The 144179-nt window shown below is 38.6% G+C and overlaps 6 protein-coding genes and 2 long non-coding RNA genes across 12 annotated transcripts in view; 5 read left to right on the top strand and 3 right to left on the bottom strand.

Moving 5' to 3' along the window:
• chmp2ba (charged multivesicular body protein 2Ba) overlaps positions 1-7111 on the bottom strand; it is a 12873-nt gene extending 5762 nt beyond the window's left edge. Inside the window, exons 1-3 of the mRNA XM_084122591.1 lie at positions 6956-7111; positions 3671-3762; positions 575-769 (exon numbers count right to left, since the gene is read on the bottom strand). Of these exons, the coding sequence (XP_083978717.1) occupies positions 575-769; positions 3671-3762; positions 6956-6989 (321 nt within the window). The 5' untranslated portion in view covers positions 6990-7111. The remainder of the gene's footprint in view (positions 1-574; positions 770-3670; positions 3763-6955) is intronic.
• A 16592-nt stretch (positions 7112-23703) lies between these two features.
• vgll3 (vestigial-like family member 3) lies at positions 23704-29428 on the top strand. 3 transcript variants are annotated; one of them, XM_084122913.1, is made up of 4 exons: positions 23704-24047; positions 25082-25412; positions 26495-26971; positions 28497-29428. In XM_084122913.1, the coding sequence occupies exons 1-4, from the start codon at positions 23910-23912 to the stop codon at positions 28535-28537; spliced, it is 987 nt and encodes a 328-aa protein (XP_083979039.1). In that variant the 5' UTR covers positions 23704-23909; the 3' UTR covers positions 28538-29428. The 3 variants fall into 3 exon arrangements, with proteins under 3 accessions (XP_083979039.1, XP_083979040.1, XP_083979041.1); XM_084122914.1 differs by having other exon boundaries at positions 23714-24047; positions 25085-25412; positions 28497-29193; XM_084122915.1 differs by having other exon boundaries at positions 23714-24047; positions 26498-26971; positions 28497-29193.
• A 15030-nt stretch (positions 29429-44458) lies between these two features.
• Positions 44459-59347, top strand: LOC311088734. Its single transcript, XR_014607557.1, has 3 exons — positions 44459-44598; positions 58776-58819; positions 59105-59347. It is a non-coding gene; the product is annotated as an uncharacterized lncRNA (long non-coding RNA).
• Positions 59348-62380: 3033 nt separating this feature from the next.
• On the top strand, positions 62381-64576 carry LOC311088309. The gene is made up of 4 exons (XR_014607483.1): positions 62381-62547; positions 63278-63399; positions 63537-63615; positions 63845-64576. It is a non-coding gene; the product is annotated as an uncharacterized lncRNA (long non-coding RNA).
• A 2007-nt stretch (positions 64577-66583) lies between these two features.
• gtf2f2b (general transcription factor IIF, polypeptide 2b) lies at positions 66584-87513 on the bottom strand. The gene is made up of 8 exons (XM_084122221.1): positions 87322-87513; positions 86273-86346; positions 86168-86186; positions 85855-85996; positions 71373-71454; positions 71191-71290; positions 70505-70648; positions 66584-66922 (listed from the first exon to the last, which is right to left on the bottom strand). The coding sequence occupies exons 1-8, from the start codon at positions 87388-87390 to the stop codon at positions 66791-66793; spliced, it is 762 nt and encodes a 253-aa protein (XP_083978347.1). The 5' UTR covers positions 87391-87513; the 3' UTR covers positions 66584-66790.
• kctd4 (potassium channel tetramerization domain containing 4) lies at positions 77648-79246 on the top strand. Its single transcript, XM_084122222.1, has one exon. The coding sequence runs from the start codon at positions 77782-77784 to the stop codon at positions 78556-78558; it is 777 nt and encodes a 258-aa protein (XP_083978348.1). The 5' UTR covers positions 77648-77781; the 3' UTR covers positions 78559-79246.
• A 4750-nt stretch (positions 87514-92263) lies between the features above and the next one.
• On the top strand, positions 92264-138779 carry tsc22d1 (TSC22 domain family, member 1). 3 transcript variants are annotated; one of them, XM_084122212.1, is made up of 3 exons: positions 92264-95328; positions 136452-136503; positions 137421-138779. In XM_084122212.1, exons 1-3 carry the CDS (start codon positions 92807-92809, stop codon positions 137688-137690), a joined length of 2844 nt encoding a protein of 947 aa, XP_083978338.1. In that variant the 5' UTR covers positions 92264-92806; the 3' UTR covers positions 137691-138779. The 3 variants fall into 3 exon arrangements, with proteins under 3 accessions (XP_083978338.1, XP_083978340.1, XP_083978339.1); XM_084122214.1 differs by lacking the exon at positions 92264-95328 and adding an exon at positions 130757-131346; XM_084122213.1 differs by lacking the exon at positions 92264-95328 and adding an exon at positions 135657-135987.
• Positions 138780-140098: 1319 nt separating this feature from the next.
• On the bottom strand, positions 140099-142927 carry serp2 (stress-associated endoplasmic reticulum protein family member 2). The gene is made up of 3 exons (XM_084122223.1): positions 142707-142927; positions 140378-140450; positions 140099-140276 (listed from the first exon to the last, which is right to left on the bottom strand). Exons 1-3 carry the CDS (start codon positions 142788-142790, stop codon positions 140236-140238), a joined length of 198 nt encoding a protein of 65 aa, XP_083978349.1. The 5' UTR covers positions 142791-142927; the 3' UTR covers positions 140099-140235.
• Positions 142928-144179: the final 1252 nt, after the last annotated feature.

The following is a 144179-nucleotide window of genomic DNA, read 5'->3' as shown; positions in this document are numbered from 1 at the left end:
AAACAAGTCCTTAAAAAACAAACTTAAGCTTGCTTAAGACCATATACACTGCAATGACTAGTATTACATTTAAAAAAAAAAAAAAAACTTTATTAATTTTCTCCCAAAGAAAGCTCCATAGGCTCCATCCTAAGCTCCATAAGACAACATGGCTCCTATTATTTTGTACAAGCATCATGGGAAAAACTCTAAATGAACGATAATGAGGACAGTGTGAATTAATACAGAGAATGTGAGATTTGAGATCTTTATAAAAGTAGAGCAGAAACTATAAAACTGGGTCACAATGAGACCAGTGAAGTAAAGAGCTCCTCAACAACATGATAATTAAACCCTGTTTAAGGATTCTTTTGAAGTTCTTTGCTACATAAGGGATTCTGTTTTTCCAGCACTTCCCGGGAACACATCGGGCTTCATGTGAATAATACAGAGCCGTCATCAGTGGGTGGGGGAGAACTGGGAATGTTGAAGGGAATAGTGTGATGAGGGGGCCCCACTAAGGTCCTCCATGGACAGCAATGGAAAAACTGAATCAGTAGTCACGCAGATCCATTGGGAGGTGTGAGGCTGTTACCTTCGCTGTGGTAGACATGGCTCCAGCCATCTTCATCTGAGAGTTCATGACCTTGGTCTGCGTGGACATGGACGTGACCTTAGAGCTTACGGCGTAGGTCCGGTTCTTCTGTTTTCTAAGCTGTACGAGCTGCTTGGCCAGAATCTTGCAGGCTTCTCGGTTTCCAGTTTTGGCCATTTTTTTAATTTCCATTTCCTGGTAAGAATAAAGACATCAACAATGGCGCGTTTAATAGGAACAAAATTGGGTTTTCACTTCTAGGACAGAACAACAAGGCACCCAGACAAGGCAGAGATGTTCAAGATGTTGTGAAGCACCACACACACCATAACATCTGAAACTTGTGCCATGTTTACTTGTTTGGACCCAGAGGTCTGTGTTTCTTTACTTTAGTAAAAGTCTGAAAACAGCCCTGAGGAGCTTCACGCAATTAGATGCAGTGTGGGAAACTGTGAGTGTGTGTTGTGTATGCGGAGATACTGTGTGATAGTGAGGGCGACCCACATCAGTGCTAATGATTTTACAGCTCTCTTTCTACACCATGTGTAGAAAACATGACAAACATATTTCAAATAAAAATCCCTTTCTAACAAGCATCTGGTAACTGGAAATGTTAGCTTATTGGAGAGTCATAATCATTTGATGGAGACCATTAAAGGTGAAATAATTTTTCTTTTTTGGGTGAACTATCCCTTAAAACCCTCTTTTTATGAGAAAGTATAACGTTTGGAGTAATGATGCTGAAAATTCAGCTTTGCCATCACAGGGATAAATTACATTTTAAAATAAATTTAAAACAACAAGCCTATGTTATCAGTTTTTACAGGTTGTTATCGGGGACATAATAATAACATACCGCTGGATGGTGCGACTGACCAATCAGAATCAAGTATTCCACAGAGCTGTGTAATAAAATATAATATAATTTTGCAATTCTGTTTGGTGCCACAAGTTGTGCAGAAATTAAACCCTTCACCTTTAAGACAGCCATTATTAAATCCATAATCTGAATCCCAGGCAATTCTTTTGAACGTTTAACTCAGCAGATTCTGTTTTCTCTTGTGTGCTCTTAATGTTAGTCTCTCAGGTAAACATGCTGATCAGCTAAACAGGCATATTAGACAGAATAACTCTGTATAATGAGACACACATTAGTCCAGGTGCTGCACTCTCCTCACATGATGCCTGCTAAGCAAAACACACACACACACACACACACACACATAGCACTGTCCTACTTTAACACACAATGGCATTTTGTGACAGCTTCTGAGAATATTGTCCATGTTTGCCTGTCTGTCACTATCAAAATATGACTGGAATGGGGCTTTTTTTTTAAAGTTACACCATGATAACAATGATATGCCTTCATTATAAATATTCATGTACAGAGAGCTGAGTGAGACAGAGCTGAAGCATCTATTAGAGGTGTTTTATTGTCACGTCAGCCACTAGGCAGCACTGTGGATTGGAAAACTAGAATAAAAGTGACAGACTGATGTGCTAAACAAAACCCTTACCTTCAGAGAACAGATAATGCTGAGTATGACCCAGTTCAGTTGACTAATATTTATCCAGCAGTTGACAGATCTGAAGCCATCTGCAGCAGGGTTAGGGCCGGGGTATGCGATATGATGATATTAGATTGTGAAATATTAAAATGTCGCCACGATCTGCCTAGTATCGAACGCTAGTATCGTGCTACAGTGCACATTTTATTATTTGCATGTATTTTAAAGCCCTGCCAGTTAAAACTTTCAAATGATTTTACAAGCACATACATTTTTCTGAGGACACACAGCGCAAGTTGTGAATAAGTTGTCTTTTGCGTCTTATTGCGCTTAAACTGTTAAATACAAAGGTTTACAGAGACACACTTGGTTATGTTTTAACTAAGTGAACGTAAACAACTGGGAGAAAATCAGATGTGTAAATATATTAAATCCGTGCATTAGGTCTTAAAGTGACAGCAGCCTAATATTCTTTTATTGTATTGTTCCTGTTGTTTAATAAGATTTGTGCCATATCACCCACCCCTACTTTGGCCTAAATGATCTGTCATTCTTGTTTATTTTGTTCTGTTCCCTTGTAGGGCTAAACATAATTATTATAATTTTCTTATTAAATTTTTAATTTATCCATGTATGACATTATTTTTTGTGTCCTCGTAATCTTTAATCAAAATAACTTCCCCTTCCTCTTGCAGCGACATCTTTTCTCTTCTCTAATGACGCGTTTACTGATGCGAGGGCGGGGCAACCTGTCACTCACATAAGATTGTCCAATAGCAAACCACAACTATCCAATCAGTTTCCGATGGACAAAATCAAGCCCCGCCCTAAATACATCCCAATAGGAAAGAAAAGATTATTGCAACTTCCATTTCATGCCAACTTTAAAAACCATCAAGAACAAGAAGCATGATAAGATCGTGGATGGTGATCCTGGTTGAAAACATTTATTTATTTTTATTACCAATTTTTTATCATTTACCCATCATATAAAAATTGTCTTTAAATTTCCAGTTAAGTGAGATTTTGTATCCTAGATTTTCACTGTGTTCTCAGGCTTTGGGACGCCACTATGAGTGTAAATGGGGAATTTAAGCAGCAGCTCATGACCGCCCTGCAGCTCTCTTTCAATATAGGTCATTTAAAAAAATGAAACAGATAACAAAGCAAAACCATGTCTAATTACAATAAAGATGAAGAAAAAAAGAACCCCTTTTGGGAGGCAATTATGCACATTTCTATGTTTACATAGAAACAATTAGCGTAAATGGAGAGAGTGAGTGGAAATGTTGGATTCTTCTGAGCTTTAAAAGGGACGACATGAACACTGAAGTCATCCTCATGAGTATTGAGCGATGAACAATTCGCTTTAACTTAAAGCTATAAAGGCCACCTAATCTACCTTTTTCCTAAATGCAACTAACAGAAAGATCAAAAAATGTATTAATTAGCTTACTCTATTCTTTAAAGCAATAAAAATCTAATCAAAGAGGGACTACCTTGCACAAGCAGCGACACATGATGCTGGAAGGGTGGACGTTGGGAGTTGAAGTTAACAGATATGAAACTGCTTTGTTCCACTTACCATTTGCCTCTCCTGTCTCTCCAGGGCAGCTCTGTCTCTGGTGATTTGTCTCTGGGTGCCTCTCAGCTCTTTGGACTGCTCTTTAATGATATCTGTGACAGGACGGGGCAGAGAAGAACATGCAATAAAACCGTCTGGAAAATCCTCATACAGTTCACTGATCTGAAACTGAGTTTTTTTCTCCTCCTTTTTTCCCCTTCTCCCTCAGTCTCCATCTTATTCACACACACACACACACACACACACACACACACACACAAAATGTTGAGGCGTTTGGCTGACTTAGCATATGTTTCACAACGGAAAACATATTACAGAACTTTTATTTACACAATATGCAAAACTAATAAATAAATAAATATGCCATCTACCACTGCGAAGTAATACCAATACCAATTTAACAATTACTACATTATTATATTTATAGGCCTATATATATATATATATATATACACACACACAGTTGTGGTCAGAATTATTGGCATCCCTGGTCAATATGATCAAAGATGGCTATAAAAATAAATCTGCATTGTTTTTCATTTTGATCTTTCATTCAAAAATCTAAAAATTCTCAAAAAAAAGCAACACATAGAAATGCATTTATGGCAACAACATCTCAGGTAAAAGATTGACTTTCTAATGATTCGTTATAAAAGTGTGCATCAAAAATGCAGAACACGGAAGCTCGAATAGTCCTTTCACAACATGCGCACAATAAATATTGTTGGTTATTAGCAATATTTGTACTCATATTTAAGCTTTGTTGTTGTTGAATGGCCAGGATTTGTGGTTAAGAAAAATTAGTATGATCTGGTTAAAAAAAAAAAAAAAAATCAGATCAGATCAGATCAGATCAGGCACCTTAAATAATTGCTAGATAATATATACACACAAGAGCACTTAAATAGACAAAGGACAAAAAGCTGAACAATAATTTCTTGAGTCTCAATTCTATTCAAGAGATAAAAACAGCCTTTTTTGGATCTGAATATTGCAGCAAATGAAATATGCTCTAATGAACCTGGGGGAAAAAATAAAATAAAAATAATTTGTTTGAATGCAAGGCCAGCAGAATCATGCCCTTCATGTTTTCATGCATTTAAGGGACAAGCTAAACATGCACTGAACATCAGGTTCCTCCTCTAGATGCCAGAGTGTGCAGCCACAACGCCTATAGGGAAGATACGCTCTCCTACACACACACACACACTCACACTCACAGCAATCAGCCCACCATGTGCCCTCATGAATGCAAATCATACAATAACATCCCATGAGGTTAAATGGCCAATATTAGAAGCCACAGATGGTGTTTTAGCAGGAAAATGGGTTAAAGGTTTTTTAAAAAAAAAAAAAAAATTCTACAAAAAAAAAAAAAAAAGCAGTAAAGAGTGGAGTCTTGTGAGCTTCCCTTCCCTAGCGTTAACTATATTTAAAAAAGGTGAAATTTAAATTCAGAGGCGAAAAGATATGGTATAGTAGTCAACAAGTAAATGAGTGAATGAATTATAGGAAAAGTAAAAAAAAAAAAAAAGGATGCAGAAAAAAGGAACAAATGAATGTGCAAACAGGTCGAAAAAGTAATTAGAAAGCAATAAATATTAAGAATGAGAAAATGACTAAAAAGAAAAAACATGTTAGTTAAATGTTTTAAAATTTTCAATAAACCAAAGTTTTAAAATGATAGTATAACTAAAAAGAAAAAACAAGTTAAGTTAGCTAAATATAACAATTAAAAAAATAAATTTTCAATAAACAAAAAATATAACATTTTTGAATATGACTAAAAAGAAAAAAAAAACAAGTTAGTTAAATATTTTAAAATTATTTAAAAAAATGTAATTAACATAGAAATATTCAAAACGAGAGTATAACTAAAAAGAAAAAACAAGTTAAGTTAGTTATATATTTTACATTTTAAAATTATGAATCTGGAGAGAACTAATAAATGAATAAAGTGAAATAAAACTTTATTAATATTGTGCAAAAGCAGGAAAAGTACAAGAAAAGTTACAAAGAGTTTGTGAATACATTTTTTAACTTAATTATCATTATAATTGTGTTACTTGCCCATCCCTAACCTTGATGAGAGAGTTTGTGTACACGTAGAAGTCTACGCGAAAGATGACGTATCGAAAACGTACTATTGAGGGAGGGTTATCGTCCACAAAACTCGGCGAGCTAAAGCAGCTCTGCCATCGGACAGGATACTTTGGCACGGTGACTCTCGACTCACCTTGGCACCAAGGTCACGAGGACAGCGCTTCGGAAATGATGGGAATTCAACTTGACCATGGAAAAAGCATCACAATGTGAGTAAAGACTGTGATTGATTCTCAGTTTACCACCTACTCTTGTGCTTTACTGATAAATATCAGTCATGTATTATATAGACTATATCACACGTATGAGTTTGAATATAGTTATCCTGTAATTGCTGATTAAAGCAAAAAATTAAACAAAATTGAATAAAAAATGATCTCAAATTAGGATGTTGACAATGCAGTATTTTAAAAAACGGTTTAAAATGAAAAGGTCAGTACAGCCAAACTCAACTTCATGACTTGTATGAATGAAGAAAGCTTCTATTGTTATTTTTGAGACACCTGCACAGGTTCAGATGGATGTGTTTCAATGATGCAGTGAGTATCATTGAATACAGTTGAGTCTTGAGCAAATAACCAGTTCATCTAACTTAAAGTGCCAAATTCAGATTTCAGATCAGCACTGTCCATTGAGTGCATGTCTGTTTTAGTGAGGATGCAATAAACATCAATAATGCAGATTGCAATCTTCATAAACAAATTGCTTGCAACAACTGTTTCAATGTAAAAGAACCTAAAAAGGACCCGTAAATAAAGGACACTGACAAGACACATCTTGATGGATGACTGTGTTCTTTTATCATTTTTACAAAGAAATAAAGTAGTTTTTCCACTTTTGGTACAGTGGCAGAGCATTACTTTTATGATTAGCCTAACTTACTTTTATGTAAATAAACGACATTATAACGAAATAAATGACCAATTGTGTCATTAATCTAAATGAAACACTAAATAATGTAGCATATTGTCCATTCACAGTGGTTAACAACCAAAACATCGTTATATAGCAAATATTCTTACTTTTAACTGTGACTTCGCTGCGTAAACAACATAAATGCTGCTGACAACAACAAGCTGATAAAGTTTCAAAAGATGCAGCAGGGAAACAGGTGTGAATTATAAGAGGGATATGACCATGAAAATCTATAATAAAACAGTTAACGTTAACAAAGTGACTTACCGTCGACTGTCTTCTTTTTAAACAGAGATGCCATGATGACTTAACTTAGACTGTGTTTTATCTCTTTAATTCAATGTAAAACTAGTTTCTCTGCCTAACTGCCTGAACAGACTATCGATCTACTCAAAGGTCCCGAATTCCTGGTTTGTCAGTACAACTGACTTTCCAGCACATGATCCCATTGAGCCACGCAGGGCGTGACGTCACGGGCTGCGGGTTTGGGGTGCAGTTCTTCACGCGTCCTGTAGGGGTCAGTGTCTCACCCCTCAAAATACTCAGACCTGCTGAACGCATCCGTCTCTGATCCGTCTTCACTTGATGGAAATGAGATTCTGTCACTTTTAGCACTAGGCAAACTCAAACTGCACATGGGTGATTGACAAGAAATTTCAAGCAGTTTCTGCTTCCTGTGTCCTGAGGTGTAACATGCCGGAATTCATTTAATACCACTTTTTTTCTTTCTTCAATTCTTCTATAATTACGTTACATACAGTTTTTATGAACTAGTAATTGAGTTTTTGTACTCTAAAAAATGAATTCGTCACACCGACCGCAAGACAATTTAAAATGAACTAGTGGCGGCAAAATGTGATTAAAATTCTGGGGTGTTTAATTTAGTTGAAACTGTGGCCACCTGTAAAAAATGAAAGAATCATTATGGTGTTTTTAAAAAAAAAATTTTTTTAAATAAATTAAAATAAACAAAAGATCAACATGTCAGCTGCTAGCTGCATATTGACTATATTTTACAGTTTAATTTCAACAATATATCCCCCAATTCATTCCAATAAATGTATAGGTTAACAAAGCACTACAATTGTTGTCATTGCAATATAAACAAACCTGTAACACTTTACAATAAGGTTTCATTAGTTAACATGAACTATAATAAGCAGTAGGCCTACTAGCATTCATTAGTTAATGCTAATTTCAACATTTACTAATAGCCTACATTATTAAAATCAAAAGTTGTATTTGTTAACAATAGTTAATGCACTGTAAACTAACATGAACAATGAACAACTGTATTTTTATTAACTAGCATTAACAAAGATGAATAAATAATGTAATGTATTGCTCAATGTTAGTTCATGTTCGTTAACACATTAACTAACGTTAACAAATGAGACCTTATTGTAACGTGTTACCATTGCCAACCCCTTATTCTTCTGGAGTATCCATCACTCCAGTGGACTTTAGTGCAGGTTATAGACACCATAGCACTGTCAATGGCAAATTTAATATTCTTATCAATTTTACGCTCCATTCGTCTGGACAATTTGTGGCTCAGTTCCTTGTGGGTGTAATTCTCATGGTGTGGTAAAGTGGAGCAGACAGGAGATTACTGCCCCACAGCAAAGAAACCGGAGCCAGCGAGACAGGAGTGACTTTGGGAGGGCTAGCGGATGTGTGTCCCGCAGCACATTATACCCTCTCTCTGAGGAGGACATGGCGCATCCTGGGGCGTTATTCTCGTTAAGGTTATTAGGGAGATGTTTTCCTACAATCAGCAAGGTTGGCAACAGGGACTAGCACTAAATGTGCTAATAATGGTAATAAGCCCACTGGTGATCCATCTTGCCCCGAGCACACAGACCGATTCTACCCTGCAATAATGAGACAAAACTACACTTTTATTTGCTATACAGGGTGTCTTTAAAGTATATTAAAATCTCCATTTCATATTAGATAGAATCTTTCTCTGTGCATTTGGAGAAGTCCCACAGAGTCCCTCTGAAACATTTATCTATCCGCTCTGTTCGTGGAATTGCCCGAGGCTGGCAGGCGTTTAATGCTAATGTGCTAACTATGTTTCCAGACAGTATGATATAAAGTAAGATATCTCATCTGTGAAATTAGATACTTTCACTAGTGTTGATGTTTAGAGGAGGTGTACTGATCCAGAATTCACTGCTAATCATTTTGTGTTGTGCGATCAAAACCAGCTTTATCTAAAGGGATAGTTCACTCAAAAAATTACTTTGTCATTACTTTCCTTGATCAGTGGAACACATAAAGAGATGTTTAGCCAAAGAAGTCTTTGTGTGAGGAACTGAATTAAATTTAAGACATTAAATGTGGGGAATAAAAACTTGTGATAAAGAATTACATGGAGCATGTCACTTCATAAATGCATATTTGGCATTTTAAAAAAAAAAGATGAAGCGAAATTTAAAGATAAATACTATTATTCATATTAAGTTAAAGGGGTGGTATAATGCCTTTTTCACAAGATGTAAAATAAGTCTCTGATGTCCCCAGAGTGTGTATGTGAAGTTTTAGCTCAAAATACCCCACAGATATTTTTATATAGTATGTTAAAGCTGCCGTCCGCAACATTTTTTTGATCATATTCAGTGAAATCGACACTATAATCTGACAGAACAACATAAATAAGGTGGTTTTAGAAAAAAACCCGAGCTTCTAACTCCACCTGGAGCGTGTTATTTGTTTTGCAAAAATCCACCGCTCCCGGATCATCGGGTCCAATCAGCGCAGGGGGGTGTGAGATCTGACTGTCAATCACAGGTCGTGCACACGCCACAGATCCCCCTCCCTCGCACAGACGCGCACGTTACAATATCACATGCACACGCCTGAAGTTCGCCTGAAGATTGTACGAAGCGTGATGGCGGAGAGAAAATCTACTAACAAGCTTCCAATTCCTCGGTTATTGCTATCTATGGATAGATTAGCCAGGGCAGCCTACCTCCGAGTCCATGGTGTTGATCGATGCTGAAGAGACGCGCGCGTTCACAGAAAATCAGGTGCACTGACGAACATGACCTCTATGGGAGGGTGCTCGTTGGTAGTGGGGGAGGGGCATGAGAGTTGTAAACATTCAAAATTTTGGCTAAGTCGACCCAATCTGCCAGACTTGCCGACTGCAGCTTTAAAATTGTCACTTTTTGAGGGTGAGCAAAAACGCACCGTTTTTGTGTCTGTTCCTTTAAATGCAAATGAGCTGCTGCTCCCGGCACAGTGGGCGGAGCTTCAAGAGCTCGTGTCCTTTTACCTCACACAGACATGCACTGAAAATTTCAAAAACTTTTAGCCTTTTATGTTCAAACCGGAGTCAGAAAGATGGAGAGACTCGAGAAGAAGTGACAACATGTAGACAACATTTCTGAATGGTTAGTTGGTGAATTTATGCATCTTATGTGTAGTTATCTTCTAGTCATTGATTAGCATATTATGTCTTGATAATCTATAAATCGTCTTCCGGGGGCGGGGTTTATGTAAATTCTAGGGTTGGTGATGTCACTAACCCTGGAGGAAGCTCGTGTAGTCCCTACCAGCCGTTTGTTGTAGTCCTTCAAAAGCAATTTCTTTAAAAGAAAATATCTCCCTTTGCTTTGAACTTTGAGCATTGTAACTTTACAGATGTTGTTTATGCTCAAACAGCAACATTACACACTAACTAAAGTTAGAAAAGTGAAATCATATTCAACCACCCCTTTAACAATTTCCTTTTTATTTATATTTCTGCTTTTCTCTTTGAAACCATGTCTGACATTTAAAGTCGGCATGAAAAAGTTGTTATAGTCTTTTCTTTCCTGTTGTGATCTATATCCGAGTGAAACGGCTTCTCGAACCAAAAACTTTACATTGTATCGACATTTTTATATTGAAACAATACAGAAACAAACTGGGAATCTGAGAAACTAACAAGATACTAGTAATTCCATATCATAGCAAGCAAAGCTTCTCAACTGAACAAAAAAATTCAGCAGAGCGTCTGTAGCGTTTTCAGCTGGCTAAGAAGGATTTGGTGGCCTTAATAAATTTTGCAATATTCCATAAAAAAAAAAAAAAAAAGAATTGTCAATTTTAATTTCGTGCTGACTTTAAAAAAAATGCAGAAAAGGCTATATAGATATCAACATATAATAAATTATGCATTGTAAAATGAATCACCTTAGATCCAGGCTGTCAAATCATCTTTATGCCACTATATAATGTAAGTGTTCATGACTTTTAACAAGACAGACGTATAGCTGTATGCAAACAAGGAGAGGGGAATCTGGGTCTCATCACACTGATTTAGTGGCCACATCTTCATGGTGATGAATGCGTTTTGCTTGAGTGTTCTGGACTAGGTGGCAGGGAGCTAATATATCAAGTGACTGACTCCACTCCATCTGTCCATGAAGAAGAATACAGCATCAGAGTGTCCCTTGCCATACTGCACTGGGCCAACCAGGTATTATGGGTAATGAGAGATTATCACCCCTGTTGAGTTTGCCTTACACACACACACACACACACACACACACACACACACACACACACACAGAGGTAGAGAGAGAGAGAGAGAGAGAGAGAGAGAGAGTACAGCAACATATTCTGCATGAGTGCTTGTCACACACACCGTTAAAGACCACATAATTAATCAGTTCAATGCATGGATAGTGGCACACAATGACACTCTCAGCCCTTGAAATGATCAAGTGAGGTGCTGCGCACTTAAAAAAATGGGGTCCCAGTGGCAGGTCTTCTTCTGCACTGTAGTAACTACAGCCCCAGGGTTAAACTGAGGCCAGAATTATTCAACTGAGGCAAATGAAAGGTATTTGCATGGGGAATTAGAATCATTAAAGGCAGAAGGGCATCGAGAGGACGAGTCGACGCGAGCCCTTCATAAACAGAGAAAGTCTAGACAGACTTTGTGTGCCAGCACAGGTTTGACCAACGACGGAAGTACTTACTTCCAGCAAAGATGCATGGGAATTAACCGCATTCTCTGTTAATTACGAAAAGCGCTGGCACAGCAGAGTAAAAAACCTGTGATTGAGTCTGAGGTTTATCAACAAAAATAGGTTGCTTGATAAGCCATTGTGTTCCAAGTGTCCTAGAATGGGACATTCAATGTGTCTAATAAGCTCTTTTTTAATGAAATCCCATTATCATAATGGAATGACTTGATCAGTGTGCTCAAGACAAAAACGAGCATCTGTGTTTTTTTTTAAACAACTCACCAAAACCAGAAGTATATTATCTGATATCTTCAGTGACATTCAAAGATCAAAGATAAGTGTGATTGTCTCAATCTTTGAGGTCTTTGAATTTTTTTTAATGACATTAATTGCTTTTTTTCCCCCACCACAGTGTGAGCAAATTTGTCAAAAGGGAGATATTTTAAACATCCAATTATCTGCTGCTTGTTGGCCAATCTCAATCAGTGTTGTAGATGGTCCTGATAGAGTGGTACATTTATTTAAATGAACAATAATGAAGGTGACCAATTAACATGAAAAGCCTAAATCTGAACCTGCTGCGTTGGTGGGCACACCAGCTGGAATGAGCTGCCTTTTAACAGTCGCATATGCAATTAACATTCAAATTTGTAATGCAGGACGAGTGTGACCGTGTGATTTCTAAACCAGCTGGATTGTTTCTGAACAATTAAAAAATGTGAAGAGAATCTTTGTGTCCTAGGACATGCTTGCTGATGTTCCCATTAAGACCTCTGTGACATATTTCACCATTTGTCTTGGGGAAGGATTTTAAATTTCCCCAAGAAATGATGTTCTTTGATTTTGCCCGTGACACAAACTGAACCCCATTAAACCTTACGCCTCACTGATGTCATGATAACTGCTAACACTGCCTAAGGGCATGATGGGACAGTTATACACATGATTACCTCGTTCTGCTGAAGATATTTCTGTGTTCTCTGTCTTGTGAACCTTATAAATGATAGCACTCTAGAGAATACAAGATTTTACATGAATCTCTAATTCAACACAATTTGTGGCTCATTATGTGGACAGAAGACAGTCAAATAATGAAAAGGTGGATAGACACTACAAATTGGGAAAATTTAAACAGATGCTTTACACAAATGAAGGTTTCATGTCACAAATGAATCATGTCAGATTATTATAACGTGTCAGTTGACTATTACATCACTATTCAACTGGGCTCTACTCCATTCAGGACAGCAAGGAGCCTGAAGCAAAACGAATGATAACGTTCTGCCTTCTGTTTGTCGTCTGCCACTTTAAATGCTTAAAGGGTTAGTTCAAAATTATGTCATTAATTACTCACCCTTGTCGTTTCAAACCCCTAAGACATTTGTTAATCTTCGAAACACAAATGAAGATCTTTTTAAGAAATCTGAGAGATTTCTGTCCCTCCATTGACAAATACGCAACTACCACTTTGATGCTTCAAAAAGTTGAATAAAGATATCATAAAAATAATCCATATGAATTGTGAGGCTTAGTCCAAATTTTCTGAAGAGAATCGATCGCTTTACATGATGAACAGGTTGAATTTAAGCTTTTATTCACGCATAAACATTGATCAGCGAAAATAAACAGAAGCTCAACCGAACCTGCTTGACGTGTGAGAACAAACCTCATTGGTTCTTGCTAAAGCTCAAACGTGCTGCATAACGAAAGAATGAACCTCATTGGTTCTTGCTGAAGTTCAAACGTGCTGTATGACACGAGAATGAACCTCATTGGTTCTTGCTGAAGCTCAAACGTGCTGCGTAACGAAAGAATGAACCTCATTGGTTCTTGCTGAAGTTCAAACGTGCTGCGTAACACGAGAATGAACCTCATTGGTTCTTGCTGAAACTCAAACGTGCTGCATAACACGAGAATGAACCTCATTGGTTCTTGCAGAAGCTCAAACGTGCTGCGTAATACGAGAATGAACCTCATTGGTTCTTGCTGAAACTCAAACGTGCTGCATAACAAGAGAATGAACCTCATTGGTTCTCGCTGAAACTCAAACGTGCTGCATAACAAGAGAATGAACCTCATTGGTTCTTGCTGAAACTCAAACGTGCTGCGTAACGAAAGAATGAACCTCATTGGTTCTTGCTGAAGTTCAAACGTGCTGCGTAACGAAAGAATGAACCTCATTGGTTCTTGCTGAAACTCAAACGTGCTGCGTAACGAAAGAATGAACCTCATTGGTTCTTGCTGAAACTCAAACGTGCTGCGTAACAAGAGAATGAACCTCATTGGTTCTTGCTGAAACTCAAACGTGCTGCGTAACGAAAGAATGAACCTCATTGGTTCTTGCTGAAACTCAAACGTGCTGCGTAACACGAGAATGAACCTCATTGGTTCTTGCTGAAACTCAAACGTGCTGCGTAACGAAAGAATGAACCTCATTGGTTCTCGCTGAAACTCAACCGTGCTGCGTAACACGAGAATGAACCTCATTGGTTCTCGCTGAAACTCAAACGTGCTGCGTAACACGAGAATGAACCTCATTGGTTCTCGCTGAAACTCAAACGTGCTGCGTAACACGAGAATGAACCTCACTGGTTATTTTAAATAAATATACAATATTATAATAACAAATAACAATAAAATATTACAACAAGGTGCTAAGTAATGGATAAAAATAAAAAGTATGTGTATATATATATAAATGTATGTGTGTATATGTGCTGCGCAACGAAAGAATGAACCTCATTGGTTCTTGCGGAAGTTGAAACGTGCTGCGTAACAAGAGAATGAACCTCATTGGTTCTTGTGGAAGTTCAAACGTGCTGCGTAACACAAGAATGAACCTCATTGTTTCTTGCTGAAGCTCAAACGTGCTGCGTAACACAAGAATGAACCTCATTGGTTCTTGCTGAAGTTCAAAGGTGCTGTGTAACGAAAGTATGAACCTCATTGGTTCTCGCATGTCAAGCGAACATCCTTTAGCTTCCGTTTACCACAACTGTATATGTGAATAAAAGCCTAAATTAAATCTCTTCATCATATAAAGTGGTAGTTGCGTAGCTGTCAATGGAGGGACAGAAATATCTCAGATTTCATCAAAAAGATCTTAATTTTTGTTCCGAAGATGAAAGAAAGTCTTACGGGTTTGGAACGACATGAGGGTGAGTAATTGATGACATAATTTTGTATTTTTGGGTGAACTATCCCTTTAAGCTCTTTAAAGTCGAGTGGATTCTGATTGGCTGTCAATGTTATCGTCATTCATCAGCTGGAAAAAACGCTCTGAAAGTGATTCCAGTGATATAATTCATCTGCGTCCTTATTGTTATAGTTATGGTGTGGATATTGTCACAGAATTAGAAAGATAATTAAAACTTTAAAGTTATCATTATACAGTGAATAGTAAAACATAACGTATAGTACTTATTTTTGTCTAGTTAGTTATTGTCCTTGGTGTGAACAGGCCACAAATGATGGCAAATAATTGGTAACATTTTATTTTGATGGCCCCTTTTGAACATTCTATTAACTATAAGTAACTTTGCAACTGTAACTGTCATCAGCTGGAGTGCCCTTGAGAGCCACCAGAGGGCACTCCACATCAGACTATCATTATTCACTCACAACTACATTTCCCATAATTCACTGCCCGGACTCATAATCCCTGATTATCACATTCACCTGTGTCTCATTATATTGTTTAGTTCACCCCATATAAGCCTGGTTCACCTCATCATTCCCTGCGAAGTCTTGTATGTTATTCCACTGCATTTCTGAGCATTTCCTTTTTTGTCATTGTTCCTGGTTCTTGATCTCTGCCCGTGTCCTGGTTTTGTCTGTTTGTTTGGATTGCCTGCCTGTGTATGACCTTTGCCTGGATTCTGATTACGATTTTGATTTACTTTAATAAACTGCATTTGGATCCTCAACCTTCGTGTCTCGGAGCAGTGGAATAACATATAAGTGGAATGACCGTCACAGCAACTATATGCCAGCTAACTCTCATTAGAGTATTAGTAGACTGTCTGCTTAATATCTGCTCTATCTTTATGCGATTGGTCCTCCAACAGACATTTTACAAGTTACTTTGCAACTATATGTCAACTTATTCTAACCCTAATCCTACCAGTCTACTAATACTCTAATGAGAGTTAGAAGACATGTAGGTGAAGAAGAAGAAGAAAAAGAAGTAGTTTTATCTATATAGTGTCTTTCCGTAGCTCAAGGTCGCTTTACATTGTACATTACAATACATTTACACACCTGCACACACACATTACAATCACATAAGGACACATATAGTCACATTATCCAAAGGTGCAACGTTACTTAGTCAACAGAATGTGTTAAAAGGACCATCAAATGAAAGTGACGCCAAATAATTGAATTGGAATGTTTCCTTGTGGACTGATATGAAATACCCCCACACTAAAACAATTGTTTTTCTCGACAGATCGCTGAAGATACAAGCAAGTTCTCCCCCATGGAGTGCTTCAGTAAGTATTAACAAAAAGCATGAAGCAAAGAATAAACATTTAAGAGCTCATTTCTTTCTGATGCTCTTGGGATTTATCACTACCTGAAGGCTACGCTTCTACACAACCATCTGGAGGAGAGGCAGACACTGAAAATGGACCACATCCTCCCATGAATACATACTTTATTTGAAGAAACATTCTGTATTATTATATTTATTATTATTTTAGATTTTACCACAGGATTTCCATGGATCAATGATTTCTAAAATGAATTTGAACAGGACATCTTACAAATTCAGAATTTTGCAATTAAAGACAAGTGAGCATGCTTGGCCATATTACATTATATTATATTATATTATATTATATTATATTATATTATATTATATTATTTTATATTATATTATATTATATTATATTATATTATATTATATTAATTATATTATATTATATTATATTATATTATATTATATTATATCATTACATTACATTACATTACATTACATTACATTACATTACATTACATTACATTACATTACATTACATTACATTACATTACATTACAACAAATGTCTAGACAAACAGACTGTGAGATTGTCAGAGGGATTTCAGAGTGTAGCTCTTATCTTCAGTGTCTAACAGATTTTGATAATGTCAGGTAATCCCACCATCAATTGTCAGTACATTAACAAAGTTGCTTTGTTACTCTAATTTGCATTTAATTGAGGGTTAATGCAGCTGTTCCTCTGAACAGAAGTCTAGTCTGCAGGCAAATTCTCAGATGCAATGGTCTTTGCTGGAGTGATTGCATTTAGATTGCACAATACATCAACCTATATGCCTTCTGTGCCACACCTGTGACAGTTTCCACCAGTGTGGATTGTAAAGTCTTCTTGGCATCATGGCAGTGATGAGACGATTACTAGAATATAGCAGAATTCTCAGTTCAACTGAACTAAATTATTAAAATTATTCATGCACACCAGTCTTCCTGTTATTTATGTAGGTCAATGTTTTTTTTTCTTAAAGTACATTTATATGATGAAGTGGGCAAAACAAATTGCCCCCTTTTCTATAGTAGCTGGTACTGGCATTGGCTTGAAAACCCTCCTTCTGTCTACATTTGTTTCCATCTACACTCTTAAAGGTTCTTTAGTGGCATCTTGTAATGTGCATGCTCTGTTTTGGTTTAGTTTTATTGTTTTGTTTCTGTTTTCCCTGTGCCTGTGTACCTTGTAATTTGATGATAGCTGTGTCTGGAATCACCCCCTATATACCCTTAAATAGGGCACTATTTGAGGGAACAGCCATTTGTAGTGGTGTCCGAAACCATAGTGGATGTTATAGTGCACTCATTCAATCCCACAATGCACCGCAATAACGAGTGCACAACTGATGTACGCTCAACGGCTAGAGAATACCCATAATGCACTGTGAGGGTCGTCCCGTGTCTAACCAGAAGATTGCGTCCGCAGCATAATCATCCATACATCCATTCATTTTACAAACCGCTGATCCAATGTGGGTACAGAGTAATATCATGGTATAATTTCCTTTTTAATTGATTATTAAATTGTTTAACCAAGGTTTACACATAGTTTCCATGACAGAGTTCAAGGTAAATCTTTTCATGACTACTGGAGCTGCCAGTTCACGATGTTTAAAATGATTATTTAACAGCAAGCACAAACTATGCAAAAGCGGCAACCCTTCCGGTGCAATCAATGCCGCTTTTGCATAGTTTGTGCTTGCTGTTAAATAATCATTTTAAACATCGTGAACTGGCAGCTCATGGAGCCTAGCATGTATAAACCTTAATTAAACAATATAATAATCAATTAAAAAGGTATTTATACCTGTATGATATTATTTTGTAGCCACATTGGTTTGTAAAATGAATGGATGGTTCGACGGATGATTCAGCTGCGAACGCCATCTTCTGGTCTGATGAGAGAATTCATTCAACGCACGACTCACAGTGCATTATGGGTATTCTTTAGATGTTGAGCGTACATTGGTTGTACACTCGATATTGCGATGCATTGAATGAGTGCACTCGTGAGTGTCTTCTATATAGTATGAATATGTGTAGAATGAATGTAATCTGGACATACTATTCGCCATGCTGTCATTGTCATGTGACCTACCAGCGTCACTGCGCACAAACGCACATTGCGTTTGCTTCACTGCCATTCACAAATCCTCCCCCGTGGCATCATGGGATAGTAAAGTGTCCATCGTATGCACACTTCAGAATCTCTCCAGAAGTAGAAGGTCATCTGGTTACTTTTTGCCTACTGTTTTATGAGTACTGTGAATTCGGACATACTTCTTTTGTTACATACTATTTTTCGCCTACTATATAGTAGGGAAGTATGCAATTTCGGATGTATCCCTAGTTACCTTGTGTGTGCCAGTTTGTTCCCTTAGTTGCTGATTACGTTCACCTGTTGTTCATTTAGTTATCTAATTACTCTCCCCGTGTGTTTAAGCCCTGAATTTCCTCAGTTCATTTGGTATTGTCTAAGTTAAACATGGTTGTGTTTCGTTATTCTCCAAGCAAACTCCTGAGTTTTAGTTTGTGGATTAAATAGAGACTGTTTATTTTGGATTCTCCTTTAATCATGCACTTCTCTACAACCACAACTGTGGTACATCTATGGTTTCATGAAGAACTTTTAGCATCAATGGATCCTTGCCATTGCACAAAAGGTTCTTTATAGTGTATAAAGTTTATTTAGATTTTTCAAATGTTCTTCACACTAAGAAAAAAAAAGGTTATTTTAAGAAGTGTTAACTGAATTATTCTTTTAGGAACCAAAAATTGTTCTTCTGGCATCACTAAGTGATCACAAGAGTATAGAATTAACAAATGCATAAACTTAGACCGCATGCTTTGAACTCTATTGATGCCCTTCTTGCACAGTCAAAGATATGAAAGCAACTGAACTGTATTGCTCAATGGCTTTGGTAAGGAGAAAAGAAAAAAAAAATCTAATTATCACTCTTTTTATTGTAGTTTAATTTCCTTTGTTCTCAAGTAAAATGGCTCCACTGCATGGGGGATTTGATGAAATGTGTGCCAGTGGAATAATACAACATAGCAGTGTCTTATGAAGTACCGTCCCACAGGGTTAGACTTTGAAGCATTCTTTGTGAGCTGTGAGGCAATAGGGAGAGAACTAATTCACTATGTGTTTCCTGCTCAAACGCTTATTAAAAAATGATGATAAACATGATATGAATTATCATAGAGTTAAACTAGAATAAAGTGGAATGCAGGGAGAAGAAAATCACTGTGGTGAGATTCAGTTAGGCCTGTAGGATTAACTTGGATCGACAAGAGAAGACTTCACTGCACTGTAGTGTGTGTGTGTGTGTGTGTGTGTGTGTGTGTGTGTGTGTGTGTGTGTGTGTGTGTGTGTGTGTGTCTCCTGTTATGACTGTAAGTCTCTTCTCAGTGACTGTGCCCTGGCCTAGATAAACCATATCACAACACCACTGAAATATTCACATCTCCTTCTGCATTGTCTAACCATCAAAGTGATCAAGCAGTTTAGCCATGACAACAACTGCATGGGAACAGGGCTGTGTAGAGCGAATTAATAATACAGTGAACTATCTTGTCTTTTCTAAACTCTTCCCCGTTGCATTAGGTTGGCTTTGTTGCAACTGATAAATACTCTGACACTGCTATGTTCTGAAGCTGGAACAACTTTTATGCAAAAATTTTCCATTTCAATGTGTACAGGAAAGTGCTTATTGTATTGATTTGATAATAAAGTTGATAAAATTATTAAAATGTTGATCCATTAACACATTCACCCTTGCCATGTTTGTGAATGGAAAATGGGTCATGTGCCTTTTGTATCCCACACTGTTATATGTTGTTATAGTGATTTTTCATTAAAAAAGTACAAATTCAGCAACTTTATTTTATTTTTAAAAAATGTAATATAACCTCATTCTTCTCAGGTGATTGGCCTGTCTCCTTCGCTTCGCTGTATTAGGAAATATGCAACTTTTGATTAAAAATGGAAACAAAAGCCAGTATTTTGTATTTATTCTGATGTCGATTAACAAGACTTGAAGTGGTGTCCACATTACATTAATCCTACCAACTCTATCTATCTCACATTCCCTTTACCTTTAAGTAAATAAACTCTGTCATAGTAACATCACTAGTGTCTTCACTTTTTTTATCACTTTATTTGTTTAGTCATCCCTGTTACCATGATTTTGTATTATAAATGATTATTGTATATGTGTATACTTGCAGAAACATTAGCATTCTTTCTCAACATTCTTTCTAACAAACACAAGCACAAGGCTGGCTAAATACCAAAACTTTTAACTGGTACCTTTTTTAGATATAGCTATTTAATTGAATTATTTAACACATTTTGTTAATATTATTATTATTATTAGCTTATAATGACACAATGCAATTTATTAAAACAAACACGCCATTAAAGCTGAAAGATACATTATTTGTCTGATCATGTTTAAACGTTTTAATGTAAAATCTTAAAACTAATCATGTTTTATCAATCACTCAACGTCAGGCAGTGAATTCGAGACAGGGGTAGCTGCAGCTTGGAGCAATGGGCGTGGCAAGAGGTAGGGGCGTGGCAGGAGGTAGGGGCGTGGCAGGAGGTTTCTCATTGGTCAAAGGAGTTTCCTCCTGGACAGAGTCAGAGCCATAGAGAGAAGTTGCGACACAGTATGGCGGCTTGTGGAGCCTCTCAATATTTTCCGAAAGCAGCAGCAGCGCAGTAGAACAGACCGTTTGTGATGCACTTTTAAAAGGTAAGACGTTTAAAGAATAAGATTGTATATTATCAGTACATCTGAATCAAATTAACTTGTGTATTAAAGCATGCTAGTTTACTATTGCTCTCTAAATTAGTAGTTTTAGGGGACGTTATCAGATAAAAGAAAGGTCACTGGATAAAGTTAGTAGTGCATAACAAACCACGAACAGCCTATTAATGGTTAAAACCGTTCTATTAATGCATTTTTATCCTTTGTTGTGTAATAAGAGGTAAAGGCTTCTAAACAAATATAAAATTGGGGAGTGTGATAGGGAAGTGATAAAATGAGTATCCATTTCATTTCTCATTGAATGTGCAATAACAAAAAAAAATCATTATTTTAGATTGCATATTTGAGTAACAAAAACGTATGGGTGGAGTTTTTTAGGCACTGTGTTTCTGTAAGCTACCTGTCTATATTATGTTTCAGCTCAGCTGATTTTTGGATTGATGGAAAAGGGAAATGGAAGTTTATTCGTGAGATTAAAAACAATGCTTAAAAGCAGCAAGCCATTTACAAAAACAAATCACACTAGACTAAATGGGAAATAATACTAAATACCACAACATGTAATATATGCTACTATAATTTGTCCCGTTTTTGTCTCCTTTATCTCTTTCAACACAAGAAGCAGAAAGGGATTCAGTGGATCCTGAAGACTCCCTGCACTGATGCTGTACCTTCACCTTCAGTTTCAGCTCCTTGGATTTTACAAGACTTTCCTTGCTCCTTATTTTTAATAAACATTAAACTTCCCAGTGTTGGTCTTTGTGAAAAAGTTCAGATGCACCCAAGTATGATTAGTGCACAATATAGCATAAAATCTTTAGTTCTTCTATTTAGACTGCTCCTGCTGACTCGAGCATATTTACTCATCTGTGTCGGACACTACAAGAACAACATAGAGGAAATGACAGACAACATGCTTGACGTGCAGTTTATGAGACATTTATAGACATTATTAGACATTTATAAAATCCATTGTGCTAAATCAATGCTACATAAATATATATATATATATATATATATATATATGTATATAATGTGTATATATATGTGTGTGTGTGTGTAATTGACAAATAAACCTTCAATTTTTTTTTACAAAAATCTCAAAATCTTTTCAAAACTGATGTTTTATTAGTTTTTATTTATTTTATTTGTTTTATTTATATTTTTGAGTCATTAACTTTGACTTTTTGAAATTTAAACAATTTTCAGTTGTAAACATTTCTAAGTGTTTAAATTCAACTGATATGGAAAGTGTGCCAACCTACCCATACTTGAAAGCAGTTTTTACCAGTATTAGAGAGATCTACAACTCTTTTCACTCATCATTAAGGCTCCTCTGAACGATGAATTATATCATGTATACTGTAATTACCATAATAAAATAACCATGTTTGCAGTTGTGCCAACCTGACATGCAAATTTCTGGACAAAAGTTTTTCAATTATCTCAACAGCTTTAAAACTTCTGAAATGTATTAACTTTGTTTATATGAAAGGTTCAAATGAAGCCATAGAATTTCATTTTTAATTTTTTATTCTTAAGACACCATTTGAGTTTTTAGACTGTTCATTTGTGCGGACAGTTGCTACTATAGTATGAATCAGTGAAGGAATGAGTTTTGACTTAGAACACAAGCCTTTGATGGCAAATTCAATTGACGTTTCAAAAGAATTAATTGTAAAAATGACAACTGAATAAATGTTTTTGGATAAAATGGTGTTTGTTTTGCTTAATTGATTAATGTCACTTAAAAGAAGTTTATTAAACCGTTTTTACTTCATTTTATAATTATATGGTGAGTGTTTGATCAAACACGTATATAGCCTATGTATGCCTTTATACAGCAAAAACATTTGCTGTACCATTATTATAAAAATAACATTACTATTAGTTTGTATGTACTTTAAAATGAACGTACAAAACTAGTATGACTTTAATAATGTCAGGAGACATTTTTATCTTTAAAATAATAATTTAATTTGTTTTTTAATGATTTAAAAAAAAGTCGCGGTGGTGATGACGTCATGTAACCCGCGCCCTAAATTTGAGAATGTATTCTCAATATCATTATTGCTATTTTCACAGTGAAAGAAATGTATTTGGTCTTGTATAATTGTTTGTTGGCCAAAAGTGATTAAGTATATGGCTCGCTTTTATGCGGATCAGGAAGCTTTCGCGTCCAATTGTAAAGACCTCACGGCACGCCCCGTTCCTCCTGGCACGCCCCATTCCTTTCCGACCTCGTGGCACGCCCATTGCTCCAGGCTGCAGTTACCTCTACTTGGTGAATTCTGGTTAGGACAGTCAGCGGGTCTACAGCAGGTGGCAGCACATGCCTAATGCAAACCTACCTTAAACACGGCTAATTAAGATGACAGGACATTTAAAAAAAAATCTCGGTTATTAAAATTTCCCCTCAAGCGAACAACATATTACTAGAGTAAAAATGAATAGCCTACACCCACAGAAACATACAATTAATGCAATGCAAGAATGCAATATAACCTAAAGCATATAATGCTTTTTACAACTTAACCAGGTGTTTCTCAAAAAGTTAGTTTTGAGCTTGTCAAAACAGTTCGGCAGTTTGTCTATCTTTTACTAGCGGGTAACTGGTAAAGTATAGTGCTTTATGAATATTTGTTTCGGTTTCTTCAGCGGAGCCCTGATTCCACCAATCAGATCGTAGCGCTCCAAACTTCCCACCAATCAGCGCAGCTCCTGTAACTTTCACGCGCTGCTCGCGTCTGTCGCTGTGTTTTGATCCGCTGTCTGTCTGTAGGTGGTGAAGCCTCGATGGGGACACTTTTGTTTTTATGCTAATATTTTCTTTTACAAACCGCGGCGCTTTTGTCAACGCTCAGGTTTATATAGGGGGGAATGATGACATCATTTATCTGCGGTTGAGGAAGCTGCCGTGTTTCTGAAGAGCCTCTTGAGATCGTCTAAGCCTCTGCCATGAGTTGTTTGGATGTTATGTATCATCAGAGTTATGGAGCTCATCACTACTTGCCTGCGACATCATCAGCGGCAGCGGCGGCTTACAAAGCGGCGTACTATCATCATCATCATCAACATCATCAGCAGCAGCAGCAGGTAGGTGCTTTATTCTGACTCAGACTCAAGAAAAGTTAGGAAAACAAAGTTCTGCTTCTGACATTTTTGCTGAGATGATTTAAAAAGCATTAAAAAATGTTGCATTTTTTTTCATCATATATATACACATACATACTGTACACACACACAATTATATATTACACTATTTAAATGAACAAGTCGGACAGGACAGTGAAGACAAAACAGTTATACAGTTATACATATAGCTAGGTGAACACCACACACCTGGTGTGAAAAACTCAACTAACTTTTGGTTAGTTTCTATATATATATATATATATATATATATATATATATATATATATATATAAAAAGCTTTACAATTTTACATTCGTGGTCATTATATATATATATAATGACCACGAATGCAAAAAATGTAACGCTTTTTTTTTCTTAAAGCTTTAAATACTTTTTAAATCATCTCAGCAAAATAATAATAATAATACAAAATAATAACAATATATATATATATATATATATATATATAGACACACACTGGTACACTATTTTAATGGACAAGACAGAGCAGTGAAGAAAAAACTGTTATTTATAGGCTATATATATTTATTTATCTAAAAAAAGTATTACTCTATTTTATTGGACCAGTAAATGTCTAAGATTTTTTTCTTTTGACGTTTTAGTCAATGCGTAATTCCAGTACATTATTAAACATTATTGTTACTTTCAAATGTGTAGAGTTTTTCTCTAAATGCTGTACTGATATTAAATAAAATCATATTTTATGACATCTGATATAGAATTCTTCAAATTCCAAGCTGTGAATTACAACTGAACGTGTTTATACAGTCTCTCGTATACGGAAATCTTCATGGGCGTAAATCAGCGTTACCACTAATGTGCCAAGCGTGGGCACTGGGCCATCAGTTCAGAGACAATCCTCAACAATCTATTTTTGGTCGAAGACCAGGTGGTGAATGTGTGTGTGCGGCAGCTTTTAACCCTGCCCTGACCAGTTCAGTTCTTCATAATGAACACAAATCTGTGTCTTTCAGCAGAAGAAGTTTGGTGCCTACAGCAGGATGCAGGATTCTGAGGAGTTTCCCTCTCACTGTGGCCAGAATAAGCAGCCGGGAGCGCTGAAGCCCCGTCCCGAGCCCGAGCTTGCCCGAGAGGAGGAGCAGAACGCTGGGGAAGAGGAGCGCTGCAAGGAGGCGCAGCCCGCCGAGGCCGAGTACTTGAGTGCCAGGTGTGTGGTGTTCACTTATTTCCGCGGAGACATCGGGGACGTGGTGGACGAACATTTCTCGCGCGCTTTGAGCCAGCCCAGTTCCTTCAGCAATGACGCTAAAACCGGCAGACTTCACTCTGGAGGACCGTGGAAAGGTAGGAGACAGTGTTCCTGAAAATCACATCATTAACATTAATAGTTCTCACACATTATAACATAAGATGGTTACACTTTATTTTACAGTGTCCTTGTTACAGTGTAATTACATTTAAGTACTAAATCATATTAATTAGCAACATGTACTTACTATAAGGTTAAGAATAAAGTTGGGTTTGGAGTTAGTTTCATGTAATTATGCATAATTTACTGTTATTACTGCATTAGTACTTACTTGTACTTACATTGTACAACTACTGGGTAATATAAGGCAACTACATGGGTTAAGGTTAGGTTTAGGGTTAGTACATAGTCATTACACAGTTATTACAATAACTATGAGAAGTACATTAGTATGTACATTGGGAACAGGACTGTAAAATAAAGCGCTACCACTACAAGTGTATGTAATGTGTAACAAAGACACTAAAATAATGTGTTACCCAATATTGTAAAAAAAAAATATATATATTTGTAAAAGAATTTAAACAGAAAAAGTGTGGAAAAACTCAAAATCAAAATACTCACAAAATACATTTTTTCTTTTGTTTTGGTCCTTTACAGCAGCCTTTAACAATCAAATTTGCTGGTTGAGTTGAATACAGTTGAAGAATAATAAAACTGAATAACAGATCAATCATGATAGAAATGTTGTATGCACATTCCACAACACAGAGTGTCGAAACTTTGCATGCTGGTCCATGACTCATATGTAAAAAACCCTCAAAACATCAAGAAAAAAAGAAAAAAATCATAGAATAGCCGATATTTACGACTACTTAGTGGGTTAAATTGACCCGCAACATAAAATAAACGTATAGTTCTAGTCCTGGCTTCTGATTGGTCAGTACAGCACTACTGCTAAGCTAAAGGCATTCTGTGTTTGTGAACTTTTTTTTCCAACATCAATATTGTATGTTAAAATGTACATGAATCTAAGGGAAAGTATGCATTTCTCTTTTAGGTTTCCAATCACGTTTTTGCCTTCACATGTTACTGTTAAGTGGTGTGACAGAATACTACAAAACCATTTCAATCAGATATCCAGGTACTGAGGAACTGATTGTGTGTTGTGTTTCAGAAGGAAACTCCCACTCCGAGGGTCAGTGTGGCTCCGTATCGTCGTCCGTGTGGGGTAGCGGTTACCCGTCTCAGACCAGCCCGTGTGTCCCCCCCTCTCACCCTGACTTCCCCCACAGCGCCGCCTTCCACCCTGCAGACACTGGCATCTGGAGCAGCCACAGCCTGGCCCCTCCTTCTGCTCTTACTGACTCATGGCACTACGGCCTGGGAGCCCAGAGTGGAGCGGGATACCCCCACGTGCACGAGATGTACCCTCACATGCACCCCCGCCACCCACACCCCCACCGCGTGCTCCATCACGCCCACAGCCCCGCGCTGGACCCCCGCTTCAGCCCCCTCCTGCTACCCGGTGTGAGAGCGTCATGCAGCCCCACGTCCTACACAGACGCCATCAAAACAGAGCTGGAACCGAGTAGCATCCCGGCACCCAACTGGCCCGTTTCTTTCCACGGGTCGGTGGACATCTATGACACAGGTGAGACAAGATGAGCGAACAGATCATAGATCTGTACACTTCCACAGCATTCATGTGTTATGACATTTGTAAATCATCATTATGTAGTCATTTTTATTCGCAAGTCAACACAAAATGGTTTATATACATATTAAATAACCACGTGATAATGCCTACTTTTGGATAATTCAGTTAAATAGATTCTTCACAGTCAAAAGCTTCATCTCTTACACTACAGTTCAAAGCTGAAAGAAGTCTCATGTCTTATTTGATTAAAAATACAGTAAAAACATAGCCTGGGTTTCTCCATGCTGCCTTGTGCGCAGTGCGATTTTATTCACGCTGCTAGGCAGCCTGGATACCATGGACCAGATTTTCCCCTCAAAAAGGGAACCAATCACAGAACGGGAATGGAGCAGCAAGACGATGACGGCGTCTATGCGACACACCGAAGCAGTTTGTTTATATCTATGGATCCAACATGGCATCAGACACGAAGTTACCTTTCGATGCAGCCTTAGATAGTGTTCTAAGTAGTTTAGAACGCAAGTTTATTTCGTCTTCTTCCTCGTCGAATTTCTGTCGCTCTACATACGTCATCTGGTATAATTGAAACGATTGGCTATGAGCTACATACAGGCGCATTTGATAGACATTCGTAGCGCCCAATAAACGGCTCTGGGCATTCGTAAACCACGCCTCAAATATGAGAAAATGAACATGTGGTTCCCAGACCACGTCTCAATGAGAAGAGGTCTGACGTTAGCCAGGCTAGTAAAAACAGTCATATTTTAAAATATTACAACATCAATTATTTATTTTTTTGGTCAAAGCTGAATTTTCAGCTTCATTACTTCAGTCTTCAGTGTCACATGATCTTTCAGAAATCATTCTGATATGCTGATTTGCTGCTCAGTAAACATTTCTTATTATTATCAATGTTGAAAACAATTGTGCTGCTTATATTTTTGTGGAACCGTGATTTTTTTATCAGGATTCTTCGTTAAAAAAATTGAATGAATCGAAAGTTCAAAAGAACAGCATATGTTGAAATAGAAATCTTCTGTAACATTATAAATGTCTTCACTTTTGGCCAATATAATGCGTTCTTGCTGAATAAAATTATTCATTTCTTACTGACCTCAAACTTTTAAACAGTAACAAATAGCAAAAACAGCTTCACAACACAAGTACATCTAATATTATTTTCACATTACCTACATTTTGTCGTTGCTTTCACATATAAATAATGTAAAGCAGTCCTGACACATTTATATATAGGGATGCATGATATCTGTCAGTTATTGGTCGATATTAGAGATGTTTATCAGTCATTATTAGATATGTCAGTGGAGGCCACATACTGAATTGTGCATAATTTGCCATATTTTTACATTTAGATTACTATTACCTTTTTTCTAGATTTTATTGGTTTATTTCCTGTATAAACCGTATAGTGTAAACTGTCATATGGCGTCACACCCCTTATGTTATGTTGCTGGATGAAGCAAACATGTTTTAACAAGATTTGTTTCCTCACCCACAGCACCAGAGCAAGACAAAGCGAAGGCCAGTGTCTGGTTCTGAGACAGAGAAGATTCACTGGACTACATGCCTTAGACTGGACCACACTAAACTGCATGTGGAGTGTTTCCTCAGAGGACTGTCTTGGGAACTATTCAGGGGGCAGATCAGTCTCTATCAGTGAGACGAGCACAAAAACAGCTTTGGGGAAAACTAGTGTTTTTGTAAAGCATACCATCCTGTCTGAGTTTGTGCGCTTGTGGACAGAGATCCAATTCAGGACGCTTCTTCTCCCATCTGGGCTTTTCCTGTGTGGATGCTAAACGTCCCAAATGAGGTTTAAGAGGTATATCTCCCTCTTTCTTTACACAAAGGAGGTTTTCTCGACATGGTTGATGCTTTAGAACTGCATTTATGTACTTGCACAGGTTCTGTTGAAAGAACTGATTGTATTAGTACAGTACAAGGCAGAAATGTGTTGAATGTCTGAGAAAATCTTTATTTACTTTAATATATTTGTCTAAAATAGTCGTGTGACTTTACTGATTGGTGTTTTCTGTTTGTAATACGTGTTAATAGATTATTTTTTGATGTCAACGTGTCTCGCCTTTGAGGAATTCGTTTTACTGCCTTACATGAACTGCTAAGTTTTATTGGCAAACAACCTGTTTTTGTTTGGAAGGATTTATTAAATCGTTACAGTGGTTACTGTCCCTTTAAATGTTGTCAGTGGTAGTGCTTTTATCTGCTTTACTTTTCCTCGTCAATGGGATGTAAGGCATTTGAGAGGTCAGTGGCACCAAAACACACTGCAGAATAACTCTTGACCAATTTTGGGAACGAAATATGCAGAGCACAAAGTCCCAGAAGGGATAGTATCATTCCATTCACATTTAGCTTCATCTCTCGCAAAGCCACAGAATCTGGGATGTGTCATAAACCGTGTTATATTGCAAAAAAAAAAAAAAGTTTATGTGAATGTTCCTAAATGTCAGAAGCTGGAATGTGCTTCCTGTCTGGCTAGGAAGTTCGATCCAAGACAACTTGAACAATTGCAGTTAAAACAGTCTCCTCTTATCCACTACAAATATGTCCTAATAGAGATTGTGATAAACCAAAAGAATGTGGCGATCGGCCTCCGTGTAACGTCGACCAAAATCCACTCAAAGAATGCGGAGAGTGTAGAATATGCACTCTGGTGTGAAATCGAGCATTATTTTGGAGAGATGCAGCTTGAAATATTTTTTTATACAAGCACAGTGCCAGATATTGCATTATATTTGTCGTAAAAGACAGCTGTTGGGCTGGTTGTCCTGTGAGTGGAGGAGCTGAGTTAGTGTGGATGTGGGGTTTCGGAGTGAGATCTCTGACCAGGTGGCGGCACTGACCCTCTCACTTTCAGGACATCACCAGCTGCTTCATACTGAGGCTGCATCACAAACTAGAAACTCAGAAACTCTAGAAAGACTATTTCATGTAACTTGTGAAAAACAAGTGTGCTCAATTGTAGTGTACTTAAATGTTAGTGCCACTTGAGTTTATTTAAAGAAAGTGTAAGTTCATGATGATGTTTCTTAAAGGGATAGTTCACCCAAAAATGCAAATTCTATCATTAATTACTCACCCTCGTGTCGTTCCAAACCCATAAGACTTTCATTCATCTTCAAAACACAAATGAAGATATTTAAATAAAATCTGAGAGATTTCTGTAAAACTGCTAAACTAAACTGCTCAACTGCTGCATCTTTCTTTGAAAGATGAACGAAAGCCTTAGGGTTTATAAGGGTGAGTAATTGATGACAATTTTTTTCATTTTTTCAATTAAAGTTAATATATTTTAAATGTACTAAACTGCAACTTCATCATTACACATAATTACAAATATATTTACAGTGAGGAAAATAAGTATTTGAACACCCTGTTATTTTGCAAGTTCTCCCACTTGGAAATCATGGAGGGGTCTGAAATTGTCATCGTAGGTGCATGTCCACTGTGAGAGACATAATCTAAAAAAAAAAATCCAGAAATCACAATATATGATTTTATAACTATTTATTTGTATGATACAGCTGCAAATAAGTATTTGAACACCTGTCTATCAGCTAGAATTCTGACCCTCAAAGACCTGTTAGTCTGCCTTTAAAATGTCCACCTCCACTCCATTTATTATCCTAAATTAGATGCACCTGTTTGAGGTCGTTAGCTGCATAAAGACACCTGTCCACCCCATACAATCAGTAAGAATCCAACTACTAACATGGCCAAGACCAAAGAGCTGTCCAAAGACACTAGAGACAAAATTGTACACCTCCACAAGGCTGGAAAGGGCTACGGGGAAATTGCCAAGCAGCTTGGTGAAAAAAGGTCCACTGCTGGAGCAATCATTAGAAAATGGAAGAAGCTAAACATGACTGTCAATCTCCCTCGGACTGGGGCTCCATGCAAGATCTCACCTCGTGGGGTCTCAATGATCCTAAGAAAGGTGAGAAATCAGCCCAGAACTACACGGGAGGAGCTGGTCAATGACCTGAAAAGAGCTGGGACCACCGTTTCCAAGGTTACTGTTGGTAATACACTAAGACGTCATGGTTTGAAATCATGCATGGCACGGAAGGTTCCCCTGCTTAAACCAGCACATGTCAAGGCCCGTCTTAAGTTCGCCAATGACCATTTGGATGATCCAGAGGAGTCATGGGAGAAAGTCATGTGGTCAGATGAGACCAAAATAGAACTTTTTGGTCATAATTCCACTAAACGTGTTTGGAGGAAGAAGAATGATGAGTACCATCCCAAGAACACCATCCCTACTGTGAAGCATGGGGGTGGTAGCATCATGCTTTGGGGGTGTTTTTCTGCACATGGGACAGGGCGACTGCACTGTATGAAGGAGAGGATGACCGGGGCCATGTATTGCAAGATTTTGGGGAACAACCTCCTTCCCTCAGTTAGAGCATTGAAGATGGGTCGAGGCTGGGTCTTCCGACATGACAATGACCCGAAGCACACAGCCAGGATAACCAAGGAGTGGCTCTGTAAGAAGCATATCAAGGTTCTGGCATGGCCTAGCCAGTCTCCAGACCTAAACCCAATAGCAAATCTTTGGAGGGAGCTCAAACTCCGTGTTTCTCAGCGACAGCCCAGAAACCTGACTGATCTAGAGAAGATCTGTGTGGAGGAGTGGGCCAAAATCCCTCCTGCAGTGTGTGCAAACCTGGTGAAAAACTACAGGAAACGTTTGACCTCTGTAATTGCAAACAAAGGCTACTGTACCAAATATTAACATTGATTTTCTCAGGTGTTCAAATACTTATTTGCAGCTGTATCATACAAATAAATAGTTAAAAAATCATACATTGTGATTTCTGGATTTTTTTTTTTGGATTATGTCTCTCACAGTGGACATGCACCTACGATGACAATTTCAGACCCCTCCATGATTTCTAAGTGGGAGAACTTGCAAAATAGCAGGGTGTTCAAATACTTATTTTCCTCACTGTAAATACAAGAATACAAGTTTCAAAAGAAATTACATTAAAGTTTTTTTTGTTTCCCATAAATGCTTGTCAGAACATTCAGCACAATGTAACAATATATAAATAAATTTAAGAAATGAAATTAAGATGTACACAAGTCAAAAACCACACATAAGTTCAACTAATTACATTTAAAATAAATTAAAACTCTAAAACATTTTCATTTAATTGCAATTAAAGTGTCCGAAAACATTACTTGCAGTTTACAGTTAATATTCCTAGTATATTATTTCAGTACTTAAAACTTTTTTACAAGTATCCTTAAAAAAGTGTTCTTTTTCACTGTATGTAAACTATAAGAATTCGAGTTTTGTATAATGCCAAAAGGTTTTAAATTAAAACGATGAATGAAGATGAGTTTATCCTTCACAGCAAGAGCCTCTGCAGTTCTGTATCTAACAGCCATTGTGCTGTACCTCGTTTCATACATGACCCTCAATGTTTTTGTCCATGTTGAACATTAAAACAAAATGATGGGACATGAATAATTGCTGTTTTCTTGCTCTAGTCTAGTGGATGAATAAGCCTGTCCATATCAGACGGGTACACCATCCTTCTGCTTTGCTAATTGCTATACTTGATTATATAAGTTTTGAGATGGCCCTGTGATCACAGGCAGTAGGAGAGCTCCTCAAGTGGTCATGACAGACCCAAAAGCAGCAGATAAATGAGGGGTAAAGAGACCTGCCAGCTGCATTCAGCCGCTCTCCACAAGAGTGACACAAACAGCAGAAAACACATGGCCACTCGCTCTTATGAACAGCTTGGCGAAGACAGGTCCGCCTGTGTTTACTGCAAATCAAATACAGAAAGATCATTCATGCGATTGATGTTCAAAATCTGGAAAGACAACAGGGCGACACTACCTGTAAAGTGACCAATAAACCAGTGGTGTTTATGATGTTGATCTTAACTCCCCCTTTTTAATTAATTTTTTGGTAACACTTTAGAATACTGTTCCTTCATTAATGAATAATTACACAGGAACAAATGAGTAACGTATTATTAACATTCTAGTAACTACTATTAACTAACAAGAAACTCTGATTAACTAATTAGTAAGTAATAGCGCTCAAATGAATGTAGTAGTTCATTATTAGCTAATCAATAACTACTATTTTTTTAATACCTCCCAGAGAACTACTATCTACAGGTTCATAATTAACATGAATAATGCATAATTTATAATAAAAGTTAATGGTAACCCACTAGTAATAACTCAAGTATTACTACATCATTTTAAAGGAACTACTAATTATTTGGATCAGTATTCTAAAGTGAAAAACATGATAACAACCTAATATTGACGGAAGTCATTGTAAGCTTTTGAGATTTTTGTAAGATTTTGAATAGTAATTCCTTCCAATGGATTTGGTAACACTTTAGTCATTACTAGTGTGTTCCCATGATCTTCAATTTAGAATACTGATCCAAATAATTAGTAGTTCCAGATGTAGTAACACTTGATTCATTACTATCCAAAACCTTACAAAAGCCTTAAAAGCTTACAATGACTTCAGTCAATATTAGGTAGTTATCATGTTTTTCACTTTAGAATACTGATCCAAATAATTAGTAGTTCTTTTAGAAGGATGTAGTAACACTTGATTCATTACTAATGGGCTACCATTACCTTATATTAAACATTGTGCATTATAAATATTTATTAACCTGTATATAGTAGTTCTTATAGTATTCAGTGAGGTATGAAAAATAGTAGTTATTGATTAGCTAATAGTGAACTACCACATCCGACTGAGCGCTATTACTAATTCGTTAATCAGAGTTTCTTGTTAGTTAATAGTAGTTACTAGAGTGTTACTAATGCATTACTCATTTGTTCCTGTGTAGTTATTCATTAATGAAGGAACAGTATTCTAAAGTGTTACCAAGTTTTTTTATACAATTTTATCAAGACCCAGGAATCATTTAAAGGAATAGTTCACCCAAAAATGAAAATTAGCCCATGATTTATTCACCCTGAAGCCAGCCTAGCTGTATATGACATTCTTCTTTCAGACGAATAGAATCAGATATTAAAAAATGTCCTGGCTCTTCCAAGTTATAAAGTGAGAGTCAGTGGGTATATTTTTTTGGAAGTCCATCAAATCGCATCCATCCGTGATAAAAGTGCTTGAAACGGCTCTGCGTGGGTTAATAAAGGCCTTCTGACGTGAAGCGATGCGTTCGTGTAAGAAAAATATCCATATTTAAAACTTTATCGACTAAAATAACTAGCTTCCGGCAAGTCGACTTACGCTAAAAGAGTAACCCTTGAACTTGACGCACAACGTAATGACGAACGCGGTTGCCCAGCCCTGTTTGTTTGAACCACAGTCTATGGTTTGAACCGCGACAAATGCGTCAAAGCTTATGCTAATCCTACATCTACGTCATACATCGTCAATGTTACTCTTTTGGCGTAAGTCAACTTGTGTAGGCCCTCTGCCGGAAGCTAGTTATTTTAGTCGATAAAGTTTTAAAGATGGATATTTTTCTTACACGAACGCATCGCTTCACATCAGAAGGCCTTTATTAAAGCAGGGCTCAGTAATTTCGGGATTTCTTCTCTGTATTCTCGCTTTTTGCTCGCAGGTTTCTTTCTAGAGCTCCCCCTACAGCTTCGGAATAGATATTTGACAACACTGTTGTAAAAACTCGTTGGCGATTCTCAGACACCAGAGGCTAGTAGATCAACGACATCAAAGCAGATGGGACATTCTTTAAAACGTCTTCTTCATTCGGGTTCAAACAGCGTGAGGGAGCGCAATAATGACAGCATTTTAGCAGATTTCTTTTGGCCGTAAAGCAATTCGTTACATCGCGAGACCTGATATCACGCGATACTTTCTGACGCGGCGGCCGGCGGCCCGCCGGCTCAAAGTTGCAAGTGCGGATTTTCCGCTCACGGGCACCAGGGGGGTGTGAAACGACCACCATTCAACCCGAAATAAGTAATATAACCATTCCAGTGACTCCGAAGCTGTTCAGTTAAGGTAAAAAAGTTACTTAGTTCACCTTTAACCCACGCAGAGCCGTTTCGAGCACTTTTATCACGGATGGATGCGATTTGATGGACTTCCAAAAATATATACCCATTGAATCTCACTGTAAAGCTTGGCAGAGCCAGGACATTTTTTTATATAACTCTGATTGTATTCGTCTGAAAGAAGAATGTTATATACACCGGCTTCAGGGTGAGTAAATCATGGGCTAATTTTCATTTTTGGCTGAACTATCCCTTTAACTTTATCAGGACTTAACAAAAAAGTTTTTTTTTTTTTTTGCAACTACCTTACATTTTCACTGGGCCTCCATAAAATTAATGAAATGGTCAAATAAAGAATAGCAAAATATATTGTAAATGTCATATGAAATATATTTATATTTTAATATGCTATTTATTCATTTATTTATTTATAATAAGGATCTATATCCTCAGCAGTCCCTTTATTAAACAATAAACCAAAAAAAGAGAGAAGAGAATACTGGAATGCAGGACTCACAACAAACATGGACAAGAACCAAGAACAACTCAAACTGAAGACTATAAATACACAGAGTTACTAAAGAGCTAAACAAGGAACAGGTGAATCAAATCAAACAAACAATGAGTAAACACAGCAACAAACAACAACATACTAAGCTACTATGGAGACAGAAAGGAAACACAGGAATCAATGAGTTACAAACTAAGAGTCCAGGAAAATGAAACAGAAACCAAACAATTTTGTTTACAATGCATAAAAACATAGGTACATGGTGACAACACAGCAATGTCACAGTTCTCAGACAGCAACATAGTGTCGGCCCAGATCCGGCCCACATCTTGTACGCATTGAATCCACATGTACCAGATGTGGCCCGGATCTGGGGCGACACTATGTCTGGGATTCTTATTAAGCCATTTTGGTCACTGTCTACTTTTCAAATATACTAATAATGTGTTTGTAATGGTTTAAAGACACATGCAAACAAATAATTTACATTTATTCTGAAATTAAACACTTTTGAAAAGTATTCATTCATTCATTCATTCATACATATCATATTTGTTTGATTATTTATTTATTATTTTATTTTAAATCTGTGTTTCATAAGTGACCTACAACATAATAATCTATAAAAATAGGAAAGTCATCAGCACTTTCTCAAAAGTTAAGAGGTGCCTAAGAGGTGAAGAGGACTCTCAGCAGTGTACAAGGAAGCTGAGTTTCTTCATGGGCCGCTCCACAGGCTCTGCCCCTCCTTCAGGAAACCGGCCATTGGAGACACGGAGCCCCTGCCAATCCAAGACTGAGACCGCAGCCTTCACATTAGCATGGGATGCACTTCTATGCTAATTCCTGTCAGCTCTCCATGGCACCCCTTGGAGATCACAGGCTCTTCCAAACCAGGACAGGGTGTATTCTAACTTTTAGAAAGCCAACTTTAATCAAAACAAACACAAAAATACATATACTCTTCAAAATGGAATAGTACAATACAAATAGTATTGTAACACTTTGTGTATGTCAAATGGATGACCTTCAAGGACACCTGTGTGAACTTGAGGAGAACTGACTGAAAAAAAATCACCAAAACATCAGCTGATTAAAATGAATGAATATATCTCTCGGGAAATGCTATTTGTTTACAGGTGACATATTTTTGGGGTCACTTTATGTAATTGACATCCATAACATTTGTAACTGTTAAACAGTAAAATATTTAAAGACCTTTTTCCTTTCATACTTGTAAGTTCTGCATAAGTGCCTTGGGAAGTCTATGAATACGTTCTTTTCATTACAGTTCAGAATCTGCCAATCAGCTCAAATAGTTCCTTTAAAGTCAGTGAAATCAAATGAATGGCCTGACTGTGAGTCAAACAAAAGCCCTGTGCATAAAAGCTGGATGTCCACGCCAATTCACACCAGGAGCCAGAAAAAGGCCAGATAAAGCTCTCAAGTCACATTTTATTATGATTCTTTTAGAGCATTAATTGATCAAACTGTCAGACAGACTGATTCTCCTACAGCTACATTTCCAGTTGTGTTAATTATTAATTTACCCATTAAAAAAAAACCCCAAAAACGAGTTCATTGAAAGTTCATAAAATCTTTAAAGATTTTTTTCTCCATATTAAACAAGATACAAAATGTTAACATGTTCAATATTTATATAGAAATATATATACAAATCATTTACTTCTATTTCAGGTGGTGACTTATGGTTGTGACAGAAAATATTTACTATAAAAACAATAATAAATCAAAATTTTTATTCTAATAATATAATTTAATTGTGTGATTTAATGGTGTCAAAGTGTAGGGACTGTTAATTATTATTTATTTTTTTACTTTTCCTTTTGTTTGGACATAAAATTAGTAGTAATTAGTAATATTTCTTTGAAAGGTACGTATTATATTTTTGTTTTTAATTTATGCATTAATCTATATGAAGTTTTTTGAGTTATGGTCTGAAGACAGGTGGTTTTACTGGTTGTGAGTGATAATGTAATAACTTGTAGTAAAATGAAATGGTACATTTGTGTTAAGAACATTCTAGAGATCCTCTGTGATGCATTTCAAAGTATAAAATATTGCTGTTTTTAAAATTATTGGCAGATGAAGTGTGCACACATTTGTGATGTTGCGGCTTAGACAGTCTCTTACGCAGAAGTCCATAATTATTTGAGGAATATTTCGAGGAAATATACAGATTAAATAGTCAAAGTGTCAAATCCGGAAAAAAATTTAATCTTTTTTGTGCTTAATGCTAGATAAATACATGAAAAGCGTGGTGTCAAATTCTCAAGTCTTAGTAAAAGAGGGTCGGCCTGCAGAGAGGCTTGACTTCTCGCCCCTGGAGTGCTGAGCTGTCAAAACAGAGCTTTCTTCCTCGTCTCTCAGGCACATTCCTGCGTAATTGAGCTGATGATTAGTCTAACAATCACCAACACAATGCCAGCTGCCAGGATGTGAAACGGCCTAAATACAGGCATCCCTGTTTCACTGGACTCGTTCGGCACTGCTCTGTTTGTTCAGTGAGGTAGAGAAGCATATGGCAATCATAAAGACCGCTTTGACCAAATATGATCTGATCTTTCACATTCACATGCCAAAAACTCTTTCAGTTTGACGGATACATTTTGAATAATTTACTTTCCTCATGCAAGCCAGCGGAGATAAAATGCTTCCCTCTGGCTCTGTTTGGATGTTAAGGGCAGGGTCCATTTTCTCCAGCCATCACATGTCAGCACCCTCCTAAGTTGAATTAAATGGAGCGTGGTGCTTGAATTAAACTGCTTATGTCTTCAGATTGGAGCTCTTGCTTGTTTTTAGTGTCACCTGGCCATTCAGTAGTTAATTGAGAATAAACAGGCCACAGAAACGCATTACAAGTAATGTGAGTTTTGTAATCAGATTACTTTTTCAGGTAACTAGTACATTACTTTTAAATTTACAACAAAATATCTGAGTTAATTTTTTTAATAAGTAACGCAAGTTGCTTTGTTTTCTCGTTTATTGACTGACAGCTCTCCTGTCCCCATGTTGAGAGAAACAGGGAGTAAGTGCAGAGATGTTGTGTGCGCTGTGAAAACATGATGGTTTTTGTAGTTCTGGACTAAATGCAAGCATGCATTTACTCATCTCACTTGCACAAAAACAGATTCAGTGTTCCTCAAAAACGGTGAAATGCAAATACTGAATATTACGAGAATCTGCAATAATTAAATGTTAAATACAAATACACTTTATGTATTTAATCTCACTTTATTAACCAATGTCTTTGCTGCTGACCTTCAAAGATCCAATTCAACCGTATTAATGAGCTTTAGTTAAACATCACATTTGTGTTTCATTTTTGTTTTTATTGCTGAAGAGTGTTGAACTTTCCTTTATCTGCATCCTTTTCTTCTGCAATCAAAAATGTCAGTACAGCTGAAAGGTTTGTTTGAGCTGCGCCCTCTACTGTACAGGCGTGAAATTTTATTTCCTTCAGCCTGAGGCTTATTCATTTCACTTTTGGTGTGAAAAGGCCTTTACATTTGCCCCCAAAAAAAGCCTTTACATTTGCCAAAAAAAAACAAATATATAGAATAGTAGCCTAATTATTTATATTACCGTAGTTCTAAACGGTAGTTTTTTCCATAAAAAGTACCGAAATTAGTTACTTTTTAGGGAGTAACGCAATATTGTAATGCAATACTTTTAAAAGTAACTTTTCCCAACACTGCGCAGAGCAAACTATATGATTGATACAGCTCTGGTTCTTTATAACATTTGCCATTTTACAAGAATTTGTAAAAGATATTCATAAAAATGTTGCGGAATGAAATTCATCACAGATTTCTTTGTGAACATGTGACCAGGTACACTACTGGTCAAAAGTTTGGAATAATTTATTTTTTCCTTTTTTTTCCCTTTTTTTTTTTTTTTTTAAGTCCCTTATGATCAAAAATACAGCAAAAAAGTTCAACTGTGAAATAATACAATCTAAAATATCTGTTTTTCATTTGAAAATATTTGAAAATGCAATTTATAGCCTACCTGTGATGCAAAGCTGTATTTTGAGCATCATTACTCCAGTCTTCAGTGTCACATGATCTTTCAGAAATGATGATTGCTGCTCAAGAAACATTTATTGTTATTATCAATGTTGAAGGTTTTCACTGCTTAATATTTTTGTGGAATCTGTTATACCATCCAACTGCCATTATAGGAATAAATGCCATTTTAAAATATTTTAAAATAGCAAACAGTTATTTTAAATTGTAATAATATTTATCATTTAAATTCTCAGTATCAGAATCATTATCAATATTACTGTATTTTTTGGTCAAATAAATGGTTCTTTCAAGAGCACCAGTAGTGTATACATACTTCTGGAAATTGTTGTAGGTCACTTACAATAATACACATGTGCAGAGGGGTCCGAAAGCTACCTGTTTAGGGGTTGGGATCCACCTATTCAAATGCATTAGGATTGTATACATGTGGCATGTGCAAGCAGAAAAGGCATATTTGCACAGCACTGTTAAATTAGTGGTGTGAACATGTGGTCTACGGAAACGTTGGCAGCTGTCGTGGCAGTAAATCAAAGTGAAACACAGATGTAATACATGGGTTTAAGTCGACACTGATGAGTGTTTAAAATCAGCCTTTAGGAATATCCCATCAACATTTCTGTTCAGTCCACCAGCAGAGCACATGCCCACCCACAGTGTAATGAGAGTGCATACCTCACACTTAATGACACTTTAGTTTCCTCCCTATTCACACTGCGCAATAAAAACATAATTATGCTATCAAATATTTAACACCAGATAGTAGCTGTACTATATTTAATATGCAAAAACTAAATGAACATGGTACATCTATACTGCATTTAAAATGTCAACAATAGATCCAACAATCTGTGTTGGAATGCATGACTTATATACCAAAATATAAGAGTCTTGGATGCATATCTCTAATGATAGTGGTTACTCATTAGTCATTCAATTAATTGGAAATCAGACTAGCTGACTGCACTGTACGTTTTTGATTAATTAAAATAACTGACTTGTAAGAGTAATTTGTTTGGGAATTGGGCAACAATGGATGCACTGTCTGTTTCACGCTGAAAATGGCTGACGTTTTCCCCTAAACTAGTTCAGCACAAATCCCACCCTGTAGCCAATTCCATCGGTTTAAGTAGGGTGTAGAGTACAGTTAGGGGTTAGTATTTGTTGTATCAATGTGTTGGCACTGTGATTGCCATGACCAATGGAATCTTTACGGGGAAATATCGCGCGCTATAGATTCACAGTGTGCGGCACCGTAAATGAAGAAATGCTATGAAAACTCTATCAGAGTAGTTTCGTATGGTATTTTGCTTGCATCTGCCGATTAATACATGTGCAAGGACAGTTAACGAAACCAAACGTCAGTCGGTTCCAATATTTTTTATTGGATCCCAACCATGAACACCCAGACAGCTAGGACATTTTAATGAAATAGCCCGCATATATAACTTTTATACTTAGCTACATTGAATATTAGCCTACGTCGCTTTATGTCTCAAAATGACTGTTATCAGGTAGCGTACTTGCATTGTACTAGTCTACTCTTCTATCCAGGTCAATTATTTAAAGTTGGCATGAAACGGAAGTTGCAATTGTCTTCTCTATTGTGACATATATCCGAGTGAACCTACGATGATGGCTGAGAGCTCAATGCGCTGCAATTGAACAAAACACGTGCGAATAGAAAAAACACCAGCAAATTAAGAAAACATCATCAGATTAACAACAAATGTGCTGCAAATACTCACAATGCAAACAAATACAGAAATGCATTGCAAATACTCACAATGCAACCAAACACAGAAACAAGCTGCAAATACTCACAACGCAACTAAATACAGAAACACTGCAAATACTCACAACTCAACCAAATACAGAAACACTGCAAATACTCAAAAATCAACCAAATACAGAAACACTGCAAATACTTACAACTCAACCAAATACAGAAACACTGCAAATACTCACAATGCAACCAAACACAGAAACAAGCTGCAAATACTCACAACGCAACCAAATACAGAAACACTGCAAATACTCACAACTCAACCAAATACAGAAACACTGCAAATACTCACAACTCAAACAAATTCAGAAACACTGCAAATACTCACAACTCAAACAAATACAGAAACAACTCAACCAAATACAGAAACACTGCAAATACTCACAACTCAAACAGATACAGAAACATGCAGCAAATACTCACAACTCAACCAAATATAGAAACACGCTGCAAATACTCACAACACAACCAAATACAGAAACACTGCAAATACTCACAACTCAACCAAATACAGAAACACGCTGCAAATACTCACAACTCAAACAAATACAGAAACATGCTGCAAATACTCACAACTCAACCAAATACAGAAACACTACAAATACTCACAACTCAACCAAATACAGAAACACTACAAATACTCACAACTCAACCAAATACAGAAACACTGCAAATACTCACAACTCAACCAAATACAGAAACATGCAGCAAATACTCACAACTCAACCAAATACAGAAACACTGCAAATACTCACAACTCAACCAAATACAGAAACAATCCAAATACTCAAAAATCAACCAAATACAGAAACACGCTGCAAATACTCACAACACAACCAAATACAGAAACACTGCAAATACTCACAACTCAACCAAATACAGAGACACTGCAAATACTCACAACTCAACCAAATACAGAAACAATCCAAATACTCAAAAATCAACCAAATACAGAAACACGCTGCAAATACTCACAACACAACCAAATACAGAAACATTGCAAATACTCACAACTCAACCAAATACAGAAACATTGCAAATACAGAAACACTGCAAATACTCACAACACAACCAAATACAGAAACATGCTGAAAATAGCACAGAAAGATAAATGTTTCAAGGGGACCCCAAGAAGTGACCAACCTAGCTGGGACCGCTTATTGTTCAATGTCTACTTGTCAGTGGTGTTGTCGATGACCTGTAAGGTGATTTATTTTTTATTTTGACATTCTGATGTGCGTTGTGAGTATTTGCACCTTGTTTCTGTATTTGGTTGTGTATTTGCAGCACATGTGTTGTCAGACTGAAGATGTTTTCTTAATTTGCTTGTGTTTTTATTATTTGCATGTGTTTTCTTCAGTTGCAGTGTGGTGAGCTCTCTTGACCACCATATGAACCGGCTTCTCGAGAACAAATTATTTTGTCCATCAGGAATTGATTGGATCGTTGGACGGTTGTGGTTTGCTATTGCTGTGATGTCATCCCGACCTCGTGCCAGTAACCATCCTGACCCCAGTCTAAATAAGATCTCATTTAGGACTACAAATTTTATAATCTTGGACGTTCAAAGACAGATGAGAAAATTTATATTTTTTATCTTGTACAATGATTAGTTTTATCTCAAGTATATTAAGACCAATAAGAGTACATTTAGAAAACACATTGGCTACATTTAGTGAAATAATTAACTCACAGACCTGGCAGCTGTGACCCAACTTGAACACAAGAGGAACATGATGAAAAGAAGAGTATGAGGGAGTCTGAAGGAGGTATCAGGCTTCAGACAGGTTCCCCACCCCTCACATTCGGCATTCTCACCAGGACACAGAAAACACTATTCTCATTCCCTTCCTTTGGGACACTTCCTAACTTGCATGTTATGGTGGCAATACTATTGTTCAGAATGAACAACACTTTAAATGGTCCGAATCAATTCAGTGTGAACACAAGAAGTGCCACATTTTATAGGTTCATATCATATTATTTCACCTTAAAGTACACTAATAATGTTAGTACAGTATCTTAGTGCTACAAAAAGTCATACTTTAGTTGTAAAAGCCCCATCCTTCAATAACAGCCTGAATTACATTGTGACATATTCACAAAACAACCTGTGCTGAAATGAGTTTCTGTTGCTTAAACAGTAGAGCATGGTGCTAGCAATGCCAAGGTCATGGGTTCGATTTTGAGGGAATGCACTGATAAAATCCAATCTAAGTTTTTCTGGATGAATGTCAAATGAGTAAATGTGCAGCTCAAACTGGTTTAATTGCTTATTTCTAATGTCAGGATCCTTCCAAAGAATATGAAGAGCAGTAGATGCTACACAGGGCCAGACACGGCACAAATTTCTACATACATTTTCCTTCGTTTTTCTGGTGTTTATGAATAATACCGTCTATACTGCTCAATAGGCATTAGTGAAGTTTACATTTGTCATAAGTTCAAATCTATTCATCGGACATCAGAAAGTTACAATTAGTTCAAATAAATGCTCGTTTTTACTGTAGAGATTTGACTTCTGAAAGTCACAGTATATTTTCATTGTATGTCAAGCTCTTTTACCTCAATAAATCAAGAAATATTTAGACTCCTCGTGATCTATGATACACCTTTAACCAAAAAAATGTCCATGCTTTGGAAATGCATAGTGAATCAGTCTTTCCCCAAAAACATTTATTTCTTGCTCATTCTAAGTAAATTTAAAATGCCTGCCCAGTCCCAAACATGTTATTCCAAATCATATCCATCTTATCCTTGTCACAAGTGTGAATGCTATGTTGGAAATCTGAGTAGGGCTCTAGAGTCCAATACAAAGTTTCCTCCTGCAAAACTCAGTTATAAACATTCCAGTTCCCTCCATGAAGAGCCAGTCTGCAAGGCTGTGGTGTCTAATTTGGATACAGACACACAGCCAGAGTTATTCAAATATCTGAGCTCTGGCCTCCAGCCAGATAGAGAATTTGGTCTGGGCATGGTCAGTGCTTATAAGCTTTAAGAGAGGGATTCCTCTTTCCTCCCAAGAGCTGAAGACCAAACATTTTCATTAGTGGTGCTAATCACTGAGACTCACGGTCATCTGACGAGAGGAAGACATTCATTAGGAGGCCTTCTCCCGTTCATAGTCTAGCACCTCTGTTTCCTTTGCTCATGTCTAAACTTTCTGTGTTCTGCTGATGGATGAAGTGAGCAGGTGGAAGTCTGATTCTTCAACAGGTTTATCATCTCAATCACTCTATCTTCACTCCACTGCTGGGTCAGTTCAATCTCTCTTGCCTGTCTAAAATCTCTGTTTTTAAATGTGTGTCATTTCTGTGCTACTAGTGGCAACAATGCAAATTGCAATCTGTTTGTTTGAGCAGCCTGACTGGGCTGAATGCAGGACTTCTACTAGCATGGAGAAAGCTATCTGTTAGCATTCCCCTAATTGCAGTTATTTACAGAATCTGAAATCGGCATCTTTGCTTCTTGCGTGCTCCAAGGGCTCAAGGTTTGTCTAGTAACAATAGCCCTGTTAACCACAGACTTTCTTCAGTGGAACACATATAAAGATTTTAAGGAGAACTACCCCTTTAAGACTGAAGGGATGCTTTAAGAGCTTTGGAAGTAAAAATCCCATTTGTTTTCTTCATAGGGGAATTTTAATGATACACCTTTAAAGACTTTAAAGACTACTGTGGTTGTTAATCATTAATGGTTTATGCTTTTACTGAAGCCATCAGCCTGCATTATTTTAACTTTTTTGTTTTTTTTTATAATCACGTTTTTACAGTGGAAAAAAACTACATTAACCATGATTCTGCAGAGTAATCTCCAGAAATGTGACAAGCAAATATCACCAAAAGCAACACGCAAACTATTTAAATATTTGTAAATATATGCATATATTGCGATAAACATAAAATACATTGTTTCTATATATATAATCAACATCTTTAAATCAATAGTTTTATATTTCTCCGTCAATGTCGTTCGCAATGCCTCATGGGATTGTAGTTCTTTTCTGCATTAGAGTCGTTAAGACAGTCTTGTACACTTGTCAAGACAATTTTTCGAATGCTCTTTTGCTTCAAATCAAAGTGTGTAATGTTGTGATTTACCTTGTTGCTGGTTAGTTTAGTTCATTCAGACCCTTTAAAAAGCCCTATGGGAAAAAACGACTATAGATAAATAGTTCCAGAACCAAAGGCCGCTGAAAAAGTGGACGGACACTGTTGCGTTCTGTAGGCATTGAGATAAATGCTCCTTAACACAACATGGCTAATCAGGTAGCACAGGGTTTGCTTTTCCCTGAATGACATGTCATCGATATGTGAGCTGTGCTGGGTAAAATTTACTTCATTTTTCAAATTACCAATTTTCCATGGGAGCGTGATTTACCATGGGAGAAGCACTACATGACTTTTCTCTGGTCTGTTTTCCCTCTTAGCCAGAGGCACTTAACTGAGCCTGTGAGCCCTGGCTGTTAGGTAATGAAAGGCAGTGCTCAGCCAAAGGCTAGAATAACAGAGCGGAGCATATGCATAGCTAAAATATTTCTCCTCTTTAATAAGAGATTAGTAGGCACCCTCCACCTGTTTCTAGGGTTCAGGCGCTTGGCAACGGGCAGAGTGGGCTCAGCAAGAGTGCAGCCCCTACATCTGTTTGGCATGTTGCGCTTTTCAATCACAGTGCCGGGCCACGGGCTTCTCATGCTCACAATGAGATCACTGTGTTCTCCGAGGCCTAAACCGGCCCTCAACAACCACCGCAGCAAAGTAAACAAACTCAGGGGAATGTAAATTCACAACACCACCATGTATTTAAAATCTACTTACAAGCGGCAATTACATTGTTGGCTAAAAAGGAAAAACAACTGTCATGCTGGTGAGATATAAATGATACACGGTAGACCGTGTCCAAAATTAACTGAGGGAGAATTTAGAACATTTAAATATCAAAAACATTTGTTTTGTTTTATTTATGACAATGGGATTATTTTTCCTTGTATTTTTGGAACAAACAGCACAGGTCACTCACAGCATCTTATACTACGGGGCTGTTGAATGCTTGAATCTGATTGGTTTACGAACGTTCTGAGGCGTGCAATTTTTTTCAGGGAAACGCACGGCTGAAGTTTGGAATTAACAACAGAGGCTTGGGATGAGATGCGTAAGAAATTAGTTCTACACACAAGAGCGTTTTAATGACAAAAACTTGACAAATGTCTTAAGATACATCATCTGAACAATGTTTTGAGGTGTGGTAACCATAGTATAAGCAGAATAATTTACTCCGGGCAAGTGAATTATTGAAAAACCTTGGGTGTGCCCGTCATCAATTATTAAGGTACAATTGTAAAATTGTTAAATCCAACTGTAATTTTTTTACGTATATAAATATTGGCAACTTAAAGGGATAGTTCACCCAAAAATGAAAATTCTGTCATCGATTACTCACCCTCATGTCGTTCCAAACCCATAAGACTTTCGTACATCTTCGGAACACAAATGAAGATCTTTTTGATGAAATCTGAGAGGTTTTTGTCCCTCCATTGACTGCTATACAACTACCACTTTTGATGCTTCAGAAAATTCATAAAGAGATAAAACTAACCCATATGAATTGGTTTAGTCCAAATTTTCTGAAGAGACTCAATTGCTTTATATGATGAACAGATTTAATTTAGGCTTTTATTCACATATAAACATTCATCAACACACATCAGTTGCGTTAAATGACATGAGGGTGAGTAATTAATTGAAAGAATTAAAATCTTTGGGTAAACGAACCCTTTAATCAAAGCGAGGTGGTCCGCTCATTGGGAATGGAGGGCCCTCCAATAAAAAATTTGTTTAGGGGCCAATAATTTTAAGCAATGGCACTGATGTTGATGGATGTTTCTGTTATTAGACAGTTTGTATGTCTATGATTTGAATCATGTACACCACTTACATCAGCAAGTGTCTTATTTTTGTTCTTACTTAAACCAGGTACCCTATTGATGCTGCTCCTATAAACTAACTGTCAACTACAGGCAAGTCAATCCATCTACTCACCAAAGCAATTTTACTCACATTCGGACTGATGATTGATGGTCTAAATAGAAGGCGTTGTGCACAACAGGAAAATGCCATAAAATAAAAGCCATGTAAAACTTAAGATGGTACTTGACATGGGAGTTTAGGACAGACAGGAGTACCAGACAGGCATCTGAAATCACTTAGAGGTCGTGGCTGAGCAGCACTGAGGTATGTAGCAGACAGAGGAATGCTGCATTGACTCTGACATTGCAGTCTCTCACATAAACCAAACAAACACAGGCAATGATTCAACGCAGGTAATAGGGAAGAGTTCACCAGCCAGAGCTCCACTGTAATATGCAGGCCAGTCATTCATCATTGGCCTGTAATATGTAGCCCAGTCATTCATCACTAGCTTCCTTAAGACCTCCAAGGGAAAGAGGCTGAGACCGTTGCCCAGGCCATACTGGATTAGAGCAGCTTTAAGGTACAAGCAGCATGACAAATAAATTTAGTCCAGCATTGCATATCTCATTCATATGGCAATGACATGAATAGGCTATCATAAATTGCTTCACCTGTTGATGGACAGTTTTACTGGAATCGAGTCGACACTGCTCACATTTCATTTCATTATGTTGAATATTAAACAAAAGCATAATATACCCTTACAATGGCCACTTGTTAAATGATATTGTGTCACATTCTTCATAAAAACACCATAAAAAGTAGAATACAATATTACTTGTGCTGGAAAAAGACAGCCATAGAGGGTTGGAATGACATTAAGGTAAGCAAATGAAGTCAGAATTTTAATTTTTGGGTGAACTATTCCTTTAATAATGACGGAAAGATACAATGTCAGTGTTGTGTTGGGTGGGGGGTGCTCTTTTCCTCCCCTTGTCATTGACCTGCTGGTTTCTGACGGCCCCCTGTAGATCCGAATCAGCCTAAATCTACAAACTGCCAATGCACTCCCACAGTGGTCCCACACTCCACCCTATCCCTACAAACACGGCCATTGTCAACTAACTGAGTTAGAACAGACGCTAAGGTTCATGCAGGAAGCGATCCGTCAAAATCCTGTCTTGTCCCCAATTAGGCTCATCAACTGGACCGGCCCTTAGCCATTCAACTTTGCAATTTAATAATGCACAGCATCTACTGCCTGTGCTGTTCCTCCATTCTGATATACTTCAGACCAAGACTCTGGAAGAAGCCCCTGGATCCCCGGGACCCTATAGAGTGTTGCAGGGATGATATATGTTTGTAGACCAAACCCCGGAAACGAGTTAGCATTTTAGCACTGAAATCAATCGTTTTTTAATTGTTTTTTGGCTAAATGCATGAAATAAGGTGTGTGATTAACACAAGCTTAAGATAGTATTATGTTTTATTCAATGACATTAAATACATCAGTAATACCTCCTCATGATTTTTTTTTAAAGCCTTAACTCGTCTTTATAATGGTGGTTGCTAACAAGTGGCTAAATGGGACTACAGAGGCTTTCAGGGACATGAAATGGACAACAAACAGGAAAACTCATCTACTTAGTGGTCTGCTTTTTACAACCTCATTGTGTTTATGATTGTGCTCTTGCAAACTATTCTAACTCAAACTTTAAGGGAAAATGCAACCACATTGTAGTTTGTTTACAGCCTACTTTTATCTTTTTACTTCTGCCGACAGTTGTGTTCATTTGTGAAGATTATCATAATGAACTAAACATGTAAGAATCGATAACTTTTGTTGGTCACAGGGCTTATTTCCTGCAATAATCCAAAAACCAATGGTGGTTTTGAAGAATGGATGGATCTTGTTAAGTAATCCTTCCTCTATTCCTGATTCAGGCTTAAACGCCTACTTTTTTCAGAGTCTTCCAAAAGAGGAGTCGTGCGTTCCTGTAGCTCAAACAGTAGAGCATTGCGCTTGTAATGCCAAGATAATGGGTTTGACTCCCAGGGTCAGGGATTGGTTTAACTTACACCTTCAATGCGATGCAAATCACTTTAGATAACAGTGTCAGCCAAATGCATAAGTGGAAAAGAATACATTCCTGTGCTATTTTTCCCAAAAAGCACTGAAAGCCATAAGAAGATCATAGAAACCATTGGCACCAGTGGTCTCTACGATCTACTTATACTTACAGTGATTTTGGGAAACGCAGCCCTGATGTGGTCACCCTTGTTCGCCACCTCGTTCATTCTGCACTGATATTTACTCACTTCATATCCCATGCTGCCACCTGCACCCATTAACACAGTCAGGAGAGCCAGGGGAGGGAAGACATGACAGGAAGGAGGCATCTCACATATGTCAAATGTCTTCGTGAAGCCAGACCCCTTTAAACAAGTGTCAATCAGTTGCTCTAGGAGCCCAAAGGAAGTTGAGTTGAGGAGGTGGGTGTGTGTAGAGCTGGGCCGGGGCTCCTGTCGCTCACTCTAAGACAAGCCCGGCAGGGAATCTGATCCAGACCCTACCCCAACCCAGCAGGCTGGGCAAGCAAGGAACAAGCTCTCAGTGGGTAGGCCAAGCCCTAAACAAGCAAACCTGCCAGGACCCTGAGAGAGCAACCCTGTTGCTGTCGAGGACTGAAGCTGGTTGGCAAGACAATGCCTGGGTGAATACAGGACAATGGAATTAGCTCCCAATTTGTATCACTTCCCCGAAGGATTGAGATGTCTTATCCTGTTAGGAGCTCCTCTCTGCTGAGCGACACATCCTTGCTTTGAAGCATGAGAGGGATAAGCAGGCTAAAGCCCTTGTTATCCCACTTTTTCCTCAAAGAGATTACAATCTTAGCTGCGGTGCGGCTTTTGGGTGGCGTGCGTGCGTCTACTGGTGCTTCCCACGCTTGACTGACACCGTGCCCCGGGAGGCGTCATTCCTTCAGGACACATCAGCTGTCATGGGACTTTGAGAGAGCGCAACTCTGTTCAGGTGCTGAGCGCTCTTTGCAACACCCAGGACCCGCCGCTTTCCGGCAGCGTCCGTCCCGTTTCTTGCACGACAGCTGGAGACAGGTGTAATAAAGAAGGGCCGAGAGAGATCGGCCCGACTCGAGGAGAGGGTGAATGGAGGGGAATGCACTCTCTTGTGCATCAGGGGGCAGCATGAGTGGAATGTGTTGGTGATAAAGACTCTTGGCGGGTTGGTTCTGTTCGGCTCATGCCACAATGGCGTCTTTGACAGCTGAGAGAACAGCGCTTTTGTGGGGCCCTTCCAGTGACACTACACATTGTTGTGAATGCTCCGCATAGCCGGCATTCTCCATCATGCCTTCCTCTGTGCTCAAGGCTTATCAAGAATTCCTTTTTCTTTCTCTCTCGCACTTCTTTTTGTGAGTCTGTACATTGTGTTGCCAGCTACTGTGGAGGCTGAAGGACTAGCACAGAATGCCAGCTCCTGCTGATGACCTCATTCACACATGGACAGTACAGTAAAAGACTGGCTAATATGCTGCCATTACAGATCTCAGATACTATGTCCAACGAACTAAAGACAAGTTTAGCAAGTTAAATTTGATCTTAATCAGCTCTAAAACAGGGTGTCCTCAAGTACTTGACAACAGAAGTGTTTCTTTTAGCGGAAATTACTCTTGATGTCACTTTGCATTTTCACTGATGTTATTAAAATGGTCATTACAGTGGTTCATTTTTTAATTAAACAGACTTGGACTCAATAGCGTCTTTTCAAACAAACAAATAAATAGTTACTAAATGAATAAATACACACATACATAAGTAAGTAAATAAATAAATAAATAAATAAATTCCCTGTGTGTGTATTCTGCTACAACTGTCAGCCATGGACAAAACACAAATTATTATTTTCATCATCATCATCACCCCCACCATATGTCTTATTTATTTATATATTTAACCCATTGTGTTGTTAATTAAAAAAAAAAAAAAAAACACATGATCAATTGTTTTTATGTATATTAATCTCTTGGCCATCCAAATATTTGAATAGCATATTCATATTTTAGGGGTAACAAAGCAAAAACAGCAATCTTTCAAATTTCCCTTTTACGTGCACACTTGGTTAATAATCACTGCTTGGAAACATCTCTGGAAGAAATGTTTATTTATTTCAGAGAAACTTAGCTCAGCTACAGATGTGTCCATGCTGCATCCATCTGTGACCCACAGCTGCTGAACGGAAAAACAGGATGATTAATAAAATAGAAGATATGTTTATGCCAGTCTACCATGAAGCACAACACTGGGAAGTAACGGAAAACACTTCAGTGTTCTTCTTTTATAGCATCTCTGGATGTTTCTGATTAGAAGTAGATCCTCAGTGCGACCACAAGGGGCAAAGCTAATTGAGTTTTCATCTTATGTCTTTTAAGTGGATTTGATTACACAATCACACACTCTCACACTCTCTCACACACACACGCACACAAGCACGCACGCACACGTGCGCACACACACAAGACTTTCCATAGACATAATGCACTGTACAAACTGTATATTCTATTCCCAAACCCTAAACCTACAAACAAAACTTTCTGCATTTTTACATTTTCACAAAACATCAATTAGTATGATTTAGTTTTCCTGTTTTCCGGATGGGGAGCAAAAAGTGTCCTCACAAGGTCAAGGATTTCAGATAATGCCACGTCACCATAACATGATGATTTGACATTGGTTCATAATGACGTTTTAAATACATGTTGTCTAAAGTAATGCTCTGTATACATGTAAGTACTGTGTCCACAAGTGTGGTGTTTCTTAACTTTTAAAATATTATTATTTGGAAAGAACATGTGTTACTAAGAGTATAAATAATAGCACTTGCAACAATTGCATACTGGGTAAGGGGCAATTAAATAAAAAAAACAAGTGTAAACTTGTTTTGTATTAAAAGTTTTCTGAAATGTTATGTTGAAATATGCAAATAATATACAAATATACTCATTTGCATACATTTCCAGATCAAAAATCTAAACAATGGCCAGGTTCAAAATTCTTGTTTTTTACAGAGGGGATATTTCAGTTTATTACTCAATAAAATTAGAAAATGCCGTCAACAGCCAGAACAAAATGTGCCATATTTTTTAGAAATAAAATGATGAATGATACAAGAAAAAACTGTAAAAACCTTCTGAATAGATCAGAATAAAACTTTAAAGTTTGGTGTGTGAACTTCAGTGATTTAGCTCAGTGCATGAGAAAAAAAACTCCTCTTGACAAAATAAGAGATGTATTATAACGGAAATCTACAGACGCAAATAGATAATTCCCAGTTTCATAGAAAAGGCTTAAAGGATTAGTTCATCTCAAAATGAAAATTTCCTGATAATTTACTCACCCCAATGCCATCCAAGATGTTCATGTCTTTCTTTCTTCAGTGGAAAAGAAATTACGTTTTTTGAGGAAAACATTTCAGGATTTTTCTCCACACAATGGACTTCAACGGTAACCAAATTGTTGCAGTCGAAGATTTTTATTTTTTTTAGAATATGACCGATCGTTTCACTAGATGGGACCGATGATTCACTAAACATCCTGAAATGTTTTCCTCAAAATCTTAATTTCTTTTCCACTGAAGAAAGAAAGACATGAACATCTTGGATGGCATTGGGGTGAGTAAATTATCAGGAAATTTTCATTTTGAGGTGAACTAATCCTTTGAGCCTGGTCCAGACTAAAATGCATGTTTGAGCTGTTTTAACAGTAAAGAAAATATATCTTAAAATATGTCACTGCCATTGTTTTGTCTCAAGATGTTTTTTTTTGTTTTTTTAAAGACAGGTTTATAAAAGCTACTTAAATGTTGAACTAAGGCTTAATCCTGGCTTAATCTAAGCCCTTTTTGTGAGACCAGGCCTAAGTGTAATAAAATGAACATAAATAAAAAAATTCCACTAGTCTGAAAGAAGACAAAAAGCAAAAAAGCGCAAAATCACACATTTTTTTGTGCGCTTTTGCCTGCCTGTAGTGTTTTGCCTTAAAAGCACTTAATAAACAGATTCAAACAGATGTATTCATAGTGTATTCAAGGTCACAATGGTCACAGCTCCTCTGATTCTTCTTTAAATACTTTGACGAAAGCCGTCTAAATGCAAGTTGTTAGTGAACAGTTTGGCCCTGCTCTTGTGAGGAGTCACACTGTGCAAATTGAAGCTTTGCCAACAGAGCTGACATTATAGTATCTGAACCCTATCCAAAAGGGCATGGCAAAGAGGCTGGAATTGGGTCGGCTTGTGTCCTTTCACCATGTGACAGAAAACAAGGGATTTTATGAAGAGAAAACATCATTCTTGCCATGTTCCAGGACTCCTCTCTTTCTCATGTTGCATAGCTCAGTGTGAGCCAGTCTCCAGCCTGTGTATGACACCCACATGTGTGCTTTCTCTCTCTCTGGTGTACAGCTACGGGGATGCTGAAGTTTCTGATACCATGTTCACAGCACTTCAGTTAATGTGCTTGGAGCAAACACACCATATTCGCTAAATTAGAAACTAATGAGATTCTGCACATTAGGGAATAAAATACATATAATGGTGACAATATCAATGGATAGTTAACATGATGCTCAGTACACGCATAAATCGCTAACAAGTGTTTCCAAACACATGCAATCACACTCAAGCCTGGCAAACATACACCTCCAGCTGCTGGAGTTTGACCCCTTTGCCAGCTTGCTGATGGGCGCATTGTTTGATCTTTTCGATTGTGCAGCTGTAAACTGAATCTGCTCTTATTTAGTGTGTTTATGTCTCATTCACACGTGTTCCCTGATATATGGCACAGATGTGACAGATAAAGGACATCAAAGACTCTGTGCAATGCCAGAAATAACACTGCACTGAAAGAGACTCACAATGCAATGTTCTTCCTAATTAAAACTTTCATATTTTTGTATACTTTCAAAAACATTATTAAACGTGTTTTAACCTTTGTTCTACTGACGTGATGTTATAATTGTTAACGGAAATTCACTAATAAAGCCGTAAGCTATAGTCTGTAGTAGTAGAAGTAGTAGTATTCATAGCATTCTCAATGTTAGTGGCTCGGCTGGCACAGGCTATTTGAATTTTGCCATTTTTGCTCATGTGCACTCAGTTTTTTGACAGCCAATCATTGAGCTGCAGTAAAATCATGACTATGCTGACTGGCTAATGGCACCGCAATTCATGGATTTCACATGACGTCACATCCTCATAGAAATGCCATGGATGGCAAAACAAGGCTTCCTCCGCTGCCCACCAGTTATTTTTACCAAGTATAGTTCTAATGTACTAAAACAGTGATATTAAATGACCAAACTCAGTATACACCTAATGGACCATGCATATAATACCCAGGTATTGCACCCAGAATATGAACACAATATGCACTAAATTATACGTTAAGCTTTTTTTCCATAGAAAATCATTATATAGAAAATGATTAACGTGGCTTAATGCATAAGAGAGTGATATTGGAGGACCAAATTCAGTTTACACCTTATTAATAAACAGGCAAGCAAATGAACCCAGAATATGAACACAATGCGCAAAAAGCTTCCTCGTGCCATAAATAATAGTCCAACAGTGGAATGAGGGTGGGGGTCTTGGAGGTGGACGAGGAAGAGCTGGCAGATGACAGGACCCTGGGAAAGCCGGCAGAGGAAGAAGCGACGGTGGATCCGATAGAGGGATGAGCCAAGGTGGAGCCTTGGCGGATGGTCTGGGTGGAAACCTCAGGACAGACTGAGGTGGAGCAGGACGAGGTGGACACCCAGGCGGAGCAGAAGGCCCAGGGTGACGCCGCTGGTTTGGAAGGCCTGTGGAAGACCAGGTCAACACCGCAGGGAGCGAGGACTAGGGCTGTCACTTTTGTGAAAAAACTTATCAGAATTTTTGAGACATAAGTGTTCATTGAAACGATTGTAAAATCGATTTTCCATGTCTAAAGACGTTTCCATTTTAAACGCCAAATATAGGCAAATCCACAGACAACTAACAGGCATTAGGACGAACGTAAAGAGGGCGCTTGAGACGCGCACAAGTCAGCAATATTTCTGATGATTTATTGGCGTGAAGTTTCGTGCACAATGACAAACAGGAGTACAACATTTCCGAAAAACAATAAGCAGAGTGGATTGCCATAACATCAATGAAAAACATTACTGCAGGCTTCAACATGGCTGTGTTTACGATTAGAAATGTCAAACAAATTTCGCCTACGTAGGCGATTGTAGACCGTAGCCCGAATCTGTATGCATGAGACTGTCTGAATACCGGCAGAATTCACATTTTTGTAGTAAAAAGAGACACATTACAAGGATAATTTGCTGTTATGTGTATTTGTCAGAGCCTGCAGTTGCTGTGTGATGCGCATTCGCTGCGGGCGTATCGTGACGAGCTGGACGCGCTCCGAGAGAAGGCCGTTAAAATCGATTCCCTATTTTCGTTTTCGAAACTTGTGTTGGTTGGTCCGATCGATTGTGCAATCGATTTTCGAACGTAAAGTGACAGCCCTAGCGAGGACCAAGGTGGAGCAAGAGGGAAGAAGGAGCACAGTGGAGCTGAAGGGGTGGAGGGCTGAGGCACTGCCGGAGGCACAGAAGTGCACGCCGGAACCAAGACGATGATTGATCAAGGCAGAGCTGGGGGATCGAGGGAGCCCTGTGGAGCCCAAGGGAGGATGGACCACGGTAGAGCCGAGGGTGCGCAGAGCCAAGGTGAAGCCGACGAGCTGACAAGCTTCATGGGTCTGGAGGCCCGGGGTGAAGCCATGGGATCCATCTCACAAGGCAGAGCTCCTGGTGGAGAAGTCCAAGGAGGAGCTGGAGAGCTGGAGGGGATCAGCAGCAAGGCCAGAGGAGCCAGCAGAGAGGACGGGGACAGTGGAGGAAGAAGGACTCTGGGCGAAACCAGGTCATCCAAGTAGAGGGACCTCGGACAAGGAGAGAATTCGAGGGTGGGGACAAAGTTGGGACCTGGGTCTGCAGAACACAAACTCAATAAGGTAGTGGCCTGCTCCTGGGTTGGGGATGGACTGGGCCGCAAGCACCACCTCCTGGACGGACCTGGCGTAGGCTCTGGCCTCGGGCCTCTGGGTCCGGGATGGACACTGTGGCTGGCTGTAGCGCAGGGTCCATGACGGGCACGGGATCGGGCTCTGGTTCCGTGGCGGGCATGGGCTTCATCTCAGGATCCGTGGAGGTGCGGGGCTGATGAGCTTTTCCTCCTCTGCCTTGCAGGTACCACAATGATAGATGGTCAAAAGGTGCCAAAAGGTTTGTAATGGTCAAAATCAAAGGTGCCTCGAGGACCTACTCTGGGCTGGCGTGATAGGCTGATATGGTAGAACACACAGAAGGAGCGGTGTGTCAAGGTAGTGGTGTGTGTGTAAGGCATGCCAGTTCTAAAAACACTCTTTATTTTAATTTAACCAGGAACAAATAGGAGATCACAAAAAACAAAGACGATAACCAACAAACTAGGACTGCAAACTGAGGGCTATAAATACACATAACGAACAAGGGAACTAAACTAGACACAGGAGACAGCAATACATAAGTATAGAAACAAACAAGGACATAATCAGTAACCAAGGAAACTGAAAATGAAAGTGGAGAAACAGGAACTAAAGGAAATGGAACAGAATGTAAAAATAAAAGCAAACAGAATGGAACATAACCACGACACCGCTCTTTTTATTGATTTAAATACTGCAGGTGCTTTATATCAATTCGTGGCTTGAAACGAATGGCCTGTGTGGCAGTTCTTGATGTTTTACCCTCCAGGACTCCACGGCAGTCATGTGACTGACAAATATGAATTACGCACACAGTCACAAGTCCTTCATTAGAATCTATCTCACTATCCTGAGCTGTGACGTCAAAGACAGTAGACAGGCAAAATAAGTATTTTTCATGATTTTAAGAGCCCTCTGAAAAATTGGGCACTGGTAAACATCTAATATAATTGCTTGAAAAAAGAAAATTGCTCTACTTTTGAATGACTGATGTAGAAGGCTTCTTTTAGCAGGGGATAACTAGACCATTATACGTAAGCCATGTTTTACTATACTGTAGGTAAGAGGTTTCTCAAGCACAATGTGAAGCGCAAACAACAACAAATGACAAACAAAGTAACTTGCTGTATTAACTCAGAATGTACACTCAATATGACACCTTTAAATGTGACAAATGTGCATTTCATAATGTTCATTTGACAGGTCAAATCATGAAATATTCTCCAATTTGCCACAACCCGCCCTGAGAAAAAGTGAGAAAAAGACGTGCTTAATTGTTTTGAATGTGCACTTGTGTTGTATTGTACTTTTGCACTTTTTTAACAATGTCAAATTAAGTTAAGTTTTACTTTAAATTCCATTTTAAATCATTATGTTTTAATAATCTTTTGTTGTGCTTTAAAGAAGTACGCATATTTTGATGTGTTGACTAACAAACTAAAGCTCTTGATTAAGAGTTTAACTGTACTGTGTTATTCAGTATTAAATTTAAAGTGAATATATTTTAAATGTACTAAATAGCAACTGCATAACAAATGTGTAATTAGACATGACAAATTATGTGTATTTAAATACATGACATACAAGTTTCAATAGAAATGACATTAAAGTATATTTTAGTTTACAATAAATGCTTAGTACATGCGTCAGTACACTTTAACCGCATTTCAAAGGCAAAAGAATATCAAGATGTACTTAAGTCCTAAGTCCTTAAATATATTCTTTAAAAGTATCTTATTTTCATAATTAAATAATGCTAAAGTGTACTTCTTTTTCACAAGGGACAGCTTTCAAACTTTGTCACTCTGAAAACAAAGCGTCTGTTAGCCTACCATTAGACATCCGCACGTTTATTTCTACTTTACATAAGATACAGTGCTGGAATTTATTTCATTGATTGCAGTGCAGTTTTTTAATGCCCACCAAACACATATTCACTGTGGTGATGATAATGGGCTAATGTTCCACTCCTTTCTCATCCTCCAATAACTGAATGGCCCTTCCCAAAGATAAGATCATGCACGTTCCATTAAACCTTAGGGCTGCCCTGGGAGATTCTGAGATAGTTTCTAGACGACTTTGTTAAATTTATAACCCCCTGCAATGGGAATAAAATAATGAAAGGAATTAACTGTTATTGTCCTTCTGGGATCTGCTTGTAAGGCAGAGTGTCTGTTTCTGCATGGGTGACTTTTTATTTGCTGTAAGACATGTTAGGCAGTTTACAGAGCAAGGGGAAATGGTCTTTAAAGACATGTTTTGAAGAAGGAGATAAAGTGAGGTGCTTTGCAGCTACAAGGGTTTTAGTATTCATTTTCTCCTCTGTGGAACACAAAAGGAGATATCTAGAAAAATGTCCAAGCTGCTGTTTTCCATAATAATGAATGGTGAGCATGGCTGTCAAACAAGATCATCAGTGTCTTAAATTTGTTTTCTTCCTCACATAAAGCTTTGCAGAAGACTTGGAATATATCATAATGGACTACTTTAATGGTACTTGTATGATCCCCATTGACTTTCATTGTATTAAAAAAGCCATTATCTCTTTTATGTTTAAAAATCATTCCGGTTATTGAAATAAATAAAACAAATTATATGAGACCTAGTGTATATATAGTGTATATATAGTGTATATATATATATATATATATATATATATATATATATATATATATAACATCTAATTTCTTATTTCTTCTTGTGTTTCAGAAAATGTTTTCATGTTTTGAGTAACACAAAGAGGAGTAAATGATGACAGAAGTTTCATTTCCCTTTCAGATTCCAGTGGGAGATGCTGAAGACTGTTTCTCCATTAGTGTGGACACTTTGCCAAAGGGCATCAAAGCACTGGTCCTGCAACATGAACATCAGCAGCAATGTCCTCCCTTCAGCAGAAAATAAGAGCTGTCATCAGATGATGGACCTAAGCGTTTCGATTCACAGTATTGCTCAACTGTGATAAAAGCTATTCTTAGAAGTGTTTTTCCATATTGCATGTGGTGGGAGGAGAAGGATGTAGATCAGCGGTACCTGTCTGGGTGTCCCTGAGAACCTCTGCTATTCGGCCCGGCTGACTCCAAACACAGCGCTGGCCCTGAGCCGGCTACACATTCCACAACTTCCAGACAGCTCCAACTTTATTTTCAGGCAAAACGGCATCAGCGCTCTCACATGACATTCCCAAAAAAGGCACTGCGGCCCCAGACTACCCTGATTCTCTATATGACTTAACCATTGAGGAATTAAAACAACATGAGTTATGTCAAAACCAGTAGACGAGAGTGGCCAAAGTCTTCAGTGTACTAATGATACGTTGATGACGCTAATAGATACAGTGGGGTCCAAAAGTCTGGGGCCACTATTTTGAATTTATATAGGCCTATATATATATATATATATATATATATATACACACACAGAGGTTAATGCATTATTAATGTAAACAAATAAATCCTTATTGTCAAATGTTCAAATTGTTAAATATTCAATCTAAAAGTTGTTTTTTGTTGATTGAAAATAAAATAAAAATCGATTGTCCACTCCGTTCCCATCAGATTTATGAATCTTCACAAGTTCATATTTGTATAACTATGCAAAAATGAACCTTGCAAAATCCTATTATTTTAAAGTCTAACACTTTCTAAGGGCACTTTATAATTCTGTGATTAAAATCCCATTTTCTGACAGTCTCTTACAGCTTAAGGGTATAAACTACACATTAAAATATTCATATTCCAATTAAACACAGTAAAATTACTGCCATAAATATAACCTGACAGCATGCATGAACAGCCAATATATGGTCAAAGTAAATCTTTGAAACCTTTAATATTTAAAAACGTTCATTTCCCAAAAATCTGCATGAATGTGCCCATTGCTTTCCCCAAAGAGTTAAGATTTTAAGCCGTCTACAGATTGCACATTTGAGTTTTAAGCAGGATATTGACTGGTTTGCATCATATAAGAGTTTATGAAAGGTCTCACGCATTGACTTTTCCCTATACGCCCCAGATAAAAACTGGAAAGAGGCTCATTTTGATAAATCACTCGGAGTCTCATCCCCAGTTTGAAGACTTTAATTGCACTGGGCATTTATGACCCAATGCATCTCTTTAAGCAGCTCATCTGCATATGCAGCATATCTCTAAGGACACACAATCCAACACTGATTGAAGGACAGTCATTTTCAGCCCAGAGTGTAAGCATTTTATTGTATTTGCGTCACTAGCTGTTGTATCAAGGGCCGGCAGATAATTGGACAGTCAGCTGAACATGGGAAGTTGTTGGTAATTTGAGAATTTGATTGCTTTTTCTTGTTATCTCTCAAGTGGATGTACAGTGAGGTGACTTTAACAACTGGCACATGTTGTTAGCGGTTAGCATCAGTGCTGCAGGACATTGCAAATCATAAGTGAAAAGAACCTATCGGATAAAAAGCAGGTGCTGAAACATTATAATAGCCTACTTTAAATTATTATGCTAGTCTTCCTTTGTGAAGATCTAATTTAAATGGCCTTTCTATCTATATATTTTAAGGAAAGTGTAAAATGTGGCTGTGCTCAGTCTCTCTGTAAGTTCAGACAGTAACGCACTACTGCCCTCATCTGGATATTAGTGTATACTGTACAAGTGCTTTATTATCCGTTACCAGGCAATGAACAACACAGTCACGTGGCAACACCTAGCATAAAAACAGAAAAGCGGGGGTTTTAACACAAAATAAGGTCCGTTTACTTTATCTATATCCCGAGGGGGAATGAAATCGGTTGCAAATGGCTTAATTTTGCCCAGACACTAATTAGACAAAAGGAGGCAGCATTAATCATCTGTCTGTGCTCAAAAAGCCCCCTAAGCACAGTTTTTCAGCATTAGATTAGATTGTGTTTACCCTAGTTAGTGAATTGTTTCAGTATTACGGGGGTTGATGATCAACATTAATTAGTTGGAGGCTGAGTGTCATATCTTATCATTGAATTATAGACCTAAAGTCATCTTTGATTTTTAACAGGAATGAAAGCGAGGCTGTGAGTCTAGGCTACATCTTCATTGTTGTAGGCGACTGATATATTAGATCTTCATTGTTGTAGGCGACTGATATTATTTAATGTGTTTTTGGATTGTTCCGATGACGAAACACTGCAAAAAAACATCTTTCTAAGAAATTTCAGTAGACAAAAAAAATAATATATATATATATATATATATATATATATATATATATATATATATATATATATTATAAGTGATATATGCGCTTTAAACAGCGTTTTACAGAGGATGCAGTCCATACCTCACAGCCTCGCTTTCATAATCATACCTGTCATGGCGCTGCTCTGAATAAGGTCTATCCATATGATTGAATGGTGATTGAATTGAATCCATATGCTTGTTGAATAGCACCACCTGCTGAAACTGAGAGCACAGGCAGGGCTACTAACACAGGGAACCTTTCTTTCTATGGCATCATGTGGCTACATTTATAAAAAGCAAGCGATTAAAACATATAGCTACATGTCATGAGAATTGTGTGAGATTGAACTGCTTTGAGATTTACAAAGCGATGTTAACAACAGTGGCCATTTTTGCATGGTTTTTGAAAATAGAAAGATAAAATGTCTAGTCTAAAAAATATAATCTAAAACCTACAATGGCTTTCCACTAAATGTGTCTAAAATAGATCAATAGATTTTAAATAAATGACTAGTTTAGGAATTTTCTGATTATTCCTCATCTCAAAGCTTTCAAGCTTCATCAAATACCTTCACAACTGTGATACACCTGAACATTTTTAGCTTAAATAAATAATTCTACAAAAGTTTTAATTCACTGTTAATTAACTGATGGAAATATATGCAGTTTTTATTCATTATTTTAGTTTTAGTTTTGTTAATACATCAAAATAAACTAAATGAAAAATGTTGGAAAGTAACTGAACTAAAATAAGCTAACTTTTTTCTCAAATATGTTTTAATGATGTTGGTATCTTGTGAGTGTATAATCTCCTGCAGAGGGCGCACATGTCCATCGATGGGCGGAGCGAGGCGAGCGGTGACTGATGATGTATTTCCTGCCGCTTTTAAACCCCGGTGTCTTGAGATTTCTCCCCCTTTCCGAAGAAATACCAGAAGAAGCAGAGGTGGTTGAAGCAGTGGATCTTGAAATCCTATAATATCAGTGACCGAAATTACTGTCCGCTATAATGACTCAAGACGGCATCGCAGGTAATCTGAACTTTAACAACAATCTTAAATGCACACGGATCTGGACTTTTGGTTTTCCATACTTTTCAGGCTCTGGCCTACGAAACACGTGTTCACCAACATGCCTCGGCCATCATGAACTACTTGATAATGTGTATTGTTTATAATAAATTATATTCAAAGTTACAAACACAATTTGTGCATTTTTACTTTTAAATGTATAAGCTGAAATATCTTATTTCAGACAAATATTAGGCTAGTATTTTCTCTTGATGCAGTTAAGATTAATCTGGAGTTTAATTAAATACTCGTTGTTAAATATTATAAATTTGGTTTACATAGATTTTATCGAATTGGACCAAAGGTGCACGGTGACAAGTTTTTAGATAATAATCTAATTAGATTCATACATTGTTGCAACATGTATACACCATTTTATATTTTATATACCGTTAAAATGCAATCCTTTCCACTTTTATCTATTATATTAACTTAGTAACTTTTTTAGTTTATTTTTGTCACCTGAAAAAACAACCTCATAGAAAAGGTTTGTTGAGGTTATGTAGCATGAATTGCATACAGTATGTAATGCATTTTTAAATTCTTTTATTGATACTGACAAAAATTCACTTCCCTGACCCTTAAGCATTTCTTTGTTAGTGATTATTCATTTGAGAGTAGGTTATGGGGAATTATTGATTGAATGGCTGGATTTATGAAATGACTAACTCTCCTGTCCTTTTCTCACTAGATGTGTTGCAGGACGTGGACCGATATGGACCGCTCTCTCACACTGGGGTCCGAGCATCGGTCGAGAGCAGAGGGAAGGTGCCCATTAAATGAAAATGCGTTTAACATGTAGGAGGCCGTCAGGTACTGCATTAGCATACAAGTGCTCACTAAGTCAAGAGCCCTTCTGCCTCATGAATATGCATTAAAACTGATATTATACCTGTGTAGCATATATGATGGTGAATGAGTTTAATGAGGTCTTGTTTTTTTCCTCTTAGGTTTGCAACATTAAAGTCAAGATGAAGTCAAACTAAATGGCACACAAAGAAAATATTAAGTAATGCAAAGGATTTTAAGGTATGACACTTCAAGCGAACTTGGATGCACCTTTATTGCAAATAGTTTAGCAACATGGACTAAAATGGCATTAACGCGGTAAAGATGTGCAATGATGACTACAAAATTGCTGAGGTCACGACCAGTGAAACTACATAATAGCATGTATTAGCTGAGCACATGTTTTCTCTTCAGGTTTGTATGCCCGAAGGTCGGAGGACTCTATTTTTGACTCTTCCTCTTTTGCCAGTTTTTCCACAGGCAGAACTATAAATCCAGATGGTGGATCCACGCAAGCTGAAGAAAAATAACAGTGGAGGGCCGAAAGGCTGAGAAAATCAAATGTATGAAGGTGGTGATAGAATAAGAATTTCACACCTACAGTACCTACCACACTTGGCTCTCACACATCAGATAGGGAGAAAGCACAGATGAATGCATGTAAATGTAGTATACAAGACATTAGGTAATGTTATTGTCTAAAGCTTTCCACTAGATTTCTTTCTGTTTCATAAACATCCAGCAAGGAATCCAAACAAAGATTGCTGCAGTTGTTTGATGCTCATTGAAATGACAAAATAAGTGACTTTGCCTTTATTTTAAAAATTGTAGCTCTTTGCATGTTTGAAAGAAAATGAATTTCAATCAGTTTATACACTACTGTTAAAGGCACAACTAAAACATCCAAAAACCACTAGAACAGTGTTATATTGTTGACTTGTGTACTTGAATTGTCTTAAATGTTTCGAAAAAATGTTTAAATTCAGAGAAATCAGCCATTTTAACCAGTGTAACATCTCCTGTCAATGACGTCATATCTGCCTTACCATCGATTTCCGGTTTTACTTCTGTAGAAACCATGGAAACACCAAAGGTGCTTTAATGTGATTTATTAGGTGAACAACAGTTTGGATACCTTTATCCCAACTAAATTAAATGTTTATTTTCATGACATAATTGTAATAAACATTTGTTGTCTTCATGCTTATTTAAATGGAAAAAGGCGTTAACACTGTTGGGAATAATGGTGATTGCAGAAGGTCTAAAAGGTGTTACTGTAATGAATTTTGGGGCAATGTGCTTATATTATAAAGATTAGGTAACGGTTTAGGAACATTTATTCCTAAATGTTTCAACTCGCAATGCAAAACCCACTTTTTCTGTCAGTTGTGGTGAGGTGTGACCTAGGGCCTGATGTATAAACCTTTTGTATGCACAAAAAAAGGCATAATGTCTATGCAATTTGCCACACACCTATTGAGATTTAAAAAAAATAAACCATACATTTTTGCACACTTGACTTGTATATGCACTTTTACTGGAGTAAGTGAAGAAATGAAGTAAACTGATTTTAAACAGTTCTCATTTTGATGAAATATTTCACTCTCAATACAGTTAAGCACTCAGATTACATAAACCATTATCCAAAAGGTCAGCAAAAATTAGATGACTTTAGGTAGAAATATTTGTAGTGGATGTGCTGCTTTTGAATATTTCCTGTGGCATGCCATGTTTTAATGTTTGACAGTGAAGAGTGCTAGGTGCATGATCATTTCTCATTAAACTAAATTGCATAACTCGTGTTCTGAGAAAATAGTTTTCTGCGAGATCAATGATGCACACTTTCGTTCGGTGGTGGACCGGTCCATTAGCCGGTTTGAAAAGGTCAGATAACAATACTAAAACGTGTTTATCTTCTAGGCAAAATTGCATCAATTTGATGCGTTTAAAAATTAAAAATACTTGTCACATTTTAGTTTAGGGTCCAATTCTCACAATTAACCTCAAACTTTTGCCTCAAACTCCTAATTACTGCTTATTTAATAGTAAGGTAGTTAAGTTTAGGTATTGGATAGGATTAAGGGGTGTAGAATATGGTCATGCAGAATAAGGCATTAATATGTGCTTTATAAGTACTAATAATCAGCCAATATCCTAGTAATAAGCATGCTAATAGTTAATAATGCTAATAATTATTAATAGTATAGTAATAATGTTAATAATAGCTAATAGTTAAAGTTAATAGTGAGAATTGGACCCTAAACTAAAGTGTTAACAAAATACTATTTGGCCAGTGAAAAAGAATAATAAATCTTCTCTGAAAAGTATTTTATACAATTTTGTTTTTATAGATATTTTGATAGCCTATATTTACTCTAAAACAAGCCAAGGGTACTAAATGATTTTTAGAAATGCAATGTAACTGCATAAACAGCATGTATAGTCCGTATCTCATATTTACCTAATGTCTTGTACCGTTAAACATGGTATCACTTGGAAATGCATATGGAAATGATATGCAGATAAGGATATGCATAGTAAACCGTGTTGGGGAAGCTACTCAAACTAGCTTGACAAGCTACTCATAAGTTAAAGTACAGTTAAGATTATAGTTAAGAGTCAAGCAACCCTTCTGAAAAAGTAGTTAGCTACACTACAAGTTACTATCATAAAGTAGCTAGCTACATTGAAACTACTTTTTTTTTTTTTTTTTTTTGCAATGACATTGTATATTACATATAATTCAATAATTGTTAATGAAGAATGTTATAAGTAAAAGATGTTGGGTTTAAAAACAACAAGAATTTAATTCAAGAGAATTTAATTCAAGAGTAGCCTATTCTTCTATTTAGTAAACTATCCAAAGATAGCCTACACACAATAATCGGTGTAAGCTCTATATATGGTTATTTCAGGGAGGAGACGGGATGGAGGTGCATGTGCGCACAATCTTCCACTGTCTGGGTTTTATAAAGGGAATTTTGTGTAGGTTCTGGTGTACGCATGGTTTATAAGTCTGAAAACTTTTGAGCACTTTTTAGGATGAAATCTATGTAAAGTTTTATACACGAGTCCCCTGGGCTTGGTCTTGAGCAATTTACTTGTGATTATTCCTGCCCAGTCCAAAGGGTCATTCATTAATACTATTAATATGCTCCTGTAACCATAACACACAAGTGCTCTTAACTCAGAAGAATGCAAGAGTCATGTGCAAATTAAAGTATTCATTTCATAATGCTCTTAGAGAAACACTTTATGTAACCCAAGAAAAAAAGTATATCTTCATTTCTTTTCTACTGACATCCATTCCACCTGAGAGTTTACAAGACCTACGAACGAGCCCAAAAAAATCTGGCACAGAAAGAAACAACAGTTACATGAAACAAAACAGACCCCCAAGCTTATGTAATCCGGATTACTCCATTTTTTCCTCCTCCTCCTGTCCTTCCTCATAGTGGCGATACTCTGATTTCAGCTCCCAGGTGCTCTTATGAGGCCCTCTAGGGTTGTACACGCCGATCTCCCTGAGAATCTCCTTCAGGTAAATCTAGAGGAAGAGTAGATTGACGGGGTGAACACATGCTGCCAAAATCCAATCATACATGCAACCATGCTACAATTTTCTATATGTCATAATCATTTGTTAAAAGACAAGTATTCATAACTTCAATGAGCTCATTGTTTCTGCCTTAAATGATTACATTGTTTAAATTTTTAGCCAACTGTGATTTGTATATGTACATTTCTGAAATGCATAACTCATAGTTACCTCTGATAACAGATCACAATAAATTGTAATGTGGACTAATGTGGCATTTTTTAATTTAATTGAACCAGGGCCTAAAATTAACACTTGCCGAGTGCCAAATGAGAGTAAAATTCAGTGTTAGCGAATTTTATATGAAACGGTGTCGATCGGCAGTTGGCTGGTAATATTTCTATGACTTCCAGCAATGCAATCTTGTGAGATCGTGAACAACGCTCTGGACAATTGCTGCGTTGTCATGAAAGTTTAAGTCTTGCCAATTGAAATATTCAAGCGCAAGAATACCTGCCTAATATTCCTGCAGCCGTTTGTGTCCTTAATGTTATTCAAACAACAAAAAACACAGAAAAATCACTCACTGCCCTTGACTGAATAACTTTTGTAACTTTAATAAGGATTAAACTATGTTTAATTTAAACAGTGAAGACTATGCAGTGTTATTTTACATTTGATTACTTTATTAAATTTCTGTAAATGAAAATTATGAATTTTCACTGGTATCTTAAATATTTATGTCATAACTGCCTGTTTTTGCAAATAGTTTCGTGGCTGGTAAATCTTCTTAAAGGGGTCCTATTATGCCCTTTTCTTGATTGTGTTTTTAGGGTGTACTAGAATGTTTTCATGCTTGATTGCCCAAAAAACATTTTTTTTTACATTATTACAGCTTCTCTCTCCCCAGTCTTCCTCGAACACGCTGATTTCGATAAAGCCCCTCCTTCCGAATACAAAATGTGCTGTGATTGGTTAGCTGGCCCAGTGTGTTGTGATTGGCACCGCTTAGTGTGTGTTTGGGAAATGTCCCACCCCTCCATAACTGCAAGTTCTTCTCTAGTGTAAATATTGAGGATGGCGTCAATTTCAAAACAATTCGAGCCCGATTCAGACCCTGACAATGTTAATGAACAAGAGGATCGTGCAGAACAGATTTCACGCACAGACTTTGCAAGCACGGATTTCACAGGACGTTTCAGAGTGGTATGTTTTATGTAATTTTGTCTTACAAAAGCAGAAGCTTACAAAAGCAAAAGAACAAACTGTTCTCCATAAAATGTGGAGTGCACAGATAAACATTGGTGTTATAATGTTCAGGAACAGTGTTTAAAATAAGTTCTAACCACGCTAAGTTCGTCAGCCTGGAAGGTCAAACAAATGAGTTTTTGGAAATGTGGAAAAAACAGTGTCTCTTTGACGTAGCGACAACATTGTCTTCTCTAATGCAGCTCAACCAGGCCTCGTCCCCTGTTTTGCTTATTCTGTGGGCAGAGATTATTTAAATGAGTAACATTGTGACTTCATAAGATCCGGAAAAATCGTGTTGTAGTCCAAACAGACTCACTGATTCATATTCACTGAAACCGACACTATGCTCCGACAGAACAACATAAATCAGCCGGTTTTAGAAAAAAACCTGCGCTTCTACCTCCACCTACAGCCTGTACTACTGTATAACTACTGTTATTTGGTTTGCAAAAATCCACCGCTCCCGGTTCTTCTGGTCCAATCAGCGCTGGGCTGTGTGAGATCTGACTGTCAATCACAGTTCATGCACACGCCAGATCCCCCCTCCCCTCTCGCGCACGTTACAATATCACATGCACACGCCTGAAGTTCGCAGGTGTGTTGGATTGTACAAAGCATGCTGGCGGAGAGAAAATCTACTAACAAGCTTCCAATTGCTCAGTTAACAACCAGAGCTAGAAGGTCCAAAACAACCAAGGAAAAGAAAATGATGCTTTGATGCTGAAGAGACGGGTGCGTTCACAGAAAACCTGGTGCACACGCACTGACGAGCACGAACTCGATGGGAGGGTGCTCGTGGTAGTGGGGGAGGGGCATGAGAGTTGTAAACATTCAAAATTTTGGTTAAGTCCCCTCAATCTGCCAGACTTGCCGACTGCAGCTTTAAATAAAATATCTCCCTTTACAGTAGTAAATGCTGCACAATGGCAAGTGGAAATACTGTTTTAATTCAGCCATATACAGTATGTTTGAGCCAGAAACTGATTCTGAAGAAGTGGAAGAGTGAATTATACAGGCTCATCTACAAAGTCGATGTATCAGAATGGTAATGCGGTTTATGTATCGCTCTCTACAATGTCGGACACATAACAATAATTAATATGATTAGCCTTTTACTTGACGACGTTATCAAACAGCTAATAATGTGTTGCTAATGTTACACAAACCATGTTCCCGTTCACCATCTCAGAGTCAGACATCTGCCTTCTGAAAATCAGTATCCTTAGAAATGCTTTGAACAACTCAGAACATCATTGGAGAAAGGCATATAGTTCATCATAACGTAATATACATCATATACATAATTCACCCGCTATATAGTTAAATGTCCTCGATTTTTCATCTCAACAGAAAAATATACTGGGATAATCTGGCTTCTCTTGAGAATCCCCTGCTTCGCAGCATAGTTAATGATATGCTAAAGTTGACGTGATTTGTGAATGTAAATGTGTACCTTGAAATGCAATTTAAGTCGCTTTGGATAAAAGCGTCTGCTCAAATGCATAAATGTAAATGCAAATGAGAACAGGTGATTTTTTTGACAGTTTTTGGTTCACTGCAGTTTTAAGGAGAAAATACTCAGCAATGGTTTTGACTTATGAATTTGCACATGGTTTGTCTTAAAGCGGTGAAACACTAAAAACACCTCATAGACAAATAGACAACCTTAAAAGCTTGATTTTCTTTAATCAAGTCTCTCAGACAACTTTGTGAAAAGTAATAAATTCTTTATTTAGCCTCACTAGTGTAATCTATCCACTAAATGGCAACACCACGGTGGGAAGCAATTTTCTTCTCAGTTTAGTTTCTTTTTAGTTATGACTCATCCAACTTCAATCACATTTATATTTCTCCAATCCTTCAGGGAGACAGAGGCAGCAGTCAAGTGGCATTTATTCAAAGGAGCTCACTTATCTATGATAATATAATCAAGACCAAGTCCATGTTAAATATTTGTGATTTCTTGTTACTTGGTTTAATCTCTCTTGTGTATGATTTCTGATAAGACAGAAAAACAAATGAGATGTATCACTGCCATAATAAAAAACCCTTGTGAAAAAGAAGTGAGGTTAATTGTACTGAATACAGTACCTCAAATTATATTTTAAAAAAGCACACTTTCATTACTTTTTCTTAACACACTTAGGTACACTTAAAAAGTGCACTTTGCAATAATGTCAAATTAAATTAAAATGTTTAATCTAAAGGGGAAGTATGTAATATTGAGAGCTAGCAGTTAAAATGGGTACTGCAGTCCAAGTTAAAAATATTGGAGAGCGTGGTTTCTGTTCCTATGGCACAGTGTTTGTACGTTTACTCATCTTGAGCTGAACAACTCACCACCGGTTGCTTTGTGATGTCCACCAGGTCTCTGATGTTGTAGTACTGGTGCTTCTCAAAGGCAGAGAAGAGCATTTCTAGAACCTTCTGTTTGTCAGCTCTTGCGCGCTTGCCTTCCTCTTTCTTTTTCTTCTCATATTCCAACTAAACAGAAGCATAAGCAAAACAGAGCATTCATTAATTCGCTAAGGTTATGATCTCTCTCTCACACTCACACACACACGTACATCTATCTTTGTGAGGACATTCGTTGACACAATGCAATCTCTAGCTCCGTACCCCAACCCTACCCATCACAACCAAGTGCCTAACCTGAACCCTTACCCTAAGCTTACCATTAACTATAACCTTATCCCTAAAACCAAGTATTGACCCTCAAACAGGGCTTTAAAGGGCTCTCAGCCAAAATGTCCTCACTTTACTCTATTTGTCCTCACTCCTATGGTCTAAACCTCAACCCGGTCCTCATGAAGATAGTTGTACACACGTTGGGTTTCCATTGACATAATATTATTTATACTTTAAAAACGGTATATTCTATCCCCTAACCCTAAACCTACCCATCACAGCAAACTTTCTGCCTTTTTACATTTTCAAAAAACTTCATTTAGTATCATTTATGCCATCCTTGTAGGGAAATTTTGTCCCCTTAACATAGGAAATACCTGAACCACACATACACTTACATTATAGCTGTGGTTGGACACAGGTTTGTAATTAGTTGTGATGGCTTTCTCAAGCTTCTGAGAAAAACGAAGAGGTTTGGTGGATTCTTCAATCTGCAGCCTGTGAATAAAACACATCTCCAACAGGTGATCAGATCAAATACATTTGACAGCTTTGACAGCTTTGAACAGCTTTGACTTACTTTTTTAATTTCATGTAGCTCTCACTGACTGCAGGTCTGCATTCAGCTCGCTGAACAACCATTCCTTCAAGAGCCAGCTTGTCTTAAAAGCAACAACATTCGACTTGGTATAGTTCACCAGAAAATGACTTTGTGTTATGCATTACACACTCATACAAAGGATAAGCAAACCCAATTAAAAATGTCTGAATTTTGCGAGGACAACTAATGGCCTTTTCTTTGTACTAAAACATTAACATACTTCAACAGCAAGCGCTCTCTAATAAAGCGTTGGCACAAAACCCCTCTTTTTAGGTGACAATTGAAAAACTGTGATTCAACCAGGAGGTTTTTATGGCACTATTCTGAAGTGTTTGACTCTTGTATGAAAAACGATGGGGTCAACCAGCCATGAGTGATGATTTTAATCAGACCCAAATGAGCCTCCCTCCTGCAGAACATCATTGTGTTGCACCGCTGCCATTTGTTGGCGCACTATGAAGCCAGTCTAATGGTTCAGCTTGCTTCTATTGATTGTATGAAATGTACAGCGGTGCCTGTAATACCTTGTGGTTATTGTCCCACAGGCCCTTTTAAAGGGCAGAAATATTTCACTCACAAAATCCATCAGAGCAGCACTAATGCGCACAATTATTGGCAATTATTGCCAGATGAGTGTTAGAGCACTTGTTGGAGTAACTCCATAAAAACGCCCACTTGTGTTTCACAACTTCAACAAAGCATCCATTTTCCTCGCAATTACCTGGAGGCTATGAAGAGGGGTCAGGGCAAACCAAGACCTCAAGGTTCGCATCTCCTCTGCGCGGTCCCTCCCCAAACATCACATGACTCGCGCATCTTACGAGGCCAGTAACGTTACATAAGCATTTCCATAGAGGAATCCATTTAAATCAGCGGGAGATGCATTAACTCTGGCTCTGAATGGAGTAGGACTGTGTTTGGGGGTGGCGTGAGTTGCTCAATCCGTTGGTGGGCAGCAGATCCGATGCTGAGATGATAGAGAGGTTACGGGGGTCGGTTTTCCACCTCCTCACAAGATCCCACCAGTTTGACTTCCTCAGAGACACCGAACAAGAGCAATAACATCCCGAGCCCTCAGCAGGACACAGCCTCTATGCCTCCTCTCTCACACACACACCCACCTGCAGGCAGATCTTCAATCCCTTCATGTCTCTTCATCAGCATACAGCAGCAGAGAAAGAAGCCTTTCAATTGCCTCAAGGTCTCTTAAACTCACTCACTCGGCACCTGTTTATTTTGAAATGTGTCTAGCACTGCGCGCCATCCAAATACTGCACTGTAGCATTTAATTTATGCGTTTCAATTAAGATTTTTCATAAGGTATCACTTACTGATGGACTATCAGCCTCGAGAAGATTTGCCAACGCATAATAACAGTTGTAATCTTTTTAAAGGACTCTGAGGGAGTAGAGGTAGATATTTTGGGATGAGAGATGACAGTAAAATAATAATAAGACTCTTAATCATATGCCTCAGGGGCTATTAAAAATCACGATTCTTTCACTCTCTCTACTGGCTCCATTTCCATATCTGTTTTGAAATACTGTTCATTTAATACTCTAGTGTCTGCAAGCACTATGCAAATATAACAAACATCAAGCAATTGTACTTTTTTTTTTTTTTTTTTTCACACAGCTGCCAGTTTCACAAACTGCATACAATGGCATGTATGGCAGCCCCAAATGTATTTAGGATTAAAAATGCATGAATTTCATTGCATTCGTTTTAAAAGCATCCCTTTCACAATTGGTCTCAAGGCGATTCTAATATCCGAAGGGCAGATCATTTGAAGTGAGTGCAGGGCATTACTGTCTCATATGTAGCCATTTGGAACAGCCATACGTCACTGCCACTTTATTTTGATGTTTGATGAAATGTTTCCATGACAACAACATAAAAGCAAAATTCATACTTAAAGGGATAGTTCACCCAAAAATGAAATTTCTGTCATTAATTACTCACCCTCATGTCGTTCCAAACCGGAAGAGAAGAAATTGTTGAATAAAGTAGTTATTTTGGTGTTTTTTTGCGCACAAAAAGTATTCTCATTGCTTCATAACATTAAGGTTGAGCCACTGTAGTCACATCTTTACTACCTTTCTGGGCCTTGAAAGTGGTAATAACGTTGCAGTCTGTCTATGGGGGGTCACAAAGCTCCTGGATTTCATCAAAAATATCTTAATTTTTGTGTTCCGAAGATGAACGAAGGTCTTATGGGTTTGGAACGACATGAGGGTGAGTAATCAATGGCAGAATTTTCATTTTGGGGTGAACTTTCCCTTTAAAAATATTCAGCTGTTAAGACTGTGGTAGAAAACAAACAATCATAAAAAATGAATAAATAAATGAGGAGTATTTAAATTCAAAGGTACATTGACAAATGACCTCAGTGTTCAAAATTAATTGTAAGGATGTGCCACTCAGGATAACGTAATCATAAATGATAAAATTGCTTCCTTGTACCTCATAGAGGTACCCCTCCTGAAGAGATTTGGTTGCTTTCTTTCTTTTGGAATGACTAAGTTGCGCCCTTTTCTTGCAGTTCCCTGCAAGGGTGAGAAAAAGCAATTTTGGAATTCGCTTTTAGTGGACATACTGTGTGGAGTTCAGTGGTGAAATTCTCCTCACGTTCAGCACATTAACTATGAACATGCAAACGTTTGACAACCACATAGTGTCACACATTTTATATATATATACACACACACACAGTGGGGAGAACAAGTATTTGATACACTGCCGATTTTGCAGGTTTTCCTACTTACAAAGCATGTAGAGGTCTGTAATTTTTATCATAGGTACACTTCAACTGTGAGAGACGGAATCTAAGACAAAAATCCAGAAAATCACATTGTATGATTTTTAAATAATTAATTTGCATTTTATTGCATGACATAAGTATTTGATCACCCACCAACCAGTAAGAATTCCGGCTCTCACAGACCTGTTAGTTTTTCTTTAAGAAGCCCTCCTGTTCTCCACTCATTACCTGTATTAACTGCACCTGTTTGAACTCGTTACCTGTATAAAAGACACCTGTCCACACACTCAATCAAACAGACTTCAACCTCTCCACAATGGCCAAGACCAGAGAGCTGTGTAAGGACATCAGGGATAAAATTGTAGACCCGCACAAGGCTGGGATGGGCTACAGGACAATAGGCAAGCAGCTTGGTGAGAAGGCAACAACTGTTGGAGCAATCATTAGAAAATGGAAGAAGCTAAACATGACTGTCAATCTCCCTCGGACTGGGGCTCCATGCAAGATCTCACCTCGTGGGGTCTCAATGATCATAAGAAAGGTGAGAAATCAGCCCAGAACTACATGGGAGGAGCTGGTCAATGACCTGAAAAGAGCTGGGACCACCGTTTCCAAGGTTACTGTTGGTAATACACTAAGACGTCATGGTTTGAAATCATGCATGGCACGGAAGGTTCCCCTGCTTAAACCAGCACATGTCAAGGCCCGTCTTAAGTTTGCCAATGACCATTTGGATGATCCAGAGGAGTCATGGGAGAAAGTCATGTGGTCAGATGAGACCAAAATAGAACTTTTTGGTCATAATTCCACTAAACGTGTTTGGAGGAAGAAGAATGATGAGTACCATCCCAAGAACACAATCCCTACTGTGAAGCATGGGGGTGGTAGCATCATGCTTTGGGGGTGTTTTTCTGCACATGGGACAGGGCGACTGCACTGTATTAAGGAGAGGATGACCGGGGCCATGTATTGCGAGATTTTGGGGAACAACCTCCTTCCCTCAGTTAGAGCATTGAAGATGGGTCGAGGCTGGGTCTTCCAACATGACAATGACCCGAAGCACACAGCCAGGATAACCAAGGAGTGGCTCTGTAAGAAGCATATCAAGGTTCTGGCGTGACCTAGCCAGTCTCCAGACCTAAACCCAATAGAGAATCTTTGGAGGGAGCTCAAACTCTGTGTTTCTCAGCGACAGCCCAGAAATCTGACTGATCTAGAGAAGATCTGTGTGGAGGAGTGGGCCAAAATCCCTCCTGCAGTGTGTGCAAACCTGGTGAAAAACTACAGGAAACGTTTGACCTCTGTAATTGCAAACAAAGGCTACTGTACCAAATATTAACATTGATTTTCTCAGGTGTTCAAATACTTATTTGCAGCTGTATCATACAAATAAATAGTTAAAAAATCATACATTGTGATTTCTGGATTTTTTTTTTTAGATTATGTCTCTCACAGTGGACATGCACCTACGATGACAATTTCAGACCCCTCCGTGATTTCTAAGTGGGAGAACTTGCAAAATAGCAGGGTGTTCAAATACTTATTTTCCTCACTGTATATATGCATGCCACTCACTATTTTGTTTTGTAATGAATGACTTAAGAATTCAAATAGTTTTAACTACTGTGGTTTCATAAATATGCATAACTAATTATATATCTGGCCAACAAGCACAGCATTTGCTCATATTTACCATCATTCATTGTTTCTGTGTTTTCAAGGCTTCATATTCTTCTGCATAGTTTAACTAGAATATTTCCTATCCAAGTGCTCTGATCTACATTTGCCTGCTTTTGCCAGTCTGCCACTGCTGGACTAAAATCAATTTGGGCTTCTTCAAGTTGAACAATCAAGTGCACCAATTAAAACAAAAAGATAGATGAGAAAAAGCAGGTCAGCCACCCACTATTTTCTCTGGCATAGTTAAACCCTGTTTGCAATTCAAATGCAGATGAATAAACCCAGTAATCATATGATGATTAAACCATGACCGAGCTATCTATAACAACTGTCTATAACAACTATAATCAGTCATATATGACCATAATGAACTGTCACTGCATCTATAATCAGATGGCTATGTGCATGGGCGGCACGGTTTAAAAGAGTGATGAAGACTGTGGTGGCGGTGCACATTTGTGACATCACAACATGGTGAAGGCTTAGCTTCTGAATATTAATTAGGTGATTTTAAAGAATTTAATCTTATACAGTTTTAACAACTGTGACATTTGACATTAATCTAGAGATCTAGTTAACTATAACGATTTGACACTACTCTTTTGATTGTGCCGTTCTTCAAAACTCATCCAGGAATCACTACCTGATTAATAAACCAAAATATCAGCTGTCAAAGGAGGTATATCAAATTGTTTGGCAAAATGCAAATTAGCCTTGATTTTTAAATATTCCTTCAGTGAAAAAAACAAAAACAAGAGTCTGTAAGAAAACAACAATTTAAGCCATCTGATGAATATTTAAAGCCAAATTGACCCCGGCACGCAGACAGTGAATTAGTCTCCACCCCGTCTCAGCTGCTAATGACGTTCAAAATGTGGCTCAGAAGGGTCCATCTCCCATCCTGGGGCAACAGTAGAAGTGCCGTCATTCAAGAATGATTGACAGGCTGTCATCTGTTAGGGACATCACTGAGAAAGATGTCATGGCGATTCTGCTGCTGTTTAAGGGCACATCCTCTATGCAACAGTCGAAGTTTTGAGCTCTTTGTTTGAGCTCACGTTTATAATGAATTGTATTGGAAATATTGATTTCGGGTTCTCTTCTCTAGGTGGTTTATATGGTGACACAGCACGATACATCTTTGTAGCATGTACAACACCCTTAAAGACTGCTTGGGGCCAATTACGAGCTCAGACCCCATGACTTCAAGTGAAGGCATAGGCTTCCTTTATCAAAGGCTCACTTCTTGGCTTCGCCGATAACTGGGTCATGGACGAGCGCCTCAAAGCGAACCCAGCCTCTCAGAAAGAGCGAGAAGGCTTCAATGCATTCATCCCTTTTGATATGAAGACTAACAAATAATTTACATAACTACACCTACACTGTACTCGATATGGCTCGTTTGGCGATAAAGCTGCCAGTTGTCGGCACATCACACAGACGGCTTTTCAAAGCAACGACTTAACACGATAGACGTGAAAGCATTAACATCTCGCTCTTCTCACACTTTTGTTGGAGGGAGTTCATTATGTGGGATCCCTGTGAATTGGCCCTCTCGGTGAGTTCACGTGCCGCCACCCAACCGAGGACTCCTTTCATCAGAGGGCAGTGACACTAATTGCAGAGCCAGAGAAGCGCTGAAGTGGAAAGGTGATTAAATTCAGCCTTTAGAGTGGCGAGCAGCAAGCAAAGCACTCGCTCTTTCTGAGCCCACACCGCTGACGCAGTAGAGCCCACCCTTAACACCCCTCCTCCCACAGCGAGTGTACACGCGCACACATATATGTGTTTGCGTGGCTGTGAAAGGCTCAGACACTGTTGGCAACGCACACTGCTCCTGCGCTTCATGCCAGCGCCGCTCAGCTGCGCTCCTATTTGTCCGCCCGCCCGCTCGCTCACGCGCGCGCTCCCCACACACACTCCGCCAGGCTGGGTGTGAGGAACGGCATGGAATGGAATCTCAGAAGGATGGAGAGCGAACTGAGACAGATCAATCCTGATTTGCTGCAGCCCAGCAAGAGCTTTAAGAAACCTTCCTCCGGCACCATCACCATCAACGTGGGGGGCTACCTATACGCCGCACAGCGCCAGACCCTGGCCAAGCACCCCGGGTCCCTGCTGGAGGAGATGGTCACCGGGAAGAAGCCCGTGCTGCACGTGGACTCCATGGGTAACACCTTCATCGACCGTGACGGGCCCATCTTCCGGCACGTGTTGAATTTCCTGCGCCTGGGCGAGCTGGTGCTGCCCGAGGACTTCAAGGAAGGCGAACTGCTCCGCCGCGAGGCCGACTTCTACCGGTTGAGCGAGCTGGCCCAAGCCCTGCAGAACTGGGAGCATCAGCAGGCCACGCAGCGCGAGCCCGCCTTCCTGGAGGTGACGGACAGCCACGAGCGCTCGCAGGGTCTGAAGGTCTACAGCAGCGACAACAGCTTCATCGAGAAGGTGAAAAGCCGCCTAGTGCAGATCTCAAAAAGTCGCTTGGATGGCTTTCCGGAGGAGTTCGAGGTGTCGTCCAACGTCATCCAGTTCCGGCATTTCATCAAGTCGGAGCAGGGCTCTCGGCTTGTGCTGAAGCAGGACAGCACGTTTGTGTGTACACTGGAGTGTCTGAAGCTGGAGACGGTGATGTTGGCACTCAAAGGAGGTTTCCGCCTGCTCACCAGCCTAGACAGCAGTCGCGGATCAGTGGTTCAGTGCGAGGCTCTGCATTTTGTCAAGTGACCCGAGCAGAACTGTCACCACTAACCACATGACCTGCCGAAAACCATCTTGCATTAACAAACACCAGCGTCCTCTACCGAAAACCTGTTCTGGAATACTCCGCTAGTCTGCTTCTACATGACACACTCAACGGACAGCCTTGAAAAACAAGAGAGATGATATGTACTGTATTGTGGGGTTTTGTTTGGCTTGTGTATGTAGTTGTCTTCTGTGTGCAGTTGGTTTTTACAAGAAGAGCAACTGTTTGTGATAGTGATAATGGATCTGAATTGCAGACTGTTGTGGAATCAAAAGGCTGAGTGTGATGATCATTACATTTGTGAGCAAGTTTTGTGATTTCTGGTCATGTGAACACATGTAGTAAACAACAGGTTGTAATTTTGAGTCTGTGAATGTTTTGCACAATAAAGCCGCATTATAGTTTATTTAAAGCACTGTTGAAATGTTTATGAATGAGACTGTGGTTCATCTTCAAGGTGAAAATATACACTGCATATGGTTTTGTCTGTGAACTGTGGAATGTACGCTGACAAATTACTGTGGGCTGTATAAATAGAGCTTTATTTTTTCTTATTTGCAGTGAAGTATGCTTGTAAGAAAGATACTCTGCCCTAAATTGAAAGTTTGTAATATTATGCAGCAAAATGTGACCTAAAATTAAATTTCCTCCAGCATTGATCCAAATTCAGATGGGTGTGATCATTTTTAGAACACATGGCATACATACACATATTCCAGTGTGTGTGCACTGATTCATAAACAACATCTGATGTTCCCAGAAAACTAGGCAAACTCATTTAGCACAGTAAAAAAAAAAACTTAAGAAAATATGTTTTAAGTATTCAAATGTTGCAGATACATTAGTCAGAGCCAAGAACATTACCGTGGGAAAATATCAAGTTCCAAATAGATCAATCACCCTGTGAATTTGCAACAAAATACATTCAGAGCGCAGTCAATAGCGCTGAGTAATTCTGAAAAACAGCTCTGCTCGACACAGCTAAATTCAGTTACAGTATAAGTCGGCCGTTTCAAAGAAAGGCAAAGGCAGACATATGGTTACACTCACTTTGGATTAGCCGACATCTCCACACACTAGTATCCATCTGTTTTCCATCAAATCTGTCATGCACTCTCATGCAATCTCCCACTAAAATGAGTCAGAAGCACATTTCTGACAAGGGGAAAACAAGAAACAACTCTCCACAGTCTGTCATGTGGACATCAAAACAGGGTTCTTTTTAATTGCAGATATCAGTCATTCATATTTGATGAGACACAGCAGGGCTTATTAGCCACCGTCACTATCTGATGTGTTTCTAAACCGCTGCCAGCAGGGGACTGGAAACCTGCGGGAGGGTGCTGGTAAGCGGGAGCATTTATTTCAAATGGAAGAAATCCATTAACAGCTGAAATATTCATGGATTAGTCTCACATCCAATTATTGCCAGGCAAATAAGACTCCTACATAAAATAAAAAAAGAAGCCAAAGATTCTCATCGTGTGCTCCCAAGGAGGCATGACTAATGGCTCCCTCTCAATTTGATCAAAATTAATGGTCAGGCGAACATGTGACTTCAAGGACTCATATGCCCTTAAGAGACCAATTTCTCATCCACACAGAGAGAGAATGGAGAGAAAGCAAAGAATAAAATTCCTGCTAATGTACTTTTCAAAGTGTGAGCTTGAATAGAGGCACATCGCCATGTTAGAACAACGTGAAATGGGCAGTAGTCAAGGCCATCTGTAAAAGAAAAGCATGATGGAACAAATCAAAGTAAATAGTTGGAATAAGAAAAAGGCAGGTTTCAACTGCTGAGAGAAACAAAGCCTGCATATCTTCATGCTGACTTTTGATGTTCAACAAGTATTCACCAAACCATCGATCACTAATACTCAGATTAAGAAACTGTGGGTTTTAAAATAAAACATCTGTAACCAAGAATGTGCCAGCTATAAATGCATTAAACATTCTTACTGCATGTTCACTGTGCATATCTAGAAAAAACTACCTTCTCAAGCCCCAACATCCAGCCTTGATTACCAGTCACGTGACTCTTTTGTGCAAGCTGAAAAGCGACATCTCTATTTCAAGCCACAGATGGAAATCGGCGCTACTGTGTGCACAGAAAACAGCTTTTGCAACTTTCAAAAGAGTAGCGCACATGCGCAAGAGTCCAACTCTTTGAGTCTAACTTTAACCTGGCAGCATGGAGGCTTTAAGTGCCCATGTCAATCAGTTCAAGCTGCCTCTTCAACCTATCATTGTGAAGGACTTAATAAGTAAGAAAAAAAACAAAAAACCTTAAAGTCTCAGCAGCTCCTCCACACACCGCTGCACCTGGTCCATTTATACACTGCTGCTTTCTGACAGGTTGACTGCTTCAAAAAACAGCAAGCACTCAAAAGCTGTTACAGAAGTCTGTCTCAAAATTAGAGATTATATAATAATAAAAACATTTACTATTTACCCAAACTCTGCCGATACATTGCTTTGCAGAACACAAGGCTGTGTGTATCTTAAAGGGATAGTTGACCAAAAAATGAAGATTTTGCAATCAGTTACTGACTCTCATGTCTTTCCAAACCCATAAGACTTTTGTTAATCTTTAAAACACAAATGAAATATGAAATCTGAGAGACTTTGTTAAAAACAGAGCACTCAAATAAACCAAAAATCTGAACTGTACAAACTTGACATGTGAGAATGAACCTCACTGGCTTGAGCTTGCATTTACCATCTTTGAGTTCTCGATGTGCGTTCGCTGATAAATGTTTATATGTGAATAAAAGCCTAAATTAAATCTATTCATCACATAAAGCGATCGTGTATCTTCAGAAGACTTCAATTCTTTTGGATTTGTTTTACAATCTCTTTATGAATGTTTTAAACAGTTTTGTGTGAACAGACTTTCAATGGAGGGACAGACATCTCTCAGATTTCATTATAATTATCTTAATTTGTGTTTTCCGAAGAGGAACAAAAGTCTTACATGTTTGGAACAACATGAGTGTGAGTAAATGATGACAGGATTTTCATTTTTGGCTGAACTATCTCTAAATCAAGTGAGCTTAAAGCCAAGGACACATGTGTCTTAATCACATGCATCACAGCTAGGGTTACTACTATTAAAACACATAGATGTGCAGTTCAAATCAATCTCTAAACATGCACACCCTCGTTGTGGAGGTTTTGTTTTGGCCTTTATGACAGAAATTACAAAAACGCGATCTTTCTGCTACCTGATTGCATGGCCTCCATCTCTCAAATAGCCCTCTATGTCCTCTTAAACACCAAAAAAGAAACTAATACTAAAGAAAAGTGTTTATGCAAGCATTAGCCAATAGAGAGCTGTTCATACCTTGAACCATTTCAATTCATAACTTACTGAGAAAAAGACACTGTTACCCTTCCACCCCCAGAAAAAGCTTTTAACTGTACAAGTAGAGCCTCTATTCATTGCCAACTTCTGTGGCCAACCTGTTGCTAAGCAACCACTTAATCAATACCCGGGGCTTGTGAGCGCTAAGCAGACAACTGGAAAAAAAAAAATCATAAGTGAACAAAAGCGCACAACACAATGATTGCAATTCTGCACTTAGCCTTGTGTGATTTTCAGTAAGACTGCAATTATTAAGCTGTGCATATGAGCTGCAGTTATACAGCGATCTTCAGTGAGGTCACTTATTAAAGATCTATATCTGTCATCTTGCAATGGGAAGTAAGAGGATGGCCCTTCAAGTCCGCAAGTTTATACAGTGTACAATGATTCCAGCTTTAAGGAATTGGTGAATATAAAATAATGAACGATAAAATGAACGATAATGAACGATAAAATGCTGCATGGCATGATACAGTCACAGCAAAATACAATTAAAATAGTAAAAAAATCTTATTACAATTAAAGCTGCAGTCCGTAGTTGTTCCTCTTTGTCGCCATCTCTGTTCGAAATCTGCAATTGCAGTTATTAGGGGAATTATCAACTTTACGTGGGTTGTGCCTCGGCACGGCACAGCGCGGATGAATCCAATGTTTTGAGAAGAATGTGCGGCTGTCAGTCACCGCGCCGGTGTGGATCCTGTCATTCGTAATCACAGAATCTACTTTTTGGAAGTATGACCAACATAAGAATTTTCACTGGAAAATGTCATTGAACAAGTAACTAACATCCACTTTTGTTCTGACCAACTAAGGGAAAAAAAGCATTGCAGTAAATAGCGCTGATTAAATCTAACGATCGCTTATATAACGTCAAACCGTGCAAATTATACTTTGTTCTCAAATTGTTAATGTTAACAACAGCATTGCGTGACTAAATTTAATGTGTATTAGGGCTACCTGTAGTTCAGTTTCCATTTCTGTGCAGTCTAATTTCTAATTGTAATACCAACAAATTAATGTTCCTTAGAACTGGTTCTTACCTGTCCAGCAGAAAAAAAAAGCCGTCTTTGCGTCCGTTCTAAACCCCTTCAAAACACGGAGTTCACGCCATCTTTCAAAAGCCCTTCCGATATTTATCCTTGTTTTCGCATGGGCCGGTTGCAGTCTCTTTTTTTCTGTAGCCACTCCGAAGTCTTTTGCATTTTACAACGGGTGAATCTCCAGTTGTCACTGGTGATTGTCGTTTTAACCTTTCTGGATCCGCCATCAAATTGATAAGTTTAATTATATCAAAGGCTGTGAGAAAAGGCTATAAATCTCCACCTCCAGCATCCTCACACTCATAACCTACTAGCCGAGACTCCTTTACGTGTACAGATGTGACGTAATGACGCAAAGACATGCTCGAATTTCCCGCGGAAATCCACCAGTACCACTGGGATTAAAAACATTATTACAAGCTTACCGTTTTGAATCGAGCTAAGGCAAGCAGATAGTTTTGAACACTGGCTGGCTATGTACTAATTTTTAACCCCAAAAAGTTACGGACTGCAGCTTTAAAAATAATTGTTTTCTATTTGAATATATTTGTCAAGCTGCATTTTCAGCATCATTACTCCAGTCTTTAGTGTCACATGATCACTGATTTGATGATTTGATGCTCAAGAAACATTTCTTATTATTATCATCAATTTTTTTAGGATTCTTTGATCAATAGAAAGTTCAAAAGAACAGCATTTATTTGAAATAGAAATCATTTGTAACATTATAAATGCCTTTACTGTCACTTTTGATCAATTTAATGTCTCTTTGTTGAATAAAAGTATTGATTCCTTTCAAAAACATTTGGATGCTAATGTGCCTTTTTTGCACTTGTTGCATCCTGTCAAGTTAAAGGCTCCCAAAACTCCTACAGTTCTACATAAATAAGTTGTTGCCAAATGATTTTTTTTTTTTTTTTTTGTGGCCGATGCTGATCTCAACATCTAGAGAACAAGGAGCTAGTATAAAATTTATTCTAGCAATAATATGTACAAAAACAAACTGCTAAATAGATTAAGCAAGCAAATGTGTTAAATAAAAAATTATTTTATTCACATCCAAAAATATTTTTAAATGATCCTTTAACAAGTCTGTTTTTGAATTATCCGCACACACACATTGGATTTGGCACAGGTATTACGCCAAATGCCCTTCCTAACTGAGAGTGCTGGGACACACTCACACAGACCCCTACAATCCACCTAACCTGCATGTCTTTGGAATGGGAAGAACATGCGAACTCCACACAGAAAGGACTCCTGGCTCCGGCGGGCTCAACCGTGGATCTTCTTGCTGTGAGAAGACAGTGCTACCCACTGAGCCACCGTGCCACCCTCAGAAGGATGATTAATTCTGTTAATCAGCCAAGCGGGTATGCAGTTATTGATTTATGCCGATAATCTCAACATATCCAAATATCATCCAATTATTTGGACTGGCTAATGTAACGGCTTACTGGATATAAACACAGACTTGCGTACTTCAAACTTCTGACTGGATATAAACAGTTCAGACTTATGTGCCCCCCAGGAGCTTGCATTCTGCAAGTGAACGGCGCCTTGTGGTGGCATCCCAGAGAGGCACAAAATCACTTCCACTGACCTTTAACTTGACTGTTCCCTGCTGGAGGAAGGACTTCCTAACTCAGCCCGAGCTGCTGAGTTGTCAAGAAAAGGCTAAGGACGAATCTTTTTCGCTAAAGGGTTAGTTCACCCAATAATTCAAATTCTGTCATTAATTACTCACCCTCATGTCATTCCAAACCTGTAAGACTTTCGTTCATCTTCTGAACACAAATGAAGATATTTTTTATGAAATCTGAGAGATTTCTGTCCCTCTATTGACAGCTACGCAACTAACCACTTTAATGCTTCAAAAAGTTCATAAAGAGATCATAAAAATAATCCATGTAAATTGAGCGGTTTAGTCCGGTTAAAGAGACTTGATCGCTTTATATGATAAACAGTTTTAATTTTGGCTTTTATTCACATATAAACATTGATCAGCGAAACTCATTTGAACCTGACTGATGCACAAGAACAAACCTCATTGGTTCAACTTCTTGCTGAAGCTCAAACGTGCTGCGTAACACGAGAATGAACCTCATTGGTTCTTGCTGAAGCTCAAACGTGCTGCGTAAAATGAGAATGAACCTCATTGGTTCTTGCTGAAGCTCAAACGTGCTGCGTAACGCGAGAATGAACCTCATTGGTTCCTGCTGAAGCTCAAACGTGCTGCGCAACGCGAGAATGAACCTCATTGGTTCCTGCTGAAGCTCAAACGTGCTGCGCAACGCGAGAATGAACCTGATTGGTTCTTGCTGAAGCTCAAACATGCTGCGTAACACGAGAATGAACCTCATTGGTTCTTGCTGAAGCTCAAACGTGCTGCGTAACGCGAGAATGAACCTAATTGGCTCTTGCTGAAGCTCAAACGTGCTGCGTAACACAAGAATGAACCTCATTGGTTCTTGCTGAAGCTCAAACGTGCTGCGTAACGCGAGAATGAACCTCATTGGCTCTTGCTGAAGCTCAAACGTGCTGCGTAAAATGAGAATGAACCTCATTGGTTCTTGCGGGGGGGTGGGGGGTATGCAGGACAGGTTTGAGAAGCACTGTGCTAGGTTAACTGGGACTTGTCACTGCACTTACATATTGTTGCCCTATTGTTGGTTCGATTGCTTCTATTGTTCTCCTCATTTGCAAGTTGCTTTGGATGAAAGCGTCTGCTAAATGATTAAATGTAAAAATGTAAATAATGAGGAATGGCTACAACTCTCACTTAACCGTTTATGTCGATCTTGGACATAGAGGTGACACAGTTTCCTAAACCAATTAGTCTTCACAGTCTCAGAGGCCATCGTTATACTGACCAGAACTCTCTGTAAAGACAACGAGGCTCTGACCTCCCACCGTCTGCATGGTGAAGGGATGTTCTCTAGGGCTGCGCACGGACGAAACCTTCTCCCCAGAGCACTCCACAACTGTCAGATCCTCACTCAGATTGAAAGACACCTGAGGAAACAAATCAATCAGTGTCTGCAACAGCACCATCATCAAATGATCTCTCTCTCCAGCCCAGGGTCTGATCACAGTAATTATGCAAATAAACGGTGACATCTGAATAAAACATGAGGAGCCAATACTACCCCTCCACAGGCCTTTAAAAACATTAATAAAACTTACCACAGTCTTTCCTTCAGCTCTAGAAGACAGGAAAAAATCATGAGTGGAAAGATTTCACACAATTATTTCCATTTTGAATGGGGTTTAAAAATAATACTTCCATACTTCCCAATTTTAAGTTTGCCTACTTCTCCTCGCCCAGATGCTTTTGCCCATTGCTGAGAAAGATATTTGGGAACCTAAAGAAAAGTGAATAAGACAATTTATCTATTGTTTCCTCATATTTGTGTGAGTATAACTAAATATTGCCTTAGTTTATTAATTCAACTATATGTTTGAAGCAAATGATAGTGTAAACCTGCTACAATGATGATACATGTAGTGTGAGATTGCCATGGCATTGCTGTGCTGTTGCTAATGTGGTTCTTTGCACATTGCTATGGTTTTCAGGGTTGTTTTTAGCTGCTTACTTGCTATAACAAGTTTAAAAAAAGACCACAAAGTAATAATAATTCTGGTCTTTGGCTACAGCTTGGGTCCATCCCTCAATGTTAATCTAAGACATCTGATCACTAGCATACCTCTCTCTTTAAAACGCCTCCCAAGTTTTACTACCATCAATTTAAACAATAAGACAAGAGCCACAAGGGTGTATAATCACTGATGATTCTGTGTATTAATATAAAAGATTTACAAAACATAATTTTTTGATTTTTTTAAAAAAATGGCACACTGTCTATTGTTTTTTTAATTGGTAAATTAACCTGGGTTTTGTATTTGGTCAATGTTTATTTCTAACTTGCTTTTCTTAATTAAAATGTTCTCTGCTTGTTTCCTTTTTTAATTTAAAATGCTTAAAAGCAAATGAGTGTAAACTGAGGATTGTATTAAAATAATTTAAACTGATTTCCATGTTTCTCTGAATCCTGTTGTTTACATCTCTCACCTACTGACAACTAACTTCATTTTTGGGGCAGGTTTCAACAACAGCACTCTTTAATTGACATAATTTAGGGATTCGTTGAAGACTTAGCCTTCCAAAGGTTTAATTTGTAGCATATAAATTTGGAGAAAGCATATCAAAGTTTGAGAAGTGACGCACCTTCTATCATTCATGTCTACCGTATAAAGTGTTACGTGTTCAATATTCCAAAGTTTGTGTAAATGTTCAGCATTGAAACCCAGAAGCAACTTCTGACTGATAAATCACCAACCTTCACCAGCCAGACTCCCGTATTTTGTTTAGCTCTTGTTAAATCGACGTCTTTTCCTTTGTCTGACATGACTGAAGGTCTCTGTGTTATGAACAAAAAGCTATTACTGAAAATAAGAAAATGTGTTGTTGGTTTATGAAAGGCAAATCGCACTATACATAGTCAACACAAACACTCTAGATCGTAAACCTGCAAGCCACCTCAGAGACTTATATATCTATTTACCCCCATCTAGTGGCCATGTGAAGAAATTATATTTACTGTACATTGCATCAATATAAAGATAATCGCAAAACCAGAAGTTTTTGAGCGAGTTAGTGTATATTAGACTGCCAAGTTTCATAAGCAGTTAAGCATTAATTTAACTACAAACTATGTAGCATGCAGAATATAGGCGTAAGTACGTATGTTTAACTTTACTTCTCACTACTAATATTATAGGCTAGGCTACATAAGAGTGCAAAGCTAATATGAAAATCACAAATCGTCAAAAACCCATATAGATTTTTTTCTCTGTTTGAGTTTTCAAAGCAAACTCGTCTAAGATAAACACAAAATAATAAATTTTCACATTCTGATATTTTATCACTGTCAAATGACTCTTGATGATATACTACAACTAATTAGTTCAGTGGAAATGTATACTTTCCTAAACAGCTAAAACCGGTTGCAACTGTGGTTTCAACTGTGAACTGTTCAGGAAAATCTCATGAAAATGGGAAATCTCATGAAGTCACCACTAGATGAAGCAGTTTGACCCTCTTTTGTTTCAATAGTCCTCAAATCCAGGGCCTGTTTCTAAAGGCATAAAATCAAATGAATTCAGCATTTATTCGTCCATTTAAATATCAAATGAAGACTTAAATATAGTATTTAGAAAGTGTTAATAGTGGTATTATCTGATATAGGCCTATCATTTAAATATATCCAAAAAAGATAGTTAGATCAAATAAAATTCAACTAAAGAGAAGCTTAAAACCTCAAACAGGCTGATTTACATTTGACATTAAACACTTACTAATTAATAATTAGTTATGTCAAATGTCTTAAAAAATGTCTTTTTCATTTCAATTCATTAAATCTATCTGGTTTGAGAACGTATAGTCACAGGTGGTTTACACATTCATAGGCCAAAATGCTTACCTTTCACCACATGTTCATATTTCATGTGAATTCAAACCTTTTCTGAACAAGTAGCTTTGCGAAGATTATTCACATATTACAGAGTGCTGAAATGTAGGGAGCGCCGTCCTTGCTTTCACTGTCAAGGACATCAACTCATGAGGCAGAGGAGACTGGAATGAAATACATTCACATTCATTTATCCATAACCATCCAAAAAAGTTTGCAGACTAAGATCATTACAAGCAAGGTTATGATTGAAACAAAGTGACTAAATAATACAAAAATTATTATGCATGTTACCCAGCAGGCCTCGCAGAGTACAGAAGAGGAATTGATCAGGTTTTAAAGCAAAAAAGCGGATAATGTCATTTAATGCCCCTAATCCTTCACTTGCCTTGCCTATTCACGTGCCCTATAAATAAACCGGATCAAGTTAGTAAACTTGCAAAACCTGCTTGAGTATGTTGCATATTCATCTCTAACCTTCCAGTTAGATGATTATTCATAATTGACCTTTCTTGCTCAGTTTGCTTACTTCCTTCAATACTTCACAGCTTCCTGAGCCTCTAAGAATTGAATAGCATACTGTTGCGGATTTATGTCAGAGGTATTGTGTGTATAGGAAGCTTTGTCTTTAAAGTTCCTAAAGAAATTAATGAAACTACTTTAAAACAGTTGCATTTCCTCATAGAGGCACAAAAGGGGTCCGGGTCAAACACTTATGATTAATTTGCAAAGGGAAGAGGAATGCGCTTAACTAACAGCATTTCCTCTTACCCATAATGCAGTAGTATTATAAACTGACACTTCTACATGGGGGGTTTCATTTAGAAAAAGACTAATCAAAACAAGTCAAGCCAAATCATAAATATGAAAATAACAGTGTTGCAAAATTCATCAGTTATGAAATTACTTCAATTTCACCAATAAAGCAGCTCTGCAGAATAGGATAGTATCATTATTCAGCTCAATGAAAATGTGGCAAAGTTCAGTTTTGAAATGGATTCAATTAAGCTAAAGCAGCTCCACAGAAAACAAAAAAGTGTCATTATTCAGCTCAATTTAGTTCAATGTTGATTCATCCCAGTTCAGTAACAGTCAATCTTGCCAAGTTCATCAATTATGAAACTCAATTTAGCAATAAAGCAGCTCTACAGAAAACAATTCAAATTTTTCAGCTCAAGACAGTTGATTCAGTTCAGTTCAATGAAAGTGTCGAAGTTGCAAAGTTACATTTTTAAACAAATTGTGTCAGTTTATAATACTGATCGATTCAGCTATAAAGCAACTCTACAGAAGACAGTTCAAGTTTTGTTATCATCTGATAATCAGTATAGTCAAATCGATATTATTACTGAATATTGAGTGTTTTAAACCCCAAGTGAGCAAACCAAAGCCGACAGTGACAATGAACCAAAACTCCATCAAGTATGTTCAGAGTAGTGGAGAAAAACCTTGGGAGAAACCCCAGCATGTTTACCTTATAATTTTCTTTGTTTAAAAAGTTCATATCATACATGATTTACTTTTTTTCCACTCTTCATTAAACTTGTATGTAAACACCTTCTTGTCACCATTAAGTTCAGTTTATTTATTTTTTGTTCATGGACTTTTAGTTTGTAATTCTTTAGTTCCTGTTTTCCTTTGTTTTATTATCCAGCCCGATTCTTACTTTGTTTGGATTATTGTTATTAAACTTAATGTTGGAACTTACTCATCATCTTCGTGCCTTCTTCTGCAACACACCGTGACACTGATTCACATGTGAAATGAGCAACAGTGCTTTGGTTTGCTGTCAGCTCCAGTAGCTATAGTTTATAACTTCCCTATCCTTCAATAACAAACTTTCTGCAAGGCCTAAATTACACTGCGTCAGATATAAAAAACAATCCCAGCTAAAACGTGCCACACAAACTGTTGAGATCGGACTGAAACTATCGGCAGCCTTGTTAAAGTAAACCTCGGCCATCATTGGCAAACTCCGGAGGGGTAAGCTTTCATTTCGGAGTTAAATTACACAGAACAATGGCAATTCTCATAGAGGATCTCAATTTTTTTCCCTATATCACCAACTATACCTGTTTTAATAAGTGTTTACAAAATGAAAGCAGACTCCAGTGTATAAATTGACCATTATTGTTCGGGAGCACAATAGCTCTCTGTTTTTTTTGTTGTTGTGGAGTGCCAGTGTGATTTAAAGCTGCTGACAGCACCAGACGCTTACATTGCAATCAGCTCTCGCTGGCTCTCTCCCTCTGAAATTTGTATGGATGGGCACAGCCTGTCTGCTTGATCTGGACATCAGGGCACACACCCATTTTGGAACTGTCAGACCCCATTTCCTCATACTTAATGTGTTACACTAAGATCACTCACTTGGGTCATTCCACATTCACATTCAAGCGCATGCACGGGTTTGGCAAGGGCAATGGGATGTGTCAGCCCTTTCTAATGGGACACTCATTAATCGCCAATTTGATGTAATAAACAACAAGATAATATGCAAGACATTTGGTACCTTGTCATAATGTGTCATCGCCACATGTTATGTTAGTCCATATTAGAGAAATCACCAGCAGAGCTGTCAACATACTGCATATCATATCAGCTTTTACACAATGCCAGGTTATATACACATAATGTTATAATAAATGGTACTTTTCTTTTCAACTATAACATCAAATGTCAACTAAATATTAAACCTAATATTAAATATAATCTTTGAATATGCTCTCAGCATAATATTTCTCTTAGTCATACCATTACCCTTTTCTGACAAACAGATTTTTTTTTTCTATAGTAACTTGTTTACAAATTTCAACAGCTATGTGAAACCCACTATTTCACCCAGCAGCCTTGATGGCAAACCATCAGCGTTAATACATATCTGGTGTTCATACTTTTGAAAATGTATCTTCTTCCACACAACAAAGATGCTATTCTCACTGTCACAGCTGAAAGCTAAATATAGCTGGATCAGCGCACATGAGATACATTCCTTGCTGTTATTTTATAACCTAGCCTAGCTGTCGTTGTCTGAAATAAAACACATATTTTGGAATTAAATTATACATGTTTAAAGCAAAACACATGAATAGTAGACACTGTGTAGGTCTGCTGGACCTAGAACTTTACTTCTCATCCCTAAACAGAGGTGAGCAACAAACAGCGCGTGTAAAATAACTGTGTCAGTGCAGATGTGTTTGGTTGTTCTTTTCTGTCTGTGGAAATATCTGGCTACTCTTTCAGACTAGCTGTTTTGCAAAAACAGAACAAATCATTGATGTCACAGGGTCTGTTTACATCTTGTTGATGTGGCTGCCCTGTACAGGGCAAAAAACACACAACAGCACCTAACCTAAATACTGGTGTTTACTAGCCTACATCTTTCTCAGGTTCAAAATGTTTATTTTCGGTTTAATGAGTTTTGAATCAATGAAATCCAAAAATATTTTTTGTACATAGCTAAACCAATTTGTCAGCCTAATAGGACCCAGAAATCCGTGCCCTGTCTTTCTCTCCCCTTCTTCAATGTCAAATAATAATAACCACAGCGGACAAAAGATGTTATTCTGAGTGTTTGCTGCCACAGTTACCGAAGGCTATAATAAGAAACATCCCTCACCAACACAGTTGGCTGTACTCGGCTTCATTCGAGGGTTTTCGGAGCTCTTCGCCGGCCGTCTCTAGGACACCCCTTCCCCCCCCCGTCCTCCGCCCATCATTGCCAGACTCTCTCGGCTTTATGTCTGGCCGCTGTGAACGTGAACTGCCATGCGCGGTCGCCATGTTATCGCGCTCTCCTCCCCCTTTCGGTGACTCGTCACAGGCTGATAGCACTAGCACAGGCTACATTACAAGGAGGCAGCTGGTGAATAGGACCAGAGTGGGAGAGATACATAGCGCTAACACAGGACTAAAACAAAAGAAAGCACGGGATGGAATAAAGCAGGGCAGCGCTGAGTTGCTCGGTTTCTCTCTGTCAACTGACGCTGGCCGAAGGACTTTGTTTCGTGTGATTTCGTGCTCTGGTGACGGGTGATACAACAATTGAAAATGCGCCTGGCAGTTTGAACTGTGATGGGGAGAGACGCTGTCGTTGTAAGGTTGGATATCGATCACCTCGGGCCGTCTGTGTCGTCTCCTTCACGTTTAAACTTCAACGTTATGCTGTGCTGAATGGTTTTGCGAGGATATACGTTTTGAAAACAACAACAGCTGAAGCGAATCCGTGTCGGCTAGCTCGCTAGCGACTGTTAACTTAGCATTGGCATTAGCCTGCTCCTCATGGTGGACATTTAAATACACCTCCAAGTGGAATTATCGTGGCAGTTAACGTTACTGGAAAAGTGTTGGTTTTATGTGGAAATTACTCGAGCGGCTTCAAGTTGCTTCCCAAAAAGAGCTTGTTCTCTTGAGCTGTATTTATAACTTTGTCAGAGACTATCCTTCAGAAATGAATCACCACGACCGATCAGGAGACTCCGGCAGCGCCCGAAAAATGGTTTACCCCATGAGTTTACCCAGACGGGACAGCAGTAACAGTGCGGTAGGTGGTTCCTCCTCATTGACAACTTCGGGAAGCACCAGCCTTAATAGCAACAACTTAATGCTAGGGGATGAGTATTCACCACCGGTGCTGATTCAGACTCAAACACCGGCCGCATCCTCGCTTGGGCCCCAGAACCCTCCTCAGAGCCTCAGTATCCCCTTGCAGACCACTATGTTTCCCCAAACTCTGCCCACTGCAGTGGCACAGATGAAGAAGAAGAGTGGCTTTCAGATCACCAGCGTTACCCCTGCTCAGACATCTGTCAGCACCAATAACAGCATTACAGAAGACACAGAGAGTTGTGACGACTTGGATGAGTCCCACACCGAGGACTTATCATCCTCCGAGATCATGGATGTGTCCCTTTCGCAGAACAACAATGCAGGAGGACCGGAAAGGAGCTCCTCAGAGGAGACATTGAATAACTTCCATGAGGCAGAGACCCCAGGGGCCGTGTCGCCCAACCAGCCAACCATCCTCACCCAAGCACACCTGCACGGCACCATGGTTAACGGGACAGTTCACCATCATCACCATAATTCTGCTTCCTCTAAAAAAGCCCATCCTGCTGGTGGGACACAGATTGGGAATCCTTTGGGAGTTGCAGTCACATCTTCAGTGACTTCAAGCTCTGGAGCTTTAGCTAGCACAGGCCAGAAAATGCCTTCAAATGTGGTAGGATTGATTGCGAATGCCTCTGTTGGCACAACCAGTGTCATCGGCCAGCCTTTGGCTACTGTCGCCTCAGGAACTGGAGTGATCTCTGTGACTTCAGGTGCCACGATTAGTACTGGTAATCCTTTAACAAATAATGTTTCTATGTTAAATTCCACCAGTGTGCCTGCTGTGGGTGGCAAGAGTACCAATAGTAGCAGTGTAAACTACTCCCCTGCTTTGAATAGTATTAGTAACCAAACCGTAAACTTGACACACATTCCCAGTGGAATAATCGGCATGGGTGTCACTGCTGCTCCCACAGTTTCCGGTGGTGTTGCTCCGACAGGCGCAGGGCAGGTGGGGCCAGCTGTCGTGGGCCAGCATGCAGTGCCTGCTCCCTCTGCCCCAGTGATGAACGCTCATCCTCCGCAGGCCCAAGTGCCGCCGCCTGCCTCCACCAGCTCACGTTTCAGAGTGGTCAAATTGGACTCTACCTCTGAGCCTTTTAAGAAGGGTAGGTGGACGTGCACCGAGTTTTACGACAAGGAGGTCCCGGGTGCGGCGTCCTCTGAAAATGCCCCCAGCACCAGAACGGTCGAAAGCATTCGCCAGTTTGTGCCTGAGAGTGTTGTGTGTCCCGACAGAGAGTCTGTAAGTGGGAGTTCTGTCAGCAGCTCGGCCAGCCATTACACTGAAAGTCTGGGTAGCGGAGAGACTGGCGGTTCCTCGGCTGCGAAACAGACCTTCCAACAGCCCGCTGCTCAAAAGCATGACTACTCCTCTTCCAGCGTGTCCATGTCTCAGATGCAACCCCAGGACTTAGTCCATGCTCATCTTAAGACTAATGCGGTAGCTCCGATGCCGGCGAGCATTCAGCAGCCGCCGCCGGGAACTATCGGAGGACTGCAGAACACAATCGGGCATTCGTCTACAGCCGTGCCCACTCATATGCCCAAACTGACATATGCCCAGGCAGCACAATCCTCTCCTGTGGTGACCCAGCAGCAGATGGGCTACTCGCCCGCACCGGCCCAGGTAGCACCAGCACATGTTAACCCCTTAATCTCTGGAGGCAGCCTACCACCCGACTTCCCTCAATCCAAGCCGGTCATGAACACTGTGCCACCTGGGTCAACACAAACACTGCCCCACCTGCCCGCCCCCATCCCGATCGTGGCTTCTCAACCCTCCGCTGCTCAACCTCTTCAGCAAGGCCTCCTGCAGCCACAACAGCCCCCCACCGCGCAGATGGTCCAGATCGTGTCCCAGCTGGTGCAGTCGGGCACTGGTCTCATACAGCAGACCCAGGGGCAGCAGCTCGCCCCTCAGCCCTCCCTGGAGCAGCAGTCACAAGCTCGTGGCACACAGTTTGTCCCGGCCGTGACCTCATCAGGCATTCCTCCTAAACTTCAGAGTGATCCGCAGTCCAGTCTGATCCAGAATGGCTCAAAAGAGACCGGGCCGCAGCCTGCATTTATGCCCAGAACGCTGGAGGATGCCCAGCTCCTTCTGTTACAGCACCAGTCTCTGCTCATGCAACCCAAGCCAGCCGGTGGTGAATGTGCCTCCCAGACGGGCACCTCCCGTGGTCCAGAGGGAAGCAGTGGAGTCAGTGCCTTAACTGCCTCCGCCAGCCTGCTGAAGAGCTTACCTGTGGATGGAGAGGATGATGGGTACGTTTCAGTACTTTTGCTTTGCTTATTCACTCTGTTTTCAATTCATTTACCTTTGTAATTACAGTTGGACTAGCTTTATTACAAATTACACATGCAGGCAGTGGGTGATGATCAGCGTTATGGCTTAAAGCAGTGCTTGAAACATGAAGGGTGGTGTTGTGCATTAAATATCACAGCAGACAGGTTTGAAGCAGGGATTTAGGCTTCCATATAGCATAGCTAGAAGTGTTTTCTCATATAACAACAATGTAGACTGTTATTGTGGTATTACAGACAGAAAGAGTAAGGTAAATGCTTTGCTCTACAAAGTAGCCTATGTCAGCATGCCTTTAAAGACCCCATGAAATCACTTCAGATGGCTGTATTTGTGTACTGTTGACATTCACTTTTTAAACAGGGGCCAATAGTCTTTTGTTTACATCACAGCCATAGTTAGATGTAGGTGTTTCAGTGGGAGGTTCTTTCTCATTCTAGATAGAATTTGATTGGACAGAATGATTGCATGATGAATCATTATTTTTGGTCTATTTTGTAAGAGATATTTTAAATATCAGCTAAAAGTGACATTTAAGTGTTACACTAGTATATAGGTGGCATCTAAGCTAACATTTTATGGACTCAAAGCTGTAAATATGCTTTTTAGGACTCAAATACAGACTAAAAATGAGCTTGCTGCAGATGCTTTTTTTTCTTTACTTCAAACTGTAACACAGTTAAACCCAAAATAGATCACTGATGTGTGTCTGTTTAAATGCAGGTTGTCTCTGTTTTTGCATACAGATAGCAGTGTACTCTGTTAGTAGATCTCAGCCTTTTTAAAATCCAGAAGCTGTAGCTTCAGTCTAGTCCTTTTTTTCTTCTTCTTTTTTTTTACTGCAAGGCCAAAAATGTAACCTACATATGAAAGCAAGTTCTGCATGTCATACTTAATCCAGGTTGCAATGCATACACATTTTTAAACGTACTGCTAAAACAGCGTGACATATGTTTGCATTTGTCTTAAGCTGTTCAGAAGAAACAGGCATGCATGTTTATACTGTGCTATTTTAATGAGTTGTTCATAAGTAAAGTTTCCTGTGCTTGACAGAGCTTGTCTAACAGATGTCCTAGTGCTCTGTAATCTAACACTCCTTTTTGAAAAAGACAGTTTTGTCACAGTGCACACACACACACAAGTGTGGCACCACTTCTTTCTCTCAGGTGTTAGTCATAATCTTGCTTAAAGCTTTTATTGTCTGGCTTTACTCTGTAACAATGTCAGATCACAGACCAGATCTGTTCAGAACTATATTCAGACATAAATGTAAATAAAATGTGGTGGTCACCAAACATCAGACCCTCGCTGGGAATGACATCACACTTCTATTGCATTTAATTGCCTTGTCAATTTTTGGTCAGCACTTCTTGTCAGCCACAACTAGATGGTCTTCTAAATTGACGGCATAGTTTTAAGACTTTTAGCGAGATTCAGTATATATTTTGATATGCATTTGCTTTCAAATAGTTTTACATGGTGGGTTCCCAGGGAGATTTGTAATGTTTCATGCAAAAAGTAAAATGTGCAACTTTTCAAACATAGTTTAAATATTCACAGAATTTATATACTCTTAACGTTAAATCAGATGCTTTTAAATGTCTGTCTAAACTCTCTAATGCTTGTAAGTAGTAGAATTATAAAACTAGTCTAATGAAATGTAATGGCCATATTAAAATCATCATAGGTAACACTTTATTGTGATGGCCCACCAGACATTTTACTAAGTAACTTTGCAACTGCATGTCAACTTAATCTACTAACCTCAACAACACCAAACCCTAATTTAAGTCTATTATAAGTTTACTACAGTCTCTACTAATACTCTAATGAGAGTTAGTTGACATGTAGCCTAGTTGCAAAGTTACTTAGTAGAATGTCTAAAGTGAACCATCGAAATAAAATCATATTCACAATGTTACTCTGTGTATCACCAGTGTGTCCGAATATTCAATATATTTTCCCAGACCTGCAGATATCCATGACCAAGTTTGCTGTCCGTGACCAAGTTTGCTGTTAAATGTAACTTGGCATGTTGACAGCTTGACACTTTTAATATCCTTTGAGTTTAATCATGTGGAGGACTACACATCTGTTGGATTCAAGTCCATCCTCCAAGGCTTGCTGTCCTGCTGTGGGAATTGCTGTGTTGTGTCTCATAGATATGCTTTTTAACCAGTGTCATATTTTCGGTGTGATTGTGTTTGGTTGAAGGACTGTAGGCCTGCCTACAAGAGAGCCAACCACTCAAAACAAAATACAGGAAAAGCTTTTTCCTCTCAGTGAGCAAACAATTGAATTTCAACCCATTTCTTTGTTGTGAAAGACTATCAGCTGGTGCTGTTTTGGTGTAAAGCATGAGGCCACTTATACAGGATGAGATCATTCAGTTTTCTCCCATTTTGCTCTTGCTCAATAACAGATTAAGTCAGCACAAATTATTTCAATCTTTTTATTATACCGTTCTTAGGTCACAGTGTGCCACAGACTGGCAGCCTCGTATAGAAAGATTATCTCACGTTTGCTTTTTTCCCAATGTAATCTGCTCTTGGCAGTGATAAAAGCCACACATGTGAGTCTCAATGAATCACTCATTGTGTAGAGATCATGTAGATTATCTCTCCAATTAATGACCGTGTGGAATGGGATAGGAGAGGAAATGCTTTCACTCGGCCAGATCGGGCCAGAGCAGATAACGTGGCAGAACTTAAAGCGGCAGTTTGTGTATGCTTTCTCTCTTGGTCCCTTAGTGATATTCATTTCCCCTGCTCTCCCCATCTCCATAACAGGGACAGTTCATCTAGAAATGAAAATCGTCATTTATCCACTCCTCTTCACCCCCCCAATTGAACATAGAGATGTTGGGCAGAGTGTCTGAACTGCTCTTTCCACAGAACGTTGATGGTACAGTCAAGCTCCATAAAAATGGGAATTGGGTGTTGTGGACTCTTCTAAAGCCATACAAAAATTAGAAAGAGAATGAAACTTAAGTCTCTGTATTTCAACAAAATACTCATTTGATACTCACTCATATGATACTCATTTGAGAACATATGACGTTTGCCCTCAATGACGCCACACCTTGATGAGTTGCACATTATGAATGAAACTATCCCTAGGGGAACATTATCAGTGAACCAAGTAGGGCCCTATGAAATCCATTTAATTTTTTTCCCCAATTTTTTTTCTGGATTTTTTTTATTTTATTTTTGGTATCAATTCTTGAATCCCAAGAGAGTAGATCTTTTGGTCTATGCTGTTTTCAGTTGATGAATGAACAAAGCTTTGTAGTGCGCCTCCAATCCAAAATATCGCAATACGTTTTGTTACTTATTTTGATATGGATCAAAGTCTCAGGTTTCGAGTTCTGGTTTATTATGCAATTCATACAATAAATTCCGTTTTGGCATTCTTTAATGTGGCGTGACATATCGCTCTCGTCGTAAAAAAGTGAAGTGGCACCGATATTGGTTTTTTTGATTGCCGATATCTTGGAGAGCAGGATGGCCGATATAAAGCCGATATTTTTTAGATATATATACATTTTAAAAATGACAAATATCGGCCGATATATCGGCCTTGGCGATATATCGGTTGACCACTACTCTTTACTACTAGTTACAGCACGAAATAAACATGAATTAACCTCAAAAGGTATCTTGAAAGATATAGACTGACTTACTGAAATGTATCATGTCTCATGTAATCGCTCAGTGTTTCAGCTGCTGAAAGACGTCAATTAAACCACTTGTAAACAATGTCACGTAATGTTCACGTACAATTTACATCAGAAAACCCATTTAATGTCCATAAACTCGTTAGTCAGCTAGAAAAACAGACTATAGAAATAATCTCATTAAAAAAGTTGTTGTTATTATTATAACATTATTTTTATTATAAAAACTTCTTGATGCTTGATGATATCAAGATTTTTTTTTTGTTGTTGAATGAAACAAAACTGCTCAGACATTCTGACTAGCATCACTTTTTTCTTTTTTTTTTTTACAGATGGGTGACAAAACAGGGTTGAATGACATGAGGGGGTGAATAAATGATAACATTTTCATTATCTGCGAACTTTCCCTTTAATGTGGTTTTTCTAGCCACATTACAGACATCAGAAGGCTCTTTGTATGCACTTTTTTTTGGGGGATGATGTCATTTGGATTAGAACCTGTCCTTCCAAACCTGAGAGCAGAGAGCACAGCAAAGTACTTCAGGGACTGAAAGCTAATAGGGGCAGAGACCTCATGAGCTCAGCTGAACTGGTTTCTCACATTCACAACAGACATTTACACTTGTCTCAACTCTTTTCAGGTTTGAAATCTGCTGGCTTTCATATTCTTTCCCAGGCGTGACAACATCTCCTTGAATTGCGTTGGTGCTTCCTACATCTCCTGATTGCAATTGTTTTTCTCCCATAAATCTCTAATTGTTAGTTTTCTGAATGCACATTGGGTACAAATTCAACATTTTAGTTCTGAAAACTACAGAGTTGCATCATAACTGTTGCGTTGAATGTTTCTTCGGCCACGTTCGGCTCTGTTCAGTTGTCCAGAGAGAATCTCATCTGGGCGGCTGCTAAGCAACACATTCACATGTAAACAGTTCATTATTATGAAGCCTCTACAAAAAGCGTAAAGGGAAGTGCCAAGGCGCAGCAACACGTTTTATTACTTGTAAAGCATATTTACAGAGTGGATATTTTCATCTGGCCCATTTAGCCAGCCCAATTTAAGTGCTCTCTGAACAGCAGAACGGAGACCAAGCAAAACAACCTCCTGGCCATTGCATTGTCATGTTTTAACAGACTCCTTTGATCTGCTGGGTAAAATGATTGCAGTGCATGACCTCCTTAATTTTATTTTCATTGCTTTTAATAATGTTTGTCCAGCAGTGAGAGGAATTAGCAGTTTGCTTTCAGAGATCATTGGGGACGGGTATTGATTTATTCTTCTCTTCAGTAGATTTGTTTTTAAATGGATGAGGTATTTGCATAACCAAGCCTCGGCCTTTTGTGTCTCTTTTTTTTGTGTGTGTGTTTATTTGTCCTATTATCATCTGAAAATTATTTTGAAATGGACTAAATTAGATCTTATGCTTTTATTGCCCAGATATATTTATTTTATCTTCCAAACTCCAGTGCTCTCATTATCTGACATGTAATGATAAACATGCATACTTTTACTTAAAGGTCAATCCTTTGCTACCTGATTAATATGCCTACAGAGAAATCCAGATCGCTGCTCTGAAATTAAAGCACTCCCCAGCCCAAGTCGTTATTCATGCCTGAGCTACAGCCTGTAGAAAGTTTGATCCCTTCCTATGTTGGCTTTCTAAGAGCAGTCGGCACGTGAGTCAGCAGAGTTGGAAAGCTGCCTCTCTCTGTGGTTTCAGACTGGGCAGGAAATCTCGTGTGCAACCTTGAGCATGTGCTCATGCCGCACTCTTGCTCTGTTAAACATGTACAATGAGATATCCTCTTGTATCACCAGACTGGGCAGAGTGAAATGAGGTCACTGTGGAAAACATGGCGTCCGCTGAACAACACATTTCCTCGACTCTCTTTTGAATTGGACAGCTTCTAAATTTAGATAGGGTTTATTCTTCTCTGATAAATGTGAAAGTGTCTTTTCAGCTGACGTTTATTTAATTGCCTTTTAGTGCTTAACATAAACTTTTACTGACTGTATTAATGGCCTGCCGGTTGAATGATTGATCATCTTTGACAGTGGGAATTTTTTCCCACCAATCACCTTGCTGGCTCCCCGAGGCATTGCTCCATCTGTGCAGAGTGTCTTATCTCCACTTCCTCCCCATCCCTGCCACAAACACCATGTGTGCCACAGATTATCTGCCAGTCAAGTTCTCGCCTTACAATTCTAAACTCCTAATACCAGATAAAAAGCAAACAGCTTGGACTTGTGCAAATTAATCTCTGCTTCAGTCCTCAGACACCTTAGTCTAGATCAGGGGTGCCCAACCCTGCTCCTGCCGATCGACTGTCCTGCACAGTTCATCTCCAATCCTAATCAAACACATCTGCCTTTAATTTTCATGTGATCCTGAAGACCTTAATTGGTTGCTTCAGGTGTGTTTGATTAGGGTTTCAGATAAACTCTGCAGGACAGTCGATCGGCAGGAGCAGGGTTGGGCACCCCTGATCATTCATCATTTGGGTGCCGTCCACCTATATGTGAATGTGAACATTGTTGATATACAAAGTTCTGGCGTGAAACTCTAGATGGCGCAGGCTAATAGGTCCTTTAACTCACCTGTTCATAATCACATCGCTATCTATAGTGCGCAGCTGATTGATTCCTGCCGTATCAGTAGCCAATGAGCTCACTGCTCGACCTTCAAACACTTGGGTAGCATTTGCTTTAGCAGTGCAGCGCGCTTTCAGAAACCCTCCACCTTCCCCAGCTCCACCTGTATATATCTGTAACTGGTAATTCATGTACGCTATATTGTACAGCAGCAGCAGCATGTCTTGCTTGCTCACAGCAGTGTGTCGGGTTTGCATTGGCAGTAGCAAATCCTCTTCAGCAGCAATAATAACCAAACAGACAATATTGTCATGCCCATTACCATGCCAAACACTCAGAGAGTTGTCATGACAGAAATCTTATTTAAAAATATCAATGACTACGGGACTACATCTTATGGAGTTGCTTTTATTTGATGCAGTTCCATCCGATGGCAAAGTACTCTTTAGTCACGATGGGGTTTATCGTCGTTCTCCCAACACTTTGTCCAAAGTAATCCCTCTCTCTTTTGCGAGGAGGCTGAATGAGTGCCGGGCTCTGTATTTAGCATACAGCGTGCCGCTGTGAGCCATTAGCACTGAGTCATTGTTTCAGCCACACTGCCAGTGTCGCCTGGCCGCCGGCCATCTCGCGCTTTCTGTGCAAACCCCCGCGCGCTTGCCCATCCCTGTCCTTTACGCCGGTCTGCCCGCTTGTCTGAGCTGCCACCGAGCTGCTATAGCAACCGGCAGCCCTAAAACCCCCTAGCATAAGCCTTCCAGAGACAATCGTGTCTTCATCACTCTCGCACTGGCTCTGGAGAAGCTGCGCTCATTCTGCAGGGGCTACGAGTTCCCATTTAAAACCACGCCACGCTGCTTTGTGCTGGAAATCTGAATCAAAGGACTTAAGAATTATTGTTTGCTTGGTTGTTTTTGGACTAGCTGCAGAATACATGCAAATTTATGCCTAGCCTTAGATCAGAGTCTGGCAGAATAGCAGTTGCTGTGCTCTGTCATGGTGGTTTTCAAGGAAGCATGGGTAAAGAACAGATCTCTATTCTCTACAGAGGTTGCTTTCTCATCCGGGGTCATGTCAGTTCATGAGCTGCATCCTTACCAACATTTTGCCTTGTACAATACCAGTAGAAATAATGTTTATTACTTGGATAACAGAGAAATGGCATTGGGGAATGTCAGTAGATTTAATTCAGTGTCTGCTCAGACTTTAATTTGCAATTAATCTAATTTATTTATATTTTAGTTTCTTTTTTTAGTAAAAAAAACCCCAATATGTAGCAGAAAACAAATATCAGTGTTTCCTATGGAATGCAGTTTTTGCAGGAGCCATTTTTGTTAGTCATTTTCATAATATGCATTTCATACTTGTTGAGGTTTTATTTAAATTCCACAATACAAAAAGTGGAATTTATTACTTGGACAACAAACTGTCAGTCGATTTAACAATTCAGTGTCAGTAAATCAGTGTCAATAATTTGCGATTAATTATATTTAGATATAATTTAATTTATATGTCACATTGACCTGAACTGCAGAACTGTAATTATTTACAAATTGTCTGAGTCAGGTACCAAAATTATGATAAAATGATGTTTTTGCACCATGGAGCTTTAAGTACGGATTCTCTCTCTCTCTCTCTCTCTCTCTCTCTCTCTCTCTCTCTCTCTCTCTCTGTCTCTCTGTCTCTCTGTCTCTCTGTCTCTCTCTCTGTCTCTCTCTCTCTCTGTCTCTCTCTCAGCCTCTCTCTCTCTCTCTCTCTCTCTCAGCCTCTTTCTCTGTCTGTCTCTGTCTCTCTGTCTGATGCATGGTGGAAATGTCCCAGGAGTCAGCAGAGTGTTGATAATTGTCCGTAGTATATCAGTACTTGTTGTCTCGGGCAGTTCTAGCTATGCGGGGTGAATCAGTGGGCAGTGCCACTGTTTGTAACGGTAACCATGAGCTTGTGTTCTCAGGCGACCTCCTGCTACACTGTCCCATGGGTCCTGTGGCCATCTGTATTTGTAGCACTGGTGTCAAACGGGGACTTTCCAAGAATGGCCCCTTAAACAAATCAGGCCCTGTTTTAGTGTTTCTGGCTAGTGGGAAGCTGTTTTTTGTCCTGTCATGTAGCCTTGCCTTTTTTGGAAGGGTTATAATCCTATTCTAAGTGAGAGGTAAATAGTGATGGTAAGAAAACAGAACCAAGTAGAACCTCTTCCAGATGACTGAAAGTGTGTGTCCATTGTTCTCCTTGTGATGCATGCAAACAGTGTGGTTGTGGCAGAGACGTGCTAAGCATCCTTGTAGCATCCTTACTGTGCGTTCACACCAGACACGAATAGCGCGTCAAATTCGCGCCTGCCGCGTCTAGTTATACACTTGACCACTTTGTTAATAAAAACAAAAGTTTGAAGTGAAATTTACGCGCGTCAGAGGCGAAAGTTTCGAAACCCGTTGGCGGCCATCTTTTTTAGATGTTTATTGAGCATTAGCATTAATCGAGAGAGTCATCGCTCGTATATGCTCTGGAGAGCAGAAACTGCTGTGTAGGGGACATCGTTGCTGTACTCGGGTCCACCAGACCCTCCGGAGGGTTTCAGGAGTTTCACAATTTGCTTCAGGAGCTAGGTTTGGTGGACCTAACGGTGAGGACGCTGACGAGGACAGCGTAGGCCGTATAAGGCCTCGGCCTCGAGTGGTCGCTGCCTGACGAGCCCGCGCTGTACAGCCCGGCGCGAGGTTCACCCTCGCCCGCACCCACCTAATCTGTCATTTATTTTTGTTTTGATAATAAATGGAGCCAGCATCCAAAAGTGAAACCTGTCCTGTGATTTTTTTTTTTAAATTTTTTTTTTTTTTTTTTTTTTGTGACAATTGTCACACTAAATTGTTTGTTGTCTTTAATGTTAATGTTTCATATAGAATCTAGAATAGATATGGAATAAATAGCATTCAATACAAAATGACTATCTCTCATATATTGAAATCGAGTTTTTATGTGAAAGATTTGCTTTGTTGTGCATTTTAGTCATATTACAAAATAATGTATTGAGGCCAAACATAAAATAACATTATAAACTGTCACTTCACCACGTGACAGCAGCAAGCAGGCTCCTGATTTGTTAACGCGGCGCGAATTGACGCAGAAGTTCAGATTTTTCAACTCGGGTGGCAGACTCTAATTCGCGTCAAACGCGTGAATGCACAAAAAGCACTAATAAAATCATTCGCGCTTAACGCGCCAGACGCTCAATTCGCGCGAACGAGGCGTATTTGCGTCTACCGCGCCGCGCTCTACGCCTCATTCGCGCCACAGGATTTTTTTACGCGCATAACGCGTCTTTGCATTGACTTAACATTGAAAGCACTCGCGCCTGACGCGCTATTCGCTATCCGGTGTGAACGCTATCCATTAGAGCCGTGTTTAGATGGATTCTGGCCAGGGAATAAAAGATTAAATGTAACTCTTTCATTTAAAAAGAAAAAAAATAATTCCAGGAGATTATCCAGTATCGCTAATACATACATTTTTACTCTCATCTGACACAGATCGGAATTTTTTGCACAAGTATAAACACAAAAATCAAATAAATGAAATCTTACCGCACTACTAAAATAGTTATTTTACGGTATATATCTTTTCAGCTAGATTTTGAACTGCAAACATCCATGACAGCTTTTAACTTATCAATGCTGGCGAATAATTATTAAATAATTTTAGTACAGCCATGCCCATGTCACATAGTAAAGCGATTACCAACAGAATTATTTTGGCCAGGGATTAATGTATACGCAGATATCGGATACCAGTCGTGTCTAGAGTGAATGTAAACAGACGGGACAAAAAGTCGGAAATGGTCAAAAGATCAGATTTGTGCATTAAGACTTGCAGCCTTACTGACATCGCAACCTTCTCATTCCTCTCTTACGGTCCTCTGATGGCCGCAGATGACTGGGGTTTCTGCCTTGGCTTGTTTGAGTGCGCAGTGCCAGAAGCTCCTTGACTGCGCTGGGTTTGGCCCTTGTAAATTAGAGCCATGTCCCCTTGGGCAACCCTCCCACATGCATCAAGAATCCTGCCTTTTCACTTACTCAAACCTGAACCACTGTACACAGAGCCTTTATTAGACCAGACACAAACATCACAACCTTCTGAAAGAGACTTGTATGGCATTCATTTGCTCAGTCTTGCACCGCGTCTACCCCAGATTTGAGGCTGTCTGCACTGGAAGCTGTCCATCACCTCGAGCACCACCAAACAATGGATCAGTCAGTTAGACTTGAGCAATACTAAAATGAAAACTAGATTTTTAAAAATTTTAGGTGGTTGCTAGGGTGTTCTGACTGGTTACTCACTGGCCGGAATCAAAAGAGCCCACCCACAATTCTGGGATATTCTCTTTTTTTAGAAATGGCTCGAGTTTCTTCTTAATTGTTTTTCTTTTTTTATTTTAAATAATGTATTTAGTTTTTATTTATTTAATGCATTTAATTATTTTTCTTTTTATTTTATATTTATAAATATTTTTTATTTTTTTATTTTTTATATTTCTATATATCTTTTTTTTTTTTTTACTTTCTTTTATTTATCTTTATATTTCAAAAATGTCATTTATTTAATTTATTAATTTTTTTAGCATTTCTGCCAGGTGAAAATTAGGTAATTGCCCACCTTGACATTGTGATTTAAGGCATCCATCTATTCATCTCCTTAGCTGTCACCATACATTGGTCTACAAGTAGACATTTGCATGGGTTCATTTTGAAGTTGAGCGCTGCAGTGATTTCTCATGTGTTATACAGTTGCTTCATGCAGCTGTTTTGTAGTCTGCGGTACCACACAGGTGGAGCTGATACAGTGATTACTCTTCTTCATATTGGAATCTGTCATCATGGGCTTTTTGTGTTGTGTTGACTATTGGCTTTCGGAGCTCTTAATGGCTGTGGTTATCATCTAATCTGCGGTGAAGCTGATACTTTGAATTACTGGTTAGATTGCAGAGAGTATTTTAAGCCCTCTGTGCTGAAATCTGCTCGTTCTGACTGCTGCGAGTGGATGTGTGCAGCCGTATCAGGTAGGCTGTGTGTAAATCGCAGTGAATGGGAGCACGTTGACAGTGAATGGCGTCTTTTCAAGATGTGCTCTGCAGTGTCAAATGTTTTTGTTTCTGTGTAGAACTTGTTAAAGATGGGCTGCATCTCCGCATGGTGTTAAACAGAATGAGGTCTAATCCAAGAAGAATAGATCTCGTCTTAGCATTGTGATCCAGCACTGCTTTTGATTTCAAACCAAGCCTATATCTAGGCTAGGCTAATATGGTTTGTTATGAATGTCCGACGACTATTCTTTGTAGTTTTGCTAAAATGTGCACATAAATTGGCTTTCTAGCCTCCAGTTGATTTTGTTTACAGGCTGTACAGTACACACACTCAAGTGTGCCCAGCTTTCTCAGAGGAGCATGAACGCACAGATCCAGTGACAGCCATGCAGTATTGATGGAGAACTTTCCTTTGGGCCCACACACAGGGCTTTCATTCACGCAGCCGTGGGGCCGAGTAATGTGAGAGTGTGTGTGTGTGTGAGAATAAGAGAGGGTGAGTTGGACGCGTACACACATGATGTGGTCTGCTCTCACATTTCACTCACTTGTTTCCTGACTTTGTTTGTCTGTCACAAGCAGCACATAATCACAATGCACAGAACTGTCCATAATTAGACCAGTACTTCCCTTTACCATTAAATAAGCTAATTGAATGTGCTTTTACATAAGACCGTCAGCTCCTTGCCCATCAGTCATTCAGATGAAGCAGGCTTGTGAGTCAGCATGTAGGTGCTGGTGGATGTTTTAATGACTGTGTAGATGGCTTTTGGCCCTACTGACTGATCGACCTCTGTGGCTGTTGTGATGAATCACCATGTCCTCATCCGTCATGATCTGTAAGGTCATTATTGAATGCTTTTCTGCATTTGGCAGTTATATATATAGGTTTTAGTTTTCATCTACGTTTTGGTTTCTATTTTTTTCTGATCATGCTGTTAGAGAGGGGTGCTCAAATGTCCTGTGAAGTATAAAAAATGTTTTAAGGTGAAGTGTGTAATTTCTGAGACACTAGTGGCACCTAGAGGGATTACAAAAATACAGTTGCTCCTCCCCCAACTCAAACATCACAAACACAACTCTTCCGGTGCTTGTGAAGGCATGTCTCAACAGGTAAAAGTAGACTTCTTTCAATAAAAGTTGATATTAAGAATACTTTTAGCTGTTGCTTTGTGTCATGAGTAAGCAGTTGAGGAGGCTAATCTGTCTAGAGCGAACTAGGGATGAGCATTTTTCAAAAATATTGTATTCAAATATTTGGGCTCATAAAAAATCGAATATTCGTTTATTTAAATGTTTAACGAGAGACTGAGACTGAACGCTGAGACTGCGGCAGTTATCGTACAGCACGTATATGCTCGAGTCGGCATATAGTTATCGTGTTTATATTGTTTTGCATGTTCGTGTTGAGAAAAACAATAAGATCCACATGCTCGCTAAAAAAAGGCACTCAGCTGACAGACTTCTCAGGACACAAAGATAACAGTGTGCTATGAGATTGTTTCTATCAGCACTGTCTCCCTCGACGAAACTTGATGGAACCATATGCTCAAGATCATTTTGCTATATGATAAGTTTTCTCACCTCGCTCAGATGCGCTTACCTGCAGTCGGGAATGCAGTGATGAATAGCTGTTTTTCCTCGTTTGACTGGTGTTTGCATTTCATGTGATTTCTCATTGTGGTAGTAATATTATAACTCGGTTTCAATAATTCATTTGATCAAAAGTAATTCCATTTTGTAAGATCATTTTCATGTAATTCCAAACTTCGAGGCAGACGACTACATTACATAATCAAATGCAATCAACAGCTCCACAGCGCCACCCAGTTCATTTAATTTGAGTTTCAGTGCTTGGGATTTATCATGGATTCGCTGCATTTACGGCCAGCAAAGCAACGTAGTAAAATTCTAACAGTATTGTTATTTTTCAAATAATAATTACAGATCAAATATACCATTCATGCACACCCTTAAAGCCGTGGACACACTTAACGACTGTAAGGCCAATTATGAATGTAATTTAAAATGACTGCTCATGCCCAAAAATGCTGAGTCAGAGACCGTTGTGTTCAGTCCGTTCTTGTCTAAGGACAACTTTGATGAACTTTTTTTTGATCCACTTCAAAATGTTGACTACTGTAGTATGATTTAAATGTGGATGTACTACATCCGCCATGTTGTTACTGTCACGTCACACCAGTTGCGTCGCTTCACTTCTATTGACAGTTCCTCATTGTGGATTTGTTTGGAATTATTTTATTTGGTGAAGGCAAAAACATGACAATTTAATGTTGGTTAATAAACAAGTTATAATTAACTTGTGTAAAATCAATATCACATTTACTCATGCTCGAGTGACATTGCTTAAAGCTATATCCTATTTTGGTCATGTAAAGACAGTAATGTTGTGAAGGTGCAACCTAAATTACATGAGAATATATCTTTTTGCAAACAGCTATTCATACTGAATATAATGTTGAAAAAATTGGGATATGTTGAATTGATATTGAACAATCAGTTTTTTTTCCTTGCCCAAAATTCATGCCCAGTGTGCATAATGCTTTAACCCTCTAGGCGCCACGGTCGAGTTTACTCAACAAGATGCGGCACTGAATAAAACGGCCGGTTTTGTCAAACAGGGTGTCAAATTTCGTTCGACCTCCCCTCCACTAGATTGCAGACATGTCATACTTCATCCCAGACTAAAAAAAAAGCCATGCTTCTATACAAAATCTTCGAGCTAGAGTGCATTGAATCAGTGCGAACAAAAGCGGAGCTAGTGTGCGAGTGAGCCATTTTATCAGAGCAATGTTGTCAACGTCAGCGAGTGTTTGCATTAGATTATTATTATTATTATTATTATTATTATTATTATTATTATTATTATTATTATTATTTAATGGCATCAATAAAGCTGATGAAGTGTTGGGTCTTCTATTCGCGGACTCTGATGATGACGGTGATTCTGAAAGTGAAAGTAGCCCAACACCAAGCACAAACAGTGAAACCTTTGTCCAATGTCAGTGGTGGGAACAATGTTTCCCGGGGTCGGAGTGTTCATCGCGAAGTTAGCGGGCGTGTTAGTGTTGTGGGGAACGAGGCGGGAGATTTTTACCGCGCTAGCCAGCTTTGTCTTCTGACCGTGTGCCTCTCCGCAATCGACAGTATTGTGGTGGAGGCTTTGTCTAATGTCACTGGGTATGTTAGACGAGGTCGAAGTATTCATAGGCCAGTTTGGGGGTAACGTGGAGGCAGGGTGGGGAGTCGCAATGACAATGACAGTAGTCCGAGCTGTGCACACTCGGCGCGCGCGCAAGGCAGATCTGGCCGCGCCCGCGCTGCTCGTGTGTGACACGGGGCGGTGTGACACGAGGCAGAGGGGCTATTATGCATAGTCTATCGCAAGCTAATGGGAATGCCGGCTTTGTGTGTCATATGAATAATATATATGTGCCCCATACATGGAATGAGAGTGCCTACTGTATGTAGTAAATGGAAAATCTCTACAGCAAAAGGCCAACCGCTACATGCATTCGGTTTGTTTCTACCATTTATTAGTAATGATTTACACAGTTTGTTTACTACTTACTATTTACCTGAGCATTCAGTATTGTGTAATATAGCATACAGAAGGTGAGGGGCATTTTGGGGGTAAAGAAGTGCTGCATTTTATCATTTAAACATGTGACTTTTCATGAAAATTCTATAATCCATGATGGCCGCCACCATATGACGTCATAATATGCCAATTAGATGGGGCAATGTAATCCCTACATAAACTTTGGGTCATCCTTAATATTTATCTAATTTACAGAAAGTCTCTATCTTTTATCACTTTTAAGATCTAGCCTTTTGAAATGTCAAAATCGAACGGTTTAGGAAAAAACCTCTGGCGCCTAAAGGGTTAATAGAAAATGTCTGAGTTAAATGAGTGTCCCGGCCTGCCTCCTGTGCCCTCAGCCTCAGCAGAGAGCGAGCCTGTGGTTGTTGAGACAGTCGCACACACACTAACACAGACTGTGGCTCCTGGTCAGACAGTATTGCATAAGAGTGTCAATGAGGACTAGATGCGACAGTCCGGCTCTTTCAGGCCACAGCGATGGCCAGGTCAAGCCCCTCATACTATGAATAGGCTAGATATTTGTATGCTTTCACATTATGGTCTGTGCCTGGGTTTGAGTTTGAACAATTAAATCTCTGTTTTAGTTCTGATGATTATTACCTTTTTGTGCTTTTAATCCTTTTTGAATTCTTCTTAAATATTTGTATATTATATTTTAAAAGCTCCAGCAAAATACATTTTAAAAATGCATTTAAAAAGTATAGTTCACCAAAAAATAAACGTTGTCATCATTTATTCACCCTCATGTTTTTACAAACAGGTATGACCTTCATTAATCTGTTGAACACACACAAAAGAATCTTGAATCTTGTTTTTGTCAATACAGTAGTCAGTGAGGTCTAACAGTTTCAAGCTCCGAAAGCTTTACTCATGAGTGTGAATAAATTACGATTTTCATTCTTGGGTGAGCCATCTCTTTAAATGTGGTTGAACTATGCCGACGATGTGCTCAGCTACTGGGCAGGCAACATAGTTTTCTTATGACAGAGACCGACTCATATCTTTCATTGCTGAGGTCATGAAACAAGTTTTATCAAAGCATTGTTGTGTCAGACTGTGATGGCATCAAGGTCTCGTTCACGTGAACATCTTTTAGAAATTAAACACTCGGATTGAAAGCATTCCTGTGTGTGACTGGATGTCTTCTGCTTTTGGGATCGGTTCTGCACCTGAACACAAATGAAGGAGCTCTGTTTGTTTTAGGGCCGGTTGTTTCACATCACCTGAAATGAACTCTTAGAGCGTGGCCATTCCCTCCCTCAGTTTATATAATAGAGTTGAGAGGCTTTATTGGAAATGGTGGACACAATGATTTTGGCTTTTGATAAATGAGTTTTGGCAGGAGAGGTCAGTGTTGTAACAATCTGTGGATGTGGCAGCAATGAGTTGAATATGTTAGTACGTCTTCACTATGTTTGCTGATATTGCCATCTAATGGCCATTTGGGGAACATCTAAGCAGCTCTTTATTACATGGAAAAGCAAGCTTTTGTTTGAGGTCCAAAAATAATTGGTGGAACCCCTGCAGTGCCTTCACAAACTGGGCTAGATCGTACAAACCATCCAAACTCAAACCCCTAGGATACAGCATGATAATTGGATGATTTGGGTTTGGTGAATTTTTCCCCACCCTCTTTCTTTCAAGTGCACATTTGAAGACATCAACTTCAAATCTGGCAAGATGTTACAAGTCATTAGTTGCCCAATGTGCTTCCAGCTGTAGTGCGCACAGAAACCATTCATACTGCAACAATACTTGTGAATCATTAGTGCCAAAATGTTAAAGTATGTGTGGTTGTTTTCTCATTATTAAGAGCTGGATATGGATGATTGGTGCAGTGTTTGTCATATTCACCCCAAAAAAAAGCCTCATGTGCTCAGACAGGCATTTAGTTTGAGCTCAATAACATGTAGGGTGTTATAGTGCCATCTAGTGATGTCTAAAACAACTTGAAGATAACCATAAAATAACAACAAAATAAATATATATATATATATATATATATATATATATATATATATATATATAATAAAAATAAAGCACTAAGAAAATGCTCTTGTTAATGATAAAATAATACTAAACGCTTCATACAGAGCTAGTTTGTCAAAATAAAAATGTTTTAGGATTGTTTCCAATTTTGCAAAGGCAATTTGAATATAATAGGTGTGACTGTTAAATTGTCATTTGGTGATGAGATGATCTCCATGGTTCACAAAACTTCTAAACATCTGAAATAATGATGATCCAAATAGGACTTCTCCATAGATTATAGTGTGTTATAAAAAAAAAAAGGCCAATCATTTTAATCCATCTGAGAACAGTATGAATTCCTGTACAGATTCCTGGGTGTAATATTGCAGATATAATGATTTTCAGATGTTGTGATGGTTTGCTTTTTTTCCACTTATTGCTGCTTTATTTTAAAGGTGGTCTCTGTGTAACTTTTGTCCCTCTAGCATTTAAAAACAAAACAACCCTCTACAAATGCGACTAAATCTTCACTCTGAGCGACTAAATAATGTCTATCATTAGCCATTGGCTAATAAATTCTTAGATTTTACCTGCAGTATGTTAGAGGCTAAGTGTAAGTTTAGCATAGATATATTTTCACTCGCTGAACTGAGCATTTTAGAGCTCAATCGATGCGTTGACGATACCGTAAACTTTAGTGTGAAGGCGCACGACTCGCCACTGCTTTGCTTAGAGCGCTGTGTTTCTCACACACATGCAAAGAAAGAGCGAGAGTCTTACCACGCAGAATCGGCGCGCTACATGTAAATGATATTCTTTGTTGTATTTTCCTGTCAAAGTGATGCAGTTCATTTGTAATTATTCAGCTTATAAGAACAAGTAGAAGGTATGCTGGTAATTCCGGTAGTGGGCAGAACTAACGGCAATCTCATTGGCTGGCGATCATCTATTACCATTCCTGTTTTGATTTCAGCAAATCAGTTTGAGCAAACGCAGACAATGTGTTTAATATTCAGGAACCCAGCAGCTCATCAATCCTTAGTGGGTTGTATATTGTTATTAGTAGTAGTATTAATAGTAATATTTTAATAACTATTATCTTTTTTTTAACACTGATCAACAATATCTTAAGCACCACCACCAGTCCTAAGTTAAGTTAAAATGACAAATATGCATTCAAGTTTTAGTTCAAATTTAAAAAAAGTTTTATCATTTAAAGGTACAATATGTAAGATTTTTGTAATAAAATATCCAAAAATCAATTGCACAGTGTGATATATTTCCTGCAGTTGTGTACTTACAATATCCCAAAAGTTTCCAAAGATTTTTAATTTAAGAGAAATTCCAATTATAAATAATGTCTCGTCCCTGTTCATTGTCGCCTGTCAATGACGTAATATCCGTGTCATCCCTGGTTTCCGCTCGTACTGCCATAGTAACCATGGCGACAGATGTGGACCAACATGATGGACCATGGCAAGCAGACTTTTGGACAAAAGGAGAACTAAAACGAGGATCAATATCAGTGTGGGGTTTTCGAGATGCCGAGAGCTCCACGTCCGCGACTAACCTCGACTTGACAGAGCTTCACGAGTCACGACTTGACAGGGACGCTGCTCTTGCATGTGCTTTATTAGACAGGTGATCAAATGTACATAAAACGAATCAATGTTATATAGCTCAACATGATGAAATGTTAGAATATGATCAGTATGATATTCTAATGTTGTTCTAGCTTCCTGCTAGTCTCATACAGCCAACAAACTAACACATAGAATAACTTTGTAACTTTCAACACACTCAAATGCAGTTTAGTGTGATAGTTTAGTAGACCAAGTGAAACAGCGATGCGTTACCTCACAAGTTTAATTCGTCTAATAAACTGACCTGTGTGAGTATTAATTCAGCCCTTGCATGTAGTTCGGTCAAATGAAATGTCCTCATTCTTTTATATACGTGGGACTCGCGTGTGGTGCTGATATCTGTCTCTCATTAGCTATCATACCACAGTCATGTTAAAAAACAATGTATTCACTCATCCATAAACATTATTAGATCCATCGGCATGACGGCAAGTTCCAAAATTCCGCTTATGTGTCATCAACCTAGCGACCCCTAGCGGTGAAAAAAATTACATATTGTAGCTTTAAAGGTCCCGTATTATGCCCCTTTTCACAAGATGTAACATAAGTCTCTGATGTCCCCAGAGTGTGTATGTGAAGTTTCAGCTCAAAATACCCAACAGATCATTTTTTACAGCATGTTTAAATTGTCATTTTTGGGGGCTCAGAAAAACACTGTTTTAGTGTGTGCCCTTTAAATGCAAATAAGCTGCTGCTGGACGACCCAGGGGGCGGAGCTTCATGAGCTCGCGCTCAGTCTGTCAGGACAATTTCATCTCACGGAATGATGATAATATCAGAAACTCTCAGTAACGGTGTTCATTTCGAGACAATAATGCCTACAGAGTCAGAGTGCTGTATAGAGATGAAACAGGTATAGTTTAGTAGTTTAATTACGGTTATTATAACGTATTTGTCATCTGCTTGTATCCATTATTTATTAATAGCCTACAAGTCTGCTGTTTCGGACCAGGTCCGAATGATGATCAAACATATACTGATGAGTTTAATAAAGTTTATTGTACATCACACAAAAGATGAAGCGTCAGTTTTACTTCAGAAAATCACCGTAAGAGCTGAGTAAACACAGTAAGTTATAAGAAGTGCGCAAGTACATAAACGAATTTCGGTAGAGTTGAGGGAGCATTCCTGTGGGCGGAGGTTAGTCAAAAAAACGGTTCTAGTGACGTCATTAAAGAAGGAAGTAGAGGGATGTAGTCCAGACGGGCCGTTCGTTGTAGGCGACTTCTGTTAAATAAAATATCTCGCTTGGCATTGAACTTTGAGCTTTATAATTTTACAGATATTATTTATACTCTAACAACAACATTACACACTAACTAAAGTTTGAAACATGGGATCACGAAGAACGGGACCTTTTAAATAGTGTTTGATTTATCATAATATCATAATATAATGTTTGATTGACTGATTGGCTGTCACTGACGATTACTTTGGTAATCGAGTAATTGGTTGATTATTTTGTCAATTAATCAGATATTTTGTTAATTAAAACAGACCTAAGCAAACAATAGCCTTTAAAATGGCTTAAAATACAAATAACAATGAGGCAATAATTGTTTCAGTAATAAAGTATCAAAATCAAGTAATCATATTATAGTTTTATACAAAAACACTATTAAATGCATAATATTATATAGGCCTACATAATTTTGACATTCAACTTATGTACATTATGTATTATAACAAATGCCTGCAGAGGGCACCAACAGCCTGGTGTTGTCCCACTTTACAGTAGATCAAAACCTGGTTTAATATTGGCCAAACAATATTTAATTCAAATGATAACTTAACCTTTCATATTTGGCAACTTCTTTAAAATAGAAATGCTACAGCCACTGTAATTTCTTGAATAAGAAAATATCGACATCAAAACATGCAAACTCAGAGTGAGGGTTTAGACTTATTTTGAAATCACGATGAACAGTTTGCATATTTAGAAACATATAATGAGGTATTCTCCTGTGTTGGCGTTGGTTTATAAATAATTCTCCTTACAAATCTGATGAAATGGCGCACATTGCATTCCCAGATGAACGTTGCAAGCAACCCGAACTCACAGCATGTGCAGAGATGGAGTTTGAGTCAGAGATTGCTCTACGCATACAAATGATAGTTCATGTGGAGGCAGTGGAGTAGCGTCTGTGAACGGAGCCGAATGTAACCTAAACGCAGGCAAATAATTAAATAAATATAAATGTAAATAAATATGTATATAATGCCTGGCGAGTAAACTTAAAAATGTACTAGCCAATGGCGATTCTATTGCTAAGGTGTGCGAAGAGGGTTTGCAAAACTGCATGCATTTTGGGGAAGAACATTGTTTTGGTTGTGCTTCGGCTCTGCGTGACTGCAGATGAATACAACCCTTCACAATAGATAATGCTTTACAAAGAACTGAGTTACAAATGGCAATTTATCTGTTCAATAAAATAACCTCTTAAGTTCTCTCTTTAGACACTCCTCTGTTTGGCGATTTTGTGTGCTCTTGTTCTCACAATTCTCAAATGTTCAAAACAATTCTCGCTTGTTGTGACAACTAACATATGCCACTCCCAAACCATACATGCATCAAAGTAGAGCAACTTTTTTCTATTTCCAGATATGGTGAGACTCGTACGGGCGGTTGCATGTACACAATTTCCTGTGAAAAACATCCCGACGGGTCTCAAATAAGCAGCTTACCATAGTGAATCAGAGGAAGACAAAAACCCGGTTTTGGAAGAAGGATTGATGTATCGACTTGATTGATCATTTAAATGGTTAATTTTGGAGAAAAAAAAAAAATGATAGTGTATCTTTCTTTAATTCCCTTACCATTTTGTTTGTCAACCAGTAGGTCAGATTGCTTAGAAAAATGTTAATACAGGACAAGTGACACATTGAAGTTGAATTATTAAAGATTTGGTCAAATCACTAATGATATGATTCTTGCCTCACTTTCTAGATGCAAGAAATAATTTAGGAAATTAGTAGTTAAAATGATCAACACTGTATAAATTATGCAAATGATTAAATGATACCGGTGACTTTAGTGACATGGTTCTAAATATGTTTATCATATGGCATTATGATATATCATCGCACTTTCCTTTTGTTGTTGCCACCAATGAACACAAGAGGGCAAATGTGACCATCCAAACTGGTGTAGCGTCTAACACCTCTAGCTGTACTCAACCTTTATCCCTTTGTGTGTGGTCATGTGTTTTAAATGATTTTGAAGCGTCTGATTCATTTAACCAGTGCCTTTGTTGATAACCTATATACCTCCATATGAGAGTGTTGACCATATCAGAGATATGATATGAGAAATGTTCAGCTTTATTTGACTTGATTTCAGATTAATTGTTTGGAAAAAGCTCAGCTCATGTCAGATTGATGTTGTGTGTGGAAAACCTTTTCAGTGTGTTTTATTGTCTTGGCTTCATGCTGTGCTGAGCCTGTGAGATGGAGGAGTGCTGTTTACGGTTAGTTAGATGGCAGGTTCATTAATTTCCTGAAAAGTAAACAAGTTGTGCAATTTCTTCTAAGAACACGTGTTGCTGCAGAAATAACACACAAGCAGACCTATGTTTGTTTTGAACAGTGCGTTATTTTTCAAAATGTTTTGTATGAAATGGCTAATCACCAGAGACGGCATTCTGCTTGTTTCACCAGGTACGTCAGAAGCCGTGCCATTTGGAAAGTCCATTGAAATGAAACCTCCCTCACATTTATCACAGAATGACGTCTGCCAGCACCAGCACAGCTCTAAGGTCATTTTAACAGTGCCGCTTTAGATCTTGTGCGTCCAACTTTCGCTCATGCAGAGAGAGACTGTAGAAGTTTTTGAGATTTGAATTACAAAAAAATGAAAGGTTACTTCTGCATAGTCAACTTGTATGACCAAAACAACGTCAGCTGCTTCACGCTGCCCTCCTGTTTGCACCTATTGTGCAATCTAGATCTGTTTTACTAGTGTATACCTGCCTGGCTCCATTCCTTGAAATCATATGGAATTCCAGTTTTGTCTTCAGGGAAAACGTCTTATGTTCCTAGAACTGCTGTGCAAACTTCATGGTGGTGGTTTTTTTTCTTCACAAGCCTTCTCTCTGTGCTTCGGTTTTTTTGTTTTTTGGGGAGTGAGTTCATTGGGTCTAACACAAATTATATTACATTTATATCATGTTAAATACTTAAGTGAAATAGATTTCCAGGATATTTCAAGCCCCTAAGCATATTTTAAAGAAAGTTATGCATCACAATGTACATTTACAAAAAGCATGTTTAATTTCCTTATTGTGTTTAATTTTAATTCCTTATTGAGTTAAATTTTATTTCAGTTTATTATATGTACTGTTTGATTTTGTGCCTCAGTATATAAACTAGCAGCTATTAGATACTACATTCATATAAGGGTTGGTGTGACTGAAACGTTATATCACAGAGTAATTTTGTAAAACTGCAACGGCATATGTCATTTGTATAAATGTTGCTTGTAACTTAACAGATGTTTTGTAAATCTTAACTAAAAAATAGATGCTTTACTAGGGGTATAACGATACACTCGTGCCATAATTCGATACAAATTGCGATACTGAGCTCATGGTATGATGCTTATCGCAATATTAAACCAAAATAAAGTTGTTGTTTTAAAAAAATATATTATTATTATTTTATGATCAGAACCCCCATTGCAATATTATACATTTATATTCAACCTTATATATAGTAGTTTTTAATAAAAAATTACCCAGCCCTTCTTTACATGTGAAAAGGTTCCTCATTATGTTTTTATTATCCTTATTATTTTAATGTTTCTAATGGTATCTACTCATCCAACATGATAAGATTATTCATTATATTTAAATAAACATGGCATCAATGCAAAAACATCTACTTCGCATTAGGGGTGTAACGATACGATACATATCACAATACTGAACTCACGATACGATATTATTGCAATACTCCAAGACATATAATAAAAGGTTAAGAAAAAATTTACTGTTGATTAAATGCTAAATTTGATATAACATTGTGGGTGTAAATGAATAGGCTTAGACAATGGTGACACCAGAATAAATATATTCATGATTCTGACCCTGAAAATACAGAATTATTTTAGTAACTGTAATTTCACGAATATGCTTGCACTCTGTCACTGGCTAGATGTATTTAAAATAATGTAGACCACTTTTTACTGGTAACATAAGACTTATAACTTAAGCATTATCAGGACCCACTAATATTCCCCCATTATTATGCATTATATTCAACATAATATATTGTAGTTTAATGTCGTACTGACTCTGAAAACTTCAATTTTTTCTCACAGGGTAATTTTTATTTTGGGTGAACTATCCATGATAACATATTGTCACTATCCACGATACATATTGTTGTATTTTTGTATTGCGATATATTGTGACACGATATATTGTTGCACCCCTACTTCGCATTATATAACACTGGAATTAAAAACAAAACCATTGAAAAACAATATTACTAAACTGTTCCCACTCTGAAATCTGACTGGATGAGCCACTTTGTAAAATGATATTTGCACATAAATGTGACTGTATTATCATATTAATGCAGCAAGTGAATGCAGCAACATTACTTGGCAACAACTAAAGCACTGCAATAATGTTGCTTTAGTTCTTCCTTGGCTTTTTTTTAAAGGACAAATTGCATGCTATATTTTAATCCACGTTTTTCATGGCCCACACATTGTGAATTACATAAAGCGGTCCAGCCCAATAAAAGGCACATGGATATGTCCATCTGTAAACAATGTAGCAACATCTCTACAAGTTGATGCATTTCTACTGCCACTCTGTATTATACCATCATGCCGCCCGGCCCTGTATTGTCTTTGTTCCTTTGTTGTTTTTAGCTTCAGTGTTGCTGTCATCATCTAAGCACTGTTTTTTGTATGACCTTTGTTGGGCCTTTGAGACCTTGTAGTCATGAAGTGAAGCTGCTAGAGCTGGGTGCAAATGACAAAGACAAATAGAAAACTGAGGGATTCAAATAGGGAAAACCCAGCTGCCTTTTTGTAACTGTACTATAGGGACCGAGAGCTCCTCGGAGTCAAGAGGACCGGTTATAACCGGCTGGGCTCTGCCACTCCCCCCTCCATATCGCTGTCTGTTTCTCTCTCCAGCTAGCATGTCTTTCTCTGTGAGCGGTCAACCCATTTATTGGTACATGGTATACCTGAGACTTCTGGTACATTTTGCATTTATAACTTCATATCCAATGTTATCATATTGGAAGGAAAATGTTGACTTAATCTATCGATCTTAATCTAGCCACACAATTCACCAGTTTTTTTATACACCGCGCCCAGAGATTAAGTCTATTACAGTCAAGATGTGGGCGTCATGGATTTGCATCTGACATAGACTAGTAGTAATCTGGTATATTGGGTTCTGTGAGTGAATGTTTAATGAGATGAAGGGGTGATCAGGGTGTGTGGCAGGAAGAGAAGAGCGAACAGGGTAAATATAGCCAGGCTTGAACACTTAACCATGTAGTGTGAGGTTAAGAAGTCGCCACAAACAATGACCTTAAAACGTTCCTCTGAAACAGCATTATGGTTCATCGTGTTCAGGTCGAAGGTCGTCTTCATCAACAAGCACAGTTTTCTTGGCTCCATTAGCGTGAGAGGTAAATTCAATTCCCAGTAGTAATGTTAAGCATTACCCGAGCCACTCGACTGAGGTTTGCTTGTCATTACAGGAGCACAGAGTGATGTAACTGGCATCTTTCATAGACCAGACATGCTCTCTCCATCATAAATGCCAAGAGTGATAGACAATCTGCCAGTTCAGCAGACTCTCGTGATTCCTGAAAAACATATCAGTCTTAAATCTGTTAGTCTTGGGCTCAAGGCTACATTGCTGAAAAACTTTGCAGGTTTCAGTGTCTGTTATCTTCAGTACTGTAAACCTGATGAACTTACTGATGACATTTTGAACATTTACTGACAACTGTCATTTATGTAAGTGTGACACAAACAGTCATTTGTTTGAATCATCTTGGTATAAACCCAGCAAAAGTTTGAGGTCAGTAAAATATTTAAAGAAACTGTCACGTATATGACGTTTGCCCTCAATGATCAAATTGCAGCTTTCAAATACGTGAGCAGAAGTTGTGTTGGAATGTCGTGAAATTCAGTTTATCCTTCATTCTTACTACTTTTGCATCACGTGACTAACTGTAAAAATAAGTTTTCTATTACATACAATATATATGTTTTTATATGTAAATAACATTCACAAACTGTATTTGAAGCAGAATCTATTAGGATAAATAACTTAAGAAATGATATTTATTTATTTTGACTGATTTTATTTGACATGCACAACACGGACCGATGGAAAGATGCACACAGAGCACACTGTTAGGACGGGTTCATGTTCAAGAGCCACTAACAAAGTAATTTATTCACATTGTTTTCTCTCTTAAAATCTCAAAGCGAGTGTAAATGCCAGCATTATCACATATGGCTAAAGAATTGAAGTCTGTCAGATAAAACAAGAGCTTATTGATGCAGTTTAATCTGTCTGCTATTTTATTCCAACGTTTACTGATCGGAGGCTTCCTTAAATATTTAGTTTATACTTGGCTAAGTATGCTTCATGCTTCAGCTAAGTTTAATGGTGCAATGCAAAAATATTTAGTAGTGTGAAAGTTGTAACTTGGTGCCCATTTACGTCAAAACTAGGCTTTTGTTTTCCGCACGGCTGGTGCAACCGGCCCCAGGTGAAACCCACATTCCTTTGAATGTTTTGATGCGTTCTCCTGCAACAAATAAAAACATTCGTCACTTCTATCACAAAATAGTCGCCAAGTATGGAACCTTGAATCTTTCTGACAATAAGTGTTTTGTCAAGACTATAAAAAGTTTTGATTTATAAAAATTTAAATAAATGTTGTAATATGAAATATGACACCGCCTACTAGGGGGAGTAGCCCACTAAAAGGATTTAAAGTATTTAAATCATTTCTATGGTAATGCAATGTCCGATTTCAAAATGTTTTTCACAGGATGAATTTTGAGTGTTTAAGGTTTCGAATGATACCTAATTTGTGATGATTACTAAAATATGTGAAAAAAGGCAATAAAAGAAGCGCCAAGCAATCCCGCTGCCAATTGGACATGTTGAACACTTGTCAAAAGTGTTTAGACTTTTCAGTTTTATTGACGTCGCCATCTTTAATATACTTTGGTCACTGTCGATTTGGTTACTGGTAAGAGTACGGGCTTGCATGTTCACACACAGACAGTGTTCGAGACGCTGCTTGAACGGGACAATATTATGCAAATTAAAGTCACGTTTAGTACTTTGTTGCATATCCTTTGCATGCAATGGCTGCTTGAAGTCTGCGGCTCAGATATCACTCTGTGCAGAGTATCTTCTCTGGTGATTCTCTGTCAGGTCTGTGCGGCAGCCATTTACAGCTCCTGCTTGTTTCGGAGGTAAGCTCCCTTAAAGTTCACCCAAAAAATGAAATTCTTCAATCTTTACTGTATATATTATTGTTGACATCAAACCATGCACGTCCAGTCAAACTCTGCAATATTGCATTGCATATTCAGCATACACTTAAAATTAGAATGGAATTTAAGTGCAAATGTGAAATGTTACCACAAATGTTTGTGATCAGGGCTGCTGACTGACATCTAGGTCAGTGTATGAATGCAGTGGCCACTTCTGTCTTTGGTGTATTTCCTCTACACTGAGAGCACTGCTCTCTGGCACGAACAGCACACGTCTGTTGTGCTGCCAGCTCTGCGGAAGGAGGCGGCGTGTCCGCTTGCCTTGCGCCTGTGTCCCCTTCCCGTTTAAACAAACGGGCACAAAGGGGAGGACTGGCAGAGGGAGCGGAGCCGTGTTCCCGCACAGTGATTCGTGCGAACGGGGGTCCCCTCGCTGAATGAAGCAGCGGTTATGTAACGCATAAAGAGGACAGGCTATGCTTGAGGCTCCCTCAGGTTCTCTTCCGCCTGAATGGAGAAAAGGGGTTCTGGGAGAGGGATGTGTGCCGTCCGATCGGGAGGGAGGAGAGATTCCTGTTGTCTCCACATGGCCTCCGCTCCTACACATGCACTGCATTCCACTGCAGATTTTTCATAACTAAATTACATGCAGGATATTTGTCTATGTATGGTTTTGCGTAGCTGATATGATTCAACATAGCTGCTTCATTGTTTTGGTTTGTTGTTTTTTGCATTTTAGCCACATTTTAATTAATGGGATCAGTATTTGTTATTGAATATAGAATTTGAGCAGAAAAGTGGAGAACAGGAGAGGGGGATGACAGAAGGTGGACTTAAACTGGCATCACCATGCATGAGCACTAGGGCTGAGCAGTGTGATGCTGTGTAACTGCTATGCAATACCGTTGGTTTGCTTCGTCTTTGACCATTTTCTCTTTATATTTGGAACTAAATTACATTTTTAATGTGTAAAATGATTGATTGTTCAACAATAAACATTACCAGCTTTTTTTTAATTAAAAAAAGTTTTATAAAGCGCCTTTCCCAAGCTCAAGGTTGCTGTACAGAAGGACAATAATATAGACATAACAATATGCTCAAAAACATACAAATACACAGAAGGATGAAAATACTGTGAGAATAGATTTGAATTGAGACTTGAAGGAACAAATAGTGATAATGTCCATAGTTTTGGTGCTATGGTTCATTCTGTTACCTTAAATTATACGTTTATCTCTGTAAAGCTGCTTTGAAACAATCTACATTGTTAAAAGCGCTATATAAATGAAGATGACTTGACTTGACATGACACTAAAGCCCCTTTCACACAGAGATTCCGGAAAATCTGAAAATGTGTCCCGGGATTTGTCCTGGGATCGTTTGATTTTTGGTTCATTCACACTGCCAGTGATTTTCCAGAATCTGTGAGTGCGTTCACACACATCCCGTAAAGATCCCGAAAAGACGTTCCGGGACTGATCCCAGCAATGTTACCGGAATCAACGCGCTGTGTGAAAGGGGCTTAAATGATCTGCCACCCATAGATGAGAGACAAAAGTGAGGAACAATGAGGATTTAAGAGTCTGATGATCAAAGTTTGTGAACAGGTGTGTAGCAATGCAATAGAACTAGGGCTGTCACTAACGATTATTTGAGTAATTGGTGGATTTTGAGGATTAATCAAGTAATAGAATTTGTTTGTGGTAATAAAACTAGACCTAAGCAAACAATAGCCTTTAATCAAAAGCAAGTAATCATATGGTTTTATAGAACAACAATTATGTATTATAACAAATGCCTGCAGCCTGGTGGTTGTTGTAACACTTTATAGCATGATCAAATCCTTGTTTCATATTGGCCAAACAACACTTTATAGCATGATCAAATCCTTGTTTCATATTGGCCAAACAACACTTTATAGCATGATCAAATCCTTGTTTCATATTGGCCAAACAACACTTTATAGCATGATCAAATCCTTGTTTCATATTGGCCAAACAACACTTTATAGCATGATCAAATCCTTGTTTCATATTGGCCAAACAACACTTAAGTCAAATGTTCACTTAATCTCTAATATTTGCTGTAGTATGTTTTTTTAAATGGTTTTAATACATTGTGCAGCCTTAGAAAACGGTCTAATAATGCGGTTCATGGATTTTCGTCTGTGGAACGCGCCGCTTCTGGCATTTTGCCGGTTACTCGACACCGGTAAATTGCAGTCGATGATTGTTTTTTTTTTTTTTTTTTAATCGAGTACTCGAGTTTAATCAAGGAATCGTGACAGTCCTAAATAGAACAAAAGAATATGTATGTGTACCTTTACCGTGATTTAAAATGGGACTTTGCTATTACCTCCCAGTATTAGAATCTCTTTTCTGCTGTCTCCAACTTTTACTTAATGTATTATGATTGCCACCTATCTTTTAGTGTGATAAACAATAAGACACTTCATGTGTCTATGGCTGTAGTCAGTAATGCTCCCTTACTCGGCTTCAGTGAGTCGCGTGTCTGTTTTTGCCAAGCATATAGAGCAGCTCCAGCGCTGATGCAGGTGTGTGTGCTCACACAGGCCAGCACACGACTGCAGAGATGCTTCTGAGGTTTTTAAGCGCTGTGGAGGGAGGGCTTGGAATGCTTCCCACCTCATTGCCCGGACAGCTCCGCGCCTCTCCTCATGGGCTCTTTTCCATAAGCAAACTGGATTCTGCCTGTTGGCACTGAGCGTATATATTCTTCTCAGAATTAGGGCAGAGCGGAGAGAGAGGAACACTCGTCACAGGCTGACATGACAGATGGAGAGAGGGAGCAGGCGGGGGAGTCCACTCAGTGAATCTGGAAAAAACAGGCAGTGCAGTTTAGTAAGAAAGAGAGCCAACAGAGACATGGTAAATTATTGGGGAAATGCACAGTGTGGGCCCCAGTGTTGTGTGTGCATTTACGTAAAGCATTTCCCTAGGTGTCTAACATGTAAATATTTGGGATTAGTGGTCGAAACTATGGGATTTTTAATGGCTGATGCAGCTACCAATATCTACAGCAGATTGGCCCATAATAATGCCTGTGTATTCATTGCATTAAATACTTTTATGGTATGTTCACACTTGGCATGTTTGGTGCGATTGCTCTGTTTGTGTGGTCCATTTGAATAAGTGTGAACGCTGCCATCCAAACCCTGGTGCGCACAAAAAAGCAGACCAAGACCGCTGAAAAGATCCTGGTCCACTTCCAAACGAACTCTGGTGCTCTTTGAATGAAATGTGAACACAAGAGGGACCAAAGACATGCAAGCTAACCAAAAATGGGACATGATGCCCCTAAAAAGGACTGGTTTGGACCAAACGAACTGAACTACACCCTTAAACTCATATAAAAATAATTTTAATAATTTTGAAATTCTTTTTAACTTTCTATTCATCTAACAATTCAGAAAAAAAAATTTAGCAGCACCGTTTTCAACATTGATAATACAGAATAATAAATGTTTCACCAGTATGTTAGAGTGATTTCTGATGGATCATGTGAAGACTGGAGTTATGGCTGCTGAAAATTCAGCTTGGCCAAAAAAATAAAATGGCAAAATATTATATCAGCAGATTTTCGGCTTAACAACACTATTTGAGAGATTTATTAAAAACAAATTGCTTGGTGTTGGCTGTTTGGCATGTAGTTGCACATGAAACTGGAATGATTCATGTTTTTATATAAATATGAGCTGAGGGCAGGCCTGTTATCTCTTTTGCTACTTCAGGGTAATTACTGTCCTGTCTGTGAACATGAACCCTGTTTCACCTGAGAACTGTGTGCTTTTGGTTCTGTGCTGTTCACACACTACCCATCCTATAGAGTTACAGTAGGAATGTTTTGTTCAGTCACGAGGAGATGCCTCTTCCTTTTTAGGCTTCTATATCACAGTGGGATGGATGGAGATCCTCTTCTGATTATCACAGTGCTCATACTGATATTAAAACTAGATCAAGCATCAGCCTCAATGCTTTCTCTGCATGCCGTGAAATATCTCATTTGGAAAAACATTCACATAAGCCTAAACACTCCGTTAAAAGATGGAGGGCTGCTGGGTGCTTTTGATCAGTTGTTTTGTTCGAAAGAAAAGTAGTTGTACAACTTGTTCTCATAAAAAGTATTTCAAATTAGTTTCTTGTATTTAGATTTGTGGTAAAGCACTTATTCAATTATATTTTCTATTTAAATATTGAAGCTAGCCATGTGTCAGACTAGGGGTGAAACTTTTTAGTGTGAAAATGTATTAGTTTTACAGGAGTGTGCTATATTAATCACATCCTTTTGACCACGTAAAAACAACGTTTGTAAAAACAACGTCTGGAGAACAGGCCAACTTTAGCACACTTTTCATTTATGGTCTCAGTCCGATACAATACAGCTAGCTACATCTTGACAGTGTCTGCAAACATACCGAAAAGCCCACAAATCGCATTAGGAGCTCGAGTGGAAGTAATACTCGTGCTTGACTGGCCGTCTGCATCAAGAACATAGTGTACTATGTAAACAACCCCCCTCTCAGATCCCCTTCAATTCGCCTATATCCCAGCTATTGTCTCGCTCGATCAGCCCCAACCAACTGGAGCTTAACCGCACCATCAATGGCTGTTTGTCTCCGGCAGTTTGAAGTGTTCACTTGAGAAAAGTGCATTTATAAAGCGGTGAAAGCTACAATATATTGCGTGCAATGGGGCTATAAGGTGCACACAATGCAAAATAACATGGGTGTGTAAATTTCCCAGAGTCTTGCATCTCTACAGTGCCTCGTCTGTTACTTTATATAAAGGCTACAGTGCTTCCAGACAAAGGGAGAGGGCGGACCGGTGCAGATTTGGTGCGTATAACAGCGGCAAGGCAAGAAGGCTTCTACTATTCTAGCCGCAGGCCTTCATGCTTTTTGTAGTGGAAACTACTTCAGTGACTCGTCCCAGGTCTTTTCCGTGGCTGTTTTGCTTTTGGCCTAATCCTGTTAATTCCAGGTTTCACTCCACATTACTTATACCCGTTTCTTCTGTTTGCACACTACTAGAACTGTTACATAACCACAAATGTGTGAGGAAGTCGGTGACCATTCACACTTCCTAAACACTGGAGGAATATGCTACTCTACGGAAAATAAAGCCACTTTCCTCACGAACCTGTGGTTTGCTCCAAGATACAACCAGCAGAAGCAAATGATTTTCTCTTTTAAAAGGCACTTTTTACATGCCTATAATCTAAAAAGACATTTCATTAAGAGTAAATTGTGAAATGTTTAAATGTACAAAGTGCACATCTGTCTCCTCTTGGAAAAACGTCACCGTATTAAGTCATTCTGGGCAGTAAATGTGCACTGAAGCTGTTCTCACATGCTTCTTTTCTTGCTCATGGAGTGAAACTTGCTGAGGTTGTCCAGTCTATTCTGTGTGTGCTGCACTGTCAAAGCTGGAGAATACAGGATGAAGCTCTGTTGTGCAACCTGCTGCTGTCAGCCCAAATGGCAAAATGGCACTTTCTCTCTCTCACGCAGAGTGGCCTTCGTTTGTTCATGTCGAAATCCCACAATGTGATCTCGCCAATCTTCCAGCTGTACCATGTTCACGAGATGTGCCCCTCAATAATAATTTCCAACTTGTATAGTAGTATGCAAGGGTACACATTCTGATTTCTAATATGTTGGTGGACCGTTTCAGATGGCGTTGTGCCGTACTATTGTGAATCGGGCAAAAAGCATAAACTAGGGTCAGGTTGAAGACTGTGGAGAATGGCATCTGCACTCTGACTCTCAGATACGTTACAGACACTGAGGGTGGCCGGTTGCCTAGGGACAGTCCTGCCTGTCTAAATACACTGTAAACGTGTTACCTTTCTATAAATTCTGTGGTGCTGAAGGCTCGCGAGTATCGGGGAGCTGCCGACTGCTGGGCTTCTGTAAGCAGCAGTCCTCCTCTGCACAGCTGTTTAAACACTGTCCGTTTCAGCTCCTCTCTCGGCGAAGCTCTCCAGGCTCTTATACAAATCATGGTAGTCTATTTTACAGGTAAATATTGAGGCTGCCCAGATCTCAGGCTTGGACTGCCATGATTATGAAGCGATAAATGGTCACTCATGTCACTTGCAGTGCAAGCTTAATTGCCATACATCTTTCACACATACAGTCGTTTATTTAGATTGAATTTGAAAGCACAAGATGTATGATTTCCTTTAAGGCTTTGTAAACAAATGTTGGGGTTAGGTTAGGACAATTAAATTTAATTTTAAATGCTTGTTGCTGTTCATAGTTATAAAAAATAATAATAAATGATCATTAATAATAAATGTTAAACATTACATTTTTTATTTTTCCATTTTAATTGTTGGAGAAGCACTGTCATGTCCACTAGAGATTAGGGATGTTAACAATTAATTGACGATCGATTAATTGTCGATTAATACATTTAATCGTTAACTTTTCGATCGTCGATTAAGCAGGTCCATCAACCGCAAAACATGTAAAGCGAACGCACCAGAGTTATGTTTGGGACTATTTTTCACCTTCATCATGACTATAAGTTTGCGTGTGCATTGCCTTTTGTTTTGTGCAAATGCAAGTTGTAATATTGTTTATTTTATGTAGGCCTATCCATATCTGATTTATCTCATATAGGATGCATTTGGTTAAGAATTAACACTGTAGTAAAGCGTGATCAGCTTCAGCGCGCGCAGCTCAAACGGCTATGCACGACTAATAATGACTATAATTGGGATTGTCATATTATATAACATTATAAAGAGAACAATATTGTAATAAAACATAGTGAATTATTTGGGTTTAGTTACCGTGTTTCATCGCGTTGCTCCAGGAAGAGCGTGTCCACAACACATCATTCTGAATGGCACGCACATAACTTAGTTCAAGTGCATTTGCGTCATTTTGTGCAGATATAATTTATAATATTATGTTTATTTTGTATATATCTGATTAATCTCATATAGGATGCGTTTCTTTGAGTTAAATAACACGCTAGCAAAGTGCTCCATTTTACCGGTGTTCATTCAGCGCGCAGCTCAAACAGCAATGCACTACTAATAATAACTATGATCGGAACTGTCATATTACATAACATGAACACTTTTATTAAATCGTTGTGAATTCATTGGGTTAGCTACCGTTTTCAACGCGTTGTCCCAGGAAGAGCGTACACATTCTCTAACAAGCATGCTTCTGAGGCGGCGTTGGTGACGCGTTGTATTAGTCGTTATATTTGATTATTAAATAAGTCATTTAATAAAATGATCAATCACATCGAAACATTTTACAATCCTACTAGCCCTTTATTTATATTAAAAACCCACCTCATTCATTTGGTGAGGAACATAGCGTTTTGAGCTGCATTTGCACACCCTGTCATGCTGTTGGCTATATGCCACTGCAGTGGACGCAAATTGCAGTATTAAGACTAACGATTAATTGATCGTTAATTGAAATACGATCGATCATGGGAATTTGTGAAAATTGACATCCCTACTAGAGATGGTAACTGTTAATGGATAAAAATGTTGGAATTATGCAAAAATGTGCAACGATGAAGCCTGTATGGAATCATGTGCATTATAAGGCATTATCATAATGCAAGCTGCGCTGTGGACTTAAAAGGAACTATTTAAAACACGCCTATTTTGAGGTCATCTAGAGTGCTCTCATAGTGCACTACTGCATCAGACACAGAGACAAGTGTGCATTTCGTAGTCTTTTTATATTCACTTAAAATTCCTTTTGTTCTTTGGCACATAAGTGCTGTATATATGAAATTCAAATAAAACATCAGTTGTTAAATGACGTGATTTGAAATTTAAAGAGTACAATGATTAATATCTCAGATTATTGATCCGATGATCTGCTTATTATGCAATGATAGCCGCAGGCCTGTTTATTTAGTATTTTATTCACAGTGCAACGCGGTGATTTAAAACTATAATACCGGACAGAAGATCACTTCCTTTTGAGTTTAGATTCTGAAGTGTTATGAAGGCTTGATTGTAAGCCACTGAGCTTCAGTCAGTCAAGTTGAAGTTCTGCAGCTGTGTTCATTCTGATCAGCTTTCTGTAGCCCACAGAAAGACACGCAAGTACAGAAGCCTCACAATGCCATTCAAAGCTGTCACTGAGTGTTATTTGAACAGGTAAAATCCCTCCCAATGTTGGGATCCATGTTGTTTTTACTGCAAGCCACCTAAGCCAAGAGACGTGTGTGCATGTTTCACCAGTCGCACACGCTGTAAGCCTCCATCGGGCTACGAGACTGATGAGAAGTGACAAGATAAGTCCCGGCTCAAGTGCAGGGGCCCGTCTCTTCTCTCCACAGGGGAGAAATGCACGCTTCTGTGCCGGGAAAATAAAGAGGAGAAGAAAAACATTGGGACAGGATAGGTTTGGATAGCCGTTGAGGGTTGCGAGGAAGGCAGCCTCCCCGAGAGCACGGATGCGTGCGAGAAGCCATCATTGGGAATATTTTAATCTCTGTTGCTGGTTTATGTAACAGTCACGTGACCATGTCAGTGACGTGACATCACAGCTTGCCCTACTCTTGTTTTCACTCAATCGTTCACGAATCTCTCTATATGCACAAAGGCAGTATAGTGAAGGCAAGCGGAGACTGGACCACAGAGCTAATACCAGGTCTTGTGGTGGTGATGGTTCAGCTTTTACGACTGCTGGAGAAGATAAAGGGAGTGAAACAGTGGCCATGCCTCTTTGTGGATGTGCACGTGTGTGTTTTTGAGTCGTGTGAGGAATAGAGGAGCAAGTTCTGTGTTTGGAGGGCCGCTGATCGACATCAATGAGAGAAACGGTCCTCCCAGTTCACGGCCGAGACGAAATGGCCATGAAGCTTTTGTTCTGGGAATTAGAGCAGCATTTGAAAAGGTAAAGTGTGTTTTACACTACCATATATATGTATATATCCATCCATACATCCATACATATATATATTTATTAGATGTGAGACGAGGCAGTTTACACAGCATTTTCTATTCATATGCTTTCTGATTCTTCCTTGGAAGATATTTTAAACCAAGATGCAAATGCATTTGCCATCATGAATGAAAAGTGTGGCATCTATTTGTTGGAGAGTCTCAGGAGGTCTTTGTTCCTCTGAGCATCATATGTGTGTCAGATTAATCTGGTCATTTTAATGAGGAAATCATGTTCAGTCTGTTGATTTATGTGCAAAGAAGATAAATCGAGAGAATCAAAGTATATTTTGGTTTACAGAAGGAATGTTTTAGTGGAAAATAATATTTGGTGCATTGAAATGCTTTTAGATAGCAATGCATGTCAAACGTCTCCATTATTTTGTTAATTCCTGTCAGGTGTCATTTGATCTCTGTTGAAATTCATTTACATTTACACATATGGCAGAGGCTTTTATCCAAAGAAACTTGCATTGCATTTAACATTGTTTTTTGTTAATGCATTCCCTGGGTATTGAACCCATGACTTGGGCGTTTCTAGAGCAATGATCTTCCGTTCGAGCGACAATCAAACTTTAAGTGGAAAGGGTAGATGGATGATTTGTTCTGTTGACCTTTAGAGCCAGATTTCTAGACAGAAGCTTCTTTATCAATGACAAACATGTTCTTCTTGTTCACTATGTTGAGTACACACCGTCCAGAGAACCTTCTACTGGTCCAATCAGGTGTTCATATAAATTGTGTCATAGCACTTAGTAATAGTAATAGTAATAGTGGAGTAATAGTGTGTGCCATGGCCTGTTTTTTAATTGTGACTGTTTCAATAGTGAGATGGCGAACTGTGATCGCCCCACAAAGATGTCAATAAATAAGTAGGTGTTGTGTAGTTGAGCGCTCTGAATGGTGGTAGTGTGAGGTCAGGTCATGGACAGCAGAGGTATATTTGGACTTCATAATTGCTTAAATCCACTTCCAGTCAAAGAGCCTGGAACAGCTAACAGCGTCCTGAGCAGCTTAGTGTGGGGCTTCATTTGGTGTGCACTTCATTAGGATAAGTGATCTATTTTTACTGGATGCAAGCGTACACTTGGTTTAAACATTACAGCAGTGCTAAATCCCACTGATGTTTTCAAAGGTTTGTCATTAGTGGGCAGGACTGTTTCAGAGGAACTGAGGATATCTGTTTTCATTTGGCGGGAAATGATCCTGTGAGCACAATGAAGCATTCCTCTGAGCTTACCGGTTGGGTGTTACACCACCTTTATTATAGTTTATCCATGTGGATGATAAGTACACACCTTTACAACAGAAATTAACCAACCTAACCACAGTCATGACTCAAGATGACAGCGTGTTGAAACTGCAAAGCTGATGTAACTGTGGATTGTGAAATATCCACATCTTATGCAAACTAAGGCTTATTATTATTATTATTATTAGTAGTAGTATTACTACACATCTTTGTTGTCAGATATTTTTGTCATGACTGTTAACTATATATAATTGACTGTTGTCCCTAACGATTTCCTACATGTCTAGTTTCATTTCTCTCATCATTCTTTGCTTACATTATGATATCAACTCAATGTTTCATGTCCATTTGTTTATATTTTTTATCTGAATATATATCTCAGGCAGAATATATATATATACAGTGCAATGCATAAGTGAATACACCCATGCTAAAGTTGACTAAAAAGAGGAATAAAAAAATCATATTTTGGAAATTGAACTTAATGCCTTAATTTAAAAAATTAGGAAAAATCCAACCTTTAAGGACACCAGTTTTCTTTGTGAATGAATAATATATCGTAAATAAATAAATGTTCTTCCTTAAAATACATGGTGCATAAGTGAGTACACCCCTATGTTAAATTCCCATAGAGGCAGGCAGATTTTTATTTTTAATTTTTTTTTGTTTTGTTTTTTTTAGGATACTATGCATCCTGATAAAGTTCCCTTGGCCTTTGGAATTAAAATAGCCCCACATCATCACATAGCCTTCACCATACCTAGAGATTGGCATGATTTTATTTCAGTTAGCCTAAAAGCTAGTTTGATTTGCATTGAGAGATGATCTTATGGAAAGTACCCCATGCCAATCTCTAGGTATGGTGAAGGCTATGTGATGATGTGGGGCTATTTTAATTCCAAAGGCCAAGGGAACTTTATCAGGATGCATAGTATCCTAAACATTTTTTTTAAAAAATACTTAAAAATAAAAATCTGCCTGCCTCTATGGGAATTTAACATAGGGGTGTACTCACTTATGCACCATGTATTTTAAGGAAGAACATTTATTTATTTACGATACATTATTCATTCACAAAGAAAATTGGTGTCCTTAAAGGTTGGATTTTTCCTAATTTTTTAAATTAAGGCATTAAGTTCAATTTCCAAAATATGATTTTTTATTCCTCTTTTTAGTCAACTTTAGCATGGGTGTATTCACTTATGCATTGCACTGTATATAGGCTGAGGCTTGCATTCGATAGTAAGAAAGAGGTGCGTTTAAGTGGACTAAATGATTGGAGAAGTCCAGCATAATGTCACTGGAGAGAAGTCATTTCACTGAAAGACATTTTGATTAAGAATTACAGGTCAAAACATGCGTGAATTGTTCACAATAAGATTAATAATGTGCATTTAGAAAATATAATTTTCATTTCATGCTTTGAAAGCAGTTTATGAAGCTAAGTGGTACACAGTTGGAACATCATGCTTGTTAGCATTTAAAAAGGTAAAAAAAAAAAAAAAAAGTTTTAAGTTTGAGGTATACCATAGTTTCATCACCATAGTGTGAGATGTATAACTGTCCTGTTGAATTAGTGCGTTTGGGTTTAGTTTGCTCATCTGTCTTCTGTCTCTTCTGCAACTGAATTGGCATCACCCTGAGCCTTGCAAACCAAGCACATGTGCAGGCGCAGATAATATGAAGCACGCTGATGTCTGATGTGTAGTTAAACACTTCAATTAAAGCTCACATGAGATTAGTTAGCTGCGTTTAAAGCGTAGGGGACCGAGTTTTATCTAAACATGCTGTTGATGCTTTCTGCATTAAGACCTTGGAACAGGGCATTGATTTTATACATGTCCACTGTAGTGGTGGACACACCAGGACTTGAAGCATGTTTATCAGACATTTTGGGACACAACAAGTGAATCACAAGAAGTGAATAGGAAAATAAATTATATATCAATATTCCTATGAAATATTAGATGTAATAAAAAAAAAGTGTAATAATTGGCAACATTTTTATAATATGTTTACATAAGAACATTAATATGCTAATTAGATGCATTGTATTGAAGGGGACTTACCATTTATGGCCATTTTACCCACATATTGCATAACAAGTGAAATGGTATATTCATTCAAATTTCCGTTACATCTTTCATAACATAGGTGAGAATCATCTTTATACAAACTTTGTTTAAAAAAAATCCTGAAACCTAAAAATTGATTGGTGAATGGAAAAAAAAAAGTGTTTGCCTATACAACTGAGTCCTGGTGTCCACTACAGTGGATATAGTATAACGTGAATAAAATATCTTTAATAAAAAAAAAACAACAACAAAAAAAATCCATTATCCACTAATGCTCTAAACAATGTAATTACATGGGGGGAAATGCTAAATTCCAAAACTCTTTTTCTGGTTCTCAGGAAGAAAAGACGTTTTATCGTTAAAATGTTTCACTTTTCTTATTGGGAGTCCCTGGGACGGTTGAAGGTCCTAATGGGGCTCCAGAAACCCCTGCTTTAGGGATTCACTCCACTGCAGTTCCGCTGCTTGCCGATAAGTGGCGGCATGTAAACGCGGTGCTCAAAGCAGAGGCAATTGCCCTTCAAATATTGTTTTGCCCGTGTCTTCAATTCAACTTAACAAACTGGAAAATATTTTTCAGAAATCAGTATTTAAAAAAAAAACAAAAAAAACGTTCTCCCCAGAAGGGCCGTGCAAATGACATAACATGGAGAAACATTATTTCTGCCTGCTTTCTGTGGTAAAATAGATGCTGAGTAATAGAAATGGGCTGATAAGAGCTGTTGGTGCCTTGAGACTTCTGGTGGAAATAACATCAACTCGCTTCAACCGGATTGTCGAATAAGGCAAGTCGCGTTTGAATAAATTATCCAGAGCGAGTCGGAAGAGCGCCAAACGGGGACGTCGCTGCATAGATTAGTCAAATCCCGCCCGCTCTCCGCCAATGGCGTGCTCAGCTGTGCTGGTGTAAAATATATTATGCAAATAGCCCAGGCTGCAGATATTCACCAGCGCAGAGATGAGCTGACCTTGGAGTTTCTTTGTGCTGCGGCACTGGATGTACGGTCTCTTGATAAAGCGAGCTTTTCTGCTGGGGAGTCACGGCATAATATCCCTGCAAACGCACACAAAGGATGTAATGCTCGAAAGGCTGTAGGAAGGACACGCGCTCGCTTCCCTGCCCGGTTTCATATGGACGCAATAGCATGAATTCTCCATGCTATTCCGTGGCGATGGATCTTGGTGTTTGTCAGCTTAGAAATTTCTCAATATCTTTTCTCTCGTCGTTGTTGGGGACAGAGACCTCGTCCGTCAAGCTCGACAATAGGTAAAATGTCAGACTTGATATGCTCGTGATGAAGGCTAAAGCTTGTGTCATGTATTGTGCAAAATTAGAGCGGTGGAAATGAAAATATACGCGGTGCTGTTTTGGAGAATTCGTCTCATTTATATCACAGCTGAGCGTTTTGATGGCTGGTTTTGCTTCGGTCGGGTAAAACCCTCAGCTGTAACGTTAAGCTGCTTGCCTGCTGTTTCACCCACAGTCCCTGAAAGATGGTGCTGAGTTTATAAGTGTATCTTTCTGAATAAGCGACAGAATACAGCAGCGCTTGACGTGTTCTAGAGGTTTCCACAGAAAACACTGTAACGTTAGTATGTGTAATATTACATAACCTTGAAGCGATGATTTTCGTCATTTTGTGTGTTTAGGGTAATGTTGTTTTGCTGTTGCCATAGTTTCTCGTGTAATTAAGCAGTGAAGTGACGATTCTCTCTCTTTTTCCCCCACAGCTCATCGGGTGCCAGTGTTGTGGCCATAGACAACAAAATTGAACAAGCGATGGTAAGTCATCTTGCTTTTCTCATCATGAATAGTGCATATTTAAACAGATATATTGTTTACATGCTGTAAGCAGTCTATCGAGTTGCATCAGTGCCAGGGGGAATGAATTATGTAACTTAACGTTAATCATTATCAAATTATTGTTGTTCTGTCATTGCGACGGCGTCGATTCTGACGTTTCATTGTTTTGAACACGGTAAGCTTTCGCTCTAGACTAGTCCAGGTTTAGTTTGAACTGAAAAGCTGGTAAGAAAACGAGTGAAGTGTTTGTTTGCTGACTTGACTGGGGTTTCGCCTGCGTGCTCACGCGATCTGTGCGCCTTGTTACTGTTGCTAGGCAAACCCCTAAGCTTTTACACCTAGTTAAAAATATCTCGGCTTCTGATTGGCCTGACGCGGTGTGGGACGGCCATTTTGTCGGTTTGGTGACGCAGAGCAGCGGCATAAAGGGAGGGACTGTGGGTATCGAGCAGAAGCAGGTTAAAGGGATAGTTCACCCGAAAATTAAAATTCTGTCATTTACTCGCCCTCATATTGCTCCAAACCTGTATGTGTTTCTTTCTTTGGTTGAATGTGAAAGATATTTTGAAGAATGATGGTAATCAGACAGAAGTCAACTGATTGGTTACCATCATTCTTCAAAATATCATCTTTTGTGTTCAACCGAAGAAGGAAAACCCATAACGTGACAGGTTTGGAGCAACATGAGGGCGAGTAAATGATTTTCAAGGCTTTATTCCAAACCTTCATAACCGTGAACACGGCACCTCAGAGGAGATTTGTGTTTCCACATAACAATATGACACGTGTAATAAAATGAAGATGTTTTTGAAAGTGTGTGTGAATGAACACAGATGTTTTGGTTTGAATAAGCAAAAAGAAAGATATGAAAATAACGCTTTGCTGTCCACTTTCAGGATCTTGTGAAGAGTCACTTGATGTATGCTGTCCGTGAGGAGGTGGAGGTGTTGAAAGAACAGATTAAAGAACTGATTGAGAGAAATTCTCAACTGGAACAAGAAAACAACTTGCTGAAGAACCTGGCCAGCCCGGAGCAGCTCGCACAGTTCCAGGCGCAAGTTCAGACCGGCTCGCCCCCGTCGTCCTCCTCCTCCACGCAAGGAGCGCAGCAGCCGCCCGCCCCGTCGGCCCAACTGGCAGCACAAAACTCGGGACCTTCAGCATAGCACAGGATGAAAGTTCCCGTTGAGGGCGACCGAGTGACTCGAACCGTAAAGGAAACGGACTGAAGCTTATGAACAAACATGCATCACTCACATGTTAGACTGATGAAATTTGCACACCTTTCAAAACTTGACAAATGTCGTACTGAGGCGATTTATACACCGGTGACAATCCAGTTGGCTGAGGTTGGGACATTGGCAAAATCCACAGAATGTGATTGTCAGGTGGAAGAAAAACAATTGGAGTGGACACGATATAAAGAATCACTGTGCCTGTGTCTAAAGTCATGTTGGTTTTCAGTCATGTCTCCCTTACCTTTTGTAGTGTAAATGCTGACGGCGGTCTTTTTAGACTGCGAGCTTCTAGTAAAGCAAGCACTTTTCTGGTGACGAATGTGATGAAACTTTGAAGATCTGCCGATCTGTGCCCCAGCTGGCATGGGGAAGGCGGACGCATCGATGACGTTCATAGTTGCATTGGGGTAATCATGACACTCTTTTGAATGAAGAAAACAAGGAGGCATGATGCTTAAAATCTGCATTCGTTCTCCGCGCAGTGAGAATGACGGATGAGACGCAAGCTGAATATTCGAGGTGGACGGGCTGTATATTATTGTATGATTAGTGTAAGTATTTTGTAAAATAGCGATATGTGAAGCGGTTAAAGAGACACTATATAGGTTGTACATATTTAAAGGGTAGCGAGGTAGTTGGAGAAGACAACATCCTTTTTTTTTTATGCTGTTAAGCAGGATCAGTCTTAAGATATTTATCTGACAAACGGACAAAAAAAAAAAACCCCACTCATCTAACACCCGCTGTACACTACTTTGTTCACTTGAGATGATTTTGAAGTATTACAACCATGTGATTTCTGTTTTCAGTTTGGACAGTGAAGTATTCTGGATCAATCTATTAACTTACAGTTACTCTTGACTATCATATAGCTGACATGGATTTGCATTGTGTACACAACTTGTATGCTTATGTTCTGTGCATGTTCTCAAACCAGGAGATAAGTTGTAAAATACTGTAATTGCACTTGCCAGTTGCACTTAACAACTCTCAATAAAGTCATGTTTGTGAGAAAAATCCTTGAGATGCTTTAGCTTGTGTGGCATGCCAGGTGCATTTAACCAGACTTCTGAATAAACTAGAAATGCTTGCCAGGGTTTATCATAGCACAGGGATGTGGTGAGTGTTTATATCATTGCTGTTTTTGTTTTTTTCAGTTCAAATGTTAGTTGGCCAAACAGCTGTAGTCAAGTTAAAATCATTGTTTCTTGAAGACGTGATGAAACAGAAGTATAGACAGATCATTTTTAAGTGTAACATTACTGTAAAAGGAAAAAGTGTACATCTAATGTCATTTTAACTGGAAGAGCGAGTTATATTTCGATTTTAAAATTGCGAGATAAAAAAAAAAAACATGCATAGATTAATCGTTCACAATAAGATCAATAACATGCATTTAGAAAATGTAAATTTTCATTTCATAGTACGTTTCAAATTGCATTATTTTGTTGGCCTTCATAGTAACCTAGTGCATAATGTAATCTTTTAACTGTATCATGAATAATGGCTATATAACGGATCCTCTTTATGATGCTTGAAAAATTGAAATGATTGAATTGAAAATAATTCCTCCTCAGTTCATCCATGTTTTCTTAGGGGCTAGATGGTAAAACTCAAATAAGGATCAAGAATCAAGGTGACAAAAACTTCAAGGGATAGTTGATCCAAAAATGAACATTTGATCATTTACTCTCCCTCAAGTTGTTCTAAACCTGTATGAGTGTCTTTCTTCTGTTGAACACAAAGGAAGATATTTTGAAGAATGTTTGTAACCAGACAGTTAACGGTAGCCATTGACTTCCATTGTATTTTTTGTTTTCCTACTATGGAGGTAAATGGGTGCCATCAACTCTGACAACCAACATTCTTCAAAATATCATCTTTTGTGTTCAACAGAAAGAAAGAAACTCATACAGGTTTGGAACAATACGAGAGTGCGTAAAGGATTTTTGAGTTCGCCATTTTTGGGCAAACTATCCCTTTCATAAAGACCTCTGATCCAGTGGGGATCCAGTCTGCTAATTTTACGTGACAAATCATAATCTACTGTCATGTAACATTCATAATGTTTACATAAAAAAAAAAGATAAAATAACATTTAAATGACAAAGTTTTGAACTGCTTTAAAAAAAGCGAAATGTTAATGAGGCATTATCCAAATGTGTTTGACGTTTATTTGAAAAAGGCTCACGCAAACACAGTTAAATAGAGAAATAGATCATGGCAATCATCAATCACAAATAAATATGATAAAAATAATATGATGTCAACAACAAAAATGGTTCTGTAGAAAAGCACGTGTTCCCTTCATCCAGGGACACTGTAAACATGTGTGACAATGTCATGTAGTTTTGTACACTAGATCCAGCTCAGCATACAAGACTTCAACCTTCCAGTCTTCCTTCAGATTGTGTCCAATCACACGGAGAATCTCATTCAGGTGTACGACGGGGTGTGTGAACGACACTGGGACTCACATTCCCATTCGGATACTTTGAATTATCTGAAAAATTGCTGAAAACAAGAAAGAAAAATGACGGAATCAGTTTATTATTACATAAACAGCAATAGCAATCAGCACATATAATCTAAAAAAATTCAAACTTTAATATCACCTGATCCACAGACAACAAATACAAAGAGTGCCAGAAGCCATGGCCCCACCGGATATTTCTCCTCCTGCGGTCGCTGAAACAGTGAAAGTTGAAATGTTTCATAAATAAAAAATATATATTTCATAAACAAAACAAAGCTGTGGTATCTGTTTACACATGACACAAATGTCTGCATAATGTCACGGTAACAAAAAGAAAACAAACACTTGAAGATTTGTTGATTCGTCCATACACAAAATTATGCATCAGATGTTTTGTTTGCATCATGATATACCAAAAAGCCATTTTATCTAATACAGCCATTTCAGCCATTTATCTTTATATAATAAAAATTATATATTTGGAGAATGAAACTGAAACATCTGGTTTTAAACCATGCACAATAATGTATTAGCATGATGTAGGGCCTCCTTTTGGGGCCAATACAGCATCAATTCGTCTTGAGAATGTCAGATTCAAGTCCTTCACAGTGGCCAGAGGGATTTTGAGCCGTTCCTCTTCCAGAACAGTGGCCAGGCCCATATGTGATGCTAGTGGAGGAAAACGTTTCCAGACTCACTGGAAAAAAATCACTCCAAAATATCCCAAAGTGGCTCAAAAATATTTCGATCTGGTGACTGTGCAGGCCATGGGAGATGTTCAACTTCACTTTCATGTTCATCAAAGCATTCTGTCACATGCTGTGTGTATTGGTGCTTTATCATGCTGATACATGGCAACCCCTTCAGGGTACAATGTTTGAAACATTAGGTGCACATTATCCTCCAGAATGGTTCGATAGTCCTTGGCAGTGACGTGTCCATCAAGCACAGAAGGGAATGCCATGATATTGCAGTCCAAACCATCACTGATCCACCCTGTGCTTCACTCTGGGCAGCAACAGTCCAGGTGTTGAGCCTCTCTGGATCTTCTCCACACTGTAACGCACGGATGTGGGAAAGACAGTGAAGGTGGACTCATCAGAGAACAATACATGCTTCTGTCCACAGCCCAAGATCTGCACTGTTGGCAGCATTGAAACCCACATTTGGCATTGGAACGAGTGACCAAAGGTTTGGCTATAGCAGCCTGACCTTGAATATTGACTCTGTGGAGCTCCAGATGAACAGTTTTGGCAGAAACATGAGAGTCGAGGTGCACATCTGTGGACAGCTGTGGTTTTATGTTTTTTTGGATACGGGTTAGTACCTGGACATCTCTTTCAGACAGCTTCCTCTTGAGTCGACAGTTACTCCTGTTGGATGTGTTTCGTCCTGTATGTTGGTATGCCAACATTACCCTGGATCCCACAGCTCTCGATAAACCACAAAGAGTTGCTGTCCATGTCACAGATGAGCCAGCGAGACGAGCACCAACACATTTATCCTCTTTTGAACTCTGATACGTCTCCCATTATGTTGTGTGGATTGCAATATTTTATGTTCAGCTGTGCTATTGCTCTGCTAATTCAATCTTCACACTCCGCTCTTACTGATGGAATGTAAAATCAGTGAAGATTGTATATAGTTGTGAAACCTCCAACCACTATATTGGCCAGTGTTTCAGTTTCACTGATAAACCCCTATCTATATACCCTATATATAGGAACACAGAATTCAGTTCTCTTTCTTGTCTTTTTGTGCTTGAACGGACACGTAGGCCTATGTAAAATTATGTCAAAGTGCCCGTCTCTGCGAGTATCCTTGCAAACACAGTCGCTCGTAAACGGATCCACATAAGACATGTTGGATGTTAATAATCACTATCATACTCCTGTCATGATGGCCGAAATACTCATTAACGTACTTCATCATGAATCTTCATCAAGCATTAACCCATGCCACATTCTCACAGTAAATACAACTGCAGCTTGCCACACAGGGCAAAATGATTTCATTGATGCCTATGACAGATGTAGTGACCCGGTTAAACTGCACCTTTACAAGGGAGGGTCACCAATGGTCAGATTAGTTATGTGCATCTGTCATCAGTTTGTACAACTGTAGCCATGGCAACAACACAGGCGTCAACGTTAACTAAATCTGGTTTGCATCATATAGTGACTCAATAAAGCTTATTGAGCAGATTGTGATTATGTAAAACAATAGCACGTTTACACTGCATGCGAATTAAGCCTAATTTCAGATGATCCCCGATACTGAAAATAATTACTAGGTGAAGAATTAGACTTGCACTCGCCTCATGTGATGTTTGAATAAAACATCGATAAAACGGCTTCGAAATTGAGTCATGATAACCCCAAATCATGCACATTAAAAACGAAATCCATACATAAATGACATGAGCATCATTCGTTTACGTTTATACAGACGACAAACGACCGTCTTACCAGGGTCTTCGCCACGTTCCCCCTCTGAGTGATGTTTTTGCTGTGCTTCTCGTTTGCCATACGGATTCTTTGTTTTGCTACCATCTTCCGAGCCAGCGTATATGTATAAATTAAACGCTACAGTAAATCAAATATATCGCTTTATCTGAGGTGATGCTTCAGTCCCCTTCCCTGCACCTGCTCCCCTAAACCGATTTATGCGGGACGGAAGTGCGCCTCCATGTAGACTAATAACGTCTAGCTAGAGGGACGCGCTCGCGCTTTAGCCCAGCTCCATTGAACTGCACACATTTCTGCTTTTCCTTGAGATTTTTTATTCACAAGTGAACTTAAAACCTTGATTTGTCACACTCTAAAGGTTAATTGAATGATAATTATTAATAATAATAATTAATAATAATAACAATAATAAATATGAGAACTAAATAAACATGTTATTCCCTTCTGGGAAATCCAGGTGAAACTGGTATTTGTTTTGGAACATGGTAGTTCCATCTAGCTGTTTATTAGCTGTTCCAAGCTGGTCATAAACTGGTCACTGGCTGGTCCTAGACCCACTTAGCAGGTCTAACCTGGTCACTATCTAGCCCTTCATTAGCTGGTCACTAGATGGACCATGCTGGTCATAGTCCAAAATGATTATTAGCAGGTCTAAGATTTATCACTAGCTGGACCAAGCTGGTCAATGCTTAGGGTGGTCACTAGCAGGTCCAAAATGGTTTTAGCTGTTTTTAGGATGGTTATGTTATGGCTGGTTAAAGTCACTGCACTGCATGATAGCCTATATAAGCTGGTCACTAGCTGGATCGAGCTGGTCATAGCTGTTCCTGAATGGTCATTAGCTGGTCTAAGATGGTCACAGCTGAACAAAGCTGGTTATTAGCAGGTCCAAGATGGCCACTAGCTGGGTCAAGCTGGTTAATGCTTATCTAAGATGGTCACTAGCTGGTCTACAATGGTTTTAGCTGTTTTTAGGATGGCCATAGCTAGTCCAGGTTGGATGTTGACCTGTTGTTATTAGTGGATTGAAGCTGTTTATTCTGTTCTAAGCATGTCAGGGTTTTTTTTTTCTTTTTTTTTAGTAGTATTTTTTATTTTATTTTTATTTTACGTTTTACAAAAAAGCTAAAGAAAACAAAATACATTTAGAAAATATATACAAATCAATGAATAATAATATCAATAATAACAACAACATCGATTATTATTAATAATTATTAATATCATCAACTATTAATAATAATAATGACACAAAAAGGGGGAATAGAAAAAGAAAAGAAAAAGTAAAAAAAATAAGTTTGCTGTTTTACCAGATACTACGTTGCAAAAAAAGAAAAATCTTGATCTGGCATAACAAGCTTGTTTGTTGCTTCAACTCAAATTTTTCAATTTTATTCCCAAGTAACTTTAAGTTGCAGTGGGCTTTTCCATGTCTTTTTAATTCTTTAGGGAGTACAGTGCTTTCCCACTGAG

This window comes from Abramis brama (assembly GCF_963993115.1).
Source record: "Abramis brama genome assembly, chromosome: 8".
NCBI lineage: Eukaryota > Metazoa > Chordata > Actinopteri > Cypriniformes > Leuciscidae > Abramis > Abramis brama.
This window is presented reverse-complemented; position numbering and strand designations above follow the sequence as displayed.

Excerpts from the sequence above, each read along its gene's own strand:
- tsc22d1 (XM_084122212.1), top strand. The coding sequence starts at position 92,807 with ATGTGGAAATTACTCGAGCGGCTTCAAGTTGCTTCCCAAAAAGAGCTT. Across the intron at positions 95,329-136,451 it reads GTGGATGGAGAGGATGATGG|CTCATCGGGTGCCAGTGTTG; the intron begins GTACGTTTCAGT and ends TTTCCCCCACAG. Across the intron at positions 136,504-137,420 it reads ACAAAATTGAACAAGCGATG|GATCTTGTGAAGAGTCACTT; the intron begins GTAAGTCATCTT and ends GTCCACTTTCAG.
- kctd4 (XM_084122222.1), top strand. The coding sequence starts at position 77,782 with ATGGAATGGAATCTCAGAAGGATGGAGAGCGAACTGAGACAGATCAAT.
- serp2 (XM_084122223.1), bottom strand. The coding sequence starts at position 142,790 with ATGGTAGCAAAACAAAGAATCCGTATGGCAAACGAGAAGCACAGCAAA. Across the intron at positions 140,451-142,706 it reads GGAACGTGGCGAAGACCCTG|CGACCGCAGGAGGAGAAATA; the intron begins GTAAGACGGTCG and ends TCACTGTTTCAG. Across the intron at positions 140,277-140,377 it reads ATTTGTTGTCTGTGGATCAG|CAATTTTTCAGATAATTCAA; the intron begins GTGATATTAAAG and ends TCTTGTTTTCAG.
- gtf2f2b (XM_084122221.1), bottom strand. The coding sequence starts at position 87,390 with ATGTCAGACAAAGGAAAAGACGTCGATTTAACAAGAGCTAAACAAAAT. Across the intron at positions 71,291-71,372 it reads AGCTACATGAAATTAAAAAA|GCTGCAGATTGAAGAATCCA; the intron begins GTAAGTCAAAGC and ends TTTTATTCACAG. Across the intron at positions 66,923-70,504 it reads ACATCACAAAGCAACCGGTG|ATTTACCTGAAGGAGATTCT; the intron begins GTGAGTTGTTCA and ends CTCTTCCTCTAG.
- vgll3 (XM_084122913.1), top strand. The coding sequence starts at position 23,910 with ATGAGTTGTTTGGATGTTATGTATCATCAGAGTTATGGAGCTCATCAC. Across the intron at positions 24,048-25,081 it reads ATCATCAGCAGCAGCAGCAG|CAGAAGAAGTTTGGTGCCTA; the intron begins GTAGGTGCTTTA and ends TGTGTCTTTCAG. Across the intron at positions 26,972-28,496 it reads GGTGGACATCTATGACACAG|CACCAGAGCAAGACAAAGCG; the intron begins GTGAGACAAGAT and ends CCTCACCCACAG.